The sequence below is a fragment of the Chaetodon auriga genome, chromosome 3 (assembly GCF_051107435.1).
Source record: "Chaetodon auriga isolate fChaAug3 chromosome 3, fChaAug3.hap1, whole genome shotgun sequence".
NCBI classification, from domain to species: Eukaryota; Metazoa; Chordata; class Actinopteri; order Chaetodontiformes; family Chaetodontidae; genus Chaetodon; species Chaetodon auriga.
Window position 1 is genome coordinate 28,131,719 of NC_135076.1, and position 131,246 is coordinate 28,262,964.

At 45.0% G+C, this 131,246-nt stretch overlaps 9 protein-coding genes across 19 annotated transcripts; 5 read left to right on the plus strand and 4 right to left on the minus strand.

Moving 5' to 3' along the window:
• Positions 1-4,941: 4,941 nt before the first annotated feature.
• brdt (bromodomain, testis-specific) lies at positions 4,942-17,467 on the plus strand. Of its 6 annotated transcripts, none has more exons than XM_076726692.1 (20): positions 4,942-5,158; positions 9,051-9,240; positions 9,364-9,501; positions 9,589-9,727; positions 9,940-10,061; positions 10,399-10,749; positions 10,846-10,974; positions 12,269-12,451; positions 12,551-12,735; positions 12,861-13,135; positions 13,239-13,346; positions 13,441-13,581; positions 14,007-14,062; positions 14,160-14,340; positions 14,773-14,843; positions 15,299-15,353; positions 15,435-15,541; positions 16,018-16,193; positions 16,384-16,606; positions 16,695-17,467. In XM_076726692.1, exons 2-20 carry the CDS (start codon positions 9,055-9,057, stop codon positions 16,758-16,760), a joined length of 2,892 nt encoding a protein of 963 aa, XP_076582807.1. In that variant the 5' UTR covers positions 4,942-5,158; positions 9,051-9,054; the 3' UTR covers positions 16,761-17,467. The 6 variants fall into 6 exon arrangements, with proteins under 6 accessions (XP_076582807.1, XP_076582803.1, XP_076582806.1 ...); XM_076726688.1 differs by having other exon boundaries at positions 5,031-5,163; positions 8,977-9,240; XM_076726691.1 differs by having other exon boundaries at positions 5,031-5,163; positions 8,977-9,240; positions 14,007-14,050.
• Positions 17,468-18,707: 1,240 nt separating this feature from the next.
• ephx4 (epoxide hydrolase 4) lies at positions 18,708-29,244 on the plus strand. Its single transcript, XM_076727011.1, has 7 exons — positions 18,708-19,091; positions 20,942-21,027; positions 22,599-22,756; positions 24,708-24,836; positions 25,202-25,305; positions 26,331-26,479; positions 28,289-29,244. The coding sequence occupies exons 1-7, from the start codon at positions 18,849-18,851 to the stop codon at positions 28,527-28,529; spliced, it is 1,110 nt and encodes a 369-aa protein (XP_076583126.1). The 5' UTR covers positions 18,708-18,848; the 3' UTR covers positions 28,530-29,244.
• A 1,489-nt stretch (positions 29,245-30,733) lies between these two features.
• On the plus strand, positions 30,734-52,694 carry btbd8 (BTB domain containing 8). The gene is made up of 19 exons (XM_076726694.1): positions 30,734-30,872; positions 31,657-31,805; positions 32,876-33,055; positions 34,437-34,561; positions 34,926-35,040; positions 36,438-36,527; positions 37,202-37,282; positions 37,367-37,463; positions 38,069-38,157; positions 39,636-39,738; positions 40,208-40,390; positions 40,483-40,653; positions 42,573-42,702; positions 43,637-43,698; positions 44,565-45,108; positions 45,767-45,854; positions 47,403-47,527; positions 47,613-49,529; positions 51,762-52,694. The coding sequence occupies exons 2-19, from the start codon at positions 31,702-31,704 to the stop codon at positions 52,259-52,261; spliced, it is 4,704 nt and encodes a 1,567-aa protein (XP_076582809.1). The 5' UTR covers positions 30,734-30,872; positions 31,657-31,701; the 3' UTR covers positions 52,262-52,694.
• A 515-nt stretch (positions 52,695-53,209) lies between these two features.
• On the plus strand, positions 53,210-75,518 carry c3h1orf146 (chromosome 3 C1orf146 homolog). Of its 2 annotated transcripts, XM_076726712.1 has the most exons (8): positions 53,210-53,335; positions 53,577-53,670; positions 53,931-54,102; positions 54,256-54,334; positions 54,447-54,564; positions 71,783-71,847; positions 73,356-73,402; positions 75,390-75,494. In XM_076726712.1, exons 1-5 carry the CDS (start codon positions 53,270-53,272, stop codon positions 54,552-54,554), a joined length of 519 nt encoding a protein of 172 aa, XP_076582827.1. In that variant the 5' UTR covers positions 53,210-53,269; the 3' UTR covers positions 54,555-54,564; positions 71,783-71,847; positions 73,356-73,402; positions 75,390-75,494. The 2 variants fall into 2 exon arrangements, with proteins under 2 accessions (XP_076582827.1, XP_076582826.1); XM_076726711.1 differs by lacking the exon at positions 73,356-73,402 and having other exon boundaries at positions 75,390-75,518.
• Positions 54,565-61,311, minus strand: LOC143318402 (glomulin-like). Of its 2 annotated transcripts, XM_076726702.1 has the most exons (18): positions 61,121-61,311; positions 60,168-60,293; positions 58,888-58,998; positions 58,698-58,806; positions 58,195-58,444; positions 57,976-58,066; positions 57,711-57,877; positions 57,545-57,598; positions 57,423-57,453; positions 57,221-57,310; positions 56,815-56,856; positions 56,636-56,709; positions 56,132-56,216; positions 55,879-55,988; positions 55,442-55,505; positions 55,215-55,350; positions 55,008-55,102; positions 54,565-54,935 (listed from the first exon to the last, which is right to left on the minus strand). In XM_076726702.1, the coding sequence occupies exons 1-18, from the start codon at positions 61,160-61,162 to the stop codon at positions 54,840-54,842; spliced, it is 1,773 nt and encodes a 590-aa protein (XP_076582817.1). In that variant the 5' UTR covers positions 61,163-61,311; the 3' UTR covers positions 54,565-54,839. The 2 variants fall into 2 exon arrangements, with proteins under 2 accessions (XP_076582817.1, XP_076582818.1); XM_076726703.1 differs by lacking the exon at positions 54,565-54,935 and having other exon boundaries at positions 55,215-55,346.
• Positions 72,714-76,411, minus strand: gfi1ab (growth factor independent 1A transcription repressor b). Of its 2 annotated transcripts, none has more exons than XM_076726707.1 (6): positions 76,211-76,411; positions 75,378-75,563; positions 74,346-74,722; positions 73,991-74,128; positions 73,687-73,852; positions 72,714-73,495 (listed from the first exon to the last, which is right to left on the minus strand). In XM_076726707.1, the coding sequence occupies exons 1-6, from the start codon at positions 76,320-76,322 to the stop codon at positions 73,317-73,319; spliced, it is 1,158 nt and encodes a 385-aa protein (XP_076582822.1). In that variant the 5' UTR covers positions 76,323-76,411; the 3' UTR covers positions 72,714-73,316. The 2 variants fall into 2 exon arrangements, with proteins under 2 accessions (XP_076582822.1, XP_076582821.1); XM_076726706.1 differs by having other exon boundaries at positions 75,378-75,593.
• Positions 76,412-78,967: 2,556 nt separating this feature from the next.
• evi5b (ecotropic viral integration site 5b) lies at positions 78,968-110,675 on the minus strand. 3 transcript variants are annotated; one of them, XM_076726699.1, is made up of 20 exons: positions 110,609-110,675; positions 102,392-102,612; positions 96,306-96,495; positions 93,196-93,420; positions 93,038-93,112; positions 92,790-92,915; positions 92,553-92,696; positions 91,997-92,086; positions 91,657-91,754; positions 90,880-90,940; positions 90,734-90,787; positions 89,653-89,685; positions 89,078-89,242; positions 88,208-88,339; positions 87,958-88,098; positions 87,687-87,845; positions 87,258-87,404; positions 86,834-86,929; positions 82,838-82,933; positions 78,968-80,797 (listed from the first exon to the last, which is right to left on the minus strand). In XM_076726699.1, exons 2-20 carry the CDS (start codon positions 102,529-102,531, stop codon positions 80,522-80,524), a joined length of 2,448 nt encoding a protein of 815 aa, XP_076582814.1. In that variant the 5' UTR covers positions 102,532-102,612; positions 110,609-110,675; the 3' UTR covers positions 78,968-80,521. The 3 variants fall into 3 exon arrangements, with proteins under 3 accessions (XP_076582814.1, XP_076582813.1, XP_076582812.1); XM_076726698.1 differs by lacking the exon at positions 110,609-110,675 and adding an exon at positions 108,986-109,274; XM_076726697.1 differs by lacking the exon at positions 110,609-110,675 and adding an exon at positions 108,986-109,274 and having other exon boundaries at positions 82,829-82,933.
• A 2,349-nt stretch (positions 110,676-113,024) lies between these two features.
• On the plus strand, positions 113,025-116,913 carry LOC143318406 (large ribosomal subunit protein uL18). Its single transcript, XM_076726709.1, has 8 exons — positions 113,025-113,120; positions 113,614-113,683; positions 113,770-113,885; positions 114,034-114,168; positions 114,399-114,601; positions 115,869-116,046; positions 116,590-116,678; positions 116,765-116,913. The coding sequence occupies exons 1-8, from the start codon at positions 113,118-113,120 to the stop codon at positions 116,862-116,864; spliced, it is 894 nt and encodes a 297-aa protein (XP_076582824.1). The 5' UTR covers positions 113,025-113,117; the 3' UTR covers positions 116,865-116,913.
• A 243-nt stretch (positions 116,914-117,156) lies between these two features.
• On the minus strand, positions 117,157-125,074 carry dipk1ab (divergent protein kinase domain 1Ab). The gene is made up of 5 exons (XM_076726705.1): positions 124,541-125,074; positions 118,813-118,947; positions 118,575-118,682; positions 118,313-118,489; positions 117,157-118,232 (listed from the first exon to the last, which is right to left on the minus strand). The coding sequence occupies exons 1-5, from the start codon at positions 124,802-124,804 to the stop codon at positions 117,420-117,422; spliced, it is 1,497 nt and encodes a 498-aa protein (XP_076582820.1). The 5' UTR covers positions 124,805-125,074; the 3' UTR covers positions 117,157-117,419.
• Positions 125,075-131,246: the final 6,172 nt, after the last annotated feature.

Genomic DNA, 131,246 nt, shown 5'->3' on the forward strand with positions numbered 1-131,246 from the left:
ACAGTAAACATCAGTTGCGTGTATATAAAGTTTGGGCAGCTCGTGATAAAAGGATGTGGAGAATGTTTTTCGGCTCTCACGGCACATCCTCGTCCACCGGCCCTGAACCTCCATCACAGGCTCTGAACTGTATGCAGAACGAGTTGTGTGTGTGAAATCTGCCGTAGCCTCCTGAACAAACACCGCAGAGCTCTGCTGTGATACCAGACTCCAGCTAAGAGGAGCTGCTGCGTGACTCGATGCAACATACAGTAAATGTCAGCTCGCTGATTTCCCACTAATGAGATGGCACCTGTGACAAGAGGGAAGGAAACTTTTGTTGTGGAAAACACACACGCACACACAAAAACACTCACATGCTGCTTTTGAGGGCTGACAAGGAAACGCTCAAAGGGATCAAATGATTTTACATCTCATACATATGCATTTCTCCCTTAAAGTGTTCCACTTTGTTTATTTACACTGTGTTAGGGTTGTGAATACAGCTGAGAGGACGGGGAATAGAGAGCGTAACCGTGCATCAAAGACACCAGCGATCTGAAGCATCTTCACGTTCTATTAATGTAACGCGAGGCCTTGAGTCTGTGTTGACCTAGTTGATTGCTCTGGCTGTCAGGTCCAACAATGCTCTGTCACAGATATCAAGCTGCACTCAGCACAAATGCCACCAAGTATTACAGCAGGGAAATACAAATGATCTCACTGTTTGGTTGGAGTTTATTTCAGGCAATTAAGATACTGCATTTCTAGACAGTTTCAAGCAGTGAGTGAATGTTTTTTTTTACATGTTAAGCATCTTTTTATTGTTGTTGTACCATAATCAACAAATGTATCAATCAACTTGTCAGCAATGATGCATTAAACTATTAATCTCTCATAATGATTGCGTGATGGAAAGTAAGAAAATCACACTTAGATACGATGATGTGACTATTTGTTGTTCATGTTATGGACATAAAGGTTAATATATAGTATGAAAACTTCAATTTAACTGAACTCTTGATACAAACCAGAATGAAAAAGGAAGGATGGCCATCTGCATAAAGAAACACATTTAGTGATTCTCAGTTTCTGTTATTTACATTTCACCTTTCAAAGGCCAACTCAAAGGATTTTACACGAGGATGAGAAACGCATTGAAACTGCACCGAAGCCACAATGGAGAAGAGAATAAAAATCAAAGCAGAATAAAATGTTTTCATGGAAGTTTAGAGAAGAATCTCAGATATGAAAGCCATTCTTCTTCTTCTTCTTCTTCTTCTTCTTCTTCTTCTTCTTCTTCTTCTTCTTCTTCTTCTTCTGGATGCTCTTATGCTTGAATCTGGATTCAAAAATAAAACCGATATCTCTTAATGAGGTTAACCAGGTGACTGGCAGCATTTCTGCACCGTGCACATTAACTGTGTAAAGCTGTTAATAAAGGGAGGCTGCAGATGTTAACTGATTCTCAGACAGATATAAAGAATGAATGAGTGAATTTAAAAGAAGCAGGATTTTTAATGTGTGTTATATGTACCAACCTGCTTTGTTGGACTGTGTATTTCTTGTCATATGACTGTGAATCTTTTAATGAACAGAACATCCTCTCATCAGTGAGAATCCCCTTGTGTTTGTCTCTGCTCCAGCAGCGTCTTTGGGACACTCTAAATATTTGATTTGGGCAGGGGCTGCTGAGCCGCAGGGCGTTTTCAGATGGCCACACTGAAGCAGGATCTGCTGTCTCATACTTCCCTCAATCACACGACCGCCACAAAACAGGCGAATCCAGCGTTAAAACTGCACTCCAGCTGGCTCTTTGTCCTCTGAATGGACCAGGACAGCTCCTCACATGGTCTCACTTTGATTTAAAATACCTATCAGTAGCAGGAAAGATGAGCTGATTTTCATTGTTGTACAGCGTGTTTTGTAATAGTGGGTTTTATGGCCTAAACCAAAGCAGAAACACATCTGAATTCCATTCAAATGTGGACTCTCCTTTTTTAATTCATTTAAAAACCAAACCACATGCTACTGCACCGCTCCAAACATCTTTACTTATTTGAACGGGCTCCCAATCTTTTACCAGCAGCATATGGGGCACATTAAGGATAAACTTAAACAGAAAAGCCAGTTAATAACTGATCCCTGTGCATGCTGCCGCTGTCTATTTCAGTTTTCCATAGAAACACTCGGTTTTCAAAAATGAGTTCTTAACAATCAGACTTGTGTCTGTCAGCATGTCGCCTGCTCTGCTGAACAAAGTGGGTGCAATGTGTTCACAGATTTAAGCTTTCAAGCACCTTCATGTATGTTGGGTGTAGTTTATAATGCAGCAGTTCACACTTAAATAAAAGGAATAAAACAGCAGTGAGACATGTATCCCACATGACCTACATGCAATGGAACGTGATCATTTGGTAAACACAGATATGGGGCTTCTGTTGCCCTCTTATGGATGATTTATGGTCTGCTCCGTATGTTTCTTATCAGGGAATCTTTGCTGAACGACAACTACAATGCACATATTAATAGTAGCAGCAGCGGTGGACGTTTGATTCTTTACTTACTGTAAGTAAAAGCAGCAATACCCCAATCCAAAAATACTCCATACAGCCATAGTACAGAAGTATTATCAGTGAAGTGTACTTTACAGTATCAAAAGTAAATCCTCACAATGCAGGAAGTGGTCCAGGTCAGTTTTATATGACATATTATTCGGTTAATTATTGCTGATGTGTAAACATGAAAGCAGCATTTTAAAGTTGTAGCTGTTGAAAGTGGAGCTCATTCTAAACTTTATTTACTGTGGGGCTTTTTAATGCTGTTCAAGTCATAAATAAGACATCTGATCATCCTTTTTGAGGCATACTCTACTGAAAACAGCACAGTCAATAGATTTAATGTTTTTCCTCATCAGCTTCATTGACCTCTGTAAATATCTGCTCATTCTGAGTTCATCGTGTACTTGTTGTTGGTGTACTTGTGAAGTACTTCACTTGAGTAAATTCACTTGGCTCCATTCGACCACTGAGCAGTTGTAAGTGCAAACTTAGCTTGTTCCCTCACTTGGTTTGAAGAGTTTATATTTATTCTTTGAAAAACAAATAGCCATTGTTGCTCCTCACATTTGAAACATCAGGGGGCAGATCCTTTTCCTCTATGACCTCCTCCCTACTGAACAAGCTTCCGGTCATTGTCAGGGGAACAGACACTGTGTCAGTATTTATGGTCACATTCAAAGCTCATTGAGGGCATCTGACAGCCTGACATATCGCTCTTTGCTTTCACTTTCTAAATCCTCCTGCACTTACCTGCTTTGCTGTGACACAGCCCGAATATAACTGCAGGATTTTCAGAGGTTTTTGGAGAAACTGTGAATGGCAAAAAGCGTAGAAGAAAGAACATCCCAGAGGAGGACAACATCAGTTATGCTGAGTTAAGAGGACTATCACTGACTCATTGCATTAAAGGGAAAAACATACAGCTTACAGATCATCAGGCTGCAATAAAATGGATTTCAGCACTTCCATTGAACATGCAAAGATGTCCAGGTGTGACAGACTGAATCCTTCATGGCAGAGTCTATACAGCATCACGTTTGCTCTCAGGAGTGAATTCACATTATGTCAATTAACTCTGAAAGTTCTGTACAAAAACTACACAAAACTGCAATTATTACAGTCAATCACTCAAAAACACAGACCACAACATGCTACATGTAGATGCCGCCAAAGCTCCATCTTTTGGAGGATCTTTAAACCCTACATTTTTGCCCATAGCTCCATCTTGTGGACAAAAAGTGTAAATGATTAACAAACGATTTGTCTATTATTATTATTATTATTATTATTATTATTATTAGTAGTAGTAGTAGTAGTAGTAGTAGTAGTAGTAATAGTAGAAGTATCATTGTGAGTACAGAAAAACGTGTGAAACTGAAAACTGTTTTTTCCAACATTTTCTAATCTTTAAAGATATTCATTTGAAAATTTCAAGAGTGAACATGCGTGACATTTATGTTTGTAGTGTGAGTAAAACTGTACCATAGCTTATATCTTTTTGATTCTGGAATCATTATTGTCCATCAGCTAAAATAATTAAATTGATATTCCTTGCCTTCTTTCACAGCTTGGGCTGGGTCAGCAACAATGCGGTTCTGTAAAGTTCATTTCAATATTGAGATATTTTATATTTATCAGAATGTTGTTTCATTGAACCATTATCTTCAAATTTTATTCCATCAATGAAAGTAAAGCGACATAATCGTCTCAGATACTCCTCCCGGACCTCCAGTTCACAGGAAGTAAATGCATGCGTAGTTCACGTTACCTGGTAAAATCCAAATTCACTCTACTCATTTTATTACTCTGCATTCTCTCCATTCTATAGTAGGTAAAAATCATATTAACACGTTCGTGATTATTAACGCTGGTCATACTCATTCTATATTTTCGCAATTTCTGGCTTAAAAGTCCCGGACAAACATCTAATATGGAAGATATATCTCTGAATAAACGTAGGAAAAGTATTTAAGTGTCATACAACGAGTAGTATTTGATCACATGCAAAAGGGAAAGATAACTGTACGATCTGTAACTGTATACTGTACAGCACGTTGTGTTTTTTTTCCTCGTGAAGAAAGGTTGGTGGCGTCTGTGTATTCTGGAAACACAAATGTCCCACTTCTGGGTGAGCACACAAACTCACCGCACCGCCCACATCCCCTCGTTGTGTTCCTGTGTTCACAGACACGTTCCGCCTCCTCTGGAGATCACAGAGACACTGCCTTCCTCAACAGGCAGACTGTTCAACCACTGACATTGTTTACAGGTGCTTTGGTGACTTTGCATTGATCAAGTCAGTATGCTTATCGATCGATAACCCTCCAGGATCCTTCCGGGACACTGAGTAGCCATTTTGTTTGGAACCACTCCACAAACATTTTTACACAATGCTTTTAAAAACCAGGTAGCTACCGTTGCACGTTTGCAGAAGACACGCTGGGTTCATTTTTATGGCATGAAAGAAAATGTTTCGAGCGCCGTTCCCTCAGAAACACGTGTAGGTCGTGTTTTGACCAATCAGTCGTAGAGGCTCGAGCAGTAGGGTATAAATGTCAGGCGGTTGCCGTAGAGACGTCTGCCACTGAAGAGTTGAACGCAAGAGCCTGTGATATCTTGTAAGGTAAAGCTAGCCCGGTAATCCTCACTAAATGCCATGTTTTCCACAGTTAGACCAACGATGGTGCATTTCTGCTAATGTGTGAGGCGTTTGCGAAAACTGGCACAAGTTGGCAAAGAGCCCGTAACGGTAGCGGTAACCGCATCACAACAGCTAATGCTAAGTAGACGTTACAGTTAGCTATGCTAACTGCTTCTTGAAGTCGTTATTGAGAGAAAATACACGTGGTACGTAGTGCTGGCCTTGTTTCGATAGATAAAACATACTTGTACAAATGGCTGAAAGGTGAAATGAATAGTTATGAATGCGGTACCGATTGCCAGTTAGCTAGCGACCAGGCTAAAGTTGCCCCGGAACGTTAGCATTTTCCGGTATTTTTGCTTGTGTTAGCTAATGTGACTGCGTAGGTTACCAAGGCGTCATTCGTGCAGGGCGTCGGAAGAAGGTGAAGCAACAGAAATTTCGAAGCAAATCTCTGACAGTTATAACGCAGCTCCCCTCTCGTTTTTCTCGTAAACGTCCTCTCGGCGCTGTGTCGGTTTGCTAACGCTAAACTGGTCGGTGGGCGTGGTGGTGGCGCCTTCACGTGTTAGCCCGGACACTGTCAACAGTGCAGCATGCAGCCATGCGCTCTGCGGTACAGCACTTTCATCAGCAGGAGATGCCTGTTTACCGCACCTGGCGTGTCTCAGCGTGTCACAGACGTTTAGATTAATATCACAGCTAGCTAAAAGTTTAACGTGCTTAAATTAACTGCGGTGCTCCATTAAAACTAGAGGCAGGTGACGTGATGGTTCGCTTTCATATGTCGTGTAACGTCACAGCCAAAATGCAGCCAGCCTGCAGTCATGGCTGTTACCGTCAGGGTTTAATGGTTAAGACGAAGCTAGATACGTTCTTTAAAGACAGCCTGATGTGTCTTCTGACATGTCTCCATCAGTTTGAAATTCAGATTTTAGGTTATCAGGTTTGTGCTGTCATGTCTGTTTGTGGTTTTGGTAACAGAATTAATCGTTTTGTGTTTCAAAACGATCAAACAGTCAAATTAACGTTAATGTTTCGGGGTGTCCTTAATGAAATACTTACTGTGGAAAGGTCATCTGTTGGGTGGCTGCAAGGCAGCTGCCACAGTTTTTATAATCTCATGTTTAATATTGTATTTAAAGGCAGACATGCTGACCCGCTCCGCACTGAGTGCTGAAGCTTCCTACATCATTACCGCATCCCAGATTAATTTACTTCATAACTGAATTTTCTCGTCTGCTACTGGTTATTTTACATCGTCCAAAGCCTTTCTCTTGACAACTACAAATATTTGAATAATGACAGGTCACTCGCCCAACCAATAATCAGTTAACTCAGATGTTTTCCTTACAGTGATACATAATGCATTAAAACAGTAAGTCAGGACCATTATATGTATGGCAATTACCTGATAAATGACAACAAACAACTGATTATTAGAGGAGTTACTGACTACATGACAAGTAGTTTCATCTGCAGAGTGTCCAAAAAGATGACTATGCTTTGTCAGAATAACGCTTTCTGTATGAAATAACTGCTAACGTCAAATAGCGTATGAGTGACCCCTAAACTTGCCAGTGAATGACAAACTTGTTCCCAGCTCAGTGTGACAGCGAGGCGTAGGAGTGGCTGAAGTGTTGGTGATCTGCTCCTTGATTTTTACTTTGCTCCAACAAAAGGACAAAAATATGATGAATGGCAGATTGATTCATGTATGAAAGTGTTGTCTTCATTTCTTTAAAAAAAATAAATAAAATGGAAATAAGATCCAGAACTTGCAATGTAAATTTATTGGGTTGGGTTTCAAATGAAAATAATTGTGAAATAAAAACATTTCCAGCTTGCACTTTGAGAGAGATCATTTTAAAAGTGGCAAAGATGGCACATCAGTACAAATGTTATTTGGCCCCACTTTTTTGATCCTGCTGGGCTATTTTGGTCATTAGTTTGATATATAGTTCAGTTGCTTTTTGAAATAGGTTGAACAGAAGAACAGACTATTTCATCAGTTTTAAAGCTCTTTTGTTCAGTTTCTAAAAGGCAGGACTGCACTTTCATGACAGGTTTGTTCTCTTAGAACTGAGCAACAAGTTGTACTCGAGTGTACACAAAACGTCCTGAAGGTTATTATGACGCCAGCTTACATGGATACGCAGTGAGATAAACCTTGAGCTCAGCCTGCTTGAACCATTTTTTATGTAATTATATGGCACAGATGGTGTTTATGGGATGTACTGTCTGGTTAAACGGACATGGTGTGTCCTCGTCACCGTGTTATTGCTTTACCTTTTGAAATACTGAAAGTGTTTTCACGTTTGTAGTGGTCCTCTTTTTTCTGAGCTAAAATTCTGAATGGAACAGTTTCAGAGAGATGCTGTAGGTGGCAGTATCACCACGTTTAGCAGGACAAACGCCTCTCCTCAGCATCCACTGTGAGGAACGTTGATATCCAGACACTGTCAGCGATGATCTGAGGTGTCTTTGATATGACACAGGGAGCCATGAGGTGTAAAGTCATCCAGTCATCAATATAATTTGTTCAGCTTAAATCAATAGAGATTTGTTGATAATGCTTGTGTTTTTGGTACTGATGGTTATTTTACTTTACCTCCAGCATCACAGTGTCTTTCTGCCTTTACACCACAGAATCAATGAAACATTGGTTTGAGTGAATAATTAATGCAGTGACTTTTTAAATTAATAGTCCGTAAGTAAGCAATAATGGTTATACTGTAATCAATTTGAGGAGCTATTTTCCCACCATGCCCTGACAGACAGGTGGACACAAGGGCTGACTTTAGGTCAGTTATTAAAGGGCATTATAACACAGTATGGGTATACAGATGATCACATTCTGCCTGCTGACTCATTGATCCTCAGTCTTTCATTGATATCAGGGTTAGGATCTGATCATGTCTTATGAGAGATAAGTCCAGTTTTACATTCGATGGAACAGATGGGATAGTTGCTCTGTTAGTGTTGAAGCTTGACTTTTTAATTTTAAACTTAAGACAGTATCTGACCAGTCACGATAAATCTCTAACAAGGTGTTGAAGCCTTCACATAACAGCAGGTGTTATTCTATATTTTTGTTTTTGTCAATAAATCCAATGAAAAGACTAAAACTGAGTTTTCTGACCTCCCCACCCCGTGGTGCTCGCCCACAGTCATACTCCTACTTAAAAGCTGGAAAAGAAACGGGTCAAAAATTACACTTTTACTTTGAGTAATTTCAGACAACATGTGTGAGTTGCATCAATTAATTGTTGGTTTTGGTTGTGTTGTGGTATGTTTGAAAATCTGGAATATTTCCAGGCTTTTGATGCACATGTTATGTTTAAGGCCAGAGGGGATTCTGTGGAAGCAATGTGAATGTCCTTATTAGCACAGTCACATTAACTGTAAATGCTTGTTTATGAGTGTTAAAGGGGGCTTGTAGGAAAAAGTTGCCTCAGGCCTTTTGTGGCTCCAGAGGCAGCTGTGTGAAATCAGATAAACTGCCTCAAGTGCTGAAACTTAAGTGAGTGTTTGCTGAGGCTGAAGACTGCGAGTCTGAAAATGATAAGATTTAAAGAAGTTATCTGGAGGCTACATTAGCCACAGCTAGCATAATCCATGCATTTGCGTTGTGGGTTAAAGTAGGCAGTAGGTTAAAGGATGTCAGATGTGAGGCATGAAGGCAGAAGAGAAAGGTCATAGATGTGATATTAAGAAGTGACTGTGACTGAATTACTTCATTTGTATTTACATTTTTACTGAAGCACTGCAAACCGCTCTTCACTCCTTGTTTAGGAAAACGTGTGATGAGCACTAAGTTGCAGCAAAACATACTACTGACAGTTTCCCCCTTCATGGCCTTTGGACAGCACAATGTCTGATGTGAAAGTGTGGCCCAGTGGAAATCCTCCTCCGCCAGAGGTCATCAATCCCAAGAAGCCTGGACGCGTAACCAATCAGCTGCAGTATCTGGAGAAGGTGGTGATCAAAGCGTTGTGGAGGCATCACTTTTCGTGGCCCTTTCGTCAGCCAGTTGATGCAGTGGCACTGTGTCTCCCAGTAAGTCGTAAAAATTGGCCCAATTCACGACAACATTCCAGTGTTTGAGCCTGAAGTTAGGTGGATCCAGCAGACTGTCTGTGACTGTGATGTATTCACGACAGTGTCTTTGGTGTCTTTCAGGATTATTATACAATTATTACAAATCCTATGGATCTGAGCACAATCAACAAACGTCTTAAGAACAAATATTACTGGCAAGCAATTGAGTGTATACAAGACTTCAACACCATGTTCACCAACTGCTACGTGTACAATCGGGTAAGATTCTCTGCAGGTCAGACTGTCTTGTCATATTGAGTGTTTTTATTTGATTACCGTGTACCGCTGTATATTTTCTTTTCACAGCCTGGAGATGACATCGTTTTTATGGCACAGACCCTGGAGAAGCTTTTTTTGCAGAAATTGTCCCAGATGCCTCAAGAAGAGTGTGAAGATACATCAATCACTGCAAAGGAACCAGTGAAAGGCAGAAAGAAGAGTGCAGGTATCCTGCACAGCAGCAGTCCCTTAAGATGATGTTGTGGAAGAACTACGTCATTAATGCATAACTGGATTTTAACTATGACCATGAAATACCCAAACACCCCCAAGTGTTGCCATGTTAGAACTATGCAGTAACGTCCTCGGCTCATTTGACCCTTTTTAAAAGTGTATCTGACTCTTGTGCATGTGTTCGCTTCACCTCCTGTCATGCAGGTGCAATAAAGCAGAGGTCCCTGGTGTCAGAAGTCATTCTCCAGCAGACAGTCACAGTCATTCCTCCTGATGCGCCTCAGTTCATCCCACCCATCCCGCTCTCTGCACACATCGATGCAACAGTGAGTATTTCATTGGTCTGCATGCAACTTGCACTGTAAACACACTGACTTTAAATCATGAAATTAAGGGTCTTTAAGAGTGTGAAACATGTAGGAAATGGCGAGTTTATGATTTGGTTCTGGTTTGTTTTGTCATAAATTACATTTTTATTTTAACGAATGTTTTCATGTTTGAGTCGAATACGTTAGCTGTAGCTGACGTTAACTAACGTTAACTCCCTGCAGACAGCACAGCCTGTGTTTGGGCTTTGAGCTGAAAATGTCAAAATGCTAAACCAACTCTAAATTCTTCCTCCGTGTTTTATTTGTTGTGATTGACTGTTTTCTGATTATTCAGATTAAAAAAGGATTAAAACGGAAAGCAGACCCCACTCCCTCCACCACCTCTGTGGTCACCAGCAGTGAGGTTTCCCCTGCTGTGGATCATTCAGCACCTTGTACGTTATTGTCCAGGAGAGGCAGCGGAAGGCCCATCAAACCCCCTAAGAAAGACCTGCCTGCCTTTGAGACCAAGAGGGTCAGACTGTCTGAGCAGCTCCGGCACTGCAATGATATCGTGAAGGAAATGCTTTCAAAGAGACACTATGCGTACGCGTGGCCCTTTTACGCCCCTGTCGACGTGGTTGCTTTGGGCTTGCACGACTACCATGACATCATCAAGCAGCCGATGGACCTGAGCACCATCAGGGTGAGATGATTAGGATGGTGCTGATCGACTGGGGAGTATAACATTATTTTCAATAATTTCACATCAGTTTTTGTGACATGAAGTGTTGTTTCTTAGAAAAAAATGGACCAACGAGAGTATGCCAATGCAAAGGAGTTTGCTGCTGATGTCCGACTGATGTTCTCCAACTGTTACAAATACAATCCACCGTCGCACGAGGTGGTCTACATGGCAAGAAAACTGCAGGTATCTGATTTTTATTTTTATTTATTTATTTATTTTTTAAAGATACCATGTGGAGCCGAAACACATTGTGAGTATCCTTAAAGCTGCAGTAGGTAAGATGGAGAAGAGAGCAGACTTAGCCTGAAAATTTGAACCAACACAAGTTCCACGTCGTGTGTGACTAGTGATTGACAGACACTCCCTCAGACACTCCTCTGGCTCTGATTGGTTGTTTTGTGTCGGACGTGGTGGATTCTTGCAAATCGCAGAAGGAGCAGCAGGAGCTGTTTTTTTTTTTCACAGATTACGTGTTTCATGTACTGCTGTCTGGGCATAGAGACAGTTTTAGTAAATATGACAAAAATTTACTTTTCTACAAGTTACCTACTGCAGCTTTAAAGCCCCACAAACGTGCTGAACGTATTTCGCTCTTCATGAAACATTAACAGACATGATTTCATTTTGTTTAAATTGTTGAAATCCGCGTTTGCTAACAGCTCCTCTGTTAGCGCATTGCTACATTTCTTGACACGTTACCACAACTAACTCTTCATCAGTGAAATAGTGTGAAATCATTTGCAGGACTGTGCTGAACTAAAAAACAACATGGAATTATTAAGAAAGAAAATGCAGTAGTGCTTGTAGCAGTACTAGTAGCAGTAGCAGCAGTAGTAGTAGTAGTAGTAGTAGTAGTAGTAGTAGCAGTAGTAAGGATGCCCTGATACAAACTTCCATTCTGACATTTTCCTTTATGCAGCTGCACTTGCACACTTGGTCTAAAGTAGGCTCACATTAACAAGTCTAATGTAGACGTATTTGACAGTTGTTGACAGTGTGTCATAGCTTTAGTCGTTGTCTATGATGTTTGAATGGCGTAGTTTTTTGTATTTAACATAATATCCATTGACAGAGGAATATCGGTGTAACGGTTGCAGCAGGGAGGTTTCCGCAGCCTCTGTATCCTCAGCATGAACTGAATGCAGAAGTTTAAATGCTGTTTACAGCCAACAGGAGCTCTTCACAGGCGCGGTGCAGCTGTGAAATGTTGCTAAAATAGTGACAGTTTTTGTGGGGAAAGTGTCTCTTTGCCTGCGGATGCATGCTGTGAATATGGGCTTCATTTAGTGAATGTGGTCACAGCTTAGCGAGGGGTTACAACCAAGAAGGATCCGACGTGGATTAGGCTTTCTAAAACCAGTACTGCTATATTACATAATGCATTAACAGATCTGTGTAATTACTCTGTTGAAGCATTCGTGTCACTATTTTATTTACTGTTCCCACTGAAGAAAAACATTTCTGTTTGTGTCCACAGGAAGTCTTCGAGACCCGGTATCTGAAGGTTCCCCAACAAGCCGAGGATTGTTCCACGTCTCATCAGCGAGGTGACAAGAGAAAAGGAAGCCTGTCGACCTCCGCGAGCTCTGGAAGTGAAAGCTCGTCAGAGGCCGAGAGTTCGTCAGAGGTGGCCACGCAGCTGGCCAATCTGGAGGAGCGGGTTGGTATATGCACGACAGTGACTGTGCAAACGGCTTTTGAGAAGATGTTCACTTGAGTGCATTTGACCTAACTGTCTCATTCATGGCTGGCCTTTCAGCTGAAGGCCGTCAGTGAGCAGCTGAAGAAACTTACCCAGGAGCCCCTGATGAAACCAAAGAAGAGGGACAAGTTGAAAAAGGAGAAAAGAGCCAAAGAAAAGGATATCGCTAGACTAAAGAACAAATTCTCCAAATGCAAATCTGTTGTAGAGAAAATGGCCAAAAACAAGAGCTCTACTTTGAAGTGAGCCCCATTTGCTCTTTTAACATGGTTTATTTTATTCTTCTTATATTTCTATACTTTATTCCAAATCATGTACTATGGCTAACTTTTAGATGTTTTGTATGCATGTCCACAAATGGCAACAGACACAATATTAATGGGGCCTTACCTCTGAAATGTGAGGATGAGGTCCCATCAACACCAGTGACTTACCAGGAGAAGAAGCAGCTGAAATGGGACATTGACAAGCTCCCTGGTGACAAACTGGGCACGTTGGTGAGCATCATTCATGCCCGGGAGTCCTGTCTGCGACACTCCACTCTGGAGGACATTGAGGTTGACTTCGAGGTGCTGAAGCCGTCCACACTGAGAGCCCTGCAGAGGTTTGTTGCGGCTTGTATGAAGAAGAAGACCGTCGGCAGTAAGTGCAGCTCAGTCCTGCAGCTTTTAAAAAATCAGCTCCTCTGCTTCTCCTTACTTCTCTTTGCAGTGACAATAAAGAGTTCATCTCCTCTGTCCTGCAGAAAAAAAGCCGGTGAAGCCCACAGGAGGGATGCAAACTGCAAAGGATGCTGGGAAATCTCAAGTTGCCAATAAAGAGCGGCACCTGATTAAGAAAAAAAAGCCAGTAGGTAAGAGCTGAATTTGACTAACAGTGTAATCATCAGTTATTTTTCCACGTGTGAGACGCTGGGTGTAAAAAATGAGAGTTTTTTTCATTAACAGTGAAAGCGAAGCCGTCTCCTGACCTCAGCTACCCTTCATGCCTCAGTGACGGCGGCAGCAGCTCATCATGCAGCTCTGACAGCAGCAGCAGCAGCAGCAGCAGTCCCTCCAGCCCTTCTGACAGCAGTGACTCTGAATCAGGTTAGCTGCTCTCCCCGAGCTCTCTCTGCTCACCCCCCCTTGTTTTACCTTGCTGCTGAAATACGAGCTAATACATGGGCACAGTTCACCTGGGGGCTGACTGCTACACCCCAAACCCCGTTTCTTTGGGTTGCACAGCAGATATTAAATCGTCTGATATTTTTGCAGATTCAACAGGTGTTTGCACCTTTAGTAATCTGTCTTCACGGAGGAGGCGCACACATCTGTGGGCCGATGTGAACGCAGGGGATGATTACAGCGAGCAAGAACAGTTTCAGTGTGCTGAGATTGAACCGTGACGTCATACTTAAATGTCTCACATGACTGAAGGGAAACGTCATGAAATGTTTTATTGAGACAGTTTTGGAGAAGAAGGTCTGACGCTCGACTCCGCAGACTGAACTTCTAATGTGTGTTTCTTTCAGTGCCAAAAACAAAGAAGCAGAAAAGTAAAGACTCCTGCCAGAAGGTTAGGACGAAGGTAAAAGCATTCAGTGTCTGCTTCCTGTCATCACCTGATTCACGGTCACATGACCTCGCTGCTCACCATGAAACTGAGAGTGCGATTTCTTTTTAAGTCAAAGGTGACTCGTGCTGCCGGCTGTAAGCAGATATCAGAGACTAAAGATTTGACGAAAGCCTCAGTCAAGCCTTGTCAGCCTCCTCCTGCTGTGCAGTCCTCAGCAGCACAAACCAAAGGCCACCCGACAGCCCATAATACAGACCAGGCCTGTGAGGAGCCGGCTTTGTCACCTCCAGGTACTGCTTACATTTATCCTTTTTGTGTTTTAACTACAGGGAAGTCAGATTTGTCACGAAGTGCAGATTGATTTGGCTTCTTCTCCTTCTGTGCCGGCTTTTTGTTTCAGTCCCTCTGAGAGCATCGACGCCTCCCAAAAACCCTGAGCTCAGCTTCTTTAGCTAACAGCTCATTGAGATTCCTTATTCCTCCCTCACTAACAGTGGCTCCACATCCTGAATAGTCCAGATACATCCGGTGAACCTTCCTCTGTTCCTCTTTAATTCCCCCAGATGCTCAGTGTCCTTCGGAGACGAGACGCTCTCAGTTCTAAACGGGCTGAACGGGACAGTATGGTCGCTTTCACTGTGCTCTAACGCCTGCTGGATGTTTGTCTGAATGCACAGTCGCTCCTGGCCTCTCACATGGTTACGATGTGTCCTGTTTGTCAGATTTGTCTGCCCTTTTGTCCCCCATGGCGTCTCCAGGAGTTTTGCTGGACTGGGCCGCTGCCAGATTCGAGGTACTTCTGATGAACACTCCAAAAGCACAACTTCGACAGTTAAAAGGCAACTTTTAAATCTCGTGACACACTTGTTGTCATCTCTGAACCGTTTCTTTAAACGACCCGTGTAGCAATAAGATCACACAGCTCAGTTTATTGATCCTTAAAGGTTCATTTAAGGCCTCACTGTTGATCACTTTGCAGTGTGATTTAAAGCTCCAGTGTGTAGGATTTAGGACGACCTAATGGCCAAAATGGAAAATGATCGTCATAATCATGTTTTTGTTGCTGTTGAATCACCTGAAACTCAGAATCAGTGTGCTTTGGTAACCTTAGAACGAGCTCTTTATATATGAAGAGAGGGCGGGTCCTCTTCCTCTTCCTCTTCTTTGACCCATCGGTTTAATTACAGAGTCGACTCATAATCGAAGGAGGAGTATTAAATGTTAAAACTAAATCTGGCTTGTCACCAGGGTCCAGTGCTGTCCCCTCTGAGGGACAGTCCACTGCAGTCCAAAGAGGAGACAGGTAAGTCACTGGAAGACGCTCACATCACTGAAAAATGACTTATACTCCAGCAGAACACTTGTTTTTAAGTGATTACGCCAGATTTCAGATACCCTGAGGATTTTCCCGACGGTCCGCTGACTCATGTGCCTCAAACCAACACAGCAAGTAAATCCCCTGAAGAAGAAAAACCACAGATTCCCAGAAAGGTTGGCGTCTTTTAACTGAGTTTACTGTTAACAGAAGGGGAGTGTAAGAGCTTTTTCCTGATGTGTTGAAGAATAATTCTGCCGCTCGCACCAACAAGGATCCATTTTAAACTGATCTGAGGTGACACGTTTTAATATGAAACTCCACGAAGATCTTTGATTTGAAGATTAATACATGTTCAGAAAGATAGAGACAAAAATAAAAGAATATTTATTTTTTCAACACAGAACTTTTAGAAATGAAAACACAGACAAACTTTGATTTGAAAAGGTGATTATGCTTAATATTAATTCCAGACCTACATCTTGCAGTTTGTTTCCACCAGGGGGCATCAGAGTATCATCCATAACAACATCTGATGTTTTTCTGCCCTCTAGAGGCCAAAAATCAGAGACTGCAGCTTTAAAGTTGATGCTAGTCGGTGCAGCCACCTCTCATTTGAAATGAGCTGAACGTGGAACTTTGTCTCGTTTAGGACGTAGTTCTGAAAAATGCTGAGTCCTGGGCGAGACTGGTGAGGCAGTCAGTCACGCCAGCTGCAATCAAGTCCTCGAAGGAAAGCTTCCAGCAGTTCCGAAAGGCGGCCATAGAAAAGGAAGAACGTGAGAAAGCACTGAAGAAGAAACAGGTGGAGGGAAACAAGGAGAGCAGGTACTCAGTGTATATTCAGCCTGTTTATTTCATTTTGCTGCCACGAGACTACAGTGTTCAGCATAAGTCAGGGTGTCCAAATCCCAGTTTTTGAGAGGATGCCAATTTTTCCAAGGATTATTTCCCTGTAAACTCTCAATGGTTGATTTTAAAGAGATGCTTCCAAATAACTCGGACTCTCTCCTGCTAGTTTACCAGACTCGTGTAAAGCAGAAGCAAATCCACAACCCGTGAAAGAGGATCCTGATTCACCAGAGAGCGTTTGCACAGAGGCCGACTTAGACGCTAAAGAAACTGAGCAGCCGCCACCAACGTCCCCCACAGAAACACAACCTGTGAGCACACAGTGCTCGGTGGACAGGGAGCGAGAGATGGCCCGAAAAAAGGAGCAGGAGCGTCGCAGGCGAGAGGCCGTGAGTACCCTCACCCATGTGTTGGTGTCAGATCGTTCTCTCCTCGGTGAGAAGGCCTTAACCTCTCTGTGGTTTATTGTCTCTTCAGATGTCTGGCATTGACATGACGATGCAGCGGGACATCATGACTACATTTGAGCTTAACCTGGACTAGAAAGAAACCTGGATTAACCTGTTGGGTCTTTCTCAGGCACAAACGACAGCTTCACATCAGCCTTACGTCTGTTCTGGAGACTTGAAAATAAAACGTTAGCTGTGAAATCGACGTTCAGTGAAACGTAAACGGGTCTCGCCCTCGATTCTCATTGGGTTGCTGAACGTCGCCGCTGAATCGCACTTGAATATGAGATGTTTGGGGTGAAGCAGGATCAGAGTTCAAACCTGAATCACGTCTTTTGTGCATGTTTGTTCTGTTTTCACATTCAGACGCCGACAGCTGTTCATGACTCCCTGACAGCTGTGGTTGAAGTGCCACCTTGTTGTCTCGTTTGCTGACGTGTGCAGTGTCGTGTAGCTCTCCTGTCGACTCCACTGGATGAACCCCGTTTTCCCGCACGCAGAGATAATGATAACACTGGTTTGTACGTATACGTCACATGCACGCATGACTTTTTCTTTCAAAAACATGCAGGCACAGAAGAACATGAACATTTTGAACGAAGTTTGGTCGATCCACGCCAAAGCTTGAAAATGCCCTCGTTGTGTTGACTGGACACGCTCTGCACTTTGTCGTTCACACGGTTCCGGCTGTTCCAAAGCTGTTTTTGGAGATATCAACATATTCTGTATGTTACAGTTTGTATAAGCTAAAATAAATTTCTTTTGTTTTGTACTCAGAATAATAAAGCTATTTTCACTAAGCGATCTGCATCCCTTCGTCTCTACATCTTAGAATGGAAGTCTGCTGCAAAGTGCATCATTTCATGTGGCCGTGTTGAGTGACAGCTGGCCGCTTGGTTTCAGCAGTCAGGCTTCATTTGTCCCGCCTCAGCTCCACCCACGCTCCACCTCTCTGTGGGTTAGCAGAACAGAAACCTATTGGTGATGGAGACTATGCCCACATAGAGCACATGTATGATTTGACTTTGGTGCCCCCCAGTGGTCGACGGATGCTCAGGCTGTCAGCAGTTTGTCAGCCTGTGTGTGATTCGTTTGAATCGTTTAAAAGTCTCCTCCCACCTCCAGTGACAACAGAATAGAAATAATAAAGAAGAAATATAACAAATGTTGAATTGGGTGAGTATAAAGACATTAATAAGACCAAGTTTGGTGTCCTTTCTATGTGGTGATTATGACAATAGCAGGCAGCACAAAGGAATTGAGAAAACTAAAAACTAGTGAAGGTAAAGCGAAGAGCAAAGCACATTTTTTTAAACTGTAATTAATTTCTGCACTGATTAAATAGATAAACGACTAATTAAAGGAAAAGTACAAAGCCTTAGATTTCTTTCCTATGAACCATTTTAATTATTTAGGAAACGTTATCAGTTATTCATGAGCTCAGTTGTATTTTGTCATCTCCGGGGCTCCATATTTCGGTGCTGAGCAGCAGCCAAAGGTCTTAATCTGTTCCATATCCAGGCGCATGAGGGATTAGGCTAATCTGGCCTTGCTCAGCTCATTATGCGCTTCACATTGTCTCGAGTTGTGTTTTGTAGCCAAATAATTGAGCTGCTCGTCCTGCCTGGTGAAAACACACCTGTGACCGCATCACAGCTCGTTCACTCATCCACGCCCTGCCCGGTCAGCCCTCCTGATGACAGACAGGGCGATGACGGCCGAAACTGATCATGTCTCATTGATTAAGGGCGGAATCATTGAACACGTGCGCGCCGTCTTCAGGTGATGTTGTTGCCATAACAGCAGCGTGCAGCGCCGGTGCTCTGCAGTGATTTGCGGGCTTCCTCTCCGCCTGACGGCGCCTCTCAGCTGCGCAGAAATCACTGCGAAGCTCTGCGTCGGCTGGCTCATTGCTTCATTTCGGACTTGCCTTGTATAGTCAACAACACCGTCTCCTGCTAAACAAGCGCTGCTGTCACACGCAAGCGTGAAATCTGACGTGATGCTCTCGCCACCGTCCCATTCAGCCGTTTGTTGGGATCCTCCCTTCAGACAGTCGTGCGTATGCGCTGGTAACGACACAGCGGCGCTGTCAGAGCAGTATTTAAGCAGAAAGCAGCGACTGACAGAGAGAAATCAATAGGTAACTTGATCTGGATTGATTTCCTGCGGCAATGTAAAGATGGCGAGAGTGCTCCACAACTTGCTGTTATTTCTCTTTAGACTTGCGCTGAAAATCAGAGTTCTGGCTTACTGGTCGCTGATATACGGTTATTGTGCTCTCTGCACCGTCGTAGCCCTGCTGAAACTTTGGTGGAACATCATCTTAAGGCCGACAGCGACCTTCCAATGGGTGATTCGTGAAACTCCCCCGGCTTGTCTGAATGACACGTCCTTGGGAACCCACTGTTATGTTCGGATCAAGGTAAGACGCGCGCGCACACGCATGCACATGGACGTGAAAGGTGTCTGGTCTCTGCAAAGGGGAGAAGCCCTTTGTGTGTGTGTGTCTTTCGAGCTCTACGCTCAGGTGTAAACGGCTGCAGCAGCTCGCTCTGTGGCGTCGTGAGGACACAAACAGGCCTGATGTTTGGGCAGATCATGAGGCGTCTGTTTGGCTTTGGAGACGTTTCTCGGTGGAATCGCGGGTTGCGCTCAGGTGGTGCTGAAAAAACAGCTCCTCCGCCTCACGTCTCAGCATGCAGGGTGTCAGCCAGCCCCCCACCGACAACCTCTGTGTGCAACATTATGTAATTAAAGACCAAAGCAGGTCCGTCACAAAAAGCCACTGAAAGCACAGCCTGGTGTCTCTGCTGTAAGACACAATTCACAGGAAGGGAGCGACGTGACAGGATGAACGGTTCCCAGCAAAAGTTCTGCATCTAAAATCTAAGCTAAAGAAACGTATCAGCAATAAGTACTTTAAGTAATACAACTACTGCATACTCTGTTGTTGGGCAGCAGTACTGCATCAGATTTACAACAGTTGGTACATGCGGTGCAGTCAAAAGTGCAAAATTTCCTCCTAAAATGTTGCCAAGTAGAAGAACATAGCAGCAGAAAATGGAAATAATCAACTAATATGCAAGTACTTGAGTAAATATACTTAGTTACATTCCAGCACTGGCTTATTATAAGAAGGCAAAGCCTTGTTTTCATGCAGGAACATTCAAGCATCCTTGCAGAGGCAGTAAATCTCATTCAGCCTGTGTTTGATTCCATGTCAGCATCGTTCATGATGCTGATGAAACTGAGACAGAGATGACCTGAAACAAAACGTGAAAGAAGAAACAGCACAGTCAGACGAGAGCAGACAGCAGATGTGTGTCCGTTCACGCTGAGACCTTCTGTATCTGCAGTGTGAACAGCTGCCTCTGTGGAAACGTCCACGCAGGCTGAAATAAGTGCAGCCAATGTGACACAAGTACGATTTAGAAACAGTCATTTAAGCAGCTGAAATAAACTGTTGATGCAGCCGTTCTCAGCGCATGAGCTCATAAATAAACACACACCATTAAGTCGCAGCAGAGTCTATATGCTTTATGATATTATCAGCAAAGAGACGTCAAATCTGAGCACGTTTACAGCCAGATGAATAACCACCGCTTAGACCGGAGGTTCATTTCCATCTGCTGAAATAAATAAGAAAATCCATCACTGAGAGAGCAGAAAGTGAGATGAAGACTCATTTCCAACACAGCTGAACAATGTGAGCGGAAAACCAGAACTACATCAGTGTTTCCTCGAAATGAACATCCACATCAGAACACACAAATATAATAAATACAGCATATTAGCTCGAGTGGAACTGTGTGTGTCAAACACACACATTCAGGCCGATGCTGCACACATGATGCAGCCTCTGAGCCTGCAGCTCGCATACAAAGAGCGATGTGGGAACTGGAAACCTGAAGCTCACAAACACTGAGGATGAACTTCACAGTGAGCGAGAAGATGCCATGAGTCCAGCAGCTCAGTGTCTGAACCGAAAGATATTTGCATATTCATAGATTCTGGGGTGTTTTTAATTAGGGATTCGTGTCATTTTAAGGACTTTCATCCAGTTTGTTGAATGTTTTGTGTCAAAATTTCATCAGCCTCAAATTATGGCTCAAAGCAGGATGTTTTTACAAGAGTTTGTGATGCACTGATTCACATTTATGCGTTCATGTAGCAGCAGATGAGCTGTTCCTGCACTGTTTTCAGTGATTTAAAAGTTCTGCAGCTGAATGTCCGTACAGCATGTAAATGTCTTTGTGTCCTCTGTCCACGCAGGAGTCTGGCCTCAGGTTTCACTATGTGGCTGCCGGAGAGCGAGGGAAGCCGCTCATGCTGTTTTTACACGGTTTCCCTGAGTTCTGGTAGGTCAAAGGGGAATCAGGGGTGGGGGTGGGGGTGGGGGTGGGGGGCTGCAGTAACAGCGTTAGCTCCACTGCACTCAGCAGCAGCAGAAACACAGCTGTAAGATAACGCTTGTTCGGACGCTTGATGTTTCGTCACACGGGTCACCTCTCTAAAATGTCCCTGACTGTGAGAAATCCTCTCTGTTAAACTCTCTGCGGTCGAGCTCCCGGCCTGCAAAAACAAGTCCACGCCAGCGAGGAGCCCCCACCCACAGACTTGATTTGCCATCGGGGGAAAAGGTTCCAAAGCATTCAGGATCTCTTCCTGCTGATATGAAATGAAAAATGGTGTTGAGCGTTGCTTCTGGATTGAGGCCAAAGAGGTTGTCAAGTGCTGTAAGCCCGTCCATATCTCGAACATACTATCTGAGCGGCTGACAGGACTGGGATTAATTAACGGTGGAGGGCGGCTCTTTCTGCTTCACTTGGCCCATTCTTTACAGAAACGATGAACTGTGCTGAGAGTGACACGGTTGGAAAGAAGCCTTCACACACTCTGAAAATGTACTAATTCCTTCTTAGAAATGAGAGAGAGGAGAGTGTGTGTGTGTGTGTGTGTGTGTGTGTGTGTGTGTGTGAGTGAGGGAGGGTGGGGGTCCGAGGGGCTTACTCTGCTTTAAACCTCATCTATATTCTAAGATCTGAGGGTTGAGTGCAGGGATCTTATACTGACTCATCAGAATCACAGTCAGGGCTCTGCGTCTTGCTTCCCTTCGCTCAGTGGTGGAGGAGGAGGAGGAGGAGGAGGAGGAAGAGGGGGGGGGGTTCAGGAGCCTCTACAGCCGACAAGATCTTCAATTAGGAAGCCATCCCAGTCCGAATGATCAGTGGGCGGATTGGAATCTAAAACAGCTTCTATTATACTGAGGTGACCTTCGCTCAGCCGGAGAAAAAGCCTTTAAAAAAAGTTTGTGACGTTTGGAAATCAGCTCAAATTGAACAGTGTGAGTAGTTTTAAAGGGGCGCTCCGTCGATGCTGCACATCAGGTACAGTTTAAAGGTCATGCCGAGGACCGCTCAGCCTGTCAAAATGATGTGATGTGTGGCTTTAAAGGGGGGTTTCTGCAGTCTGAAGAAATACCCCTGATGATGTCATCAGAGGGATTTGCCTCTGATGATGTCATCAGAGGGATTTGCCTCTGATGACATCATCAGAGGCACTGGGCTTTGGGCTTGGAGACTTCAGACGCTGAACTGGAAACCAGTGCTCCAAACTGGAGGGAGTCAGATTTACTCAGCAAGGAGGAACCAATGAAAGACGAGCCTGAACTGCATTATGGGGCATGGAACCAGCGTTTTGGGGGATTAACCCCACAGTAGAGTAAAAGTCTCTTCTCAACCCTTGTTTTTTAAGTGGTCTCTTGCAACTTCCTGAACTTCATGGTGGTGTGATGCTAAATCGATTGCACCCCTTTAAAAGGATGGAAGGCTGTAAGCTGCTGTGGGAGGAACACGTTTAGGATTGTTCATCAACGTGTTTAAAAGAAATGAAGGACATAAGTCGTGTTTCATGTGTTTGTGCACCTCAGGTTCTCCTGGCGTTACCAGCTGCGCGAGTTTAAGAGTGAGTTCCGCGTGGTGGCCATCGACATGCGCGGCTACGGCGAGTCCGACCTGCCGCTCTCTGCTGAAAGCTACCACTTCGAGTACCTGGTGACCGACATCAAGGACATTGTGGAGTACTTAGGTGAGGGAGGAAGACGGGAGAACTGTGTGTCTGTAATGTTAAAATAACTCCCAGGAGTGGACTCTGTTTTGACGATGTCTTGAGTCCAAAATAAACTTGTTTATCAGTCTCAGCGTGGACAGCCCTCAGGCCTGCAGCGTGGCATGACAAACTCCCCGTGACTCATTCTTACTGAACATGGGACACAGTGCAGATACAGAGCCCACAGCCTGCTGACTGCATGCTAACACTAGCAGGAAGCTAGCCCCAGGCTGTCTGCACACACCAGCGTCCACTAATGATCATCTGGCCTGAATGACATGTTTTGCTCTTTTACAGGCGCGTCACAGTTTTTAGCTCTGCTCCTGTTTAAGATAACCCGTCCTGGAACTGAAATGTCAGTGAAGCTCCTCTAATGACTCCAGTGCAGCAGATAGTGTCTGAGAGCTCCATCTTTGTTTCCTCCTCCACACCTGTCACCTCGTATTCAAGTGTGTTACAGCCACTGTTTCCTTATTAATTACGAGCGAGCAGATCTAATCCAAACAGCCACGTCTTGATTTTGCTGCACGCGCTGTCGTCACTCGTTCAGTATTTATTGATTAAAGGATAAATCTGGTTTATTACAACTTGAGTTTGGCCGTTGTTCCCATCAGTAATAATAACATGATACTCAGCAGGTTAATTGTTGAGATCTGTAGACAAAACATTGCATCCTGGTGAATATTAGTCCAGTATAAATTCTCCTCTTAGCTCCGTTTTGGTCTCCTTCAGCTCCTGTTTAGCTGCTAATTCTTCTCTATGTTCATTAGCCAGCTGCTAACTTTGCCCATCAATTATCTGGTGCTGGGCTGGATTTTGGAAACATGGTTCAGAGAACCGTGAGGTGAACCTGAACAGTTTGGTTCAGTCTCTCAGCTCATTGTTTTGTTTTAAAGCCAAAGAAATGAGCTGAAAGATGGGAAAACGCTCTCCCTGCAGAGTCAAAGATCATTCTTGTGGGTTCATCACGACAAGCGACACCTTTTACATTACACCTAGTCATTGTTAATATAAAAATATTGAGTAGTGCAGCTTTGAATAATGCCACAAGTGTCTCATCCACAACAGTAACCCAGTGAAGATGCAGCCTACAGGCTCTCCATCATGGCCTGTAAATATTCTCAAGCAGGTTTTGAACACATTCCTCATTAAAAATTCACACTCAGTTGGAAAGTGCTTCTGAAAGAGGTCTGTAGGTGATGTTTTGTACCTTCTTCCATTGTTCTCACTGCCACTGTTAAATTCTTAACAGGCTTTCAGGAGCTAAGCACTCAATAATGCACATTGCTGTGCAAATGATTCACTTAATGGACATTTCAGTGGAAGTGGGAGGTTTGCATTGATCATACGATAACCGCTGTGCTCTGATCTGTGATGGGACTTCAGAGCCCCGTTAACACCAACTGTTAGAGCCCACATGTTCCGCATTTCAGTCCACATTCACAGCCAGCTAATGGTGCTAAACCAATCAGAGGTTTAACCTGTAACCGTGCAGGGGAAGTAAAATAGTCCCGACCGACAGCGCAAACCTCCACGTGCCATTTTCACTGACTTCGCTGCATGACAATCGCCATTGAAGTCTACGTGATATCAGTGCTGAGATGAGGCCTGCTCGTATGATTCACATCAGTGGGTGTAAATGGTGCGAGCAGAGATGAGCTTGTTGGGACTGGAGCAGTAATATGATCAGAATCCCTTCACACGGATGCCCTGACCTTCATCTGCATTTGGCTGCATGTCATGAAATACATCCATTTGATGAGTGTAAATGTCCTCTGAGGGTTGAAGCCAGCAATAAAGAAGTGACAGCTTTATTGATTTCGAGTCACTGACATGCTTTAATACACACGACACCAGCATGAACGTCCAGCTTCCGTCAGAGAGCTGCCGCATAACAAACGCTGTCTGATGTGTCTGCTTTTCTCTCAAGGATACAACAGATGTTGTCTCGTTGGCCACGACTGGGGGGGGACCATAGCGTGGCTGTTTGCCATTCACTACCCAGAGATGGTGACGAAGCTCATCGTCCTGAACTGTCCGCATCCCTCCGTGTTCACAGGTAGGATTTCACCGTGTGCAAACCAGCACATCCTCAGACCTGATCCTCCACGCTGGGAAAGAAAACCAGTTTTCTTCGTACTAATTAGGGGGACTCTGGTTCGGCTCCTGGATTATTACCGTAATTATTATCATCAATTAGGACGTATTATTGCTTCAGTTTCATGTTTGCATCCATCTGGCAAATCCTCCTCTGCCTTAAGGGGGGATGATGAGAAGCTAATTACAGGAGGCTAATGTGAGTCTGGAACAGCTGGTTTAACTGGTGCAAACAGAGCGAAGTCACTGAGAGTTATCGCATCCACGACCCCGACAAGCATGGCCTTTAATTACCATCAAACAACTGAAATCTCCTCTCTCCTTCAGATTACGCTCTGCGTCACCCGAGCCAGCTGCTGAAATCCAGTCACTTCTTCTTCTTCCAGCTGCCTCGCTTCCCGGAGCTCATGCTCTCCATCAATGATTTCAAGGTGGTCTGTTGTGTGTGGGCTTGAGCGGTTTCAAGGTCAATGTTGAGTGTGTGTGTGTGTGTGTGTGTGTGTGTGTGTGTGTGTCTGCGTCTCTGCGTGTGGTTTGTGTGCATGCATGTGTGTTAATATGCATTGGTGTGTGTTGCATGTTATTACAGTGTCAGGCTATTTTTAGTGGCACTAAAAATAGCCCGCTGTGACAGAGGTTAGTGGTAGTAAACAAAAGGATCAGATAATCCTGCAGGAAATGTGAAATTACAGATTATTACCAGATCATGAAATAAGGTGGATTAGAACATTCAGTCAAAAATGAGGCGATCAGGTTGTTTTTCATATTAAAATGTGACTTTCAAATTCAGCATATGTCATTTCCAATAGTTCATGAACGTGTAAACATGCACAGTGCAGGTTTATGAATGTGCAGGTTTGATTTAAAATGAAAAAATTTGAGGTTTTAGTCATTTTTTTTATCTTAATTTTCTTCTTTCAACTTAACTGAAGCAACAGTTTCACATTCTGAGCAGTATGTTGAAAATTAGAGAAGGCTGACGCCACTTTCATCTCTGTCGCTTAATGTAAAGCCACCGCTAGCAGCCGGTTAGCTTAGCTTAGCTCAGGATAACTGGAAGCAGAAGAAAACGGCTAATTGACATGAAATATATCATTTCTTTAAGCAATACAATGTTTTTTATGCTAAGCTAAGCTAACTGGCTGCTAGTAGTTTTCATATTTATAGTTTTGTAAGAGAACAAATAAGCTTTTTCCCCAAATGGATTACGTGAGACGGATTTTTTTGAACTAAATGTGAATAAAAGCGCTCCTTCATGTCAGTGCAGGAGTTTTCAGGAGTAAAGAAACAGGCTGCAGAGCTGTGGCCGAAGGTCACCAGAGCCCGTTTCACTGAAGTCACTTTTCTGACTCATATTACAGCGACACAGACGTCCTTCAGTAAATGTTCTCTAGATCAAATTGTACCAGTCACATAAACTCACCGCAGTGTTTGCTGCTCTGCTGCTCTGCTGCAGGCTCTGAAGGCCTTGTTCACCAGCCGCAGCACGGGCATCGGGAGGAAAGGCCGCTGGCTCGCTGCAGAGGACCTGGAGGCGTATCTGTATGCACTGTCACAGCCGGGCGCTCTGACCGGAGCCCTCAACTACTACAGGAACGTCTTCAGGTGGGAACAGCCCCTCACACACACAGACGTTCAGTCGTTCACTGAATCAGAACCAGAAAACTGTATTGATCCCCGAGGGGAAAGGAGGTCAGCTGGTAAATATCTTAGAGAGCATGTAAAATATGTACACAGTACTACAATATGAATCAACCATAAGTAATCAACCACATGAAATATGTAAATATGTGTATTATCCTCAAATACATAGAACCTGTCTGCATGGAAACATATCTGATGCAACGTTCTACATCGAGGTACAAAAGTAATTGAATACTAGAAAACTAATACTGCTAATACTAATAAATAATGCCAATAATAACAATCCTAACAACAATAATAATAACAATATATAGTAATGTGTATAGTAATAATAATAATATTAATATAAAGGTAGTAGTAGAATAATGCAGTATAAATAATATACATGTACACTATAATGTTACACCATTGAGTAGAAAATGAGTAGAAAATAGCAAAACTGCAGTATTACTAACAAATGGACCTAAAGTATCAAAAGTAAAAGTACTCATAATGCACAACAAAAATACTGTATCTCTGGTATACTGGTATATATTTTATTAGTAGATTCTAATTACTGAAACATTAAAGTATAAGCAGTATTTTCCTGTTGTAGTTGAAGCTAATTCTACCTGTTTTATGTGTGATTGTGTAGTTTAATGATACAGGAGCTGCTGGAGCAGGTGTGCTGTTACTGCAGTACTCTGAGATGCTTTGAGTCAGTGTCAGTGTTTGGTCTCTGGTGTTACTGTGAAGTGTGACGCGTACTTTTCAAAGCCTTCAGGTTTTTAATCAGTGTTGCTCAAACAACCAACGTAGATGCAGCAGCACCCCCTGCTGTCAGGGCTGTGAAGGGCACGACGTCGCACCTGTCCCTCCGTCCAATATTTACGTTCACGTACACCTTCGTTCTTTACACGCACACGAACCAGCTGGCCGAGAGTGATCGGCACAAATCAGATCAAAGGAAGTATGGGTGCGTGCGTTTTTGACATGTGAAGTGCACACGCATGGCTGAGCGTGCCATCTGCTCCCTTCTCAAGCAACGAGTTATCTCAGAATAGCTTTTATGTGCTTACGTAAAAGAAGCAGCACTGACCCATGTCCAATTAGTCTCTCCACGAGCACATACTGTATCTGAGCACGAGGGGCAGGGATACGTCCGTCCGTCCGCCCGTCCGTCCGTCCGTCCGTCCGTCCGTCCACTTCATGTACATCCACTCATCCTGTCCAGAGTGGCGGGGGCCTGGAGCTTAGTCCGGCACATTTGGGGTCAGACGTAAAGCAACATGAGATTCATAATTCTGACACAGGATTAACCGTCTGGACGAGATTTCAGTGTGTTTTTTAAATTGGAGCCAGTTCCTGAATGAACTGAGACGTTTCTGTCTGCCTGTTTTGGTGCAGCAGTTTGTGGTTGATGGAAACTGACTCAAATCATTATTTTAAAACTGCTGCAGTGCTTTAATGGAAACCAAACTGCAGGAACCTGCTCGGATGGAAGATCTCAAACTAAACCCACAGACAGTCCCAGCAGATGTGTTGAATCACAGGGCTTCACATAAACGGTGGCTCTGTCCCAGTAAGACATGGCAGCACCACAGTGAGCCAGCATGAACTGAGCTAGCAGCTAAATGGAACTCAGCCATCACAAGTCACATTTCTAACTTAAACATCTGATATTTACTGTCCAGAATCACTGAAGTATTTGAATTCTGTTTGAAGGTCGGTTTAAAATCTCTCACGCAGCATCATCCTGGACGCTCTCACCTGTTTCCTCTCCCTCCTCAGCTCCCTGCCCCTGAGCCACAATCACGTCAGGTCCCCGGTGCTGCTGCTGTGGGGTGAGCGCGACGCCTTCTTGGAGCAGGAAATGGCGGAGGCGTGCCGCCTCTACATCCGGAATCATTTCCGTCTCAACATCATCTCCGGGGCCAGTCACTGGCTGCAGCAGGACCAGCCTGACATTGTGAACACCCTCATATGGACCTTCCTGAAGGAGGGCGAGGGACGCAAGAGCTACAGGAACTAAACCCACAGTGAGGCCTCCTCCAGCAACCCCCCCGCCCCCCCACTTGCCACACCTGGAAGCCTGGAATATGCCTGTGATACCAAGCGACATCGTGATAATGCAATCATTGTTTCAATTTCTCACATCTCAAATATTTTTTAAAGAAGTAAAGGAAAGAATCAAAGCACACTTCACTGGAGAGGACACTGGACTGGAGAGGACACTGGACTGGAGAGGACAGTGGGCAGGACGTTTGACACATATTCAAGATGTTTTTTGCACATGACATCCGCCTTAAAGTTTGTCAGTTACAGCATTACAAATGTGTGGCGAAATCTCCTCGTGACTTGTATTGTGTGGTGCCTTTTAACTTTCGAGCTGTCGCGGTGTGAAGGCGTCCTGAGAGGCCGGGACGTGGCGTCGTCTGCTGTGTGTTTCACCGGGTCGCTCGGCTCTTCTTTAGGCACAGTCCTCTGGGAGCCGTGACTCTCCCGTCCCCTTGATCAGGTAGTGTTGTCTAAAGGAGTTTTCTTTTTTGTATTTTTTCCTCAGAGATATTTGCTCAGATGTAGAGAATGTTGTTATCTTGATCTTTATGTATAGAAATGTCAGTGATGGTTGACTCTTTGACTATTATTTTGTATCTATTCCTACACACTGCATTTTGAAATTCACTGAGCCAGGTCTACACCATTTGATTTTATAAATAAACTAAGTGTCAATCTGTTGGACTACACTGGTCTTGAACATTTTCTGGCCTGTGGTGCGTTTGAGGCTGTGCAGTGAGCCTCATGCCTCCATGTGTTCGGTGCCGTCTGATGAAAAACAGCAGGAATAGTCACGGATGTGCCGTTAAAGATGGCACAGAGCTGAGTGACACAGCAGTTCACGCTGGTTATTTTTGAGTCTGCAAACATTGTGATAGTTTTAGGTTCATATTTCTACCTTCCCGTTCAAGGTGTGTGTTGCTCAGTCTTACATAAACAGAACACACACACATTCACTGATGGGTTATTTGGTGAACACTCAGGCAATGCTTGATGTCTGTTTCAGACCAGCAAAGAAACACTCAGAGGGTGTTTTTTTAACATCCAGGCAAACCAAACGTCATTTTTAATTCCATATTTTTTAAATAATTTATGAAGATTTAATTAATTATTAACAAACCCATTAAATTTAACCCTGTAAAGATGATGTTGTAGAAGGCCTTTGCAGCAGATCTCACCGTCCAATCAGACTTCAGCTTCTGTGTTTCTGCCTCTAATGCTGATTCAAACATTTACAATCACATTCGCACTGACATCACAGGATGAGGCCAATGACGCAGGAGCGGACAACGACATCACCGACAGTCAGGGGCAAGGTCTTGTGCTGCATTCAGAGGCAGTCGGAAATATTTACCAGAGGTGTTTAAATGACTGCAGTAGAGCCCAGCCAATGTATCTTCAAGTCAGGATTTTTGTTTTATTTAAGTGTAACTATTGAATGGATATCACACTCTGGTGGTGGTTGTTATTATTATTTGCTTTTTTAAAATTGAATGTTTTGATTCTGTCAAGTAGAAATTAATGGGGCTGAAACATAAATTTGTGTGACACTCTCCATATTAAACAATAATTAAGATTATTAAGGCCCTGTCTGCAAGTAGCTGCCAGGCTTTTTTTTTCTGCCCAGACACAGATTAAGATCTCCACATCTTATGTGACAGCTTTGTAAATAAGTAAGCAAGCCAGTTAAATAACAGCTTTGTGCCACAGACTGTCCATGCTTGCTGATTGCAAACCTTTTCCTTCATAATTATGTGAAGATCAGATTCAAATATTACGTTGAAAATATATTTAAAGATTAAGGCTATATAAACATTTGTAAAAACTTATTTTTTAAAAAATGCACCATCTCTAATCCAATTCTAATGGGAAAATGTCTAAAATAATCAGAAGATACACATCTCTACCCTGTTAAAAAGCTGTAGTCTGTATAATAATGTGAACCGTTCCTCCCTGAGAGAGTAACTCCGCCACCAGAAGGCGCCTCTGTCTCATAATCCTTCCATTACGACAAAATCAAACGCGTTTGTTTTGAAAGTTTAGAATTTCGATGCTGGGCGTAGCACCTGAAGGCATCTCCGAGGGCACGGCCACGTCCTCACTCAGACTGCGCATGCGCCTCAGCTTCCGGGTTGTGACGGCCTGTCCATTCCTTCTATGTTTTGCAAACCGGGTCTCAGTAGGTGTCGGACAGCGTGCAGCAATGATGTCAACAACATCGGTCAGTGGGTCAGCTCGCTGATGAAGATGGTCTGCTAATGCTTGTTCTCGAAGGCCACTTTTACAGCCACCTATCGGCTGCAGTTACTGCCTACAGGTCTGTCTTTTTCAACCGACATTTAAAATGTTTGAGGAGATAACGAACTACTAACGGTCGCCCCTGTTAGCTAGCGTTAGCATGCTAGCGGCGAGACGAAAATGAGAGTAGTGTTTTTAAGCTAACGGCACAGACCGTGTCCAGCACAGTAAATACATGTGTTAGCACAGGTCTGTTTGTGTGTGACTGTGGCTGAGTGTGTTTTATTTGTTTTATTTTGAGGGATGGCTGCTTTTGAATAAATGAAACTTCCCTTCACATTCAGAGAAACTGGTTTTTCTGGGCGATGTTATCAGTGGTGCGTTCACCTGGAAGCTAACGGAAGCAGGTCGCGTATCAGCGAAGCTATTATTGTCGTTTTAATAATGGAGTTCAACCGTTTTCTGGGTCACAGAGCAGTTCGTGAATTTGTGTCGGGTCGTCGCGGTCATCGCTTTCCATTTTCACTGATTTCCCTCAAATTGGTGAAACAGCGCCTCTTCCGGTAAACACGTGAATCACCTCAGGCGGGCAGGTGGAATAGCCGTGAAAATCACTAAAAAGCATTAAAACACAGAATTTAATCGCATGTGGCTTTTCTTGTACTCCAGCACCATGTAAGAGTGTGTAAATTTGATGAAGTTAACAGGTATTAAAGTATTAATATCTCACATTTTGTACCTTTTACAGTTTATAGACGACCTGTTTCATCGGCCTTCCTCAGAATGTCTCCACAGCGTTTCGCTGGGTTTCATCTCATCCTCTTCCTCTTTCTTCCTCTTTCTTCCTCTTGCGTCATTCACAGGCTGAGGGCTCTGTTATCTCTCTGCCTCAGAGGACAAAATAAACCATGATCACCACTGAGGCTGCCAGAGAGTTCCAGGCCAAGGAGCGGCGGTTCAAAGAGCAGCTGAAGAGATGTTTATCATCAGCTCTGTCTGCAGACCTGAACAGGTGAGACCTGCCGGCCCACGCTGAGCTGCAGAGGGCTGGACTGAATGTTCATCAGCGGCATTTGAATGTTCTGCCATCATCCAGTCAGTGACAGTGAATCAGTGCAGGGAAAACTTACATTGGAAGCTGGAAGTCAGGATTATCCTGGCCTCCGCTGCTGCATCAATTTTGATTATTCTTTTTTTAATGCCCCGAATTTATGGAAGTACAATACTGAAATACTTGTAGCTGCATCTCAAAATCTTCCTCAGAGGAGTGTCTCCAGTTGTCCTTCTAATACTACATTTATTATCTGAGTCTCCAAAGAGAACAACAGCAAGATGTGGTCGAAAGCTGCAGAAGTAAGTTAGTAATTTGTCCTTCAGTTGAGATTTTCTTTCCGAGGTCAGAAATGCATGAATGTAAAAAGAGTATAGACTCATCATCCTGCATCACTAACTGAGGAAGAAGGAGCTGCAGACATATTGTGCAATAAACAGGTAAAATACAGATTTTACAGCTTCGTGCTTTAATTGTGTATAATAGTATGAGAATACTGCAAGGCTGGAGTGTCTCCTCAGATAACAGCATCTGGAAAATAAAACTAAAGGAAGGACAGTGCAGTCAATTTCACTGGAAACTCAATTTGAGCAGCTCATTGGGTTTTAGTTGTGAGTCTCCGTCCTGCACGAGTGGCTCATCAGTCTGGGCCGTTGTCATCCGAGCGCTGCAGTAATGGACACAGAAGCAGCATTTGAACTCACAGCTGATTTCTGGGTCACCCAGATCAGTCACTGAGGCAGGACACGAGCGAATGATGGGGACGAAGGAATGGACTGCCTCAGGACTGTGCTGGTGTTACTCTGAAGTGGAAAAGTAGGCCGGCAGATTAATCTGATTCTCATAGATCGTAGAAGACGGCCTTTGCTTCTATGTTGGCTCTTAAAGGTGCGTTTCATCTCAACGTTATGCCAAGTTTTCCCAGTCAGAGGTGATTCTTACACTGATGGGATGCATCAATGTTTTTCTTTCTGTAAAGGGACATTCTGCTGGAGTTGCCCCTGATTAAAGCTTGTGCTGTGTTTCCTCAGGTTGCTGCAGGAGGAGCTGGAGGCTGATGTTTCTCTGCACGCTCGATCAGGCTCGCTCCGAGCACACAGAGCCGTCCTATTGGCCAGAGCTCCTCATCTTCTTCAGGGACAGACGCACCAAGATCCCGCCATCATTCATCTGCCGGGCCACGAGCTGGCCGGGCTGAAAGACTTCCTCAGGTAGGCAGTGGCTTGAAGTGATTTCTAACTTGATGATAGCAGCACATGTTCTTTCATTATAACCTCTATTTGCCCCTGTACAAGAAAGCTTAAATAGTCTTTCTGAACACCAATCAATAGTTTCAGAGCTCATCATGTTCTTTCTAGCAGAGGATGTTCGTCATCCCTCTCTTGGTGTTACAGTTTCACAGACTCTCTGACAGGGGGCGCCAAACGCACCGTCTTTCATCTGCAGGATTTGCTGGTGTTTGCATGTTTGTTTCGACGGGCACCGCAAAAGCTGCAGCTATTAAATAATAAATTACGCATCATATTTTCATGTTAGGGTTGAGACACAAAAAGGCCAAAGTGCTGTAATCATCTGCTGGAAGTCTGGAGCGCAGCAGCTCTGCAGTGCAGTATCACACAAGTCTTTGATCCACAGATTTGTGTGTGCGTCTCATTAGCAATTTATAATTAGGACGAGGAGAAGGAGTCTGTGGAGTCTGAAAAGTTTGTTTCAAGCTCCTTTTACACGTAGAAGCTGCAGCGTGGCTGCGTTCAGGGATCCAGGTGAGATAGAGGTTTGGATATTCAGGTGTGCCACTAAGAACTGATTCGTGTTCATGTTCAGGTTATTTTTTTCTGTTTAACATGATGTCAGCGCAGACAGAGAACAGCAAAATGAAAGATGATACCACAGAACAGAAGTCACGCTGAAATGATCAGTCCATTAACTGATTATCGCTGGACTATTTTGATCATCAGTTAATTGTTTGAGTAACTTTTCAAGCTGTTTTATATGATTATGAATTAAACACAAAAATGCAAGTTATGGAACAGAGGGTTAAGACAAACACAGTCAGGAGGTATCCAGAGGTTTTAAAGGGCTGATTCCCGGCCCTGCTCCAGGCCTCCAGGCCTCCAGGCCTCCAGGCCCAGACCCTCTGCCCTACAGATGCTCTGCTCACGGCTGACTGGGAGGATATTCCAGGACGCACTGGAGGCATGACCCTCCTCAGATGTCCGTGCAGTGTTTGTGCATCCTGCTGGAGGATCTGGAAGGGCTTCTTGGGGAAACAGATGTTTAGGTTGCTCTTTTCATGCTTTTTACTTCTGCGACCATGACCAGGACAGACGTGTAGGCAGTGAGCAATAACACTCTTTGCAGAACGAGCCGGGATACCACAGCATGTTTCAGAGCATCAGGACTGAAGGACTGTTAACAGGTCGCAGCTGATTTCTGCAAGTCATTTTCTAAAACGCCTTGCTGAGGAAAAGCAGAAAATCCAGTGCAGTTCCGGTTGTGGCTGGACGTCACAGCCCTTCAAAATAGATTTTAATTTAAATAGGTGTGAAAGGCCTGGTTTTAATTAACCTACCGAGTCCCCCCCCCCCACAGGCGGGTGTACACAGCAGACCAGAGCTCGCGCTCAGCTGAGATTCTCCCAGACGTCGACGGCTCAGTGCCAGAAAGTTCTCTGCCCACTCCCGACCCGGCACACCTCCACAGCTCCTCTGACTCAGGTGAACAGATCAACACACTTTTCATGGAGGGGTTATTCAAGGTTATGTGACCATTCAGCTGCCCCCTCCCTCCCCATCATGTCATCTCAGACATAATCCACTTAAGAGCTAATCTCATCTGGATCCATGTTGTTGTCACTGCTAATTGCCGCACAGCCACGCTACAGATAAAGCAGAGTTTGTTCGTTATTTACAGAACATTCACTGTTGAATGACGGCAACCAGTGCTCTTTCACACACACACACACACACACACACACACACACACACAATACCCACGTTACGTCTCACACACTCGCAGCCCTCCTCTTCATCACTCTCTTCCTCATTTCCCCCCTCGTTATCCATCTCATCCTCCCTCCAGATGCTGTTCTCGAGCCGGCGTCGGGCCTCGGAGCCGACCTGCTGGATCTGTACCAGAGGGCCGAGCAGTGTGACATCACCATCCAAGTGGCGGAGCAGGTCTTCTCCTGCCACAGGTAGAGCTATTTATAGCACCTTTGTTTGCACATCTGGAACCCAGAGGCTCAGCGTTCTGTGATCCTGCGTGGTGAGAGCACACCACGTTTGCAGCCGTGAAGGGCTGCAGAGGTCCACGCCTGCTGTTGACTCTCGCCGGTGTGGCGCCGTGGTGGGGGGTCATTCAGCGATGCAGGGGTGGTAGTAGCAGCTGGTAACCATGGAGACAGGTTTCTCCCAGCTCGCGCTCAGGGGAGCAGCCGGCAGAGCTCGCTGCTCTGCAGCAGTGACCTGCTCAGTGTTAGCCGCTGCACGTCTCACACAGAGGCTGAGCCGCGGCTCGTCCAGCCCGGCGTGATGCGCCTGCTTCGCTGTTCGTGTTTTTCAGTCTCTTGAGATGCGCTTTCCTTAATGCAAAATTAATATTCAGTCCAGCATATTCTCAACATCACAGCTTCTAGATTTACTGAGAAAGTCAGTGATTTTACTGGCGTATCTAAGGCCACTACACAGTCAGTAGGTGGGAAAATTGTCTCACTCCAGCCGTCGCCTGAGGATCTGTATGCAGGTTTCTCTCCAGGTGAATCGTCCATTAGCTCAGAACACCTGACAGTGTAACGTGACCTACTGTAAAATATTCTCTCACTCAGTGACTGTTATCCCCTCGACTGCTTCTGATCGAAGTCCACTTAGCTCAGGTCCAGTTTACGACAGAGAGAGCAGAGTTTGATGAAGCGTCCGGGAATAGAAGTGCACGACGCTCGACGTGAGGCAGGACGGGCGCAAATGTACAGAAACAAAATAATATAAAACAAAATAATGCTTCTCACAATACTTTCTGATTTCCATACTGTTGGTTCATACTGAAGACTTCAGAAAAAACCTCACAGATTGATATTGATCCATCAGCTGAGCTCTCATTTTTAGCAATAGGAGGAAATCGTGCAGTTGTTATCTGCTGCAGATTAACACACATTTGTCATGCAGGTATTTGTGGCAGCAGGAAGGTGTGTGTGGGACTGAGTCACAATAAACTACGGTGTGTGTGTTCATGCTAATGAAGGAACACGTCAGCCAGAGCAACAGTGCGTCTCACTGATGTGGTTTTAATGGAGCTCTGTGAGTCAGAGGAGGAAGATCGATCAGGCTCTGATACACACACAACACTTGGCAGCAGGATCGATATATTATTGGTTTTGGTCTTTTTGTGAGATTTAGAATATCACCAGCCTCATCCAGTAATGGAGCTGATTAAGTCGTAGCACCTCCGTAGTGAGGCCAGGCAGAACAAAAACACAGAACACACTCTCACTCTTTGTCTTCCTGCTCGTCACCTCACGGCCGGTCAGATGACATGTGAAATATTAAAATGGTGGGTGGATCTGACATGCGACTGCCTGCTTTATTGGGTTTCTAGGGCAATCCTGTGTGCGCGGTCCCAGTACTTCCGAGCCATGCTGAGCGGGAGTTGGATGGAGAGCTCCAGACAGTGCATCACTCTGCAAGGGTAAGAGCGCTGCATCAGCATCATCTCAGCAGGTCACAGGGATCAATAATACTCCTCCAGCCCGGCCCAATAATTCTACATTTCATTCCTCAACAATACGGCTGAATTACTGCATGCTGCATCAATTATTCATGTACAGTCTGGGCTTTCATGTTTTAACTCCACACACACACACACACACACACACACACACACACACACACACACACGCACTGCCTCCACCCGCTGCCGGTGGAATCTCAAATGGCTCGCTCAGATTTCTACCAAGCAAGGCTGCTGTTTCCTCTGCGTGGCACGTAAATGTCTCCTCATCCACTGCCGGCTGAAGAGCCCCCACCACCACACCCGCCTCGCCGCCACCCGCGGTCTCCTTTCAGAGCGGCAGAGGCGAATGAAGCCCATTTTTTCCTCCAGGGAGCGACGTGTCACTTGGCTCAGCATTACTGATCTGAGGGTAACGGGGGAAGACGCGGCTGTCAGAGTGGAGAGCGGCGGCGTTGATGCGAGGGGGAAACCTGTGAAGTGGCCCCCGGGCTGCAGTCACGTGGACCGAGTGCTGCATGATATGTGGACTTTGTTTACAGCGTTCTCGGTTGTGCTTGCTTCTAGAGAAAGAAATGGCTGAATCTTGAGACGCATGACTTGTAAACAGTTTGTTTTGTGAACCGTTTCAGCTTAGGGCCGGATGAGATGGAGATCCTGCTCCAGTTCATGTACGGTGCCATTGTGGATCTGCCTCCTGGAGCCAGTGCCAGGTGCTGCATGTAAACAGTGCGTCCAAAAATAGATACAGGCCCAGAAGACAAACTGACCTGGATTTGGTGTCTCCTGTCCCACAGCCAGGTGGTGCTGGCAGCAGACATGTTGGGTCTGGAGGGGCTGAAGGACGTGGTGGAGATGGTTCTGACCAGAGACTACTGCCGCTTCTTCCCCAAGGTCAGCTGTCACTAACACAGAGGAAAATGTATTTATATCAACAGAAGAATGAACAAAGTAAGATTCGGTACTTTAGGTAAACAGTGCAGTAACATTACACCTGCACGCCTCCTGAGTGCTGCACAACCTGTTGTCTGCACTCACAGCTGAGACTAAAATAAGGTGAATCCCAGTCTGCTTTTTTTGTCGATTTCACTATAAAATTCAGTGCTCTCTCTAAATGCACATCATCATTATTACAACCAATCAGATGTAAGGGATTCTAATTTATGACTTCTGCTAATAATTTAGCATTTGTGGCTCACTTCAGTCCAGAACAGCAGAGATTTTGCCTGCTGTATGTGGAGCATCACAGCTGAAAACACCCAGAACAAATCCGTGTTTGTTCCTGTGGCTTTGCACTCGTTGGTTTGGTTTGGTGGCTTCATACTCTGTGTCAATAAGAATGTTGTTTCACTCCTCTCAACACTTCCTAATACCCGTTTTACTGTGTGCCAGTCATTTAGTATTGTCTTCCTCTGCAGCTCCTGCAGATCGCAGAGCTTCACGTTCTTCGCTGTGTGAATATAAGTGAGATTCTGTCTCTTTTCCTGGTGTGTTTGCAGCCCGTCGACGGGGTTCAGAGGACAGTTCTCGAGTGCCTGTCCCTCACGCACGCCTTAGGCCTTCAAAACCTCCACATGCTGTGCAAGAGGTGAGTGTCGGCGCTCAGCGCTAATTGAGCAGTTTGCTTTTCTCTAACTGTGCAGCAGCTTGGACATTAAAAATGCATTCTGTATGTCAACATTTGGAAGCTCGGGGCCCCGGTGCTCACCTGACGGAGCGTGTACGGTGCACTCAGGTTTGATTCCAGCCTGAGGAGCTTTGCTGCACCTCATCCCCCTCTCCCTCTCCCCTTCTTTCCTGTCTGTCTCTCTATCAATAAAGCAGAAATACCAAAAAGAAATCTTAAGAAAAGACATACATTTTAATTAATGGTCCCAAAATTTGAATTGCCGTCAGACTTGACCTTAAAAATGAATTATTAATATAATTTGTACGGCTGTGCTGAATATTTTGAAGCTTCATCCATGATGTTGACATTCAAATTCTGAATCAGTGTTTGAATATTGCTCAGCCTTTATTCTTCTGCATGTCCACTCATAAAGTTTAGGCTACGCTTGTATTGTAATTATTATTATGCTGTTTGTAGAGTTAGATTCCAGTGAGCATATTTTTATCCAATGAAATATTCTCTGCACACACAGGCAGACACGCGCCTGTATGAACAGCAATAAGCCCAAAGGTGCAGGTGTTATTATTTCATTATTATTTAATGCTTTAGTTGGATTAACCTGCTGCCTGCTTGTTGAGTTAAATTCATTAAGGATAGACTTTAGTCAGATTGTTTGATTATGTTTTATTCTTTATTTTTAGTGATGACATCATAAAATCTGCTGACAGATTCATTTGAAAACCTCAATAGAAGTTTTGAATATTAAAAAAAAAGATAGTTTGCTTTGATATGACTCCAAATGTGCAGCGTAATCAATATTTTCTATCCCTTAAATGAATCACACTTTAGGCAGGAATCATGTTTTTTTTACATGTTTTTTAATACAGTCTACAGATTGCTGTGTGTAGTTCACTGTGTGTTGCATCGAGAGGTTCGCTTGTGCACTTGGAGGAGATTTCATTGGAAACCTTTAAGATTTCGTGTCTTCGTCTTTCTTTCCTCTCTGTTCGTGCAGACTGACTGTATTTCACTGTGAGTCTGATACGGCTGCAGCTACACCAGAGCGAGCAAGAAGTGTGTGAATGTGGGGGGGGGGGGGGTAGGATGTGTTGGGCGAGTGTGTGAGCTGGTTCTGATTTGAAGCAGTGTGTGTGTGTGTTCGTGTTCGTGTGTGTATGGTCTCACCGGGTTGTCTCTGCTGAGTCTGATGAGTCACGCGAGTGTGACCGAGCGGCGCTGCTCTGTGCAGCAGTGCGTTACTGACCTTCTCATCCTCTCTCATTCTGTCGTTCCCTCAAGCGAAGCTCTGCCGACCGCTGCTGGAAGCCTCGGAGCCTCTGGGTCACGCTGCACAAGCACAGAAAAGGCCACCACGAGTTTGGGAAAATGCCCAGAAACTGAACTGCTGCGTTAAAGTGACTCCAAAGCAAGTTGTATTGTATTGTGTTTATTTTCAGGTGGGTTGCTGATCACTTCGTGAAGACCTGGTGTGAGAGAAACTTCTCCCTGTTGTCCCCTGAGCTCCACAGAGCCTGTCTCACCGCTGTGACTGACACCATGGTGAGTTCCGCCCCCATCGGCCGCTCTGTGTTCATGTAATTGGACAAATATCATCAACCTACTGTCCAGTGTTTTTCCACAGGAAGGAAAGTCAAACGTAATCTAATCCAAACAACCTTAATTAAATTCTCCATTATTAAAGACAGACTAATTTAGGACTAGGATGTGGATGTAGATGGGAGTGATCCAGCCTTGTAACTGATAATTGAATCTTGAGTCTGTGTGTCATCAGTACAAAGGAGGTGCTGCACATTCTGGGAGCAAATCAAGACAAATGCACTGTTGTTCGCTCCTGGCAAGTATTGAGATTCAGAGCCGGCCAAGAACCATTACACAATTCGGGGAGTCCCTCCGCTGATCAATAGGTCCTGGACAGGAATAAACGAGTGTGTCGGATTGTGTCCATTTGACTTTATTTTGTCTTCTCACCTAGAGAGAGTGTCTTTAGCTGACAGGTGTTTCCATTCAGACCGTGCAGAACGCAGTGACCATGCTCTGTGGCACTGAGCAGCTGATTGGCAGTCTCCCAGAGGTCAAGTGGGCCCAGCAGGTGAGGACTCTCGCCACAGAGCTGCAGGAGGAGAGCCTCGGGGTCATTGTCCAGCATCTCCCCAGAATCATCCACACTCAGGCCTTCCAGGACCTTCGCAGGGTAAGACGCGCTCTGCTTTACTGCCGAGGCCTTTGGAAACGCTCAGCGCAGGTTTCTGTGGGGTTCTCACCGTGTGTTACGTGACATCACAGAGGGAAGAGTTCACCCGAGAGCCCGCGCTGTTGAAGAAGCTGTGCTCGGCCATCAGAGAAGGTGTGACCGTGGACAACTGCTGTGATCTTTTCGCTGCCGTGCACCTTCTGTGTGGAGACGACGTGGAGGACGACTCTCTGCTGGAGCAGGGACGGCACAGACAGGAGGAGGTGAGACGAAGCTGATTCTCTGCTCTGAACTCTGTGTCTCTAAAACAGACAACTGACCGCGACCTTCAGGCTGCTCACACCTCCTCTGTGTAATGCAGTTTCCCATTCACTTCAATAAAGCAGTGAGAATGATGCCAATGGACCAAACAACAACAACAACAACAGCAGTTGGTCTCCTTCTGCATCCACTTACACTTTGACCAGAGCTTTCAGCCGCTTCTCTGTTCTTCCTCAGTGGATAAAGTTTGGACCATTTAATTCAGAATTCAGTTAGTTTGGCTTTTCTGACCAAAGCAAGAAAACACGTGTTTCTGTGTGTTGGTAATATGTGCTTAGGTTTGGTCTGATTGGTCGACTTGAGTTTTCCCATGTGGCTTTGCAGCCCTGTTCCTTACCGAGGTGTGATGTGGGTCTGAGGCTGTTCAGCTGTGGTATGAAAGTGTGGACGAGGGTTTCTGTAATGACTGTTGAGCTGCTGGAACATGTTTATAACCTTTTAATGGTGGTGGTGACTTCATGGGCTTCATTGTATACTGTGAGCTGTTGCATTAATGTTTCATAAGTGAGCAAATTAGTAGGAGACAGCCTGCAGTTAAATCACCGACCACACTGTCTGCCATGTGGAGTTTCACTTAGAGCAACTGTCACATTAGAAGGACCGCAAAAGAACTGTGTTCATCTTTTATCACTTTATTAAGAAATTATGACCATGAGCTCTACAAACTGAGTTAGTCTTTTAAATGAATAATTCTAATTTAATCTGGCGGGGTCTTCAGAATGTGTTCCGTTAATGACTGTATGCTCAGAGACTTCAGCTTCCTGCTCCTGTGCTCACGTAAAGATGCACTGTGGAAAATACAAAGATATTCAGTGTTCCTCACCAGAACTCGCTGTGAGCTCTAACACGTGTGTTGAATGCATGTTCAAGAAAGAAGCCAAATATTTGATGTCTTGTATTCATGTCTACGTGCTCGCAGTCTTCTTCCTCCCTGCCGTTGCCGGTGCACTGCAGCACACACACCTCTAAATCAGTAGAAAAGTGTGAAACCATTGTGTCACCTGCTGCACGTGCGTCCTCGTGCACATGCAGGTGGCCACTCGGAAAAACTGCTCCAAAGAGCTGCTAGAGGTCAAAAACTCCACAGTTCACCTTTAACAACGCAGGACGCGGATGATGCAGCCAGCCCTGCAGCCAGCGAGCGACATAAACATCATCCCTCACGTCCCAAATTTCTGCAGAATGTGACCTGTAGCAGTCGTTATTCCGAGCGAGAAATGCTGGCCTTAAATGCCAGAATACATCATTTCTCCACTCCTCACTCTTTAGATATCCACGTGAAGTGATGCATTGTGATATGAGCTGAAGTACTGAAATGTCGGCTTGTGGTCGCTGAGCGTCGAATCCATGCAGTCAGTAGTCTGTAAAACAGTTAAGAGATTAACAAAGTGCATTGTGTGAGCGGACCGGCTAAGCTGTGAGATGACTTCCAGGGGAAAGTGACCCGGCCGCACATGTTAAAGCGCATAACCCCTGTAAGTACCGTCCAGTGTGGCAGAATGGATTAGGCTGAGGGAGGCTGTGACGTGTGCCGGCGGCCTTCGCTAATCTGGCCGTGTGGTTCGAGCAGCTGAGGAGGTGGAGACGGCTCCTCCCCGCCTCCCAGCCCTCTCTTTATAATCAGGCGTGGAAACAGGAGTGTGGGCATCGGCCGCTGACATCACTGATTTCGCTCAAGTGGATTCTGCAACAGAGACGGAGGTGGAGGGGGGAGGGAGGGACTGAGAAAGGGAGGGTAGGTGGGAGGAGGGAGGGGTATTTGTTGCCATGGCGAAAGGTTCTTCAAGCAGCTGCTGATTCGCTTGTGCTGTAGCGCACCCCTTCCCATTCTTCTCCTCTCTCTGCTCGGTGTTACCGCCAGCCGTTCAGGCAGGAGATTTGTGCGCTTCGCGGCCGGCTGTGGACGTTCCTGCTCCAGAGCTTCTACGCCGTCCGCCACACGCAGGGATGGGAGACCCTGTCCCCCAAGCACAGAGAGAGGATACTGGCAGGTAAGGAAGGATGTTCTTGTTTGTGGTCACACACAGGGTATTCATGCTGCGGTGTGCGTGCGTGTGTGTGTGCGTGTGTGTGTGTGTTTTCTGCCTAACCCAGCCTAGCGCTGAAGCAGTGGCTCTGCATCATTACAGATGAACCGAAGCCCTCGGACCGTATGCTGTCGGCTGATTTAACACTTGCTGACTTCTCTCTAACAGCTGCCTGGACTCTACTGACCCATTTATTGTTTTGCCAGTGCTGTTGTTGTGAATTTTTGCTTCATGTGAGCTGCCTTTTTAGCTGTCTTGGGCAGATGAGTGGACGCTAACATGGTAAATGCACCAGACACGCCATGCTTGTTTAAATGGGTGGGAGTCAATGCAGGATTCCTGCCTTTGTGGGTGTGCACATGATGAGAAGCTTCCACAAATACAAATAAAATGCTGTTTCCTCGCTGCTCTGGAAGTAATGTGGTGAAATTCACTGCATGAATAATTTATTTGGCTGAATCAGTGTGTGCCTATTACTGGTACATTTCTTGCCAGTGAAATCGGATTCCAGGTCTCACATGCAAACATTGCAGAGAGTAAATTTCACCTCATTTGCTTTTAATTAAACCAACCACAAGGCTCCGATGTTGTTTTTAAATGAAGTGTAGAAATGGCTGTGCTTTGTCCGGGATGGTCTTTGCAAGACACGGCCGACAGGTCGATCCATTGATTTAATGTTTGTTTCCTTACGGTCAAACAAGCAAAGGGTAAACACGGCGTGGAAAGCAGAATTTGTGAATGAACAGGATGACTCGTCTAGCTCACCCAGGCAGCGTGTTGGAGAAATGGTGCAGTCCCTCTCATCTGTGTTATGTTTGGATTTGAATGATGGCTTTTGCAGGCAGAATACTAACTGGCTAACTGATGACTTTGTCTTCCTTTTATGCTGTTTTGACAGATGCTATTGATAAAGGGGACAATCGAAGACTTGGTAAAAAGCCTGTGTTCACTAGCTCACAGGTAATATTATCATCCAACAATGCTTTAACATTCGTTCTTTCATTTAAAGTTCGATTTTTGTGTCAGAGATAAAGAAGCATTGAGGTTTTGTTTGTCAGACAGAACTCTGACTCATCTGATGATGTGAACTGATGTGAAGGCTGTTTTATCTTATGTAAATTTGTGTAATCCCTGACAGTGATTACAGTGTGTGGCCATCAGATGCCATATGTCACACATGCCCCACCCTCACAGCAAAGAGATACGGTATGAAATGAGCAGCAGGGCCTCTCTAAGCAGATGTAACGTGAAGATAAGCCCAGCTGAAGTGATCCAGACGAGGATTGCCAAGATGTTAGGCATGAGTGGTTAAGAGCGGTGGAGCTCCCAGGGATCTCTCAGGAAGTGGTTTGATGCTGTCTGAGCAGGAACTTTGCTCGTCTCGAGGCTTTTTGTGCCGATTCTCTGAACCTGCCAGACAAAATTCACTGAAGTTAATCGTTCCTCTGACACTAAAAGCCAATTATGAGGTGCAAGTTTGTTAAGTTGATTTGTAAAACTTCACAAAAGTCATGAAACGTGAAAGAAGCATCATTCCTTCATCCCCTTAACATCTGCTCAAACCTGAAAGAAAGAAATCAGACTCTCAAACAGTAGAAACACACGACAGGATACGCAACAGCAGGATTGTGATTGGCTAATTAGACGACAGAGGCTCTGTAGCTCTTGAGGTGATGTTAAAGAACATCTGTTCTCAAGGTATGTTCCAGTAGCTTCTGGTAATCTGCACTAATGTTATTCATTTTATTCATATGACTGTTCTCTGGTTATTTACTGGTTAGTCTTACAGTTACACGACTGATGTGTTGTTTGTTTTTCTCCTGCAGTCGAGGGCTGTAAGATGCCCTTCATTTGCACCTGAGAGTCCCCCTGTGCACAGGACCCAGAGGGTGTCTGAAAACACGACTTCGTCCTCCCGCAGTGCTGCATCAGCCATGAAGTCTGATGGACTGGGGACGGCTAACAAATCAGGAGACGGTCACACATCCAAGGCAAAGAATGTGAAAAAAGCAGGAGATCGGAGTGTAGCAGCAAAAGCAAAGACAGCATCAGCTGGCGCACCAGTTGTCAATGGCACGGGAGCAGCAGGAGCCAGGCGGGATGTAGCCAGTGCCAATGGCCCCAGAAGCTCACATGGGGCTAAAGAGCAGGAAAAGAAGCCAAACCCAGGTGCACGGCCTAAAACGTCTCCCCCGAGCTGCACGTCTTCAAGCCAGACAACAGTAATGAAGGCTCCGAAGAGTTCAGTTGGAAAGGCTGACAGCACTGCTGGCACCACCCAGGCTCAGCCCAGCGCTTCATCCACACCGGGCAGCGCCTCGCCAGAGAACGGCGCCAGCAGCCCTCGTAATGACACCCACTCCATCCCAGGTTTACGCTCTTTATTGACTTCTTAACATTTCATCATTGTGACTGGCACCAATTACAATGTAGGCCATCGGTGTAGCCAAGCCGAACTGTCGGCAAGTCAGCTCCAGGCGTAACTCTGTAGCTGCAGTATGAAAGAACCTGCAGACTAATTAGTTTGATGAATGTTGTGCTGTGGCCGAGAGGGATTTTTGGGAAGACAAGGGCAGTGTCAGTCTGAATGTTGATTTATCGGGAAACAAAGCATGTGAGGCTGTCCTTGGCAGCGCGCTGGTGTCAGTGTACAAACTCACAGCAGAGGTCAAAGCCCCACACAGCTGTCACACGGGGTGGGGGGGGTGACTGATCACTTTGAGCTTTTGTGGTGAGGGTGGTTTTAGTGAGGTGGGGTAATCCCAACTGATATTAGTGTCTACGGCTAAAGTGGGTCTCAGCTGTCGGCCCTGCTGCTACGAGCGCAGCGTGTGTCTCTGTACCCCACCCATGTAAACGTCTGTGATATGAGCTCACACGCTAACAGCACGTGACCCCACCCCACTGCATATCTGTGCTACCCTGAAGATAATTTGGTTTACTCTTAAGTGAATGGAGGCTCCTATGGAAAGGATTATGTGTAGTCTTGACAAGCTTTTGTGGATGTGGTTCATTTTCTGTGTTATAGGTGCAAAGCCCAAACAGCAGGTGAAGGCGGTGAACAAATCCCCACTGACTAAACATCCTCAGAAACCTGACACAGCAAAGATCAGCAGGTGAGCCTCACTCCCAGCATCACGGTGCTCATCAGCGAGCTTCCTCGTGGCTTGTTGTGTATTCAATGAAATGCAAAGTGAAACATCAGAAGCTCTAAGTGTCATTCTGCCGCTCAAGGTCTTCAAAAAATGCTAATTTTGGGACATTCTGTTTTAGGGTCAATAATCCAGCGAGCAGTTTGGTTATTAATAATTTCCTGTGCACAAGCCAACATTAACGAAATATAAATCTCTTTTCTGAGACAGATGAACACACTGCTTACCACTCAGATCCTGCCTGGCATCCGACAAGTATAGTAGCACATGAACCAAGGGGCAGCAGAGAAGGTGTTAAAATGACAGCATGTGTATAAGGACTCAAAAACAAAAATCACCGACGCTGAAACAAGCAAATCAGTTGAAACGCTGAAGGAAGACAAAATGAACTGACTGTTTTTCTGTTCGTATTAGGTTCCACCGTCGCCTTTACAGCTGCAGTTTGAACTTGAATATAGTCTGAACAAGCGCCGTTTTAACATGACCGCACCAAGCTGCAATATGAGCTCAATGCCAGTGTATCCAACCTCCATTAACTTGGAGCATTCGGGGCCGAGGAAACAAAACAAACATGCCTCAGACTGCACCCTCACTAATGGAGATGTAGGGCAGATAACATGGGTGTTGCTGCACAGCATCACCTTCCTGTTTTTTTTAGGCACATGTGGCTGTCAGGAGGATAAAAGCAGCTGTGTTGTGTTTTCTGACAAGCTTCTTATCTGTCCTTCAAAGGTGTTAAAAATACCAGTTTTGCAATCAGCATCATCCAAACTCCATCTGTCCTGGAAGCACATTAATATTTGATAGTCTCCCTGGAAAGCAACCATGTACGTTAGCCAATAAATAGCTGGTAGGCTAATAAAACACATCTTGGTTGCCGTTTTGGGTTGGCTTCTTTTGAAACAGATTGTACATGTAACAGTTCATCTATGTAGTATCCAAAATTTACATATCTGGGTTTTAGTGCTCCAGTCTGCTGATGCTTGCTGTATAATTCACTGTGGGAGAGCTGGTAACATTGAACTCCCCTCTATTCTGAATTAGGTGATGGAACTAATAGTTTGTGCATTATGTGTTTTTTAACCTAAACTGTAATATTATCAACTAACAGGTTCTATCAAACTGAACTGCATAAACTCTGTCGCATAATGAAAAGCCTTCGGCCTTGGCTGCACAGCAAAACTGTAAAAATGTGTGTTTTGTTCTCTTCTTCTTAAAGCTAGATTGTTAAAAACCAGGGAAGAACATCCCTCACAAGGACAAGTAACAACTTGAAATTCTTCACATTGATAATCAGCACATGTCTCACTGGCTTGACCTTGACTAAAGGGGAAAAAAGACTTTGCTGCCCCCTGCTGGAGAAAAATATTCATGACTTACTCTGCAGCTCTTTCCGTGAATATCATTCATGATGCTGTGAGTTGGAGGAATTCATTAATTGGGATTTTGTGGTGAAAACATTTGTGGTCACTTTGATGTTTTACGGTTTGTCGTCTGCTTAACCAATCACAGTCCGACCAATAAGTCAAGCGTGAGAGAAAGTGGCAAAGCCAAGACTGGTGCAGCAGAGAAAGCATCTACTGCAGTGACGGCAACGAGAGCAGACACCAAAGGAAGGGGCACACCGGACCACCACGGTGAGCCCAGCAAAGTCTGATGGATTCAAAAGTCTGTCAGTATACTGCAGCAATGCATTAATGTTCTGTTCTGTCTTTGGTTTAGTCTCCAAGCACGGATCCTCCATGAAAAAGCCAGCTTCCCCCAGGAAAGAAGACAGCAAGGATGGGTTGAAATCCTCAGCACCAGACAAAGCAGCCAGTGAAGCTCTGAAAAAGAAGATCACAAAACAAGTTTCAGCAACTGGAGCATCGGCGAAATCCAACACTAAACCAGCAAAAGCCTCGTCAACTCCCTCCAAGCAGTCTTCTGTAGTAGCTGCCAAGTCCGGACCAAAGCCTAAAAGTAGTACTGAATTAGCTCTGGAGAAAGCTTCTCTTAAATCTGGAGGCGCTTCCAAAACCTCAGCTGCTGCTGCCCCCAAGAAATCAGGAACCAAAGGAAAAGAGGCAGCGAACGGTAAGAATTTAGACTGTAAAACTGAGCTCGTTCAGTCTGAAAACACCGGTGATGTAGCATCAGTGCATACAGAGAGCACAGAGGCAGCGCTGTCTGAGCAGCCTGCAGTGCACACACAGCCAACGAGCCAGGGTGGAGGAGATCCACTTAGCCTTCAAGTGGAATCAAGCCTGCAGCAGAATCTCCAGAAGCCTGAAAAGCAGTCAGAAAACACTGACGGTGCAGGTGACGGTGTTACACCAGCAGCTAACAACATCCCCCATATCAAATCTGCTCATGCAGGCAGTTGCAAACAGTCTTCAAATGGCGTCCTGCCCGCTCACATCAGCGGAGGGCCAGTTAACGAAGTCAGCTCCCCGAATTCTCCAAGAGACGCCGAACGCCCCATAGACACGCCCTGCAGCATGGGAAGCACCGACACTCCCTTAGAGGACTCCTGGAGCGGCATCCACCATCAGGTCAGCCCAGAGTCCGAGACCGGCAGCACACACACCACCTCCTCCGACGACATCAAGCCGCGCTCAGAGGACTACGACGCGGGAGGCTCGCAAGACGACGACTGCTCCAACGACAGAGGGGTTTCCAAGTGCGGCACCATGCGCTGCCATGACTTCTTGGGTCGCAGTAGCAGTGACACAAGCACGCCAGAGGAGTTAAAGATGTACGAAGGCGGGGCGGGGCTGAGAGTGGAGGTGCGGCTGCGTGGGCGAGAAGCAGAGACCACCAGCGAGGAAGAGGGAGTCAGACAGCGTCCTCGCTCCTGGTTGCAAAGGGATGAGGTTCCTGTCGAGGAGGAGCACTCGGAGGTGGAGGCAACGGTGACTGTAAAGAGCGTGCCCGACCACCAGCTCTTCTCCTCAGAGGAGGAAGACGATGACGATGATGAAGAGGCGACAGAGGATGAGAGGTCTGAAGTCGAGGTGATTCCGGGTCAGGCTCCGCCGCCGCCAACTGAACCCTCACCACATTTTCAGGGGATTGTCAACCTCGCTTTCGACGACGATGGCGTGGACCAGGAGAACGAGCAGCCCGACTACCAGTCGACCTCTAACTTCCGTCGATCGGTGTTGCTGTCTGTCGACGAGTGCGAGGAGCTGGGCTCAGAAGAGGGCGGCGTCCAGACTCCGCCTCAGCAGCCTGGCGACGCCGTAACCCCTTGTGATGTTTTTGAGTCTGACTCTACAGTTACCAGCGACCAGCAGAACCATCTGCCATGCCACCTTGAAACTACAGGTATAAAGCACAAAAAACCCGACGAGGAACTGGAAGAGAAATCCTCCGTGTTCCTCACAGAGCTCCAGGAGCCCGTGCAGGAGGAGAGTAATCACATCCAGGTGGATGGAGTGAAGTCCAGCGGCCCGCTCCTGGATGCTGACACGAGAGACCTCCCTCCCCAGGAGCGCCCGTGCCACCTGGATCTGCGGCACACTGAACAATACAACGGAGGGCTGCGCAAAAATCACACCAATCCCTCAGAAAGCAAGAAAGCAGATTTACATCTAGACTTAAATGAGCCTCAGCTGACAGGGGACTCTCCTGTACATGCTGCACAATCTCCAGCAGGTAATGTATGATCTACGGACTCTTCCTAGACCCCAAATCTGAACCCATCTCTTATCCCTAAACTCCATCAGTGAAGGTGTAGTTTCCCCCTGCAAGATTCATTCTCCTCTGCTCTGATTCCTAGACCTTACCTACATCCAGCTCATTCCTATCCCTCTTTCAGAAAAAGGATATCATTGAGCATACTAGTTGAGTAACTAGTTACAAAGTTCAAATTCAAATGAAATCAGTGGTGTTCATACCTCCATAACTTAAAGCTTCCGCTCATTTCAACCCATCGATTGTGTAGCTGTTGTAAATTTGAATTTGCAACATCAATATCCTTTTAAAGACGGAGATCGGTCTCATCACAACAGACAGCCCAAACTGTACTTCTTAAACAACTGAACTACCTTTAGTCAGAGGCAGTCAGGCCCTGGTAACTCAGTTTACACAAAAAAGGGGAAAGCAGTGTACTCTTCACTAAGACTGATCTTAGAAATGTATTTGTCAAAAAGAAGCTGCCTTGTGACAAGGCCTGTGACATACGTAGGTATATAAATGCACTTTTATGTACATAAAAATAAGATTTTTGGATTATTTTTGTCATTTCTTTTATGCAGTGGAACAGTCGTTGGCCTTTTTTAAGCCATAGATAATTTGACATATTTGAAGGTGCGATGTGTAGCGTTTTAACATCAACGTTAACACCAAATTAATTGTGGTTTGTTTGTATGATTACTATTAGAGTTAGATCAGTTTTAAATTTCATGTCGAGCCATTGAGTGCTTAAAAATTTAGCCTACATTTCCCATGAGCCACGTTGTTACAGTGAGTCCTTTCCTGCTTCATGAGCGTTGCTTTTTCTTCAGCGTCACTGTGAAAGATAAACATGTTTGGCTCTTCGTTCATCACACTTTTGCTCCGTAAGCTCTTCTTCAAGCCGATGTGGACCTCTTGGTCTCAGTGTGAGCTCCAGTGTCGCTCCGCTCGCTGCCATCGTGGCTTCTCAGCGATGCTTTCTTTGATTTCAGTGTTACACTAACATCTCAAAAGTAACTTTAACAGATTGGTCGATGTTAAAATGCTATATGTAGCACCTTTAAAAAATTGTGTTCAGGTAAATTAAAAGCAAGCAATGAATGCACTGCTTCTCAGAAAGTGTGTTATACTGGGAAACGTTTCCCTTGCATCTCCTTGCTCTTTGTTTTTATTTGAGAATGTACCTTTTTTTTATTTATTTGTTTGCACTGCACACATGCATGCCACTATTGAAATTAATTTATCTTCCCCCTACCATCCATCATTTTTGTGATTTTTTTCTTTTGCCATTACCCATCACCTTTTGTCATACCCAGTAGACCTGTGTGTCTAGATGCATAGACGTCCACTCTTTAAGAAGGCTGTGTTTTGTTGTCTCTAAGCTTTTGTTCAGTAGGTCTGTGTAGTGTCAGTAGCCTCCTCTGTGCAGTGACGTGTCTCTACAGCAGCTGTCATGGTTCTGCCATGTCTCTCTTTTTTCACTACCATACTACAAAAAGAAACCCCGCTGCACCATTACTGAGGGTCTGTCCCCATGCAAACATGTAAATTATTTTCTTTTCAATATCAGACAGCGATCAATCGCTTCATCTTTTCCCTTTTTGAAATTGTTAAAGATATAAAACACAAAGAATGTCAAAAGAAACTGGGTGGTGTGCCATCTTTTGTGCTACTAAGTAAAGCACTGTTGCTTGCATTTTAGGTTTTTGTGACAGTATTTAAGTCTGTTCATGAGGTCTGCTCGCTCAAAGACCTGCACGTAAATCCAATAAACATATCACTGTTACTTCCTGACAAATGCAGAGTTCAGCGGTGCTGGCAATGCATGGCTTACTTTGTTCGAACAGGTGGATAAAGAGATGCATTCAGAAAAGAATCCCTCTGTGCATTACCTTTAAAGCAACCGTAAACCCTTGACATCCATATCTGAAGGAATCGGTGAATTTTGAAGTAAAGACATTAAAAACTTATATTGGTTATGACATTGCCATCTAAGCGACCATAATGTGACCATCAGTGTCACTGCTTCCCCCCGTGCTGCCCTCACCAAACTTCACTATGGAATATCTTTCTAAGGACACGGTTGCATTAAGGGTAAACTTTCAGTAATCAGTGTTTTGTTGTAGTAGGCAGTGACTAGTCTGAGATGAAGAAAGAGCTGTGGAGGAGTGTTCCAGTTTGTCATTTTGCAGTATTGTCAATTGTTTTTAGGGGACAATGGTTGTGACAGATTGGATCAAACCTGCAAACATGACCGCCGACCATCCAAAGCCCTCTCTCCCATTTACGAGATGGATGTGGGGGAAGCCTTCGAGCACTGCTCGGACAAGGACAGGAATGTTAAACTGAAGGCGGAGGAAGAAAAGCAAAGAGCGGACCATGACAAAAGCAGTGAGTTTGCAGAGCGGGACTGGAGTCTGCTCAGGCAGCTCCTGGCAGACCACGAGTCCAACCTGGGCGTCATAAACCCCGTGCCTGAGGAGCTCAACCTGGCCCAGTACCTTATCAAGCAGACACTGTCCTTGTCACGTGACTGCCTGGACTCGCAGACCTTCCTGTCCCCAGAGAAGGAGACCTTCAAACGCTGGGCGGAGCTCATCTCGCCCATGGAGGACTCCTCCACCAGCATCACGGTGACCAGCTTTTCCCCAGAAGACGCTGCATCTCCGCAGGGGGAGTGGACCATTGTGGAACTGGAAACACATCACTGACTGCACAGAGCCGGACAGTCGACGCCTTCTCTTTGAACGTCTTTACGTTGAGTTCGTCTTAATTTATCATAATTTCTAAGATTATTCTGTCTGTCTCTTTTTGACATTTGCTTTTTCCTGGACTCTGCAGAACTCTGGACTTCGCAGCAGCTTATTTGCATTCTCCATTACGCCCTGTGGACTGTTTCTTGACACGGATGGGCTGTTATGCATGCTGATATTTTTGTATGTTTGACTGTTCAATTGATGTTGCTTCAACGCTCTAGAAAAGAATAGAGTAAGAAAAAAAATTTTCTTTCTGATAACGTGGTTGACTGAAGTTTCTTAAAGAAAAATAATATTAGCCGACTGGCTTGCATTTAGTGTCATATTGAAAATAAAGATTTGTGTTTCTGGAAAAAATGAAATGCTCCTCACCACCAAACTGTGAGTGATTATTTGTTGGGGGACAGATTTTCATTGTTCACAGATTGAATGCCAATTTTAACTTCTTAAAAAATACAGAGTAGATTTTTTAGTGGACAGACTGATGTTATATTAGGAAAAGCACAGGTGTAATAATAACATTAATTTGCATTAGCTCAGTGGACAGGCTTCATTAATGTTATTACACCTGTGTCAGTCTCTTAAAGGTTTAATCAAATCAGAACAAGTGGAGGAATATTTCATCCAACTACAAACTAACAGCTGCTGTAAATGAACATATCTAGAAAAAGCACAACTGTGTCACAAAAAATAACCACATTAATGGAAGAAACCTACCTGTGAAAACATGGTACGTTCCAAGCTTTTTCCACCGGCTATTTTTAGCCACAGCATGAGCAGGCAGTTGCTAGGTGATACCACAGCGACCTCTCGCGGCTCTCTGATTACATGACGCCCGTGCTGCGTTCAAGACACAGGCTCGTGCGAAGGAACCTGAAGACCTCATTGGTTCAACTGGCGGAAATCAGTTAGAGGTTCTCATTAGCTCAACGGCTCAATGAACCCGCAGCTCAGCGAGCAGTAATGACAACACACGAAGAGACGAGTCCTCAGTGGAAAACTACAGTTATAGTGAGCACGTCACTCAAGGTAGAGGTACAAATGTCAAATATTCCGCGCCTATTTTCACATGGCGGTTAAATAACGTTAAGATATCTTTGCTAACTTAGCTATCTAACGTTAGCTAACACCGGAGACACAAGAAACAAACTGCAAAACGTTCGTTAAGATAATAATAATCTGTAAAATATTAGTCATTATTTAACCTAGTCTGGTTTTTAACCGAATTTAGAAGCAAAGTTAATCAAATAATCTGAATTTGTTTTATCAGAACCATGAAACAAACAGGATCCTCAGCACGCAGCTGCATCGAATCAGACTCTCAGACGCTGTTGAGGCCGGAGCCTTTATTTTCCCTCTGTCAGGTAAACCTGCTCTGTTTCCCGCTATGAAACCCCACAGCCAGGACCTCCAGTCCTCCAATGCACCTGCCTTACATTTCATTTTTTAGCCATGTCTACAACATTAACTGCTCACTAACACAGTAAATAATTACTTTGATAAACTGTTGTTTGACCCGCACCTGAACTTTAAAGCACAGTCCACATATATTCTCATGACAGGCCTCACTGAACAAATGCTTGACATTAATAACTCCATTGACATTTGTGACTGACTTGTCCAGGTATTGCATTTCTATTGGTTGACCCCCAAGACCTCCCAGAGAGTTTTGATGAATCTGGACTCATTGAGAGGATAAAGACCTTTGTAGAGGTGCACCGGAACAGCTTTCTTCTTCTGTGTTCCCCCTTTAATGGGAAAAAGGAATTGGAAATCTTGTCTGTGATTCAACGCAGGTACATACATGGCTGCCTTATGTCTTTAACCCTCTTCTTTGGCTTGACTGACACTGATGTAACCAACCACCATCCATTGTCATTGTGATTCTCAGATTTATATTGTTTATCCAGTTATACTTTCATAACTGAGGGAGTCTGCTTCTCTTTCAGATTCTTTGGCAGTAATCTCAGCATCCTGCCTGTGCGAAACAATGCTGAGATTGTCAAAGGAATGTTGACAATTGCAAAGGTAAAGATGGAGGCGGTGCCCAACAGTTATTTGGTTACTCTGGATGATAAGGTAGACATGCTGTTGTCCCCTTGTGACACTTTAAAGTAAGCCACGGCTCATTTGTCTGCAGGCCACCAGTAAGCCCCATGTAGACAGGATCCGGGACCGGATGTCTCTGGCTCGGGCTCACGTCATTGAAAGCAGTCCAGTGTGGGAGATGCTAAGAGACATTCTGTAAAGCTCAGCAGGTGATCCAGCATGTTTTCACCAGCACCTCTAGTGTTTTATTTAATGCAAACCAGTACATGGCGGACTTGATGAACACACAGAAGCAAAGGTAAAAGATAGATTCACACAGTTTGTTCTGTTTTTACATTTTTGACAATAACTTCACCAGAGAGAAATCAACACTTTGTTCAGTGTGTTTTGTTTCTTTATCGGTCGAAAAGCAAATGAAATGAAGCAGTGTTTAGAAAAATAATCCAGTCCTCTGAAGTGACCCTTGAGCACAAGCTGCATCAGTTCACTTCAGGATCTTCAGCTTTTCCTCTGTGATCTCTTCAATACGGACAATCAGACTCTCCATCAGGTCAAATGTCACCAAAGCACTCTGCAACACCTGAGACACACGAGAATCGTCAGCTTGTTGCTCAAAACCAAAATGATAATTAATAAGAAAGACTTTCTGTACCTGTTGCTGGACCTCTGGGGACATGTTGGACCCGCTCGCATGCTTCACTCTTATGCTTTTGACTACTCTGGTGGATCGAGCAGCATCTCTGGCTTCTGGGTTGGCAAATAGAGATAGTTCACAGTATGAAAACAGACTATTGTGCCACCATTTGTGCAAGGTTGCTTCAATGTCATTTTGTTGCACAGATTAGCAGCTAATGCCTACCTTTTGCTTTTAGCTTTTGATCCTCCCTCAGTGTCTTCAGTTCAGAAGAATAATAGGCTCTTGATATGCTGATACACACACGCAGCATTTTAAGGTATTCGTCTTTGATCTGGCACAGCTCTTCCCACACATCTGTCTGAAGGTAGGAGGAGTAGATCATCAGCTTTCTGCATTAATCAGGCTGGCTGGCAGAAGAGCAGTGATAGCGCTGAATTAGACTGACTTACACGGCTCCTCAGTTCTTCGTCTCTGATGAGGAGATAGCGTAGAAGATTGAGACTCTCCATTATCCTGGATAAACAAAGACATTACTTAATGGCTCAGCCTAGACTAAATGTCCCAGTTCTCACATTTACAGTTTCCGTGTCCTTGAATTTCTGCTTGGTTTGCAAGTTTTCCTTGTATTTCAAATAGGCCAAAACATACTGGAGATACATCTCTAAAGTGTGCATCAGGTGTATATATGTGGTTTGTGATTTGTCCAAATAAAAGCCCTGATGTGTAGGGTTTGGAAAATATCTCACTCTTGTAACCGTCGACACAGATCTTTGCAGCATGTTGTGGAAAATATTAAACATACAGGAAGCTATCTGTAGATTATGGATTAGACCTCAGAGTAGCAAATGAGCAGGCCTGTCTGTATGGTAAACTGTTGTTTACTTACGCGTCCATACTGGTAAGCAAGTCTGTGTCAGCACCCTCTGGCAAACGTAACACCAGTCCCAACAACGAGATAAACTCCTCTCCCAGGAACCATTTATTGGCATTACCCGGCTGGAGGAGAGTTATCATAGATTAAACACCTCCAAATAAAATCACCAGATCAAACACCGTCTGCATCATCAGGATCTTCTACATTCTTAGAAAACATAGTAACGTGATGTTTGTAAGCCTGCAGATGTCATCGTTTATCTCACCTCCATAGAAAACTCCACTTGACTCCTGATGTTCTTTACTATGTAACTCTCTACTCCTGCATGGTTGCTGGTTTTTAACATGCACCTGCAACAGAAAATATGAGGTCAGATCAGTACGAGATGTAGGTGCAGACAGTACTAAAAGAAGCAGAGCAGCACACAAAAATAGACTATGAACTGAAATATAAATAGAGTTAAATTTCTAGTAAATGGAGTCATACAAACATGTACAAGACTGTAACACTGGAGCACATTAACTGATGTAACTGAGTAGAAAAATTTATGGGTGGAAAACTACAACTGCCACTAAGAGTGTATTCAAAATATGAACATACATTAAAAATAAATTGAGTATTTAGTACATAGCTTAAAAAACATCAGTAAACAGTAGATGCTGAATGAATTTGATTGTTAAGTCATTTTTAAAACTTGCGAATTCAAAGCAGATATAAAGTAAAGCATGCACAAAATAACGTGAACTTTCTTCGCTGATGATTCTCTCACCTGAAGAACTTGTGCTTCGCTTCAGTATCTAATTTATTGATGAAGATCTGGAAAACCTGCAGCCCCGATTCTCTCTGGGGAAGCAGTGATCACACATAAAAAAAGAAGTTCAGCAAATCCATCCAGTTTGGCAGCGTCACAGATGTAGAATATATTCCTCTCACCAACGGTATACTCACCAGATGTTTCATTGGGCAGTCAGTGAGGACTTTACGCAGGTTCTGTGAATTTCAGTGCACCACAAATCAGTGATTGGTTGAAAGTATTTGTATCGTTCGTTGATTTTAATCAATACATCGGTGCTTGCTGGGCTCTGTGCTCACTGATGTTTTGGTAGTTGTAGAATAAGTGACTTGTTGCTTTTACATTTTATTAAAAATCTTATCAGATTTCAAAATGTTTAGTCTTACAACCCATCTGCAGTTTTACTGCAGTCAGCCCGTTGAAAAATAAAACCTCAGGGATTCATTTGTACTGATGAGCACCCTGCCAGACCTCAGCAGATGAACTGCTCATTTTGTGATACGTGACAGTGAATGCAGCCTTTAAAGCTGTAGCAGTGAGGCTGACGATGTGCTCGTATACCTGTGGTACACTGTAGAAGCTCTTCAGTTCCAGTAGACTGACTGGGAGGCTGTTGTCCTGCACACACTCCAAGCTTTTTGCGTACAGTGCCTGAGTGAAAGTACACAATTATGCCAAAAAAAAAGAAACCCTCCGTTTTCTGCTTTCATGCTTTGTCTCGTCTCATTTCTGTGAATGCTTGTGAATGATGATGAGGTCTTACCAGTCCTTTGAGCAAGTGTGCTTCCTTTTTGCTGTCAAACCAACAAGATTACAGATTAATTTAAGAACTTAATCATTGGAAAAGAAGAAATACATGCAGCTCATGTTGTATTGACAGCATACCTACTGAGGAGTTGATTGATATGCACCATGTTGCACTGAAGAACAAATACAGGACTGGAACAGCAGGAAACAGGACAATGTGAACTGTTTGTCACAAGATGAGCATTGCCTCCTCTGTGTGTCAGTGAATGCATCATCAGTCTGACCAGATTTAATTTCATCTTACCTGAACACTGCTGGAAAGCTGTCCATGGTGATGAGCTGCACAAACAGCAGATAGGCCAGACAGGCTCTCGACTCCTTGCTGTGACTGTTGTCGGTCTGGGTGCTTTTCTTCAGAGAGCTGAAGAACAGAAGCTCTGACAGGGACTCTTGGATGGCAGGTAGTGTGACCTGATGGCATTGTTAAAGTAACACAGTTACACTGAAACAGAAATCTGTTGTTTGCCTGATTTCTCATCAATAGAAAAGGAGGAAACACTTGCTCTCACCATAATCTCCGTTGCAAAGAGCCACAGTGACGACTTTCTGTTTCGGTTCAGTTCAGCCTCGAGTAAAGGATCTCTCAAGCTCCTCATGCAACTGCAAGCAGTCATAACTTTAACAGCCGTTTGCCTCCTCCAAGATTATTAGTTTTAGATCATTCTAACGTGTTACAAACAACTCAGACTTTACTCTGCCTTTAACCAAACATAGAGACAGAAACCTACAACTTGAGCAGCTCAGTCCGTAGCTCCTCATCCTCAGAGGTGCTGACGTCACTCCCGTTTTTTCTTGTCACCTCCTCGATGAACGGCTTTGTAAACGCAGCCAAGGCGTTGCAGCAGCGACACAGACCGTGCTCGTCCACCTCCTCCTGCTGCTGTGTGTATGGGACAGGCAGCCGGGACACCTGCTTCTGCAGGCGGGACAGAGCCAAGCCCATGCATGCTGCCTTTCTGTCCTCCAGGCGAAGCAGCACTTCAGGAGACACAAGGCTGTAGTTAGCTTTAATGTACAGCAGGGGGAGCCAAACACCTTTTTTTTTTTTAAAACAGCAGAAAACCATCTATGAGTACATCCAGGAGCAGTAAACATGAAGACTTATCAGCTCTTTTCATTCATTATGCGGAAGTTAAAGATGTCATTAGACGTGTTACTGTGGTGCTTTTCTTTCTCTCGGGGGTCGAGGATGTGTGAGTCGGTAATAACATGGCATTGAAAGTTGTTTTACCTGTTTGAAGATGTGGAAGGAGGGCTAAGATGGTCTCAGAGATGGCACCTGGTTCAATGTCTTCAATTAGTTCCAGCAAGCTATGCAGGACTTCGTTTGGCCTGCAAGTCTAGACAACAGGGCAGAATTTAGACCTGATATAACAGGAAGCATGTCATTTTATATGCATTTATGAATTATTGGTACGTACCTGGGTCAGGTGTGTGATGGCAGCCTGGCAGTGATCAAGACCCTTCTCTTTTGTAACTACTTCTTTTATTAGAGGTGCCATGAGAACACAACCCATAGACTTCACAATCCCCTAAATGCAAGAGAGACAGTCATTGTGCTTCGTCATCAGTAAGCAGAGAAACAGAAAGGTTGCTGAATGTTTGCCAGGCCCTTCCTTTCCATTTGCATGTGTTGCCACATAAACAGGCGCATGCAACGACAACTGCAGTTTCACACTTGTCGTGCTTCTGAATAGAGCAACTGCGGCTTAAAGTGTGACTGAACAGGCTGAAAAAAGCATCATTGTTGTGTTTGGCGGCAGAGGCCTTTGGTATATGACTGTAGGAGCTGTTGGATGGCGGGTGTGAGCTCTTTAATTTCCTTATAGTTTCCAAAAAGTTGGCTTTGTTGTACTTACAGGGAAAATATGAATGTCTTTGAAAGAAAAGCTCCATTTAATCAAATCAATATGAATTCATTCTGCATTTATTCCTAAAAATGATTCAGTTGTAAGATTTTTGCATATTCAGCTGAACTGGTGTGCAGTGACTGAAACACTGTACAGGTTATGTGAGCAGTTAATTGGAATTTAGTACTTAGAAGTCTACCAACTGAATACTGTCTCTAGTTTTTGTCTCTGCATTTTAAAACCATCTTTTTAGCAGAATTTAATTAAATCTTCTGAGACTGCAGTCCCATCGCTGTCACTTCTCGATAAACATTCATTGCTCTGCACTGCCTGTATCTCCCTCTGTGTTGCATTCTCTTTGTCCATATCCAAAGCCCAGGATTTCTCATTTGATAATCAATCATTTTGAACCCCTTGAGATTGTTTTTGCCTCAGAAAGAGGAAGGAATAAGAAATGACACATGCTTCTAAAAGTACGCTGCACACAGCTGCATGAAGCGTGGAGAGATGGGACAGCCAAGGGCACTTAGAGGAGCGCCGTATCGAGGAGGGTTATCAGTGGAGCGAGAAATCTGACTGAATATCTGCTTGTTTCCTCCCCACACCTCCAGGTCAAGAGGCCAGCAGGCAGAGAAGTGGCTGCATGTTTATGTTTAGCATAGCTGGGTTGCAGGGAAGTGGCTGCTGCTGCTGCTGCTCGCTTCAGTAGCTACAGGAGGCTGCAGTGCGACTGTATGTGCTTTAAGTGCTGTATGACAGATTAACACTGTCCATCCACTGTCACTTCCCATCTGTAAGGTGTGATTACGACCAGTCAGGATCTGTCTCTGTTGGCGGTGGAGGGGAAATACCTGGTTTCTCTCATCCTGAAGGAATTTCAGTAGTTGTGCGCCGTCACCCTCAGTGAGACACGCAGACCCCAAACTCTGGAAGTGCTGGTAGTCCTCTGGCTTCAGCTCGTCTTCTGGAGTATCTCGCTGAATACGGGATGGAGACGAAACACCTTAGTTATCGCCAGATGCCTGCAGATTTTTTATTCTCAGCATGAACCGTAAAAAACACATTTGATGCAACAGATTTTATTTCCTGACGTGTCACCGTAGTGAATGAGGAGGGTGGCATGAGACTGAGGGCAGACTGAGCCTCCAGTCCGCAGCTCTTATCCAACAAACAAGCCGGGACGCTTTGGAAAACACAGATAAAAACAGAATCTGTCATTTCTAATCAAACTGTGTTTACTGACAGCAGTTTTTAAGTATCTCTGAGTCCATGTGTTCATCTCCTTCATCCAGTCATGTGTTCACAAAGTGGTGAACCTCGCTCCATCCTCTATGAACGACTGAGTCTTTCCAGGATGCCCCTTTCATACCCAATCATGATCCTCTCACCTGTTACCAATGAGCCTGTTTACCTGTGGAATGTTCCAAACAAGTGTTTTTGGAGCGTTCCACATCTTTCAGTCTGTGAAACGTGTTGCTGCATCAGATTCACAATAAGCAGATATTTACAGAAATCAATGAAGCTGATGAGGAAAAACATTAAATATATTGACTTTTTGCAGCTTTAATTTGAGTAAATGTCGAAAAAAGAGGAGCATTATTCATGTTTTGCACGGCGTCCCAGCTCTCTTGCGGTCAGAGTTGTAATCCACAGAGTAGGTGTGTCATTTGTTCAAAGTATGCACTTGAAAGTTCCCCTCACTTGAAGGTCATCCCCCACGCTGTCATATCAGCTGCAGTAGGTGTTAATGAGAATGATTGCCTCAGCGGAGTTGTACCGCAGTGATAGAACACTGTTGACTTACCCATGTGTGGATTATGTCGTTCAGCTGGTCTTCGTTCATCATCAGGGTCTCCTCAGTCCTCGCAGGCGATCCTATTATCAGTACGTCTTTATTTTCAACACAACACAATAGACGCTCTGAGAACCAGTATGAAAATGGCCCAATGTGTAGCTCTCCTGGACTCTCGAGGGACAGAGATTCAGTCCATAAGGAACTCTGACATAAACCTCTTATCTCCCTTTGTGCTTGACGTGTAAGAGGATTAAACCAGAGCACTTGTGTGCCGTGACAGAAAATGTGGAACCGTCTGGAAGGATCCCGTCCAATAACACTTTCGGTTCTGTAAATAGGACCCCAAATATATCACAGCAGAGACCCCTCTGCTCTGTAATCCACAGTGCACTGAACATGCTGAAGCCTATCCAGCACGCCGTTCTACCCACTCACTGAAATAATTGCCTAATTTCCTGTCCTGTAGGTGGGGATATCACAGTCTGAGATTAAAATAGAAATTCATGTGCTTTTCATATTACTGTAACATCTTGGATGATGGTGGAAACAGTACTTTTTACCATTCTCCTGAGAGCCCACCTAAGACCCTGCCTCCAGCTGTCGTTAGTTACCTTGTCTTTTCTTGATGTGGCTGCTGACCGTTCGTCGTGGCATGCGTTGTTGTGGCAGCTTGTTGAATTGTTTGCCCACTTTTCCAGCAGCTGTTGGTTCCATTCGTTTAACTGGGGTGTTTGAACCAAGTTGTGTAGACTGGGAAGTTGTTTGTTCTTTGGTAGTTCATCAGTCAGAATGACAATCGGCTTTACATCGGCACATACGAGGAATCCAGGTCCTGTTTTAACACTGCACTCAATGTACTCAGAGAAAAAGACATAGAGCTCAATGACGAGAAGCAGACGTGATGTTCACTGTGTATCCCCAGAAGTCTTCACGTCCTATTTTTATACAGAAAGTACAGGAAAGCAAATACTGAAACCTCTTAAACTCTCTACCCAGCAGCTGATTTATATGGTGCAGTGAGTGAAAACAATACAATAAACCAAGACTTCATGAAGATAATAATGTTCAGTTTGGTGTTCAGAGAGGGGTCAGATAAACTTCAGGGTCATTTGAGGGTCTAGTTTGTGGTGCTGATGGGCTTTCCTGAGCGGCCTTTCTAATATTTTATCCATTAATACACCATTTATTTCGATGAGTGTAGACTGAATAAGATGAGGTAACACTGTATTAATCCCCCATGGAGGAAAGTAGGGTGTTACAGGCAGCAGCAATAGTATCAGGAATATAAAAGGAGACATAGAGGGGAATAAAAATCCAAAATGAAAAATCTCTATATATTAGAAGCACCTCTTAGTATGACGCAGCACGATTCAACAACCATAAAGGAGGATTTTTCTTGTTTTAGGCTGCACGTCTGTTCTTGATAAACAGACACCTTAACAGCACCAATGTGATGGATGCATACACCGTTTATTATCTCACTAAGACAAGTGAGACACCTCCTGTGCTCCTCTGATCTATGAGCTGCACTATGAGCCTCCGAGTGATTCGACAGTTCATCAGACAAATAAATCCACCTGAGACGCAGGCTGGCTGCTCCGGACTTCTCTGAGTAATTAAATGGAGGAGCTGCTGCTGTACAGAGCGGCACGAGGATTAAAAAGCCTCTCCACGAGTGCTTAATGACAACATATTGCTCCTCTGTGTAAACACAAAGGCCGTTTCCCCCCAGCGTTGGCGTGCATGTGGAATATAATAGAAGAACAATCAGTGACTTCCTGCTCCAGCCAGACGGCTTCAGCACAGAGGCAGCCCAAGTCCTGATTTTTGGATGAATAGGGAGGGACGCGTGTTTGAACGGTCGGATTTAGCCGACATCTGCCGCTCAGGTTTGCTCTCTGTATTGCTGCGTGATGAAAGCCTCAGACAAAAGCCACAAAGCAAACACAGCGCAGACTGCTGCTCGCTCCCTGTTTGTCACTGATTCTGTCGTTGGTAATTGCTGGCTGATGAGGTTTTGTTTTGACAGCGGTTCAGGGCGCAGGAAATGCAAAAGTAAATAACACCGAGGATCAGTGTGTGTTTGTCATGTTGCTTGTGTCTTCTTTTGCTTTCGATTGGTGAAGTACAGCAGATCATCGAACACATGAGGTCAAACTGATGCCCTGTTAATTATTCCAATTAAATGAAAACAGTTGCTCTGTCTGCTGAGGAAGACTTTTAAAAGCTCCAGCTGTGAAGAAGGACTTGAGTTCAGATTTCTTTTTTTTAACTGCACTGTTTCAAAGATCAAGAGTGAACTTTCACACTCAAATTCATTTCTATCTCTTTCTTCACCTTGAAATCAGCCATTTGTAGATAAAGGTCTGAGTTTTGACTTTCACCTAAAATCCTGCTGTGACCTAAAAATGAGTCCTGCTGCTTTTATAGTCATCATGGGTGCAAAATCCTGGAAACGTGGCAAAAAAGTGAAACTTAATTCAGTTTTTCATGAAAAGTCTCAGCTCCATCTGTAACACTGTCTGCCTCTTGATTCGCTGATTGTAATTTTTCAGCGCAAACTTCCCTGATGAGTGAAAGCAGTGATCACTTTCTAACCCAGGGGGGCGCTGTTTGTCTGGAGGGCCTCATCTGTGTCTGCAGGATAAATCTGTGGATCAACACTTTAAGGAAGAAGTGCTCCAGTACTAAAGTAAAAGTGGGAATGCCACCAAGTCCTGCGTTCGTTATGTTTCACACAATAAAAGCACAGAAGTATTATCAGCAGAGTGAACTTAACTTGGTGTATTCTGATTTGTATCCACAGTATTCTGAGATATTTCACTATTTTGTACTTAAATGATATAGAACGGCGGTGAATGCCGTGAACATTTCTGCATATGAACTGCTCCCTGTCTCAAATGCTCCAGCGTGAAATCCGACACACAATCTGTAGCTTTACACCTGCAGTTCATCTCAGAGCAGCGAGCAGGTTGATGTCCAAGTATCTGTTTCCACGAGTGGATATCCTGAACTGTCCTCAGGTCAGCTGAGCAGACCGTATGACGGTGTGTGTGCTGTCTAGGCATGTGGGGAGCGGTCGGCTCGACGTGTCTCAGGTCGCTGATATCACATGTCCATTTATATTTAATTTGCTGGACGACAACAACACAGTTGTGTAACAAGGTGTGTCGAGGAGGGAAGTGGTAGCTCCAGCAGAGGAGTTTAGTTTTTCGTCTTTCCGTTGTGAAATTTGAGGGTGCAGTGTGTGTTAGTGAGGACGCAGCTGAAGGTTTACTGTCACATGTTGATTTCTCCTGCTAGATAACAAAGTGCAGTGATATTATTTTGTTCTTTGGCTGAAAGAAAAGGCAGCAGTGACTGTATCATCTCGGCGTGCAGCAGATAGTGCAGTATTTATGGAGCAGTCTGGTGTACAAACAGGCAGCGGTCCTGTGAGAGCGAGATAAAGCCTCTCCATTTTCCCTTTCCATCCCATATTTCCTTGGTGACCTCTTAGAGAGCAAGAGGTTCTAAGTGAACTATTTATCCAGTCGGCTTCCCCCGGAGGCCTCGGCAGACTGCTGCAAGCTCTCCTGTCTGCCCAAAACCTCCCCAGGCCCCGCTGAGCTTGTCAAGAAAAACTGGCATGTTTAAGGCGTCTCCCCCGGGTCCTGCCTCCCCCTCACTGCTGCTTTCTGAGACCACGCGAGTTTGATTTCAAGATATTTTTATACAGGCCAGATTTGCTTTTGTGATTGCTGCTTTACTGTCTGAATACGAAGGTTCTGCCAATAAATGTAAGTACTTGATAACCTCAATACAACCTCAGCTCTAAAACAGTCTGGACTCTGTGTAAAACAAAAATAAAACCAGAATTCAATCATTTTCAAACGAAATCTGTTTACCTGCAGCGGTTTTTAAGTGTCTCTGAGTCCATGTGTTCATCTCCTTCATCCAGTCATGTGTTCACAAAGTGGTGAACCTCGCTCCTTCCTCTATGAACGACTGAGCCTTTCCAGGATGCCCCTTTCATACCCAATCATGATCCTCTCACCTGTTACCAATGAGCCTGTTTACCTGTGGAATGATCCAAACAGGTGTTTTTGGAGCGTTCCACATCTTTCCTCAGTCTTAGATATATTGACTTTGTAGTGTTTTTATTTGTCAAAAAAGGTTCAATGATCACTTTCTGTTTTACTTGTTTTACACAGCGTCCCAATTCTTTTGGAATCAGGTTAAACCTTAAAAGGGAACTCATGAACAGTACATGAGTACATGTTCTTTCCACCACTGTCCTTCTGTCTTTATGTCCTCATGTAGATACCAGGAACCTGAAACTGAGGCAGCTAAATGGAATTCAGCCATCAGTCGTTTATTTACATCTGTGTTTTTCCTGTTCTGCTGACGTGGAGGTCAGTTTACGTCAGTCGTTTGTCTTCTCTCACCTGGAAGTCTAGAAGTAGAATATCTTTTATTGGGGAAGAGAGACCCCAGTGAACTGAGAGCTAATGGAGACGGTGGTCTCACAGGGGAAAATCTTGACCTTGGCCCCTTTTGTAAAAGCTTTGCCCCCTTAGCAGACCGTGGCGGGGGGGCCATGCGGGTGTTTAGTGAAGGTTTGTTTGTGCTCGGGCCGTTTCAGTGATGTAGTCCAGTGTTCTTCACATCTTTCAGCACGCCGTGAAGCTGGACTGTGAGGTGAGACGGAGGCCCAGGACGGACGCTGCAGCTTGTCCGCTGTGAAGCACCGCTGGGGGAACCTCGCAGACTTCACCACCGCCTGCTCAACCTTTTGTAAATCGGCATTTTGATGACGATTCCTTGTGTTGAGTTGTTCCCGATCAATACACACAGAGCGGACGCCTTGATGGACACAGATAACCGCTGCTCGCCGGCTGTGTCTCTGGGCTGTGGAGACTGACACCCTGTCTGACTCGGATCGATGAGTGGCGCGTGGCGCGGCGCACGAGCTCGGCCCTGCCCACTCTGCTGTCACACGCGGGGCTTGGTTTCCCCCGGCAGCGGGGCAAAACTGCCCGGCAACTCCCCGAGGTGGATGAATCGGAGATGTTACGTGTGAACTGGCTGTCAAAACGATTTTGTCATCTCGCCTTCTCTCCGGTGTTTAAAGATGCTGACACACTGTGTTTGGGGTACCAATGTCTTGTTGGAAGTGATGGAGGCTTTTAGCCTTTTTTTTTTTCATCCGTTTAAGTGTTCACTCGAGTGTTAGAATTTGTATTTCACCTGCCACAGATGTCTCCTGGCACTTCCTTCCTTTCAGGTCATCTGATCCAGACCTCGTTTGAATTCACAGACTTTACAACTTTATATGGAATCTTTTCTTTCACTAGTTATGAAGGTCAAGGTTTATTTTAACACTCGCTTTTCTAATTTGTTTATTTTGAGAAGACTGAACCTGTTTTCATTTGAGCTTATGGCCGTTTCTTGACATGGCTGATCAGTCGTTCCTTTGTGTTTATCTCAGATGAAGTGAATATTATCAGCGGTGTGTGTAGTTCTGAGGAAAGATAAAACAGTGAGTAAAGAAGGCCAGATCAGATTCAGCTTGAGCTCATTAATGTTTCAGAGGATGCCAGAGGGAGAATGGGAGAGTCTCTGCACTGCCGGGATCCATTTCCTTTGACTGTGGCTTTGTCGTTTTGGATCAATCCCACCGTGTGCAGACCTTTTGTAAAGTGGCTCGTCTCTAATGGATTGATTGGCAGCACGCTGGCACGTTATAAAAACAGCTGGAGATGTTAATGTTTTAAAGATCTGATGATTCAGTGTCACCTTTCATTTTGATCAATTCATTTATGGGAGAAAGTAGAAGGAAATCATCTAAAACTTGTTAACACCTTTTCCCCTGCAGGAGTTTTTCAACACGCACCACGTGTTAATGTAGTAATTATTTCGCCCACTTTCTCGCCTCAGCTCCGCGGCCACAGCCCAGCGCAGACCTCTGGGGCCGGGGAAGTACTTACCATCCTACTCCTCTATGCTGCGATCCCCACAATGGCATTACTGCGCTTTGATCCTGCTGCAGTCTGACACATGACCACACAGACCCCTGAATGGGCATTAGTGCAGGCTTCAGCAAACCCAACATCTGTGCCTCCCAGCACTGCCACCGCTCAAATCATTCATTAAATCAGAACACAAAAAGTAACTTTACTTGAATGCCTCAGCATAAATATTTGATCATGGCTGAGAATAAATCTTTGTCATTTTGTACTCCTTCCTCCGGCAGCGGCTCCTCTTATAGATCTTCCCGGCCTCGCTCTGTCTTTGCGATTTGGATACAGGCGCATGCTTGGCTTGGTCATTTGTGAAATGGAGCTAATAAATTTTTTAAAGAGATTCATAGCTGCAATCAGGCCTGGTTAAGAGGACGACTGTATCACGAAGTAACATCTTGTGCTGCCATGCTCGCTCACAAATCATATGCAGTTTGCATAGATAATATAGGCTGAAAGAGGTTTTGTGTGTTTGTTTGACAGAGGCACTAAACATTCCTCTGTTATAACACACCTCACGACTTCATTAACATTTTTCCGACGCAGCAGTTTCTTGTGCTGAACATGGTTTTTGGAGTCATGCATAGAGGCCTTATAACGTGTCCTCGCTTTATTATTTTAAATCAAACTAGATTTAATGTGGCTTTGATCAATAAAAAAGGTCAAAGTGCAAACAGGTTAAGTTTAGTTTAAATATTTGAATACAATCAAATCAAATACGAAGACTGCACTGCTCGTACATTTAAATATAGAAATGCTTTGCACTTCTGCACAGCTTTTGAACTCTGTGTCAAGTGAACTTTGAGGTTTGCAGAGTTTCTCACAGTGTGTTAAAGGCTCACTTTGTTTTTCCAGCGTATCGTCACAATAACTCACCGTTAGCACTGATATCAGATGTATAAACATGTCCAGAACTTCTTTTCTTTTGATAGAAGAGGTCACGTTTCATGTGTTCTGAACACAAGCATTTGTACAAGTACTTTTTTTTAAAAGAATTCAATTTAAAACTGGAAAAAATATGATTTGAGTCAAAACCTCTCAGATGAAAGAGTCAGTAAACAGAAGGGAAAATCAGCGTGACGGGTTTTTAATCCACAGAGCTGTGGACACATTTCCATCATCACCAAGAAAGAATAAGAGTGTAGCTTGCAGTATTTTAGTACACAGTTATCAGTCCAGTTTTTTCTCAGATCGACGTGCAGCGTGTGAGGACATGAGCATGAATCTCACAGCTTTGAATTCCACACATCAAATCGTCAGCGATGTAAAACCTTTTAGGGGTGAACAAGAATATCAGAAAAGACACAGGAAAAGACCACAGCGCGCTCTCTTGTCACATGTTCTGGAGATTTCCTTTCCATGTGTTTTCTTTCCCCTGAAGAGGAGAGAATCTTTTGTTCTGAAGCCTTTTAGCCCGAGTGGAACCTTTTAATGTCACCTCCAGGATTCATATGTTATTAGACGTGACTTCAGATGAAAGACCAAACCGGGCCAGCGGGGCCAGAGCGCGGTCTACGAGCAGAGGCGGGAGCAGGATTCAGCACGGATCTTTTTCTACACGCTGATGTGTGTAAAACCTCCCAGGGAGCAGAGGGATGTGACACTGACACAAGTTGTGACTGAGCGGCGGCCGAGCAGCTCACGCCCAAATCGTCCACTGATATGTGATGCTAAATGAGCCAGATAAACATGTCTTAGCAACCCCCCCCCCTTTCATCAAAGCTGTGGGTCCCCATCCCAGCCAGCCTCCACACATCCACCCCCACCCGCCAGCAGCAGCCCTCCATGGACTCACGCTGTTCAGGGCCCCAGACCCTCAGAGCAGAGCCCAGCTAATGGAAAGCTTTCAAGGTGGCCAGAGAAAAATGTCTTCTTTCATTTGGCCTCCACCATTTTCTGATGTCACTGTGTGTGTGTGTGTGTGTGTGTGTGTGTGTGTGTGTGTGTGTGTGTGTGTGTGTGTCAGTGGGTGGGTGGGGGGTGACGGCTTTGGAATCACACACATGCACAAACACCTTGGGACAGGCCATTATAAACAGTCCTGAAAACAGAAAACAACAACATTGGCCATCCCCTCCACACACACACACACACACACACACACACACACACACACACACACACACACCTGCTTCAGCCTGCATGAATGTGTCATATTATGTTGGCCTTAAATGGGCTAAAGTCTCTTATTTCGTTATTAATATTAGTAGTAATTATGATAAGTTTAATTTATAGAACAACAAACAAGCACAATAATTAAACACAAAGTAAAACAGGAATAAAACAAGACAATAGAAGCTTCAACAATAAAAATGACCCTATAAAATGGAGAAAATAAGAGGAATTAAATCATGGTACGCCATAAAAATGTGATCTTAAGGAGGTTTGGAGTTCAGTCATTTAGCCGGTCGTCTGGCCCTGCAGTGTTTTAAAAGTTACCACATTTTCAATCATTTCTGGGCTGAAGCAGGTGTGATAAACTCCACCTCTGAGCGTAACGCCTTCAGCAGAGTTTTGTCCAATCAGCAGCTGGTTTAGCTGAAAACTGCATCACGTTAATGAAGATGAGAACAAACGAAGGCGTGAACGAGTGTTTCACTGTTTCCAAATAAGAAGCTCAAATCTTTGCTCTGCAGCACGGTGATTGGACAGTTTTTGGCTGTAAGGTTTCATGTTGAACAGTATGAATTGTTGGTATGTTGTGGGTGAAGAAGAAGAGTAGCTTCCTTTTCCAGATTTAATGATGAAAACTGCTAACATCACGACCGCGAGGGAGTAAATCAAGCTGCATCCTATGATTTCCTGCAGTGCACGTGCACGTGTCCTTACTGCACGCCTCTGTGAAAGTCTACATGCATGTTGTGTGAAGCGGTGCGCGCGCGCGCTGCAGCAGGAAACTCGTCAGAGCTCCACACGTGCTCAGCCTGTCAGCTGCCTCGCTGATGTCTCGTTATTATTTTCCTCTCATTCTGCTGCCTTTTCTTTGCAGAGTCATGAATAATTTGTGCCTACGCCTTGTTGCTTGATGACAGCTGTGCAGTTGGTTTGCAGTCTGTTTTTCAGATCAGGTGAATAATGAATAAGCCTCGGCAACAAAAGAGCCATGTCCTATATGAGCCCTGCCTCTGCTCGTCTGTCCCGGCTGGCTTGGCGTGAGAGCCGCCGGGGAGGGGACAGGTGAGCACAAAGTTTCCTAAATGAAACGCTAAATGGACGAAAACAGGTTCATTTCACATCTTTTCATCTTCCAAGAACATCTCACCACCATTTCCTGCATCCGAGCGACTTAATCAGTGCTTTTTCTCCGAACCTGCCCTTAGAAATCCGGTGTCTCTCTCAGGTTATCTCTCCGTAACTCGTCAAACCTGTGTGAAATCTGCTGAGCAGCGCGTGAGAGCAAATACCGCAGTATTATTACAGTACACACAGCGGGTCTGCTCGGCCTCGGGGAAGTAATCACATTTACTCTCTCCTCACGGGCCTCCGTATCGCCTCCTATCAATCTGACCGTTCACCAGATGTTGCTGATGCTCAGCTGCGTGGGTTTGATCTCTGTCCTTGTTTATCTGTGAGGTTTTCGTGTTATCTGTGCTGAGTATCACGGCTGTAAATCAGCACATGGTTTCAAACACTTCTCCCCTTCAAGCCCCATTTCAGGAGTCATGCTGCTTTAAAAACTGGTTGTAACTGTGTTTTATGATAGACCCTCTCATCCGAGCCCAGACTGGATTCATGTGTTTAAAGAGCAGGAAAAAAAAATCAGAATCAAACACCAAAGTGTGTCTCTGAAGTCTCTCCTTTATTATTCATGCATAATTTTACATTAATAATGAATCCTCCAAAACCACAAAACCCAGACTCTGAACTTTCTAATTGCACAACTGTGTCTGTCAGGAAACGTACCTCTGGGTGGACGCACGTGCGGTTGTGAGCACAGACGTGTGTGTTTTGCATGAGCGTGAGCACTTAAAGACCAGGATGCAGGCCTGGATCTGAGCCTGAGACTGCAGCGCTCTGATTACTGGCCCACTCGAATCGATCGAGCCCTATTCTATTCATATTTGATATGCCTGGGGGCAGCGGGGTGCTGCTTTAAAAACATCCACCGGAGGAAATCTGGTCGGTCTAATGGCTCGTTTGGAGATTTTTGCTTCCGTCTCAGATTGTGCTTGAGGGCCGAAATCATGCAACGCTTTACGGGCTGAACGATTCACTTTGAAATAACAGGCTGCTGTTCAGCTGCCTAAAAGTCCCGAGAAGAGGTGACATCAGAAGATCAGCTGACGCCTACCTGTCCTGCACGGCGGTGAGACGTCACCTGACGTCGCCCGTTGCTTCAGAGGCTCGAGGTCAGGCGGCTCAGGCCTGTGAAGGCTCCCTTTAAGGGGCACTCTGGACATCAAAACCTGGGAGTGTGGGCTCGTTGCTCATGAAGAATGGAGGCCTGCTCCCCTCTCCTGGTTCTCCTCTCCCCTCTCCTCTCCCCTCTCCCCGCTCTTCTTTCGCCTCCTTCCTCTCGGCCTTTAAAATATTCAGTATTTTCGCGGGCCTGGGTGTTGTACGATTTTGGGGGAAGCGAGGCAGAGAAAATCCTTGTGAGTCAGTGATTTCAATCAATGTTGAGGGAGGACTAACTGATTGTTCCTCTTTTTTCTGTCTTTGCCTTCAGACGGTGGAAGAATCAGACGATGACAGTCATCACTGATGCAGCAGCTCAGCTCAGGGATGCAGGAGGTGAAATGCTTTTCTCATTCAGCTTCAAATGTAAAGTTTATACCTCCAGTGATGACCGAGTGAAAGTCATTCTTCCCTATTTATCGCCATGCTTCTATATTCTGTCACTTCCCCGAATATGATGAACTTTTTCATCAGTGTCTTGGTGTGACTGAGTGTTGCCTGGTGGCCTCTCACTTTCTGCTCATCACTCCTGACGCAGTGAGAATAAACTAAGTGAAACTCCACCTCAGCACCGCCTTCACAGCTGCTGCCAGCTGCCTGCTAAAACTTGTTTTTTTTTTTTTTCTTTTCTTAAATAACAGCCATGAGGGTAAAAACATTTGGTTAACGGTTAAATCTGCTCAGACTGTTTGAGGTTCAAACACACGCTGCAGTGGTGAAAACAAACAGGAGCCTGTGGGCATTCCCAATCACAGCAGAGATGGAGCCTGAAACACCTGAGCACCAAACATCTGATTAGGTTACACTGCTGGTGCACAGGAGGAAGATGTGTGTGATATAATAAAGCAGTTTAAGTATAAAATAACAGCATGGCTTTTACGTAAATATAGCGCGTAATAAATTACACCTGACGGCCTGTAAACTACGGAGTCTGCAAGGTGTCAAAAAAGGCCAATGTTAGAGATGAAACCCGAGTTAAATGACCAGTAAACATTTGTCAGTATCACGTCCCTCATGTTGAAAAGAAGTCCTCTCAGATTATTGCACTTTGAGATTTTATTGCAATTTTAAATTCAATAAAACCAACCTGAAAATAAATGAACTGGTGGGGGGAAAAGTATTTTAAAAAACAAACAAACAAACAAACAAAAAAAAACTCATTCTGACAACAAAATGTGCAAAATGGAAAAGTGGGAGAAAACAGGCCGGTGAGTGAGGCAGAAGCCTCCTGTCTGTTCCATGTGTCGGTGTGAGGAGGCTGTTGTGCCCGCATCTCCAGCCTGAACAGCGCGTCCTCTGCTGCCTTCACGGGCGATCCGGTTTTTTAAACGCCAGTCCAATGTTCGGGGTTTCATACCCACCGAAGATGATTCATATCACATGATGGACTGTTTTATCACGCTTCGTCTCATTGTGACTCACAGTTCACAGCTTATCTCTGGTTTTCTGGACCTTTAGGACAATCTGACGTGGGATGATGAAACATTTAGTGTTGATGTCTTCACTGAAAATGTCCGGCAGAAGAAGTCGTTTGCGTAAACCTAAAGGCTCATTCGTGAGACGTTTACGTTTTCCTAGTAAAATAAATAAATAATCTGCCTCTCGGCTGAGATAACTATATATATATTTCCAATGAACCTTGACGTTAAGTTTTTATGAAGCTGAAAGTGGATCAAAGTGCATCTTGATCCAAGAAACGTCCTCAAATGAGGCGACTGAAAAAAGGCGCAAGTGTCTCTTTTGTCAGATGTTTGAAGAGTAATAACAGAAGGACTCTTCGGTCAGTGACTGTTTGCTGTGGATGTTCACTTCAGGCCGTGCTGCGTCTCTTTGTGCCTCCTCAGGTCCACTTTCCTCTGGAAACCTTTGCCGCAGTGGTCGCAGCCGAAAGGTTTGTATCCGGTGTGTTTCCTGCTGTGTGTGATGAGGTTGGAGCTCTGGCTGAACGCTTTCCCGCACACCTGACATTTGTGTGGCTTCTCACCTGAAAAAAAAAAAAAAAAAAAAACATTAGAAAAATATGTTAGTTTTTGTATTGAACATCAGCTAAATTCTTTTTTCTTCGTCGGGAAGATTTCGGGGTTTTACGCACAAGTTACGCACAGATTTTTCCTTCCCACGGAAGACTAAAATCCTCACAGTTTGTCTGAGGCAGTCCGCCTGTTCTGCACTTGCCTGTGTGGATGAACGTGTGTTTCTTCATGTCTGACTTCTGGTGGAACCTCTTCCCGCAGTACTGGCAGGGGTACGGCCGTGTGTCGGAGTGGATGAGCAGGTGCGTCGACAGAGTGGACGACCTCTTGAAACTTTTGCCGCATATTTTGCAGTCGAAACTTCTTTCCTGAAACGTGAGCAGAGGCGGCTTTGGTCACGACTTCGAGTCAGCACCCGGAGCTCGACAGAAAAGCGTCTTGACAGCAAGATGCAGCACCAGAGAGGGTGTGAATTGCAGGATGCGGTTTAAAAGGTGTGAAGTTACCTGAGAGTGCACAGCTTTGTGCTGCTCCAGGCTGACTGCGTGGCCGAAGGTTTTGCCGCAGATTTCACACGCAAACGGCCTGGTGCCGCTGTGCGACCTGCGGACGTGGACTTCCAGACCGTGCGGGGTAGAAAACACCTGGAGGAGAGAGAAGACGGTCTAAAAATAAAAATCTTTTTTTTCCTCAATAAGGCGTTAATTCATTCCAGCTGGTGAATTTCTTTACGAAAATGAGGTCAGAGGTCAGCCACAGAGCTGTGTACTGTCTGTCTCGAGGACGCTTCAGCTGGGTGTCTTTTCTTAAAGTCACACTGAGGCGTTCAGCCATCTGACGTGTTTGCGTCTCCATCCTCACCTTACTGCACTTGATGCACTTGTAAGCACCGCTGAGGATCAGACTGGAGCACAGCAGGTCAGACTGGGCCTTCACGCCGTGGCTGTCTCCGTGCAGGCCTGCCTCCGGAAACAGCAGCGCAGCCGCGTGCCTCCTGTAGTCACCGTAAGTCTCCTCGCCCAGGGTCCGCTCTGCGTACAGGGCCGAGTGGGCGCTCCTGTCCGCGTAGAAGGCCATGGCCGCCGGGCCCCTCTCCACCTCCATGCCGGGATGGAGGCTCTGCTGCACTAGGGGCCTCAGCCCCGACCCCGGGTAGCTGCTCCAGGCGTAGGGCCGGAAAGGGACGGTGAAGGGCTGCGTCTCATCCACCAGAGGAGACAGGGATTTCTCCGAATCAACTGGAGAGGGGAACACAGGCCAGATGAAATTTTAATGAAACCGCTGACATGGTTTAAGCGGGGCGTTTCCAGGGCCCCACAGGGCCCCACGGGGCCGGACGGGGCACAGGGAGTCATGCAATGTTCTTTCAGAGAATTCCCAGATGATGATTGTTGGGGAAACCAAGAATATCAGGTTAAATAGAAGGAGCAGGCACTACAACAAAGAGAGCACTGGGACATTTTTCTTAACGTGAATTTCAAGGCCCAACACTCTTTTATAGAGAAACAAGTAAGCTGCAAACTTCAGAGTCACCGAATTATTTAAATTAGGGAAATTAAACACTGACGGCAGACTGGCAGAAAACAAGCTGAGTGCACAGGAAACATGGAAACTGTTCACAGAGCAGTCGAGCAAAGGCCCCAGATATGTCTGTCAGTCAGGGACGATGCTTCCAAAATGTGTTGAAAATTAAAATCTCACATTCATTTCATAATGCAAAAATGTAATATTTCTTCAGAGTGTTGGAGTGTGTCATCTTTTTATTTATTTATTTATTTATTTATTTATTTATTGGCCTCCTTGAGGTTTCAGTTTCCCCCTCTGGACCTTTAATGTGTACAGTCTTTATGAGTTGCAGTGCTGGGTGTAAGCGGTGTGTGTGCGTGTGTATACCCGGTGATGCAGAGGGGGACGGAGGCCTCCAGAAATCCTCATAGTCCGTGGAGCGACCCCCCAGGCTGTCGGCGCAGCTTAGCGGGGACTTCGGGGAGAAATCAGCAGCGTCAGCCAGGTGGGAGTCCGGAGAGAGGCCGTACCTGACCACCGACGTGTCGGCGTCATCTGGGAGCTTGTCTGCGTCTGAGAGGACACACGGAGGACAGTCAGCATCTGACGGAGAGGGAGTAAGTTCATTTTAGTGTTGTTGTTAAACGGATATCACTGCACAAAGACTGGAGTTTAACCATTAGACTGAAGGTCGCTGTGTGGCACAAATATCACAATTATAGCGCAGTGGAAAATTGTTCAAATGTGACTGAATTATAAAATGTGCAAAATTACAGAAGGGTTAGGGCAGTTATTTCCTCACTCCTTGTAATAACCTGTAATGCAATAATAATAATAATAATAATAATAATAATAATAATAAAAACTAGTGACACTGTAATAAATTGAAAAATGCGCCTCTGTAAATATCCTGTTTCATTCATGGAAGTGATTTTTCGTTAACATGAAATCTCAGCGCAGATGTTTCAAATCTGTAACCACTTTCAGTTCTCTTTCAGTATTTTTAGAAAATGTAAAAATAAGACCTGTTTTAATAAACTGCTCGGACGCGTTTCAGTCATTTAAAGCGTAAAATCTGCGTCCGTGCAGCTTGTAAAACGTGGATTTAGTCAGAATAATTCTCCTGTAAAATCTAAAATGTGTTTTAGTTAAAAATGCCACATTTAAAGACACATTTTACGCAGTCAATAATATCTGAAAAGGGAAAAATTTTCACAAACCTGAGCAGATGTGCGCCAGAATGGTGTCCAGCCGGCTGTAGTCATCCTCTGCGCTGCGGGGCTGGTGGTAACTGTGCGCCTTCTTACTCTTCACCATGAAGGAGCGAGGCATCTCTGAGCCGAGCGCGGTGATAATCCAGCTGTAGAGGGGGGTCCTGGCCTGGACGCTGCTGCTGCTGCTGCTGCTGCTGCTGCTGCTGTGAACCCTGCAAACACTCGATCTGAACTGGTGCAGAGATGCGGGTCCAAGACCTTTAAGAGACTTCAACCTGACGACGGAGCATGCGCACGGCCTCCGGCCCGTCTGCCAGGTGTTGCGCGGACAGGTGTCTCTGCAGGCTGCCCCGCTCACTGCGCTGCAAAAAATATCCGCCAAATATCCGTATTAGTCAGCACGCACGCGGTCACAGGTAATAGGAAAACAGTCTGCAGCGGGGGCGACTTCTTGTCACTTCTGCTCAATGCAAATGCACAAATGACGGAGTGAGTGGCCTTTGTTTCAAGAAACGCCCGTTCATCATCGCCAGGTCATTTTGGTAACTTTATTTAAAATCCAAATCAGACGATACGTCACAGTGTCGGTGACTTTTGAACCGGGACTTTTTGCAGTGTTGAGCCCACCGCCCGGAGCTGCAGTCCCTCGCGGATCACGCTGCAGCTCGTGTCTCTAGAGGAGCCCCTGGCAATCAGGAGAAGTGATAGAGGCCTTATCTGAGAGGGAGAGAGAAAAGGCGGAGGCGCACTGCAGGGTGTCAGTTACTCAGAGCCTGCATATGAAGTGGTAAAATAAAAGGGCGGAGGAAACTCTGAACCGACAGCGTCCTTAATATAGATCAGATTCTCTTAGAAACGCGCACAATTCGACCTTTAAAGCCTTTTCATCCCAGCAGGTCTGTCAGAAGCGCGTTTGGTCGAATTTTCAGTAAAACTCGATGGAATAAAATAATAACACGTGTCGCAATAAATCAGAATAAATCCTCATATTAATTGCTGCTTATATTGGGGGGTCCGCGCATGGCAAGGCGTGGTGGCGCTTTGACGCGGTCTGCTGGTCAGTTCGTCGTGTCTGTTATTATCTGACAGACACTCGCCGTGCTCACGCCGGCGGTGACAGTTTCACGTTTCCCTGCGCGTTCAGCTCTGAAGTCAGAAGCCCACAGCGGACAGTTTGCTTTGTGTTGTTGCGCCTGTTAAGCGTCATTACGCACCGAACAAAAGGACGGAGTCGTGCGTCCTGGTGCCTTTTATCCACTGCAGGTGCAACAAATGAATATTTCAAAACCGCGTTCGTGATGTAGAAAGAGGAACTTTGATTATCACATCAAAACCGACACGAGTGAAGTGATGTTTGATTGGAGCCGTATGTTCCTGATCTGAACCGCCTTTTAAATTTTAAGTTTTATTGACGGAGTTCAAAATGTAGATCCGTTTTACTCAAACTGTATGAATTCAAATTCGTCGACAGCCACAGAATGTAAACAGCTGTGAAGCTTTTCTCCACTCAAACAATATTGAAGACCCACATTGTTCAGGGACTTTTCAGCCTCGACTCCCCCCTTACAGTCTGTAGCTGCGTAAAAGCTTTTTTACTTGTCGGCTACAGACAAAGCAGCCTATCAATACATGAAGGACAGGAAATCAAAGCGCCACATGCCCCGGCTCGATTACACGCATGACGGCTCTGGCATCCGGACACCGTGCTGGTGAAGGTATGAAGCCCGAACCGACGCGGAGCGAACCGACAGAGGACTTTGGTAAAAGTTAACGGCTGTGGCATCCTGTCAGCTCAACAAGCAGCAGGCCTGATGCCACAACAGCAATAATAATACCAACAAAAATAACACGAAATAATAATAATAATGAGAATTATAATTTAAAGGTTTTTATTACCCGTTTTGTTTGTCTGAAAACAGAATTGATTTCTGACGGGTTTTTTTCCTTGTTGATGAAATTAATTTCCTTTAATAACTTCTGCGTGTTAGTCAAACATTTCTTGCTCTCTATTGAAATTCAACCTTAAAACGCCTCTACATGTGAAAACACCAAATGATTCATGCCTCCCACACCGCACCACTCTCATTTTAATGAGATCTCACTGTGGTGACCCGTCGGGATAAACCTAGCTACGATTCGGAAAACTAAAAATAAGGTTAAAAAATTAAGATTTAAATCAAATGCAGTGTTAACACGTTTCCCGCACTGGGTCCCATCTGTCAGGGGATTTTATCTCAAATTCGGCTGATGTTCATTTTAAATCCAAATTTAGCGATTAAGATGGATTTAAGATGAAACACAATCAGGCACGTGTCCGTCGAGCATGAAGTGAAGTTGTTCTCGTGCAGTTTTGAGGTTTTACAGGCAGCCCGCTAAAATCTGAAGAAAGTCACTGCGCCATAAACGCACGTTCAAAATATTCGCACGCATCAATCAGTGCAATATAAAAGAATTCCTCTGAGCTCACAACACTTTGATCATCACACCCAGACTGCGCTAAATGTCTAATAAAAATCCTCCCCAGCATTCAGCAATAATACAAACCTGCTTAATCTTTCAGTGCCCGAAGAGAAAAGCTCTTTTAAAATGTGGTTTTCTGCATGAAATGATTGGTAGTTGAGGCTCAGCTCTGAAAACCGCGAGAAATCACTTCCTGAAAGCAGTCAATCTCAAGCGAGCATCTTCACAGAGGAAGGAGACAAACATCCCACACGCGCTCACAGTCATCTGAACACACTTCAGGCTCGAGGTCGCTGCCAGCAGTCCAGAGTTTAGTGAACATTTTATTGTGAACTCATCACACACACACAACAATCTCATTTAGCCTCTGAGTGTGCTGACTGCTCCATAGTGTTGCCATGTGTGTCCTTACTGCACTGCAGACTCAAAAAGTGCCAGAACGTGTTCCTCTCCCAGCAAACAACACATCTCGTTCATCACAGGGACGTTCCAAAGTCACAATGTTTGAGCGCGTTCGCTTCCACGTCGTCTTTCACTCAATACAGAGTTAGTGTTCGATACAGATTCAGAGTCCTGCAGGTCCAGGTCCTGGTTCGTGAAGTGGAGTGGAAGTGGTCTGCGCCTACTTTGGTAACACCTGACGGATCCCGGTTCCTCTGCGGATTGTGTTATAGAGTATATCTCAGCTTTGTCCCTCGGACCGTCGTCCATTTCCGTGCAAATTCGTGTCTCACAAAACTTTCGATAGACGTGACTCATGTTTGACTCATCAGCAAATGTACTGTTACTGTACTGTTACTACTTTGTGCCGAGTCGACTTGCTGCAGGGGCCTCATCTTGAAAGTGAAGTCAGGATAACGCTCAGAGAACTCGGCACAACAGCAACAGTCGCTACAAACAAAGCCGTCCCTCGGCTGAAGTCCTCTGATGAGGGACGATCAGTTATTCTTTCGCTCTTTACAGGATTTCATCTCTCAGAAAACAGGATTTGTCATTTGTGTTATTAAACTAACTTTTACGTCCCTTTTGTCTCAATTGTACAATATATTCTAAACATCAGATATGCAATAGATACATATTTTCAAGTTCAAAAGGAATTGACAAAAAAAAAAAAAAAAACATAATACACATGTACATATGTACAGGTGTGCAGATGTCACATTGACCTTGTGGTACAGCGGCCCAGGTGAAAGGCATGCGGCACATGCTAAGGCCAAGAGGTCAACGCTGGCTGAGGCTTCGATACCAGCCGCTGAACAAGCTCATCAGGACAATATAGATACACACACACACACACACACACACACACACACACACACACACACACACACTCACTCACTCACTCACTCACTCACTCACTCACTCACTCACTCACTCACTCACTCACTCACTCACTCACGCACACACAAAGCGCTTATACAGTTCTGCCTCTGTGTGATGGACACTTAGTAGTAACGGCATCAGTACAATTTTGATGTTCATTTATAAAATGCTTAAAAATATAAAACACATTGGATTGGATGAAGTGTGTAATATAGCATAAAAGGTTTTATTGCACAGTCTCTTTCTCTGTGTTGTACCTGCAGGAGGGGATCAGAGGAGTGACAGACGCCCCCCCCCCAGGAGACTTTGATACGCTCCACGTTATTTAACTGTGCTTCTGCCGGCGGGGCTCAGACGGACGGCGTCTGCTGCCCTCAGGAAGAAAACAAAACACCACAAACAAAACAAACTAAATCCGTAAGTGTGATTCTCATGATATGAAATGATGATGCATTTCCTGTCTGAAATTCAGAGCTCCAGGTCCAGACCCGTGCTCTGGAGCGCCTCCTCCTCCTCAGCGCAGCCTCTGGCAGCTCACACGGTGGTGGACTTGTGGCCACCGCCCTGAGGTACGGAGAGTCGCAGGGCCTCCTCGTCCTCCTCGTCCTCGCTGTCCGTGTCCCGGAGGTTGGGCTGCAGTCTGATACGGCCCCCACTCCTCTGCTGGGTGTCCTGGAGGGTGGGGCCCTTGACTCCATCTTCATCTGAAGACTGGTAAGACCCATCATCCCCCACATAGTGATTGATGATGTGGATCCCATCAAAAGTGGGCTGACTGGACAGGCCCTTCTGTCCTTTTAAGCAGCGAATCTGTGAGAGGAAGCATGAAGAGTGTCAGAAGCAGCACAAAGACAGTTTAGTCCTGCATGCAAAAATGAGCCAAACACTCCTGAGGGACAAAACAAAGACTGATAGATACGACGCAGACCATCTGTTTGACACATGCGGTCAAAGCTGTGACAGTCGGACATATTTAAACATCACTGGCACAAACAGAACAAGACTTTCACAAATCTGACATGCAGGCGGCAATTCAACCAAAAACCAAACACGATATGAGCAGCGTCCCAATTCCACACCACATACACGTACAGGGTGCAGCAGTGCTTGCTGTCACTCCTCTTACGTACTGTGTCCTCCTCCACAGAGCAGAGTTAAGCGCAGTTAAATGGTTTCTTTTTTGTCAGTTTGGGTGTTTTATTTTGAAAATGTGCCAGATTCTCTACATCCTTCCTGTGTCTGACTTCCTGTCTGGCTCGCTCTGCTCTGTGCAGATCGACGCGTCGTCCGTCAAAGATGCTGCGTGTCATCCACCGAGCAGAGTGTCGACACGCCCGGTGGAAATGCACTCGACTCGAATGGCAGCGATCAGCGCTGTCGCTCGCGTTGCGTCACTCTTCCAGTGTAAATGCACGACACACTGAAAACCTCCTCAGAAGCAGTACGTAGCATGGATTTGGGACAAACTATTTTCTTGATGGGTGAGGGGTGAGGGGTCGCTCCGTGTGAGAAAATCCTGAACCACTTTCAACATATTTGAATATTTGAACCAACCAGTCGTCCTCCTCAAGTCTTTTCTGTTCTGAAACTAAAACACTCAGGACAAAGCAGAAGCCTCACCTTCATGTGGTTTGGCCTTTTTTTTTATTTTCCTCCATCAACCACAATAGAGAGCAATGAGACAGTTCAAACTACTCAAACTATACAAAGATGAGATTTACGATTTATCTCTGACAGCTCGTTTCGGTTTTACAAGTGAAAAGAGTGACAGGATGAGGACTAACTGGTTGCTTTGACATTCAGCAGCACACAGGCTCTAAACATCTCTATGGACACATCCAGGACCGCCTCCCACGCTGTCAATTCAACCTGAATAGGGCAGCGGTGGAGGCTACACGACGGGTTAAACATCTGCACCAACTCACCTGAGTCAGCCTGCCAGGTCACAGACAGACATGTAGGAGGAGAGGCATTCAGAGGCCAGTTGAGAGCACAATACACGATAAACAAGTGTCACAATAAGCCTACGCTCACCTCCACCTGTCTAAACGTGGTCGCCTGCTTTGGCATTGCTGCCGTGCAAAAAGGAAATTGTGATCCAGCTGAGCCGCTGAACACTTTCAGGTTTGCTCACTGCAGACATTCAAGGTGGTGTGATTCATAGCAGGCCACTCTGAACCCAACGTGACCACCACGCAAACCCAGGCGAGAGGGGAAATGACTGCGACTGCACGGCATTGATAGAGAATCAGAGGAGGCCGACACACGCGGCTCAACTGAACCACAATTCACCAAATCTTATTGGTCAGTTCGTCTGCTTCTGCTCGTTTTGATTCAGTCAACAGATATGATGTTCTTCCGCTTTATAACAGATTGGCTGAAAACAACGAGAACCTCTGCCTAAAAACCATCTCAACCAAGAAGATAAGCACCTCAGTGATTAATAGGTAGAAAGTCAGAGGACAGATGTCCATGCTGGGACACTGGACCTTCATGCATCACTATCCAGAATAAAGGTCTAATGCAGTGAGATGAACAGTGAGACGATTGCTTATTATTCATGATCACACCCTCAGTCACGTGCATCCGTCCACAGGCTCTGGTAGAAACATCTGCAGGTTACAGTCTGAAGGTGTCTGCAAGAGGTGCGCAATGTCAACTCCACACAGGAAGTCTCTGGGTGTAGTTAACACCTGTGCTAATCGGTTAGCCTCAAAGTAAAACCATATCTCAGAGAGTGTTGTGAAATCCAGATCAAAGAAAAAGGCAATAACAAAAAATCTGAATCTCTACGAGGAAAGAAGCTGCAGAATAAACTAAAGGACCCGACGCTCGTTTGACGAGTCTCACCTCATGTTTTAGGTCCACTATCTGGTCTTTGAGGTCGCGAATGTACTGGCTGGAGTCTGTGTGGTTCAGCTGGCCTTGGACCTTTCCTTCTTCTTTCTGTTGGAAGAAGACAAGAACAAGCTTCAGTGATACACATGAACCTCTAAATACAGAGGAGGAGGAGGAGGAGGAGAAGAAGAGGAGCTTTAAGTGGTTTAAACTTGGAACTAAACAAACTAAACCCCCACCACCACCACCATGTCTGCACAGGCAGGACGAACACTGGCGGGTTCTCGAGCCCGCTGATGTGGCCTCCATGTGTGGCGGGAGACCAAAGCAACAGATGTCAGAGGAAACACAACACTGTCATTTGTGCTTGATTTCCTCCCAGGGCCCTAGGGATGAGGCTGCTTGTTAGTTGTAACAGTTAAACAGCCCATGTGATGTTTATCTTCCTCACTGAAGACATCTGCACTGAAGACAAACACATTCTCTATTTCAGACCTCAATCACACCCTCCAACCTGCCAGTTCTACACAGAGACCAGTGATGGGCGCTCAAACCACAGGCTGCAGCACAGGAACAATGAGCCAAAAAAGGAAAGATGTGTTTGCAGCGGGCAGCAGAGGTGGGGTGTCGAGGCCGAGAGGTGACGCCGAGCCAACTCCCCAAAAATACAGATAGGGTTTGTGATTCCTGTGGTGAGGTGGGGTTGAACATGGCGGGTCCCAGCAGGCTTTTTTCACATGAAGGAGTCCAAACAGGCGAGATTATTCCAAGAATCTGTTGTTTTTGAGGTTTCGCTCCTCCAAAACACGGCAACAATAAGGAGCAGGCCGTTAATGAGACTTCCTCGTGTTCAGCTGCGTGAATCAACAGGTGTCAGGCCGCCGCAAACAGCCTCATGCTTCCTCACGTTCCTGCAGGCTCAGAGTCCGTTGAACTCTGTTTGGTTCGAGCAGGACAGGAAGGGAAGGAAGGGGCAAAGGCAGCGAGAAGTACGGCAGGTTAATGTGTCGGCGGTGCGAAATGATCTGACACATCGAGCCAAATCACAGCTCATAAAAGAAATTCCATTGAAATGCAGAAGAATTTCACTCACCAACATGCGTCATATCCACTGACAGTATTTTTACATGCTGAGTGTCTCCACTGTTGTGGTAATGACAAATGGTTTCTTTTAAACACACAAGGACGTCAGCAGGTGTGAAAACGTGTGACATTTTTACCAAGATTAAACTTAATACATCGATAAGCTGTCAGGAAAGAGCAGATTTGAATAACAGTAATCTATCATAATGACATTTTAAACTGTGGGACAAACGTGTGTCAGTAGATTCGCTTTTTCCAGAGCATATTTTACACTAATTGGCAAATGCAGAGTAAACATGAAAATGTGCTTGACAGGCTAAAAAGTTTAGTATAAATCTCTGAGCATAGAAACCTCAAAATAAACCATGCATGTCACCTTTGGTAGAGTTTCTGCTTCAAGATGAGAAACCACTTCCTATCAGCCCAGAGACAGTGAAGCTGTGGCGTTAAACGGAGGCCATGACTGTGGTAGTGAAAGAGTCCTACACGCAAACCTTTCAAGCTTAGTTTCAGTGTCAAACTTTTCCATCTCATTAATTTGTACCATCATTCAATCTGTGCAGGGTTTTTGATTGCTGTTGTGGGATGATCAGATACACGTCGGCTCTGCAGTGATACCTGCAGCCGCTCGGCACTGAGACCAAGACGAAGCTAATCTGAGCACGCGGTGACCTCTCTCATCAGAACGCAAGCTGCAAATCGTCACCACCGACACGTCACACCATCTTCGATGAGGAAGGCAAGAAACCGATTTTTTTTTTTTTTTTTTTTTTTTTAACATATTCTTGTAATTGAAGCAGTTTTCACCACAACATATAGAGCAAGTAACCAAACCACAGACCAAGAAGCCAACACTGGCACAGTGATTTCAGCTCACACACCAGTCAGACTCAACCCCCTGCTCCTGTAAAAACACCCCCTGCAACACGTTTTCTACAGGCCAATGGTGAAATCAAAGGAAAATAAGGCGTAAAGAAAGCTTTAGGCTTCTGATGTGACTGACAGGCTCGAATGAGAGTTCAGAGTGCAGAATGTGAAAGGTACGAGGGCGGCAGCGGTGAGGATCTGCTGTTGTTTTCGCTCTGTCACTTAGTAACAAACCTCAGACCACACTGTGATCGTGTGTGCCTGTGAGGGGAAGGGGGGGGGGGGGGGGCGTTTTTTTGTCGGTGTCATACTTATAAATAGTTCAGGCCTCCACCATAGATTATCTGAAACACCTTAAACTCAGTTAAAGTGGCTTTAAAAACGACCTCCGGTGGCCCACGAGTCACAGCTGCTTCCAACAGACAAACTGACATTATAAATCGAGAGACGTTACTTCAGTCCTCACATTTCTATACGCTTAAAGACGGTTTATAACATGCTAGAATGTGATATTAAGTCATTTTAAATGTTTATTAATGGACTGCATGTGTACAGAATTATGACTTCTCCATTACAGTGTGTTACAGGGTGTTGATATGTTGCATAGAAATGCTAAATTGTGGAACTTGAAGTGAAGTATTTCCACTGAATCAATCAATATAAGCAATAAATACTATTCACACTATACTAATCGATTTTAGTGATAACGTTGATCTTCCAGCAGCTTCCACTGACCACTGACCAGCACATACATGTGAAAGCACTGAACAGTGGACAGTTACATATTCTTTGGCGTAAGGATCAATAACTTTTGCAACATACTGAATGGATCACGTGTAGACAACCAATGACAGACGAGGGATCTCAGGCACCTGAGACTGAATGCCTGAATGTGCATGTGCACAGAAATAAATGCACACACAAACTAAATCAAATTTAATAAAATAAAAAAGCACTGGAACAAACCATGTGCTGTACCAGTGTAACCAGTGCTGAAGTTAATCTGGAGCCTTTTTTCCACAGCACTAAGTGACAGACAGTTACTCATATGTGCCAAAAGAAGTCTGCTGACTCATCTAAAACCAACCTGCTCACGACTTAGGAAACACTGAAACAATTCCAAAAAAGGCTCCACGTAAAACGATCGAATGGAACAAAACTGAGCGACACCCGCAGCCTTCAGCCGACCAATCAGTCGGCTTCACGATCCAATGGAAAGCACAGCAGCTTAATCCTGATTAGATCATGAATCCAGACACATATTCATACGCCGCTGTGATCCAAAGTGATCCCTCCAGCCCGCTTCACACAATAACATCATTACCTGTCGCCACGCTCACTGCCCAGGAGATCACCTCAGACGGTTCCAGCTGCTATCAGTCAGAACAGGCCTGTATTTGTTTTGGTCACCCTTGTTGTGTTTAGCGTTACATTTGTTTGGGGATAAATACTGTTTTCACCTCCCGCTCGTTGAGACCGGCTCAGACAGCCTGAAAGGCTCCTCGGCTTCACTTCAAATGGAGGCGAATCACTTCCAGCTCTGGAACACGATGAGCTGAAGAACAAACGTAATCTAATCCAAAACAGAAGTGGACGTTCTGATGTGAGGCGTGCCTTTAGAGGAGCACAAATCTGTTCATCGACATCTGAGGCACTGCCTTCAAGCAAAACCAGTTCTCTGCATATTCACAGCCAAACAGGGGGCAGCTGAAGTCAGGAAAATAAAACAGTCTGCTCAGGGCTACGTGGGCGGGGTCTGACCACCTCTGATTTACACTTGGGTCTCCACAGCAACATAAACAACACATCCACGGCTATCAGAATCACACATACTGTCATTCTGATTGGTGGAAGGAAACATGTGACATCCGCTGTTTTCCATCAGAACGCTGCTTATTTCAAACCAGAGAGACGAGTCAGGCTGAACCAACAAATAAGATCTTTAGCTCTAAACTCTGCTGATGATGAAACACGCTGACTAAACATGGAAGTGACTCCATCTGAGGGGAGTTCTGTTAGGTGTTACATGTGGTTTGCGTGTGAGTTGACAAACTTTACCTGAATCTCAAGCTCTGAGATCTGTTGCTGGAGTTCAGCCATAGCAGCGATGTTGTCGGCTTCCCTCAGCCTCACCGCCATCACCTCCTCCTTACTCTGCAGAGCAACAAGAACAAGCCGAATACGCCATTTCATCAACAGTCCGACCAAAAACACCAGAGAGGAGTGATGCTGAAAGGCCGGCGTGCAGCCCTGAGACGCTGTGGAAAGCACTTTCTAATCCCTTTAAACATCCACTTAAATATCATGATTGGTTATGAGCGAGGATGGAGCGAAATCAAACAGCATGAGCAGTAGGAAATCCAATCACTGACAACAGAACAAGACACTTCCTCCTCTTGGATCTGGATCACAGACTTCAGATTGTGCAGAGCGGCAGCGGTTTGTCCCCGTGCTCGCAGTGCGAAGGGCTGCAGAGCTTTACCTTGCATTCGATCTCGGCTTGTCTCCGCTTGATCTCTTGAAGTTGCACATGCAGGTCTTTATTTTGCACCGTCAGCGTCTGCACGCACTCCTGGAGGCAGCGGCTCTCCTGCTCTGCCCGTCGCAGCTGGTTACTGTGGATCTGATTCTGCGTGAAGACAGGTGGTACATTAAAAATATATTAGAATTGCTTTGATAAGTGATCAATTCAAGACAAAACTGGATGTGGATGGGGAGAGCCGTCTGCACTGCTTGTTTAGAACAGACGGCTGCTGCCCTCTGAAGGATTCTGTGTGACAGTGCAGCTCATTCACTGTTTATCAGACAACTGCAGATCGTAGTATGCTGCAGTACACCTTAAGGGAGGAATCTGACAATGCAGCACACAGCAGTAATCAAAAGTCAATGTGGCCAGGATGTGACCTCTGACCTGCGTCTCCATCTCCAGCATCCTCTGCCGCGTCTCCCGCAGCTCTGCCTGGGCCTCGGCCTCCCGCAGCCTGACGCTCATCAGCTCGTCCTGCAGCTCGCTCAGCGTGTTCTTCCTGGGGCTGTCCTTCCAGCGACCTGCGGTGCGCGCCAGGTGACGCTGAGTAGAGGAGGTACAGAGCGTCACCTTTCCACCGCGTTTAGCACAAAAATGTCCAATGATAACATCAAAGTGGTCAAAGTGTCACGTGTGCCGACATGTTGGCGCCCACCTGCCAGTGCTCCTCCAGGTCTCTGACTTGCTGCCTCAGCTCTTTGAGGCCGGTGAGAGCCTCCGCCTCTCTCAGCTTCACACCTATTAGCTCCTCTTGAAGACGCGCTACGTTGGTGTCATCTGGCAGCGACGTGTTCCTCTGAGGAAGGTGAAGGACATGTTTTAGCAGCAGTGATACAGCTGGGTCTCATAAGAATACTGCGTGCGGGCTAAGATTTGATCCATGCATTACGCCTGAGGCAAACCACCTTCTCCATATCCAGGATCTTGTCTTGCATCTCCTTCAGGGCACACTGAGACTCTGCCTCCTTCAGCCGGGCCTGCACCAGCTCCCTCTCCAGCTGCAGGACGGACTCCTCAGAGTACCGAGGGGCCCCCTTCTGCAACAGGACATGTGTGTGAGCACAGAGCTACAAATGCTGAGGCCTGTAAACGGTCGCAGCTACGATTACATATTTTTTTTGGAAGGAAATACACCTCGACGCTTCATCACACTCCACTACAAAGACTTCAACCTTCATTCCAGCTCACATCAACCATGCTGCCGTTCACGCTCACATAAATAATTCATGATTGCTCATTGCGGAGCAAGATAGCAAATTATGCAAAACACTGTAATGCCTGCATATTATCATCTGGAATCCAACCATCAATAATTAACAAAGTAAGGTCAACAGATATGCTCTGTGAACAGGGTGCGATGTGTGAAAACTACAAACCTGTGAGACGACCGATTACAAATTCATGAATGCATTTCTGAGAATGCACAAGACTGTAAATGGTGGCTGAACTGTGTAGTACTCCGTGTCCCAATTTGAATTCATGCATGCCAAAACAGATCATCACCCAAAGCCGGGGTGCAAAGTGAGGAAGGCCCTGCTCTGCCACTGCAAAGATAACCGTGACACACCTGAAACGTAGTGAAACCCATTTTTACTGGCGCAGGTGTCAGTTCTTAAAACGTGATCAAACGTGATCTTGAGCGGTCAGCCTGAGGTTTCAGTTCTGCACAACACAAACTGATCTGGATCTGGGTCACATCCCAGCGTCAACATCACGGCTGCTGTCACAGACCGGCCAGGATCTGAGCCTCTGAGGCGCTCCGTGGCCCTCCTTACCGCGTGTGGCTGCTGCTGCTGCTGCTGAGGCTGCTGGAGCTGCCTGATGGTTTTCTGGGCCTGCTCCAGCTGAGCACTGGCCTCCTCGCTCTGCTGTTTGACTGTGGCCAGCTCCCGCTTGACCAGGTAGTTCTCCTCCGCCTCCTGAGCTCGAGTCACTTGTCCCTTGGGACATAACCAACCGAGGAGGGGTGGAGTGAGCACGACAGGAAGTGAAACGAGAGGCCGGAATGGGTGGGCAAATCAGAAGTGAGGATGAGGCATCGGGTTTTCTACGGACATGCTTGTTTTAGTTCTAGCATTGTGTGATTTATGTTTTAATTCTTTAGCTTTCTTCAGCATGATTTGTGATTCTCTCACTTTGTCTGCCACAATGTGGTGTTTCATGCACTTTTCAACACTGTGATCAGCTATAATCTGGTTTAATTTCTTCAGAGAATCATTAAAGTCCATCAGATTCTGCATTATTACTGTCCTTTGTTGTGCTAATCATAAGCATGCAATGCTAATGAGGGAGAAAGAAGAAGGAAGGTGCAACCTAAGTAACAAGGGACAAGAGAAAATGAGGAATATACCTGGATCAATCTATCTGCCAAGGAAGCACTTTCCTACAAAACAGAAATATCAACAAGAGACAGCAGAGAGAGACAATCCAGAGGACAGTTTAAAGCACACAAAAGAACATCTGATTGTTTCAGAGAAGAAATGCAATGTTCATTTCCCCTCCAGAAGTGTTTGTTTACACACTGTTGAACCATGTTTACATCCAGGGGTAGAAAAGGAACATTGCATGCAGGTGTGGTGAAAAAGGTGCAAATAAACTGGTGACAAAGTGAAAAATTAGGCGGTGCTGATAACACAGTGACAGGTTTCAGACAGGAAGAGGCACAGGGCAGCTCTACTTCTAGCAGAGTGAAGTTAGGTGCAACAGCAGCACAGAGAGTGTTAAGGAGCTTTGTGTTGTTTCACTGAACAGAAGCTCTGAGCTTTGACGTGCTTCATTCAAGCTTCTCAACACTTTCAGTTAGTAAAGAGTTAAAAGGTCCTGGGAGTCACGGGACAGAGGCAGATCAGAGAGCAGCCGGTTTTAGATAACGTCAGACCAGTGTTCCTCCCTGCAGGCGGACGCCCTGCGATTCATGGCAGACCTCATGCATGGTGCCCTCACCTGACAGCAGTGGTGCCCATTCAAAAGAGGCTAAAAGGTGCAGTACGATACAAACTGTGCGACTCGGCATGCAGCGCTTTGTATCGGCTTGAACAGCATCAAGCAGCCGCCTTCGCATTCCAAACAGGCTCTGCTTCAGTTAGTGGTGTCCGGTGAATTTTACAATTCACTTCAGGAAGTTATTCGAGCCACGCGGACAGGCACCATGACACCAAGACAACGGGAAGTCCAAATCTGGCTTCTGTTCCTGTTATTAGCTTTATCTACCATCAGAACATGCGCCATGCTGCGCCGGCGATGGTTTATCATGTAAATGGACGACTTTCACAGCGCAGTTAGTGAAAGACGAGACTCCATCGTGAGGAGGAGATGCATGATGTATGAGCGCACACAGCTGGGCGAGTTAATGTAATGTTGATGAGCAGGGGACAGTTTGTGATTGGTCTGTCTGGTGGCGGAGCACCTGTGACAAACACCGATGCACTCACTTTCTCCAGCGTGTCTATCCTCTGCTTCAGGAGCCTGTTTTCTGTCCGCAGCCTCTGCAAAACAACACATCGCAAAACCACATGAAACCAAACACGCATGGCGGAGCCTGCAGGACGCTTCGTCACACACAACAACCTCCACGCACCTTTATCTCCACCTGCTCCTCCATCTCTTTAGTTTTGATTGTAGTGTATTCTTTCTCCAACCTGAAACGAATTCACAGACGCTCAGTGGAGAATATTCACATCGCTCACAAGATTAAGACCAGATAATGTTTGTTCAGTGTGAAAAAAACAGCAATAAATACAAACATCAGACATTCTGCAAGAAAAGGTTATGAAATCTGCGTGTTTGTTTTCCACGACTGCCATTATTTTGGAGATTTTTTAAAAACAATGCAGACAGAGAAACACAGTAAAGATTTATGTGACTTGGTATAATTAGAAGAAAATTAGAAACTGTCTTGAATTGATGAACTTTAAATGTAATTCAGCTCAGACAACAATATTTCCTTTAGTTTAAATGAAGCTTTCCTCTTAAAATCTGAATTATTTTCCCTCTAATTGGCACCAAATTACAAAATCATTTCAAGTAAACGTCGTAGGAAATGATCAGGTATTAACAGATAATACAAAATAAAGCATCACCCAATAAAAAATATTCTAAACACAAAAAATTTGAAATAAGATAAAAGATAAGCTGTTTATAGGTTTTGAATTGTTAATTAAGAATTACAGCATCAAGCAGAATAAACTGTTATGAGTCTCAAAAACAGATTCGCAGCTGTGACGAAACATCAGAGAATAGTTTGGGAGTTAAACTGTAAAGTGAACGTGCTGCAGTGAGACGTTTCCAGGATGTTTGTGTCGATCTAAATGCGTCAGAGGCGGGTGGGTGTTGATGAACTGAGAGCCGTGCTTACTTCTTCATCTTCTTGGCGTTGTATTTAACTTGATAAGCAGCCTGGATGACCTTATCTGGTCCGCTGTCGAGCTGGTGCGGGATGACCTTCTGAAAGTGCTGGAGAACAGTAAGGAAACAAAGGCAGGATAAGAGCCACACCCCCATAAACCAGCTAATGTCAAACAACTATGCACCCTGAAACCTGAGTCAGGGCTCAAAGGCGCTACGTCAAACGTCACTCACTGGGAGGACACATGTTTCAATTATCTGGGTGTGGCGGAGGTCCCTCCCTTCAAGGTGCTGCATATTTTGCACCAGAAATCTGAGCTACTTGAACGACAAGTTATGTGATAATTTACCTGTAACATTCCCTCCATGTCAAGCTGGATGAGTTCGGTCTGGTTCATCTGCAGGATGGCCAGCCCTACTCGGAAAACTATCTCCAGACCCTGAAGGAGGAGATCACCAGTCATCACTGCTGTCAAATGTGTTTTAAAGTGGACTGAGGAGGATAAATTTGTCTCCACTGGTCTCAAGGCAGTGACAGAAGAACTCACAGGAACTCTTCTAATGGACTGCTGTATTTGTTTTCTCCAGCAGGTGGCACTAACGGATAACCTTTCCACAACAGTTCACATGTATTTTATCTGAAGTCTCTGCTTAAGCAGTAGAAGAAACACCTTCTCTGTGAAAACAGCGTCAATGAAAGAGTTTACTGTTTTACAGTTTGTCTGAGGCCATTAGCCACAGTGACACACAGTGAGCACAACAGCCGGACCAAGTGTAAGAGTCAAAGACGGACCCTGAGACTCAGATCCAAGCTAAATAAATAGAAAGACAAACGTGCAAACTCTTAATTCCTCACAGACTGACACACATAAGAAGATAGAGAAGAGCCAGTTCCTTTTAACTGACCTCACACATGAAGATGTCAAAGATCCTTGTGGCGACAGGCAGAGGGAAGGAGGTGAGGAAGATGGTGAGGAACCAGGAGGAGGCATACATGGAGGTGTGAAAGCTCTGAGCCTGGAAATGCATGTGCAGCTCAGGGAGTTGCTCCTGCGAGGTGGAAATATGGATTCACACTGTTATTGCTGTCGGCGGCTACACTCTGACAAACTGTCATCACCCGCCCCAGTATGAGGTGTCTACCTGGATCATACACTCAAACTGGTACATGCAGAGTCCCAGCTCGGCCATACTGGGTTTGAAGAGCTCTCGTAGTCTGTAGTCCTGCATGAGTTTCACAAACACGCAGAAAGCCTCCTCTTCTGGCATCTGGAAGAAACAACGGGATGACGTCACATCTGTCCATCATTCAGTAAACATGTCAAAGCGTTTGCTGGGAGCTGGTGAATCAGTGTGTTTGTGTGCTCGTGTGGTGAAGATGGGATGATTACCTGCATGAGTAGCAGTCCTACAATGAAGGCACTCCCCTGACAGTAGCCAACCTCACGGTCAACCAGAGAATATGCCTGAAAGAACAGTGATCGGCTCTGGATGAGTTCTAGTGAGGGACAAGAGGGATCAGGGTCTTTAAACATGAACGGAGACGTACCTTCATGACGTTGAAGAGCACTTCCTGGCCTAAGCTGTCTTTCTCCTTGAAGAATTCGTGTTCAGGGTAAGTCCGTGCAATGTCTCTGCGAATCAGCTTCTCGCAGGGCGACGTCATCTTCAGGAGTTCGGAGTACTGATCCTTGATGGACATGTTCTGGGCGTTGCACAACAGCTGCCACACTATCGCCCGAAAGTGGTGAGGAACCCCTTTTCTGACAAGATCCTGCGGGGCAAGAAAAGGACAGATGCTTTGTGAAACTGATTTGAATCAACATCTATTCTAAAGGCATTAATGAGGGATTTAAATGGACATCTGGGGACCGTTTTTGTCCATCTTTGGACAACAGAGTGAGAGTGTAAGAAAACACATGGGCTTCCTGTGGAGAAAAAGGCCTGACACACAGCCATGGGCACGCTTTGTGCTCCAGTGTTTATTTTCCCACTTCAGCACAGCATGCGTCTCATAATAATACGATTTCCACGGCCAAATATAATCTTGTCAAGGAGGCACTTTTTCATGTTTCCATATATTACTGCTGATACAATTTGATTAAGCAATTTCCTGTGCTGACAGGGAACACTGGTCTTTCCTGCTGTGGTGGGATTGTGTGTGTGTGTGTGTGTGTGTGTGTGTTTGTGTGTGTGTGTGTGTGTGTGTGCATCTGGTCAGTCCAGGGTGCATCTGGAGCAGAGGTCCACCCACACAGGCTTTCAGCAGGGGATCCCTCTCCCCTCTCAGAGGTCAGACGAGACAAACCGAGCTCTGTACTGAAACAATGCACCGTCTCATATCTTGACTGCGTCTGAGTGCTTTCTGAGACACATCACTGCTTTACACTAATGCTTGGCAGCAGGCTCCAACACAGATATCATGTAAATCACCAGTGATTGCAATGCTCCGTGCTTTTCTTAACTTATTTGTGCAGGAAATATTTCAACATTGCATCAGCATATAAACCAGATATCCACTAAACTAAGTGTACTGCTTCAGCAGGAGTGAGGCTCGATGAAAACAGACATCAGAGGTTTTGCTGACAAGGACAGAAAAGTCAAGGTTCCTTCCTTCACGCAACAGAAACGGTTTCCCTGCGAAAGTCAAGGGGAAGAAAACATCAAATTTGTGAAGGCCTCAGCAGTTATGATTAACATCCCAGGCTAGCTGCAGCCATCTGGTCATTACAACTTCTGTTAAATCACAGAGGAACACCCATGCACGCTCACAGGTCCCTGCAGCACTTCCCCATTTGAACACAAAGTGGCAAGAAAAACAGAAACTCTGCCCCTGCACAAGATGTTCCGTCCCATTTGCATGTGTGGCTTCATCAACACTTTCATGCAACAGCAACTCCATGTCCGCACCTGTTCTTACATGTGAGCGGATCGCAGACAACGGGCTTTAAATGTGGGCGGCGATGAGAAAGGCATCATTTCAAAGCTGAACGCTCTCTGTTACAGAGCCTGAATCATCCAGGCACAGTTTGAGGAGCGTTCAGGAGACACGACGGCACCAGAACCAATCACACCTTCAAAGCTTTGCAGTCACACCACTCAGCTGAACATTAGGAAGCTCCAGGTTGAGGCAGAGTCTCAGCTACTGCCCGTTATCAAAACGTTACAGATGAAGCACCGAACTGGGTTTTCTGGGAACTGTGGTTACACACAAATCCACCACACGTGCGCTTCAAGCCAAAGTGCCGCTGACAGTGACTGAGCATCAGGTTATCACCGGAGACCCCGGAGAGCAACCGTAGAAACGAGCAATCCAAAATTAGCTTCAAATGTCAAGAACTAAAATAACGCGTTCAATGACAACACTTCAGGGTCACCGAGGACAAAGATAGGCCGAGGAATTACTTCTGGAGCAAGTAAACATTCGAACAGATGGAGCCATTGTCACTTTCCAGGATTTAGACAGGGGTCACCAGACAAGCTTAGGACTTTTACGACATTTTTATAGCATCTGTAGCTCAATTTAACAATTTTATGAACCAATTTGAACGTTACAGCTCAGAATGATTTATTATTAATTTTTTTTCAGCACTTTCCAGCATTATAGAACAATAATTCTTAATGACGTAACTTAATAAATTAAGGACATCTGGACGCGGAGAAGCAGCAGAAAATAGATGGATGAGTTAAGCTATAAAAAATTATTAATTCATGAAGTTTTCCTGAAATCAACACTTGGAGCTTGACACTATGAGTTTCTGAGGACAGTAGCTGCAGCAGTGATGGTGCCTGCTGCAGCCCGATCCGCTGCTGCAACAATCTCACTTTGATCTTATAGGTGTAAAACGTCTCCCGAGTCTGTGTTTAACCCAGCGTGTATCTGATACACCAACCAGCCCGTATTTTAATCAGAAATGTTAACTTTTGAAACGGTTCACCTCTCATTCCCATGGTCTTCTCCCGCTAAAATAGCACAGCCACAAAATCCAAACTGTGCAGTTTGGGCAGAAATACAGTTTCTCTTTATTTGTTGATGCCGAACTGACAAGAAGACCACCGACACATGATGCTTTTTATCTCGTGTTTCTGGAGTGATGTGTTTTTGTGGACATGTAAGGAACTGTTAATATGTCTCATTCCTGAAAGGGAGTTTGGTGTAATATTTTCCCCGCAGAGCGCAGGAAACCTGTGTTTGTTTCAAATACTGTTTGTATATTTTTTTAACACCACCACAGAAACACGAGCTCACGGCTAAAGTATGAGGAGGCTGTCAGAGATTCACTGACTGTAGTTATTTATTGGTTTGATTAATGCTTTACAGTCTATGGATTACTGACGGGAGCTGATCAGACTAATCATCAGCTAACAGCAGTATGCAGTAAACAGTTGTCCATCATGTTTGTGTTTTTAAACTACTTCCCTAAACATGATGGTGTTATTAATTAAAGCTGAAAGCTCAGCTTATTATTATTATTATTATTATTACTGTTAAGCAGCCTTGACTTCACTCCAGGCCTGTGAGTGCCATAACCTCGTCTCCAGCAGGCGGGTCAAATGTGTCGCAGTAAGCTGTTAATGCAGCCGTGTTTCAGTAAGCTGTTAAGCAGGTCTGCACGAGACTCAGCTGTCACCTCACAGGTAGTCGTGCACTGGTCTCACCTTTAGCTGCTTCTCCTTCTTCTTGCGGACCTCCTCCCACTCATTGACGATTCGTCCCCACAGGATCCACGAGTCCTCCTCCAGGTGGGAGAGGTTGGAGGAGGCGGATGAGCTGGACACCAGGGAGGAGCCACTGTTTCGCCTGGAGCCGTTCATGGAGCGCAGCGATTTACTGTCGGTCTCCAGCAGCCTGCAGTGAAGGCAAGAGGCAGGATGTACCGTTAACACTGTGTACGTATGCAAGTTTCCGTTTTCTGGTAATTTCCGTTTTTCACCAGGAAAATCTGCTGAAGTCTGACATATTGACGTCTCCGCAGTCCTGATATCCAGTGAAAATATTCTAGCTCTACACACTTTCTCCCACGCTGCTCCTCTGATGTCCGTCCCCTCTCTCACTCCTCTCCCGATTTGGTGAATTAAGGGTTTATTTCAACCCAACCCTTCGTTACTAATGAAGCCCCATAGTACTACAGAGATCCTACAAATCACATCCTCCACACCTAAGTGAACATGCATGTTTGATCCAGACCTCAGCAAACATCACATCATCATCATTTTCAGATTTATTTGAAGGAAAATCAAAATGAAAAAATTACCATTCCCACTAAAACCATGACTCATGTCTCCAAAATCTGTCAAAATCATTGCAATATGATTTTTTTTGCATATCGTGCAGCCCCACTAGTGCTAAACATGCAGACAATTTAACTGTTCTGGTTCAACCTTAGCAGGTTGTATGTCCTAACCCCCCCTCCCTGTTTCTTGCCTGACTGTATGCTGCTAACTGCCCAACAAATGTGAAAATAGCATGAAATCATCCACAGTAACGAGTCTACTGACAAACAGCAGCCTTAACAGCAAAGTAGCTTTTCCAACACATTTATCAGAACCAGTTGAAGTGTTTGGCAGGAATCAAAGAACCAGAAATGTCTCTTTTAAAGGATGGAAGAAAGCAATGTTTACAGATGAATCAAAGTCTGAACTTCATGGCGGCAATAAGCTGACGTGGAAAGCAAAACTTAAAAAAAAATTACAGTCCAAACATGAGGGACAGGGCTTCTCGTATTCTGGAGTTGGTAACTTGTAATGAATCAGCTGCACATTGAACAACGTGTGTGAGCAACATGACTTAATCCACTATGGTTTATGTTGTTTACTGGGAAAACAATTACATTAGCACAAGCAGAACTGACAGCATTGTTTTCTCCTCAACAATCTCCAGACCTCAACACACCAAATCTGAGAAGAGGGACATGTGAAAACATGCTGTACATCAGACACACGTGGATGTGCCGGTGCAGAGGTGCTAATACGAGTCCTCAAACTGTGCTAAATGTAGAATCAGTGCCAGACAATCTGCAGGCTGTGACTGAGGCAAACTGACAAACCACATCGAGTGTTAAAACCGCCCACATTTCTAGGGCAGTGCTAAAAATGAGGAGCTAATTTAGAAAGCCACGAGTGCATCGCAGCTTTATGAGCATAAAACAACCCTCTGCATCACAGAGACTGTGACAGCCTGATCGTTAGCGCTCAATTAGAGATTAATTCCCCTCTCCAGATGTCTACACACTCACACCTGATTCAAGAATTGCCCAGACACATAATAAATTACACCATCACCAGTAAAACCATCAAACAGCTGGTCCAGTTAGCTCACGTCTGCTCATCAGCAGCCACACTGGGATTATAAACAGGAGGAATTTAGAAACACACTCAATTAACGTGAGCCCAAAAATCCTCCTGTTCAATAACTCGCAACTTAACGCTGACATTAAACTCTTGACTGACTGTACAAAAGGGATGCAAAACACTTTAAGGACGAGAGTTGGAGCTCATTTAAATTCTACTGGCACCAGCTTTAAGTGGCCGAAAACACTACAACAGGTCTGTTAGAAAACAGAGAATCGGTGGAGGCCGGTGGAGGATTTCATCCACGGTCAGCTTTGGAAGAGCACTGCTGGAGAAGCTGGAGCTGTGTGTTTTTCAGCAGGTTAATCTTCCACTGCATCGCTCTTATCGGTGCATCACCACAGTTAACGACAGAGTGACCTGATCACAGATCAGCCTGCAGAGAAAGCCTGCGACTCCAAACCTGTGCGGCGCCGCGGAGCTCATGACAGACACACAAAGGCTCAGACACCTGATCTCGGAAAAAGGCCGGGGCCTCTCCGCTGGAGCCCGCCACGTCACTGAGGGTGCACCCAGAAAGGCTAGGGTTACAGCCAAATTTGGGTCGTGTGGGAGGGAGTGAAGTGAACGACCAGAAAGACCAGCCTGCCACAGAGCCTCTGCACTTGTGTTCAGCTCTGATGTGGAGCTGAAAAGTGAATAAAAGGAACATCTTACAGCTAGAATTGGGCAGGAGTTGCCGGTTTTTCAAGCATATTAGTTAGTCACACAGGCTGCAGCACCGTGTGTTACACATGAACCTGAACATACCTGCTAATAATTCACCAGAAGTCAAACGAGTTTGAAGCTTCACAAATGCAAAATGTGGAAAAACTACAGAGAATCAGTGAAAGTGAAGCACTTGCAGAGATCAAAAGGAAAATTTGGATTGAATTTTGAGCAAGAACAAAAAGCCAAACATTCAGAGGTACAAGTTCAACGACTTCAGTTCGAAGTTCCTGACAGCAGGAGAACAAGCGCACGGTACGACAAAGCTTACCAAGATAAACTCATGCTGTCCTCCTCATGTCTCTGGTTTTTAGGAATTCTGGATCAGATTTACAGATTGTAGCAGTCAGCTTGAGGCCTCCTCGTCCGTGTGACGCTGCCGAACGAACGCTCGTGCCTTTTATCTGCTCTGTAGGGTACAAAGGCCTCACCAAACACACAAACACTTGGTAAGCAAGTGCACATGAATACCAATGTCCTCCCTGCTGTCGATGCACCTGTCTTGTAAACAAAATGATAAGATTTGCGTGTTTGGTAGATATCAGTGTGTTGCTACAGGGTGGTTTAGAAAGGAGAGGGTACAGTGTCGGTCACAAGCAAAGAAGAAATGTGTCTCATGAAAGGAACCAGCTGTGCGTGGGGGTCAAAGGGCGAGCGAACTCTGAGCTCCTGTACTCTATGACTTCTGTTCACCAGATGGGAGTCTGCCAGAGCTTCACGAAAAGGAGAAAATGAAGCGTTTCCCTGGTTTGTTTTGATCTCCCATAACGAGGCAAACCATCACAAGTGTCACTTAGCATTCTGGAGCAGTAGCCGTTGTGGGCGTACCGATGAGTCACCGACCTCCGTTCAACAGAGCTTCGCTGTTAACTGTGACACAATCCCGACCTCTGAACCGCACGCTTGGTTTCCATGCTGACACAGAGGGCACTCGCCATGGGTGAGAGTCACAGCGGAGGAAGAATTCACAAAGCTGGCAGCGCAGGAGGAGTTAGGTCATCCTCGGACAGCACTTTAATGTGAACGACGAGCACCTCAGGGACAGCACACAGAGCACAGCTCAATTCACATTTCAGTTTTTTTATTTCTCACTTTTCATCTTATGCTATGCATTCCCTTCATTCTGTTTTCATCTTTGATCTTATTTTTACTACAACTGCAGTTTGCATGAAGGTGTCACACAAATAAAGCTACTGTTACCACTTAGGAGCAATAAGTACAAGTACCCTTCTATTTGTAGAATATATAATAAGATAAACACAATGCAGAGGTAGATGACAGATGCAGAAATTAAAGTATGATGCAGATTTTGTAGAAATGAACTCCAACGAGTTGTGGATCCTGTCCTAAGAAGCAGGTTTACTGCCTCATTTGCTCAACTTGCATGAGGAAAACCACGAAACACTTCAAATCTAAACCTGCTCTGTGCAGCGTCTGGGACGCCCCACGATGACCCGCAAAGTCTGGCGGGTCAGAGTGTTTTTGTCGTGACACCTCGTGTGACATCTCACACGACATGTTCCGAAAGAGAGGAAGAGTTGGGTGAGCTGTGGCAGCAGTAGTCCTGCCTGTTTGACGTTTCCTCGACGGAGGACGACGAGTCACAAAAGACAAATGTTGGGGAGAAACAGAAGCTCTTCATCAGCCTGGCGAGTAGCTGCTGTGCTGTCATCACATTATCCACAGTGCTAACAGCGCAAGTACGCTCATCACTACTAATTCCAGACCAAAGGTTAAAGTAGCCTGTCTGATGCAGCCAACACAGCCGAGCCTGCTGCTTGTAGAACAAATAACTATGGAAATAAAAGGACTCGTGTCCTAATTGACACCTGTATGCTGTCCAGTAGATGTATAAATAATGACTGAATGGAATACAACCAACAAGTCCATAGATCTGGCTCAGCACCACACAGAGTGAAACGCTAAGAGACGAACAAAGGACGCACTCACACTTAAATGTCAGCACATCAGAAGCAAACAGAAATCCTAAAAACAAATGTGCACTCACAGTGCTTAACTAATAAATAGGAGGTTGCTGCCATTGGTTAATATTTCCTCCATCACTCTCTGTGAGCGGCAGGGTGTGCAGGCTGTCCCCCACGTCTCTTAACCTCTGATTATCTCATCCCAGGTACAGTTAAGCCAGTGGATGAGACAGTCTTAAACAAGGCTACTGAGTCAACCGTCACACACACACACACACACACACACACACACACACACACACACACACACAGAGAGAGAGAGAGAGAGAGAGAGGGAACATCTTGAAACCAGTTAGTCCACGTCTGCACACACTGAGCCTCTTCTCTCTCACACTGCATTCAGGTGAACGAGGGCAGGGACGAACACGGTCGAACACCCTAAAAAAGACAAACCAGCAGATGACTGACTGACATCAAACCAGACTCACAACTTTCAAAAAGGGGACAAACCCTCAATGAACAACAACTCAAAACCTCTGCCAACCAGCTAAACCCCCCCAAATCCTCCAGAACCCGACAAACTGGAGGCCGTAACATTTTCTTCCATCAGTCCTCTTTGTATTCTCCGGTTAGCGAGCCGGCATGTCACAACCTGCCGAGCAGCACTCTGCTCTGCGTGTGCAGACCAGGAGGGGGATGGGGGGTGAACATGATGACTGTGTGTCAGTAGTGCAATTTGAAAGAATGTCAGCATTAGAATTAATAAGCAAATCAATTAACAGCAGAAGCTAATGACACCCTGCAGCACCATCACACTTCTGAGCATGCTAATCTCACGGCACAGAGCAGATCCACTCTATCCTCCTTCTGCCCTCAGGTGCTGCATTCAGGGGCCAAACCTGGTCAAACGCTTATGTCCCATGTCCTCAGCTTCCTAATTTTTCATGATGAGGTAGATGCTGAGCCTTGCCTGTGTGTGACTGGGTAAGATGCAAATCAATTTGCCCTTTTTGTTTGAATCTGAGCAGTGGTGATGTGTCAAATGCTGATTATGGGCTTGAGGAGTTGGACAGGGTAAATGGGCTGTAGTTATATAGCACTCTTCCAGTCTGACAACCACTCAAAAGACTTTTACAACACAAGTCTGCATTCACCCTTTCACACACACATTCAGACGAAGCTTTTGACCATTCACACACACTCACACAGCAGTGTGTTGTGTTGTGTTGTTCAGTATCTCGCCCAAGGATACTTCGACATGTAGACTGCGATTCCAGGGACTGAACCACTGACCTTCTGCTCTACCTCCCGAGCCACAGCCGCCCCAAATGTTCTTTTATTCTTCTGATTTGCAATTTTCATAGCCTTTATGTACTATATATACATTTCACATTCTAAATGCATGTGCATTACTTTATAAATCAGCTGTCTGTCTTTTCGCTTCACAAGCAATTAACTTAAAAGTTGCTAAGCGTTGTTTTCTGACATTATGCCAACGTGCTGGAGGACAACTTCCAGGAGCAGCTAACAAGAAGCAGCCTCGAGTATTTCACAATATTGATCAGCCAGAAGAAATACTCGACTTTAACCACATATTTGATTGTTTTATATCTTATCTGCCAATCAGTCAGACTGTGTTCTCCAGCACAGAACACATGCAATCAAACCGGCCTTAGAACAAAGTCTACCTCCATCCAACAACTTCAAATCAAACCCGGTCACGCTGATGCGCAGGTGAAGCCTCAGAGACGGACTGCTTACCTGTTTTGCTCCTCGAGCTTAGCGAGCAGCTCCACATCATCAGGGCTCAGCTGTGCCGGAGAGGACGGCGAGGACAGAGACGCCGAGGAGGAGGTGGCAGTGGTCTGCAGGGACGTGGGCGTGGCCACCTGGCTAGCCATCTGACTGACGGTGTGGGACACCGAGTTCTTCACCCATGAGAGAGTAGAACTCAGCTTACCAGCAACCTTGTCTGTCGCCACCTGCAGAGGAAGGAGAACACCTGTAAATGTAAATAAAGCACCTCAGCAGGCTGAAGTAAACACGTCTACCTCCACACTTCTTCTGACACAGCTATAAAAGAAAACATTCCACCGTTCTTATCTCGCAGCTACTGAACGTCATTACATCCCAGAGCCTTTTAGTGCTTCATTATCAGTTTTGCTGGAGCTGCGCTGGTAGCACAGAGCAGGTGGTCAGTGTCGGCCGGATCGATGCAGCTGCTAAGTTTTCAAACTCAGCACTGGCAAATGAATTTGGCCAAACGTCTTTCAATGACTTGCTCGTTTTCCAGTAAAAGTCTTTTAGGTATGGATTGAATGGCAATCAATAATCATTTTATATTAAATCATTTCAAATAAAAATGCAGCTGCACTATGCTGATTTTTATCCTTTTGAATCAACACGTTTCTTTAATGTCTGTCACATGTAAAACTTTTTACTGAGGAAGACACCACCATGCACCACGTCATGTTTCCATGGTATATCACTGACAACAGCCTGAAAAACCACCGAGTACAACCCAAACACATTGGGACGCCGCGGGTGGATGCCCCTTTCACACCAATCATGATCCTCTCACCTGTTACCAATCAGCCTGTTTACCTGTGGAATGATCCAAACAGGTGTTTTTGGACCGTTCCACATCTTTCCCAGTCTGTGAAACATGTTGCTGCATCAGATTCACAATAAGCAGATATTTACAGAGCTCAAACATTAAATATATCGACTTTGTGCTGTTTTTAATTGAGTATTTGTCAAAAAAGGATCAGCAAACAGTCACGATCTGTTTTATTTATGTTCTACGCAGCGTCTCATCTTTTTCAGAACTAGGGTCGTACTTGGATCAGCGCTCAGCCATGCTGAGTCAAAAACAACCTCAAACTGAATGCAGGGAATCATCTATACATTCCTACCTGCTATTCCAAATAATCCCAAACCATTGGCTTTCAGCTGCTAACACACTCCATGAGGAAATCCAGCATGTGCTCATTAAGAGAACGTCAGAAACAGGTTCTGTCCTGAAGGTAATCCACTCTTCTGAACCTTCGACCGATCTAATGACGCTCTGCTCTGCGGTCATATGCTGATCATACTGTTGGAAGGGGTCAAAGTGCTCCACGAATGATATGACTTCTTGGAGGCTCCTGCTGAAATCACTGTACAACAGGAAGTGGACCTCCGTGCTCAGCAAAAAAAAGATAAACCTCTCTGAAATTCACCTGAGAAAAAAACAGAACGTGCATTTGGTTTAACCCCAGCAGGACGTCTGGATACTGCTCGCAGGCAGGAAACCATCATTTCATACATTTTACTAAAAAATGATGAGTCATTTCTCTGCGAGTATCAGGTCTGCAGAGGGCGAAAGACATGAAGGAGACGGAGAGGAAAACAAAGGAGGTGGCGGGGGAGATTGTGGTAAGTGTGGTGGTGATGAGAATGTGCTTCAGTACAGACTGAAAATATGTTACCTCAGCTTTTTTTATCCTCTGAACACAGAGAGAAACACTGAGTGACTCTACTGTTACCACACAGCACAGAGGTGGTGTCGCTAGTAACACGTTAGATAAACACATCCATCACAGGTTTAATCTGAATCAGGGGCCTCACTCCCCACGTTTCCTGTCTGCATCTTCACTGTAATCCAGAGTATGTATAAAATGTCCATTATTATGAATATACTGTGCAAATCTAAAGTGAAAGAAGTTTTAATATAGATATCATTCTACGTCAGGGGTCTCTCAGGAATTGACGGTGCCAAATCTATTCTGAAATGGAGAGAAAGAGGAAGTTGGTACACCAAGCTTTTACTGTTTTCATAACAACACCCTGTTCCTGAGCTGTCACTGCGGGGGGCACATCGACCCACCTCCATCAACAACGTGACATTACAGCTAAACTAACAGACCCCACAGGCCGGCGGCAATAAATCACCTGAAGGCAACACTCACCTTGTAAAACAATAAAAACATCTTTTCAAGCATTTGGCTGAGCAGAGCAGCAGCACTTGTTTACATTTCACTGTCATTTCTGAAAAAACGGATAATAACGACTAGAATTAGACAGTTAAAAGAGGGATTTATCAACAGTTTCTGTGATATCAATAAAGGAAAAGACCTTCATGATTCTCACGTTGCTTGCACAAACAGTTAAGAGTCACAGTCTGCAGGTTGCCTTTACCCATGCAGACTGTCATTAACATCAAATAACAGGATCCAAGACATCTCCTCATCCTGCACACAACCAGAGTATACAACCACTGTGTGCAGTGCAAACTGTGTCAGATGATGATCAGCATGTTTTCCCACTTGGACAGCAACTGAATTAGTTTATCTTAGAAAGAATTAACAGAGTCACACTGTTAAATTCACCTGAACAGCACAATAAACACAGGACATCGAGTCTTCCCTACAGCCACATTAAGCCAATTATAGACAACTGCAATTTACTCGACTGTTAGATTTTGAAAGGCTATCATAAACTAATTACAGACGCTGTGAGAACAGAAGCAGCGATGTTACTGACTGTAAGAACGTGAGGCTTCTCCACACACGGTCTCCCATAGTGGGGGGTGCCATGCAGAACTAAATGGGGAAATAAAAGATGAGCATGTGGACTGAACACCATGTGGATCTGAGTGAAGTGAGGCCTGGAGCTCGCCTTGTTTATGTGTGTCTTAGCTCTGATTAAGGATGAACCTTGTTAGCAAAAACAACTCCCTGTGAGCCTTCGTGCACTTTTTTAAGCAGACTAAAAAAAGCTGCATTCAGGGAGCAAAATCTGAGCAGAAGTACACTTTCATCAACTCAGTGAGAACAGGGGAAGGCCATGCTTTGAGAGATGCCAACGTCCAGGTGGCCTTTGAAGACATTCCTGCAAGCAAGCCTGGCCAACTGAAGCAAGGCTTCCCTATAAATCCTGGATCCACAGATTGTTTCTGCTTTTGTTTGCCAAAGAACTCAAAAGGGGCCCTGAGATGCAGCCCGCATAGCTAATGAAACCCACAGCGAGGCAAGAAGAAAGCCTCAGCGAAACAACCTCAAGACGATTGGGGAACTGAGAAAGACCATTCAAAATGCTCAGCACCCAGCAGACACTTCACAGAGCTGCACAACAGACCAGGCAAAAAGCCACAAACCCCTCTGCCAGGACAAATGTAAAATTACAAGATACAGTCTACAAAGTTTTTATAGCCGTCCTCTTTCATCACATGCCATTTCTAACCATTGAATAAGTTCAAAATTGTCTGGCCCAGCAGGAGAGCACGGCTATCTTCGGGGGAAAAAGCCGTCCATGAGCTGTGTGAGGGTATTAAAACACGGGCTGGACTTACAAAAACACGCTCACACTGAGGTAGAAAAGCCTTTCACCTCACACACAGAGGGAAGCTCAGATTTTCCCAGTGTACGATCAGCATTTCAACAGTCTCACTGAAGGCTATTCTTCATTATGCAGACACATAATGAGAGCCACGACTGCCAGCTAATAATTTACACTTGGCCTGCGAAAAAACACACTTTAGAAAGTAGCACAATGCACATAGTACAAATGAAAGGCAGATACAAAGCACAAAACAGACACATGCACATCTTCTGCTCCATTCCTAGTCAAAAAAGATGTTAGAATAACTGCCGAATGAACTGTGTCTTCCCTCCATCTATATTGTGAAGAGTGAAGCTTCTGAAGTACCAGCAAGTGCATCCTCTGACTCTGACATGGCCATCTATGGTCTTTATAGATGCATGTTAATAAGAAAACAGTGCAGAGTTGTACGGTGTTAATTACAGAAGCATGTGGTAGTGACCACCCAGGGCACTCATTTTACACTTACAGGGATAGTCCATGAGGTATGTGTCTATATTCTACAGTAGATGGCGGTCTGCACGCCCCCAGTTTGGAGAGGCAGCAGGAGCAGCCGTGTAGGAAGCTAAGCAATGTACTGCTGTGGACGGGGCAGCAGCGAAACTTATTTTAGCCACCTAAAAAAGGCCCACATAAAAAACAAAAAACAAAGATCAACATCAGTTTAAGTCTACGCTATATTTAGAGTATTTTCAACACTTTACCTTGCCGTCATATAGCCCCTTCCAGTGGGAAACTGAAGCCGTTAAATCCCATCTGTGCTTTCTTCAAAGCTACCAGACTCCTTTGACAAAAACAATAATTTCAGCTCGCAGAACACAGGAGTGGCTGGACGACTGCCTCCAGTGTTTTCAAGGGTTAGTTCGGATTCACCAAAGTCACACAATGACACAGACTACCGACTGAGGCAGTGGTAGACCAGCAACTCCCGAGCTCTGCAAGCAAAAATTACTGTTTTTGTCAAAGGAGTCTGGTGGCTTTGGAGAGAGCAACATAACAGCTTCAGCTTCAGCTTCAGGAAGGTAAAGCGGTGAATACATTCTACATGCAGCGCACACTTGAGAGACCAGTGTGAAAGATTTAGGGCGACCCCATGAAATATTCATACTTAGGGTTTCGTTCATGTATAATCACCTGATAATCTGAATTGTAGGAGGGGGCCCTCTTTCACAGAGCCTGCCATGTTTTTACAGTGGGCCTGAACAGAAAAACTAGCAGAGCCAAACAATAAAATGCTATACGCTTCAGCAACAATCAACTCTAAAGAGGAACTTTCACGTTTATAGCCGCCACCCTCAGAGAGGAGAGTGAGGCAAGAGGAATTCATTTGGCTGCAATCTGCAACCTCACCACTAGATGACTCTAAATCCTGCACACTGGGCCTTTTTAAGGGGGCTAAAGCACATTTTGCTGCCACCCCATCCACAGCAGCTCAGCTTCCTACACCGCTACTCCTGCTGCTTCCCCAAACTGGGGCCCTACAGTGTCACTAAACCTGATAATTTCATCACCATCCAGGTTGATTAGAGCCATTGCCTGATAGAGGTGTACGGACACTGAATACACTTGAGCTAAATACAAGTAGAAGTACATGTACTGTACCATTTCCATTTGATGAGAATTAATACTTTCACAGATATTTTTATGTGCGAACAGGAAGGTCCCATTCCTCACAATGATGAATGGATTGCATTTAAAGGAGTAAATCATGTTGCTGCTGCTCTGCATCGACTGTTAACAGCCCACATTTTTCACAGGTTACTGGATCAAGATGCTGGGAGCTAAAAGTCATGATCACGGTCAGGACGGTCAGGGGAGCTGGATCTATCCTGGACTGCATTGAGGAGGTGGGTGAGAGGAGGACATTAGCCAAGCTGACATCGATCACGGACGACCCATAACCCGTAGGCAGCTCCTTCAGGAGCAGACTGCTGCATCCAGTGTGTCAGACAGACCACGACCACAGGTCCTTCATCTCCACCGCTCAGCTGTGCAGTAACACTGTTTATCATCCTTATCGCAACAGTATGTTTGTACACTGTATATACTGTGCATACACACAGTCCTAGTATTTCTCAAGGGCAATACAGCATATGACTTTAGGAGTTTTTCTCATAAGAATATTAGCAATAGTACTTTTTATGGACACTAGGATATTTATGGCATTTGGTACTTTTATAATCTGTACATAATGTACATTTACATAGTTTTGTGCCCCGGTTTGCTTTTTGTAATACTTGCTGGCTGTAACGACTTAATGTTCCTTATCTTATCACTCACACTTCCACAGCAGCACCGTCCTACTTTTCCTAACTCTCCCTTAAAACCTCTCATATTCTCACCAGCCTGGCGTCGCTTACTGTAATATGGGATAAGATGTACTTTTTTTAAAGGTGTTAAACTTTGGTTTGACAGCAGCTGAGCAGCTAACCTCCTTTGCTTAGACTACACATGGTGCTCTCTCAAATCCAAAACATTTGGGTTTACAGGCCGTAACTTCAGCAGAGGACCGAGGCGCTGGACTCGGAGGAGGCTCTGGTCCTTTTAAGGCTCGCTGCTGGAGTGGGCTGAAATGGAGATCTAGCATCAAAAGCAACAGTATGCGGAGACTTTCTTCCAGAAAGCTCGAACGTTAACGAGCTCGACGAGACTACAGTAGCGCCACATCGTTACACCTTTAGGCTAAATCTACATTAGCAGGCACGAAAGAATCCCATTTATAATTAAATTACATGTTTCCGGGCGATAGCCGGAGTCCTTTGCGAGCCAATTATCTAAGTAGTTGTTCAACAGTAAACATTCACTGACAGCGCTGACAAACGGTGAATAAAGCGAATTCTGCGACTAACCAAACGAAAAAGTTCAGTTTTGACGCCGTCTGTTTATTAATGTTATACCACTCACTTGGACAGACAGATATAATTAGCAGTCGTTTTAAGAGTTAAATGTTCGTTCCAGTAACTAGACGCAGCCCGAAAAAAAAAACTCCTTTACCTTGAAGCGTTTTGAACCAGCGGCAGCAAACGTCGTCTGCTTCCCATGCACGAAAGTACAGTCCTACTATCAGAGGAAAAAGACCGGTTTTCAAACACTTTATCCGAATACATTAGCTATATTTTCGAAGTTAGCACAGCTAGGTTTCCACTTGAAAGCTAGCCAGCGTTAAGTTAGCTAGTTTCCATTGAGCGCTCGGTCCAGCCCATGCAGCCGTATAATACGTGTACACAAACGTCTGCGGAGCTCAGACAGACGGCGGCGGCCTAGCAAATGTTTACATCGCACTGAGCATGCGCGAGCGACTCAGAGATGACGCAGCACTGCCACCAAGTGTTCGTGATGAGGAACTGCACGTCACAGGCCTTTGACTCGTTTCATTCATTCAAAGAGGAAATGCTGTAATAGTAAAGTTTATTTGAATGGCAGCTATCAAAACCGGTGCTACAAAGTGTTTTACAGCAAACACATAAACACAGCAGTAGAATATGTAGTACTATATGAATAAACAGGCCGGCATAAAAGATAAAGAAGGAATACAACTTAAAACAATGGATGAATGATTAAAACCATAAGTAAAACAGAATGACATGTGAAAACAATGGCTGAATTAAAATAGAGCAGTGCAAGACTTCAGTGGAACATCTGAATTAAGTGCAGTGTAACTCAAAAGATAAAAGTGAAATTAAACCTTAAAATTTAAGGCAAAAATAATAAGAAAGTCTTTCAATAAAAATTTCAATAAAAATCTAAATCTTCAAAAGTGATTTAAATAAGATACTGAAGTAACAAGGTGGCAAACGTTCACTACTCTGTAATATTAATTCTTGTTTGGTAGTACTCAAGAATCAGAATCAATCTACTTTATTGGCCGAGTATGTGCACACATACAAGGAATCTGACTGCAGTGTTTGACTGCACAGAAACAGACATACAGCTAAGAACAAAGACAACAAAAACTGCACAAATAAAGGTGAGGAGTGGTAAAGAATAAGGAAGGGTCACGACTGACATGTTCACTAGTAGGTGAAAAGATTAGTGTGTAAAATAATCAACGGCCCAGTCCACACACAAGTCAATATTCAGGAGTATCATACGGTAAAAAATTAATTGATGTTAAAATACATTTTTAAGAACACATCATAAACCTACATTTGCCAAAAAATGACATGTCACTGAGTTTTTTGAAGGGATTACATCAGTTAAATGGACAACAGTGTTTATCCTACTATATAGGGTTTTTTCACATTTGATAAGTTTTTTAAGTTAATTTCAAATTATTGATAACCTCAGATCATCGTTTTTATTCTACTAAAGTGTGGCAGCACTCTCAGAAAAGGAGCAAGACCATAGAACATGCATACATACATTTCCTGAACATACAACATGTTCAGGAAAGAGGAGGCAGTGGGAGCATCTGAGACTCAGCTCGCTGAATGCTGCTCATTCGTTCACCATGTATGTGATTACATATCACCTCACTTTGACATCTGAGAAGTCAATTAACAGTGAAGTTCTTACAACGTACCATCTTGTTGTGTTTCGGCTCAGCACATTATGAGCTTCCTGTAACTCTGCATGTACAGTACTTATCTGATCAGTGTCGGATCCTCAGTAACTCACCTGAAGTTCATTGCTGAGAGAAAAACGACTTCTGTTTGAGTAGACTGGAGGTTTGAACGCTGCTGTCTCAGTGCGTCTTCATTGTAGAATCAGAAAATAGCATTAATCCATTCATGAAGACTCTGTTCTCACTTTGTGGTTCGTCCTCACAAAACAAAACTATAGACCTGAGTAAATAAATGACAATAAATGAGGTTAAACGCTCTACAGTGAACTAGAAACTGACTAGAAGCAGCATGATGATAGGTTGGCTTTCACTGAGCGAGAGCAGTCAATAGAAACCCATGAAGCAACCACATCAGAGCAAAAGCGCTCAGATGAAAATGTGACTAAGCAGACGGCCTCGATTCACATACCAAGCAGCCATAAAACCTACTTTTCAGGTTTTACATGGGAGCAGTGACGCACACCTTTTGTTGTTTGTTGGACACTCCTCTGCTCACACGTAGCCGGAAGACGGCTGACGTCGTGGGGTTAGACTCAGAGACACCATGGAGGGGGTGTCCCAGTCAGTGTGATCCACTGTCACAGCAGTCACACCTCAGTCTGTCCAACAGAAACAGCCCCATAGACATGGACACACCGTGAAACTGCAGTTTGAAGTGACGTAACAGTTTGTGAAGAAACCGAGCCAGTGAGGCCCTGAAAGAATAACAACTAGAAAGTCAGTTCACTTTTTAGGAATAATGATCTGTTATGGTGGATGTGTGTCGTGGCCATCAGGTATAAACTTCACTTGTTTGACTGTAAAAAATATATATATATATGATTTAGAAAATGCATTTAAAATACAGATGTTTGTTTTTGTGGATGAGCTCCTCCTAACCTGCTTTAAGGGGCGAGTTCACCCAAATGACAGAATATCTCCCTGCTTATCATCATTAATATCTGACATGCAGCTGGTTTTGTTTGCAAAAGTTTTGAATTTGCACACTGAGACCTTCCACCACCCCGTTACAATGGAGCTGAACATGATTTCTTTGTGGTGCTCACAGGAGTGTAAAGTTACACTGAACTGAACAGCATGTTCTTAGTCATCATCACCAAGACAATGCACAGACCTCACTGGTGACAATATACCACATTTTATCCTCAGAAGACAACAACTCCCCGTTGACTGTTATGTCTGTGGAGTATTATTAGCTACAAGGACAAATGCTGTTTTTCAAAGCTGTGAATGCGACATGTGACACTCCTTTCACCTCCCTTGTACTGTGGTAACATCAGAAGACTTAGATAACATCTATAAACAATGTCAGGTATTTAATTTGATGGATTAGCCAGATTGCTGTTGTTCATGCATAGTTATTTAACCAGAGTTTCTCACTTTCAAAAAATGTAGAATACCAGGATAGACTGTTTATCCTCATCACAATGTAAAATGAACTATACCATAATGGAGGACTGTATCCAAATCACTGTCAACACATTTTTTTGTTGTATATTGTAACACTGGAATGTAGAAAACATAAAATTACTAATCATCAGTGATAATAATCTCATGAATTAATCTGCTTGAATGAAACACATATTGTGTACTTGACCTCCCATGTTTAAAATATAACCTCATCTGAGGGCCACAGTCGCTCCATCCCTGCTTTTCCTGATCTGAAAATGTCTGAAAAGGGCAGGGCAGGTGGGATACATGTAGGTGTTTGAGAAATGGAACGACTGGCCCTCAAACAAAAGGCCTTTTTCACAGCACGCACTTTGGACTTGTCTCATGAAAAAGGTCTACGCTTTACTCAAAGAGTATCACGTCCGTCACTGAATTCCTGCCTTGGTGAGAGGTTAAAAGGTTAAAAGCAGGTTAAAAAGCGTCTTGGTGTTTGTTTTCCAGAGGAACTTGTTGTCAGGTAGCAGTGGAGGGAATGTGTGGTCTGGACAGTGTTTCCTAAACGGTTTATTGACCATAACTGAAAAACTAAGCTTGTTGTTATGCAGTTACAGGGAATTTTAGAGTCTGAAATAGTCTGAAAGAAAAAATAAAACTTGAATGTGGAATTTCTGAGCTGTGAAAAAGAATATTGGATAAGCTGAAATAAATGTGTAGAGTGGTGGTGACCAGTTTAAAGTTGAATGAACTCATGAATAAGGTCATTATGGTCGGTGTCCTGTCTTCAACCACACTGAAAGCTCCCCGCACAGTCTATGCTCATTATTTCTACATGAAAAGGTTTATAAAATGTTGAATATTTTAAAATATAATGACGTGAATTAAATCACATGTCTCAAATGAGCTGAAAAAAGAGACCTTGACGACATGTGAACCCACTCAAACCTTTTCATAGTTATCAGAGAGAGAAGTGCAGTTATTCCAGTAATGGCCGCCCCAGTCCGGTAGGGGGCAGAGTGGTGAATTCTCTGCAGCATGGCGCCTCTGCGGCTCATCCTGTCACACGGTATTTACTGAGCATGCGCACGGCAATCTTCCTTTTTCCAGTGCAGCGGAGTCAAACCCCAGTCTTTGGCTCCGGGCTCCTTCATAAGGAGACAAAAAGACTGCAAAATGGTTGGTAATTCGTCCCAATATGTACCTACGTGCATACTTAAGACATCCATTTTGTCCTGTGTGGTGTCAGACGTTTAAAAACATGCTGCCGATGTTCAGATGAAGTTAGATTAACTCCGGCTAACGCTTACCCGGGTCTGCCTAAACGTGGCCTAATGGCTGCCTTCACAAACTGACTACTTCCTTTAGTTTGTAGTCTGTTTTATTGTGTTGTGCTCGTCAGTGTGTGACCTATGAGTCTGTAAGTTCACGTCCCCTGATTTTCCATCTTACTCTGCTTACCGTTAGCCGGTTTGCTTGTCGTCAAGCCTGCGTAGCCATCATGCTAACTCCTCTCGTTCGCTTCCATTGGCTCAGCTTGCTGATGTTAGCCGAGTGTCAGTGACAGCCCTGCTGCTGTGCGCACAGAAACACAGGAAACTAATGCGGAGTTTGATTTTGTCATGTTGAGTGCCGAGTCCCTGATTTGAAGTCAGTGCTTGTTCCCTTACAGGGTTTTGTTAAAGTGGTGAAGAACAAGGCCTACTTCAAGAGGTACCAGGTCAAATTCAGGAGGAGGAGAGGTGAGGCACCCTGTTTCTGTCGTCTTCCTCCTCGTTTGAGTGTATTTTAAGTGTTGGTAAGTGATTGAAGTGTGTGTTCCTTCCAGAGGGAAAGACTGACTTCTTCGCTCGTAAGCGCCTGGTCGTACAAGATAAGAACAAGTACAACACACCCAAGTACCGGATGATTGTCCGCTTCTCTAACAGGGACATCATCTGCCAGGTGAGCATACATGGAAATCACGCCGTCCAACGCGATGGGGGACAACCCGAGCTGCCTCTGAGCAATGGAAACATTGTCTTTGCAGCACAGTGTCAGTCCACGTCGACTTAGAGATGTAAATTCATGCTTGCTTGTGATTGCGTTGCAGATCGCCTATGCCAAGATTGAGGGTGATATGATCGTGTGTGCGGCCTACTCACACGAGCTGCCAAAATACGGAGTCTCCGTGGGCTTGACGAACTACGCAGCAGCCTACTGCACTGGTCTGCTGCTGGCCCGCAGAGTACGTATAAACCTTCATCCTGGTCCCTGTTGACCCTGTCCTGAGTGTGAATGCCCCGTGTCCAGCCCAGGTTGACCTTTTCAAGACGAGATCTCAGCTGTAATTGGTTCATTCTGACTTCAAATAATTGCTCACAGAGAAAGAAACAGTGTTTTTCACAGGTAGACTTATGGAAGCTGATTAAAACATTGCTGCTGAAGCAGATGTTTGAATGTTAAATGTGTCCACAGCTGCTGAACAAGTTTGGCCTGGATAAGGTGTATGAAGGCCAGGTGGAGGTGACAGGCGATGAGTTCAACGTGGAGAGCATCGACGGACAGCCGGGCGCCTTCACCTGCTACCTGGATGCTGGACTCGCAAGAACCACCACAGGCAACAAGGTGTTCGGTGCGCTGAAGGGAGCTGTGGATGGAGGCCTGTCCATCCCACACAGGTAACCTGCCACATGTGTTGTAAATCTTAGTAGAGTCCTTGAATGAAATGTGTCCTTAAATTTAACTGAACTAAAGCCTGTAAATGATAAATACATATTATACAAATTATAGAAATTGTCAGTTTGTTTTTCTGCGTTTTTTTTCTGTCACAGGTATTTTGACATGTCACTACAGGAAGATCACAGATGTTACTTAGAACATTAACGGCGGCCGCGTCCCACTTAGCACACTTGAATTGAACGTCGTCATCGTTAATGTTTTTAGTAGCAGCTGAGCTTTTCCCACTGTGAAAGTCAAAATGCCGACTGTCTGTTGCTAAGCTTGTTTCCTCATCAGTGAAATTGGTTTTGTTTTCTAATTGGCACTCAGAAGCTCTTAAGTCGAAGTGAGCAGGCAGCCCGTCATTAGCGGACTCATGCACACGTTACTGGAACAGTGAGCTTTGCTGTTAGACCTGCGGTACGATGAACGCGCTTCTCCAGTGAAACCGTTCAGTTGTATTCGCTCTGTCGGTCGAGGTGTGATGTGAATGTAATTCAAGGCACGCGCTCGGTCAGATATTGAGCTGTGATTGGTTTCATCTCGTCTGCCGGCTGCTTAAACACAGATTTGGGTGACGTATCTGAATTTTGGCCCTCATGAAGTTTGTAATCAGTTGTCTATCAGCTGATATCTCATTCAAACACACAGCTATGGGGTCACGACCTCAGCGATAGTGTCTTAATCCAACTCTCCCTCCTCCATCTTCACATGTTTGCCACATCTGTCGGTACCTATAAGTGCAGTTTACTGTAAATAAAATATCTGGTGATGCACTTTAACACCTTCAAAAAGTGAATCTGTTTGAGGATGCGTCGTATAAAATGGCAAGGAAACGATACTAAAACATGCTTTCACTCAGTTGTGTTTCTGAATGCACCTCAGTGAACTGAATGCAAATCATTTGGTCATAAAAGTTCAGCACAGCGATGTTCAGTTTTCACAAGTTTAAAGTTGTTTCCAGAGCACCTCAGCACGTTACACGTTTCAGTGCACTGCGAGGAGGCAGTGCTCCTCGTCTGGATGGTTTGTATTCTCAGCCAGGTTTAATGCAGTCTGTGCCGTTTGCTTGCATTCATGAGAAAGCTGAAAACAGCAGCTGGCACATATATACAGAGCTCATCAGTGTGTGCTGAATGCAGACAAACAATAACTGGAGTGGATGCAGAAAACATGGTGCAGCGATACAGGTGTAAACAAGGTGTTACTGTCTCACTTCCTCCCCAGCACCAAGCGCTTCCCTGGATATGACTCAGAGAGCAAGGAGTTCAACGCTGAGGTCCACCGCAAGCACATCATGGGCATCAACGTATCCGAGTACATGAGCTACCTGATGGAGGAGGATGAGGAGGCTTATAAGAAGCAGTTCTCCCGCTTCATCAAGAATGGAGTCACCCCCGATTCGGCAAGTTGTCTTTGTGTTTTATTAAATTGTCTGAGTGTCTCTTTAGTGACTGATTTCACATGTAGCGTTTAGTAATTCCTCTTGAGGAAGAGGTCAGGGGTCACGGTGCAGTACCCACATCTTAACCTCAACAGGACCTGAACTGCCTCTCCGTCCTTAGACTAAGAACTTTTGGACGAGCTGGTTTCTAAATCCGCTGATCAGTCACAGTAATTCCTGCTTTATTCATCAGTCGTGGGTCAGTGGTGTCCTTTTTAAAAAGAACCATCAAGTAAACAATAAATAAATTCAGTGTGGAACTTGAGCTTCAAGCTACATCAGGTAGCGCAGGAGCAGAGCAGGATGCGGCTGTTTAGGTAGAAAAGACAAATGCTTGATTCATCATTTGTCCTGAAACGTCCATGATGGGAAACGGCATCGTAGGTGTATTGAATCATTCGTATCATGACGTATTTTCAGTAAAACGCTCTTCAATATTAAACTGTACCCGCAAATCAGACATGAAGTGGATTTGTGGAGTTTGACTGTTTATGTTTCTTTCAGATTGAGGAGATGTACAAAAAGGCTCATGCCAGCATCCGCGAGAACCCTGTCCATGAAAAGAAGCCTCCCAAAGAAGTCAAGAAGAAGAGGTGAGACACGTCGACCTCTTCAATCACACCGCTCGTCTTTCTCAAGTCGAACTGCAAACGCTAACTGTGCTTGTTTTGTGGTCTAGGTGGAACCGTGCCAAGCTCTCTCTGGCCCAGAGGAAAGACCGCATCGCCCAGAAGAAGGCCAGCTTCCTCCGGGCTCAGGAACAAGAGGCTTCAGACTGAGGTGTCTGTCTGCTCGGCAAATTTTGTTCTAATAAATCTATTGAAAAGAGTCGAATCCTCTCGTGTAATCTGTTTTACTCGACTTGCAGCAGCGTTTTTATTAGATGGCTTTAACAGTCGCTGAACGGCGCCGTGGCTCACGCGCTGATTTGCTCGCCGTAAACCGACTGAAACTGAAAGATGAATCATTTCTGCAGACGCTTTGTGTTTGCTGTTAATGGCAGCTGCTCTTCGCTGCAGATAAAGGTGCATCAGCAAGTTAAAGTACTGGGAAATGAGCAGGCGGTGTTCTGCGGACGGTTCAGCATACGACTCTTAAATCAAGTTTATTGATTTGTCGTGGTTTCAAAAAAATTGCACTTGCTCGTTTAGCTCCAGTATATGAAGGCAGGTTATTTATTACATGATTTCATATGAAAGTGAGTTCCCTCGACGACTGCTTCAGGATAAAATACATCAGTTATACATGAAGTTTTACAGTGAGACGTATTTGAGTTTCCACAGTGAGAAAACGTCCAGTCTTAAAAAACGTACAGGAATCGGTCTGTGTGTCTATTAGGAGTCTTTCGTGTGGGAGATTTTCTTCCACAGCAAAGTCTTGAGGTTGTTCAGAATCAGTGAATGCTCAATTTCCATCTGCTCCGCTGAACCCTTCAGCGCGATGCAGGCGTACAGCTGCTTCTCCAGCTCCTCTCTCACGTCCGACGGGGCCCCTCTCAGGATGTAGTCCTTCAGTGCTTCGCAGGCTTTGGCCAAGTTTGGCCTGGTGACCTCCGGTGTGCAGCGGTGCTTGGTGAGGTCGCAGGAAGTGAGGCAGTCTGCCCCGTAGAGACAGTCCTCGTCCACGTCGCAGCGCTGCTGCCTGATGCCTTCTTGGAAGATGGCCTCGGGGACGATGTACCGGGCGTCCATCACCTTCAGGTCGTGGCGATCGTTGTAGCCGAAACTGGTGGCGCTCACGTCGCACATGAGGAAGCTGCCGAAGGTGCCGTGGAAAACGTCCTCGACCAGTTCCAGCAGCCCGATGGAGATCTTGGCCTTGTGTGGCCAGGAGGGGGTGAACCACTGGTCCATGCTGCGGCGCAGACCGGCAGGGATCCACACCTCGATGATCCAGGGCAGACTGATGCCGTACAGCGGAGAATAGGGCACCTTCTCCATCACGTACAGGTCTCCACAGAAGCCCAGCAGCTTGGGCGTGTGCTCTCTGTCCTGCAGGACTAATGCCAACAGGAACTCGTTGAGCTGCAGCAGAGCCCAGGTGGACCGAGACTCGGGCAGAGAGATGTGGCCGTCCTTATTAGCGTCTGTTATAGACAGCACTTGGGTTGCCAGGTCTGCAAGGTTGGCCTGATCCCCCACTTTAGCCTGTAAAGAAAGAAACCGTTTTTCAGTCAAACCATGGCTTTGAAGTCAGCCGATCTGGTGTTTAATGAGGGCTTCCTGACCTTTAGGTGGTTGAGGATCATCTCTCTGAACTTCTCCACAGAGGTCCCTTTGGTGGGCGTGCTGAAGGCCGCAGCCTCCTTCCTGGGCTCCATCTCGCTTCCCAAATCATAATGAGGGGCCTCCTCCATCTGGCACTTAATGACTCCCTCCAGGTCTCCCCAGCTCCCAGAGTACACCTAAAATAAACAAGCGAGGCCTGAGGTGCAGCTGAATTAATGACGAGCAGCCTGGAGAGGAGCGTTTGATTTAAAAAAGACTGACCTGGCTGTTGGGCTTGGCAGTGAAGCACTTCCCCAGGTAGAGCGTGTCTTTCTCACACAGGCTGCTGCAGGCCGAGCCGTCGATGACACCTTTCCTGTACTTCTCACACTGAAAAACACAGTGGAAACATTGGCAAACAGCGCAAAGGGACCTGGAATAGGACTGAAGTTGAGAATGTAGGACAAGGTCCGGATGGGTTGATGTGCAGTCGATGTGACGGGAGAAATAAAACACTCACTATCGAGTTTTTACAGTCGTGTCCGCGGCACAGCTCTGTGTAGGAGGAGTACTCCACGTAAACGATCCAGCTCCCCACGAACACGGCCAGCCAGGAGAAGAACAGGTACTTCATGTGTAGGTAGGAGAATCTGGCCTGTTTAAGATAAAAGATTAAAAGAAGAATAAAAGCTTGGAAGTTCCCTCAAATTTGTGTTAAAGGCTCAGTCCGCTCACGTATTGAGCTTCATATCAGTGCGCTAAATGGAAAACTGCATCAGATTCTTACTCAATAAATTATGTGTGATGCACTCTGTTGTCTGTGGAGGTTTCAGTGCATTAAAATGGTCCGGGTGGTCCGAGGTCAGCCTGATAAGATGGATTTTTCACATGATGCGCCATAATGGACATTAATGAGAGGATGAGTCATGTTTGCTGCCTGAGGCCAGTGTATCAGTCCCTTCTCCCATCTGCAGAGCACACAGCGTGCCCTCGCCGTGGAAATGATATTTTTCTGGCAAAGCGGTGACCTTTGCATTAACCTGCATGTTCTCAGAGGCGATGTGAAGTCTCACATCTGGTGTCCCACACACTTCTGAGATGAACTCACTGCACTAATGCTGACAGATTATCGCCGTGTAAAGCTGCCGTGGTCAAAGTTGCCCAGCAGGCGCGGAGCAACATTAGCATTCACGTACGGTCTTTTTTTCTGGCCACCTGACAAATGTAAGTCCAATATTCTCCCTCCTAGTGGCTCTGTTTTGTGCTCCATCGGTTTCTGGCTCGTTAGCTGCTAAATGCTTCGTTATGTTCACCAGCTCGTCACTAACTTTGTGCTGCTTTGGTGCTGTTCAGGTCGTGCACAGTCCACTTCATCAGAGCTGTTCTCAGGCCCATTTTGAGCTGGCAGACACTAAAAAGCTCCAGAGAGCCGAGAGGAAGGGCAGAGCCGGACGCTGATTCTTTCACGTTTCACAGGGATTTGATCAACCGTCAATGGAAAAATATGAATTAGTGCAGCTTTAAAGGCCGAGCGGAGTGAGAAAAGCACCAGAGCGGATCAGGAAAAGCTCCCGTTCAGCTGCTGAGTGACTGTTTGCTGATATCACAATTAACACGTGACATCAAAGGAGATACTGCTAAACTAATGAGCTGAAAACAGTTTCATCTGCTGCGAATGACACAGTGTGAACTGCTCGGAGAGAAAAACACCGCTCAAGCTTCAAGTCTGTCTTCGGTGGAAGTTTTGGATCATTATTAATGAAATGGAACGAGGAGCAGGAAAAAGATTTCACGGGCCGGTTAGAAAATGATAAATCAATGTATCATTCTTTCATGTTCACAGTAAAGTCACTTGTTCTGTGAGAGGAAGTGGAATACAAACGAGCTCCAAACGGAGTCGAATCGTCACTAATGCAGCAGCTGCTCAGTAATTAACACTTAATGCTGTTTGCGGTCACTTTTCGAGTGACTCCGCACTCATTACCTGGTCTTTTGATTTTCTTTCTGATTCCTCAGCTGATAAATACAGTCTGCCTGGATCCATGATGGCATTCCTCCAACTGGAGAACATTAGTGAGAAATAACAGAGTTTTTAGCAATCCCACTCTCCCCTCTGTTAATGAGTTCTGCACTCAGGGCCTGACAGTGATGGACTCCCTGCGTCCACCCTCTGCCCCTTTCACTTCCAATTTTCTTTACTGGCATAAGTCTCTGCATCTCCCCCCGCCTTCGTCTTTACTGTCTCTGTAACACTCGGCGCTCCGTCTTCCCCCGAGACCCTTTTGACTCAACTCCACAGTCTAATAGAAAATAGCTGGACGGTCACTCTGCTCTTTTCCCATTCACTTAACCTAATACAAGAAGCAGAGACGCAAGTTGTGAGATTTACGTTTGATCCATTCTGTGCCTTTGACACTGCAGCTTGTTTGTCGCTCTGTAATCTCACTTCTCTCACTTGTCTTCTCTCGTCTTTTGAGGAAAAAGCCCGTCAGTCGATTCCTCTGCCGTCACCAACAGGACAGTCGCTGCCAGTGAGGACACCGAGGCCAGTGTACATTCTGTAGTTATAGAGGGTTGAAGGCTGACTCTGACTTTTAAGACAAAATATCTTCAGCTTTGCATTAATAGATTTTCTTGGCCACTAGGGGGCAGCACCATAAGCCTGAACCACATCAGCACAGCCGGCTCGTTAGCTGCTAAATGCTGCACTATGTTTACCAGCTCGTCTCTAACTGTGTCTGCCACCCCGTGCTGGCTGTGTCGTGTAAAGTGGGTTCATCAGAGCGTTGTTTTTGACTAAAAGTTCGAAAAAAAAAACCCAACAAAATGATGAGCTGAAAGATGATAAAACGCTCCAGCTGAGAGGAGCTGCAGAGCCGGGTGATTATTTTCTGAGGGCTCATTGCTGCGAACGTCTTTGTTCACGTTTCACACAGTGACTGAATCAATAATCAATGTAAAAATATTGATCAGTGCAGCTTTAAATTTAATGTTTTGGGGCGATAAAATGAGGAAAATATTGAGGCTTTTTGAGTTGATGTTGCTGTATTTCTAAAATCCTGAGTACAGTCATTATCCCCTCTCACATCTTTAACTCTGATCTGTCACACATTATTCATATTTATATATTATGTGCATACAAATCATCTGACATATGCTTGTGATCCAATTAACAAGGAGAAGTTATTCAACCTTTTCTAGTTAAATGTGATTCCTGCTGCTTTATTTACTGATTGATTTATTTACAAATCTGACCAGGAAGGCCGACGGCAAATTTAACAGCAGTGACCACACAAGTAAGTGCAGCATGTACCTCCCATTGATTTTTCCGTAGGTGAAATGCATCAACAGCACCGGCATTATGGAAATAACACTCTACAGGGAAACCAATGTATGGTTGGCTTGCTCCTAATTGACAGTTTGTGGCTTTCATTTCAGCTCTGGCCGGTTCGTTTCCATCTCTGGGATTATGTATTGACCCTTTGTGAAGTGAGAGAGTTACACAAACATGGCTAATGAGGCGATATTGATTGTGGCTGCTGTGACAGCTATTAATTAGAGACTGACTGGGAACTGTGGCCATATGCTGAGGTGGGCGGAAAGAAACGATCTGTCATGATCTAGTTGAACTCCTTCCTCTACGCCCACCCGCAGCCCTGTCGGGGGCCCGTGTGATCAAAGCCTTTTAACCCTGAAGGTTCTGTGAATTTACATGCAAAGATTCAAGCACATACTGTACGTTTACAAGTGTTATCTGATGTTGAACTGCTGAGGTGGAGATTAAAGCTGATCAGGAGCAGCACAACAGTGTTCTGACACTTGGTTTTTGCAGCCTGCACACCATTCATCCATTATGCATGGTTATAAAGCTATCCCTCAGAGGCTGCTGGTTAATGGGCTGCTGCGCGGAGCCGAGAAAGACATGAAAACAGAGAAACAAAAGATGGAGGGGGCTGGAGGAGTGACTGACGGGAGATATTTATGCGGAGTTTGCCTGATATTACTCAGTCTGTGGATCGAGTGGTCCAGATAAGCTGCTGAAAGAAGACACCAGCAAACAGAGTTACATGCCGGTAGCTGTCCAGCCTGTCCACTTGTCACAGACTCTACGCAGGAAAAAGGATGCCACACTGTCTGCACAAACACTACAAAGATCTGACTCATCACAGTCCAGACAGCAGGCAACCCCCCCCCCCCACACACACACACACACGCACATACACGCACATACAAAGCACGCCTGCTGACTCAATACTGCGACATTAACACATGTGAACATTACTTTATCAGCAGTCTGCCGGGGTGCTGTAAATGGAACAGCCAGAGCTGTGGTGTTCACGCACAAACACGACACACATACACACAGGCACGTCTTATTCCTACAAGGACTGCAGCTTCCTGTCAGGGGAAGCCCCCTCCCATATCTGAACCAACATGTCAGAGCTGTAATGTGCAAAATATCCGAGGAGGGCTGCCGAGGATTTATCTGCAACATAAATCTGGTCTCATTCAGCATCAAACTCAGCTCAGAGGTGATAGATTATATTCATAAAGTCTCTTAAGACAGCGGTCAAACTGGACGCAGGCCAAATAGAAGTCATTTCTAACTTCACACACATCTGTAGCTACAGTGCTCTCTCGCTCTCTATCTGCCGTATTGATGTCTGCGATGAGGAATGCATTCAAGTGTTCTTGTCCCATCAATATGCAGAAGCAGTTGTCATAAGGCCAACGAAATGTCAACTATTGTGAGTTTGTGTATTTATGAGCAGGAATTAATGTCATCCACACTTTCTGAATTAGCCCGCAATGAAATGCTGCACTTTGGAGACAATTGTTTACTGGAATTCAAAACCCTTCCTGTCCACCGGCGCTGATTTATGATTGAACAACTCGTTTGCTTTGAATGTAAAACACGTACGATTAGACTAGAAAGTGAATCCATGAGACAGTCCATCTGAGAAGCTCGGCCTCAGTAACGTCCCTGTACAGCGTCAGCTTGACTGATGGACGCTGAGGTGCTTTTTTATAGACTTGACCATTAAACCGTGTTTGAAGCAGCTCCGCTGTATGAAGATAATGATGTTTTTATCTCTTGTGAAGGGAAATAAGCACAAGCAGGAAATGCTCAATCAAGCACATTTGCAGCTGTTACATCTGCACTTGATTGTAAAGCATAAAGATTCAAAAACATATCTCAAGCTCTCAGGAGATGTCAGTTTTTGGATTTCAGTGGAAACAGCTTCTCTCTGAGGATCACTGAATGACGCTTCTGAAGTTGTCACTGGGAGGCTGAGGTGGCCTAGAAAACGGAGCGATGCTGGTGGCTGTCCCTGGAGGCTGGCTGTTTCTCCTGCTATTCGCTGCACTTGACAGTTTTTCTCTCTAACATGCGAGGACAAGGGCAGGAAGCACGCAGCAACAGCTGAGCTGAGACTACCTTCCACCAGAATTAGTGGAGCGAGCGTCTTTGCCCCACAGTCTCACAGATACAATATTCCCCTTGAATAGTGTGATGATGTGAAGCTTTGCTGCTCCAGTCAGGGGGTGCGTTCAGCTTCACTTTCTATCAATGATCCAGCTCTGCTGTTCGTACATTTGGGTTCCTGAGACCTCCACGCGTCCTTGAGGGGCTTCCCTTCCAGAGTTTAATTTTACTTATGAAGAAAGTCGCTGTGGACCTCACCTAATTCCACTCACATCAGACTGTTACGTAATGTTCTTCAACATCCTCCCACATGAGCACGAGCAGGGCAGCACCATCTCAAATACAGGCTCGTGGTTTGATCCCCGTTTAAATGTTTGATAATGTTTAATGCAAGCCAGTGATGTAAAGCAGCTCATAACGCACAAAACGATGCAACAGACGAACAGTGAAAGCAGTAAATGCCTTATGTAATGTCAGGTGATACTAAACTTTTGCAGCCTCGCGAGCAGCCGCTGTGACTGTAGCAGCTATGCATCATGGACGTGGTTGCTACAGCAACGGAGATCAGGAGGATGGTTGATTCCTGTCGAGCATCAAGTGACTTCATGATTCAGGCTGAAAAACCTACACAGCAACACCCGCAAATTACCGCCAATCCACATGCAAAATGAAGGTCGGGTGATGAAGTAGAGGCTGTAATGATCAGTCATCATCGCCTCTGTCTCCGGGTGTGCAGAGGTACAGGCTGCACAGACGGAGCCGGGGTAGATTCCCAATTAGACTTCACAGCAGAGTGAAGAGGGATTTCCCAGAAGCTTACCTGGATGTACAGAGGCTTTCTGAAGAACCCCCATGGAAACAGATCTCTTGCCATGGCAAATGCAGAACATCTCACAAAAGCTGCTGGAGGAAGAAATTCGGCGCACACTTGAAACGGGATCAGGGACCGCCTCCTGGGCTCAGCCTGGAAATCTTCCGAATGTGAAACATCAGTGATTCTGTCGGCGGCTCCGTCAGTGCGCGCTCGGACGCGGCGAGGCGGCAGACTGCGCTGCGCCGCCGACTGCAGCGAAGTGAGCCTCATATTGGCCAGAGCGCCCCGGAGGAGCTCCTGGCCAATTACAGGAGGAGGGCGGGTGACACTTTGCAACCATTTGTTGTTCCTTTTAGAAAATATCTTACATGCTGACTATATGCTTGTCAGTGTTTCTCTCACTTTTTCCTTTGCAGCCGCTCCAGCTGGAGCCAGTGACGACGATGGATTGATCATGCGTCTATCAAATAAAACACGGGGCTGCAAATAGTAAAATATGACATCTGGCACGTGAAAAATGTACATTTTAGTTTAAACAGTATAAAGCAGAAAATCACCTGCTAGCTGGAGCTTCACATATGACAAATTCACATATTGTAAATGTAAACTGCTTCATTCATGCCTGCCGCGGAGGAAGGACTACCCGGATGGGTCAAAAGCGGAGGAAAAATTTGCATGCATGGTGTGTGGTGGGTGTAGCATGTCCTATGTGGACTGTCCCTCTGATTTCTCTTTCTCTCTCTCCTTTAAATGATCACATTTCCCCTTGATGCTCGTTTCACAACAAGGCATCTTCATCAACACAGCATGCAAACATCTGAAAAGGCAGCACACTTTTCCATCCACTGCCCTGCAAAATGAAAACCAGCAGATTCCTGAAACTTGCTGTAAACCATCACTGGACATACAATCTTTGTCAAAGTTAGAATATGAAACTGCACTGAGTCATTTTTTTTTGTCAAACAATGACTCAAATGACTCATGTAATGTGAAAAAGGCTTCTTATACAGACACAATAGAGACTTATGACCAGACTCTGCAGTGTTTTAGTGTCTTTCAGCTCTCTGTTTTGGTTGAAAGGTCCTTTTTACTGCTTTAGTCCACTCTCAAAGCTCTTATAAGGAAGCTGTTAAACCCACTGTACACCACCTGTGCAACACCAGTTAGCAATCAGTTAGCTAACGAGCCTGACCTTTCTCTCAGGAGCTGATGGAGACCAAAGCCCCGTTTACACGTACACGGATATTTGAAAAACGGAGACATTTCCCTTCGTTTGTGCCCTTCATTTACACGCAAACAGAGAATTCGCCTCTGAAAACGATGCATGCCAAAGAACTCAGAGTGGAGATTTTGGAAAACTTCAGTTGCACGTTTGCAAGTAAACTGAGAAAAAAGGGGGAAAATGGTGTACGTGTAAACGGGGATCTAAAACAAATGATGGACTTAGATCCACCAAATGGTCAGAAACATGAATAAATGTTGCTCCGTATCTGCTGGATGTTTTATAGGCAATTACTAACATTCATCATAACAACTTTGATGAGACAGAAGCTGTGTGAGACACAGGTGGACAGAGAAGTCTGAACTGTTGACGTTTTGTTCTGCTACAAATGTTACCTCAATGCAACCTCACACACACAAAAACAAAAAGCAATTTCAGGCTGAAAATCACAGTTGTATGTAGAGATGAGTCAGATCCTTTGAGACGTTTTTTAGGGACAAGGATCAAAGCTTAGAGCTAGGATTTTATCAGCAGGGGAGCTGGATGAAGAATAAGAAAGTGTCAGCTGCAAAGTGGGATCGTGAATCACTTCATTCTTTTGATTTATAATTCATACTTTCTTATATTTTACAGGGTTTAGCCTGCATCCATAATAAATACCTGTATTTTATTCTGCCGTTGAACACATCTTAGCGTGTTTGGAGCAGAGCGTGTGAGGAGCATCCTCTTATTTACGTGCTCAGAGGATGAAGATTTGCATGTTAAAGTGACAAATATCAAATCTTTACTTTGTCGATCATTCTGGACTAAAACCACCTGAACTTTGTAAGATTTCTAAAATTCCTACCCTCTTCTATTGAAAAAGCTTCTGTACTTGATTCTGTGTGATGTGAGCCCTCTCACTGGCATCTCATAAATGAAGACATGCAAGACTGTAAGCCTGCCTCTCCAGGGGATGCACCAGCGAAAGGTAATGGGCACTCAGTCATACAGCACAGCAGCGTGTACATTATCATCCATCAAAACAGACTACAGTCTAATTTTCTGTGATCGTATCTCATGAAAAATCATTGCCGAGCGTGAAAACACAAACACAATTTGTCTTTACAGTGAGAAACGACAGATTTAATTACACAAGAATGAAGAATTCATGCAGCAAACAGAGCCGTGATAGCGGCACCGCTGACTTCTTTCCAGAGAGAACGTTTGATTTGACAGAAACAAAACTGGCATCAACGCCCAGAATATTGGATTTACTGGGAGAGCAGCTCAGAGTTTGGAGGAGAGTTATAGGAGCCTAGAAGACAGAAACTGGATGCAGATAAGGTATTTCCTGCGATTATGTAATGCTGATTACCTTGAGGCTCTTTGAGTGGGCAGATAAAAAATTCTATTTCCATATAAGAACAAACAAACAACAACCTTGCCGCAGAGATGAAGGCAGTGCCGCCACTGGAGTGCACGCAGAAAACAGCAGAGATGGATGGGCCTTTGCAGTCAGATGCACTGATTAAGACAAGTGCAGCTAATTATATGCACACTGTCTAATATGATGAAGGCCATCTCCACAAACAGAAGCATTCAGATTAATTAATACTGGAAAGCATCCACAGAGATTACACATTTCCATGCCTAAATTCAGTTTACCTTTCATTAACAACAGTAATCCCTCTTTGGTCTTGCAGCCCACACCTGCTCATTACCTCTTCGCTCCAGGAACATCCATCAAAAGCCAGTAAGTTGCCTTGGTAACAAATGACAGGATGTGTCTGTCATACAGCCCACCAGAAATACTTCCAGCATTACTGATATGGAACAGTTTGTACCTGTGCTGCAGGTAGAGATGGAGAGGACGGTCCATCTTAAAGAGGATGCAAAAGCTGAAAACACTCTCAAAAGACAATTACTGCTTTATTAAACCTGCCATGTAGAGATGGAGCAAACAGGCTCGAGTGAAATACTCGCTGTTAGCCTCCCCCCTCATGGTGACACTCCTGTATTACAGTTTTTCATCTGTTTCCAGCTTTCTGAACTCACTGTGATTCAGGGAGTCTCGTCCAGCTGGTTTTTCAGACTTCTAACTGCGAAGAGGAGCGGAGAGGTTTGGTGTGGGCGCAGTAAGATTACCAGACATTTACAGAGTAGGTCATTAAAGACCAGACCTTACCAACAATTATTCAGTGTGTGCCCAAAGCCTGAAATGTCTCATTCCTTTCAAAACTATTAAAAACATCAATGAGCAGGTTTTGACAAGTACTGAAAACAGTCCCAAACAAATGCACCATTTCTAGCCAAGAGCCTCAAATTACTCTGAGATTGACGAACACATTGTTGCTTTTGATTTTTAGATGGGACATATTGACAGGATTCATTTGAAAGGGTTAAATGATTATTGTAGTGTCACACAGCCTCATTGTGTAAGAGTGCTGCGTTGGTCAAATCTAGTTACAGCCATGAAGTCCTGCTCTTACATTCTCTGCATTCGATGGGAAAAGCACCATCTTTTTTCCCACAATCGTCACCTTTAATTATGATACAGCTGTGAACAAACCTGAATTATTCCAGTCAAACCATCACCTGCTCTCGAACATACAGCATCTAAAATAAGTGGCATAGGTTTGCTGAACGTGCAGGATGAAAATTGGACAGTTTAAAAGTTGAGAGTTCTCTCAAAATATTTTATACGCCACAGATGGAAAGACAAATTTATTTATGGAACAGCGTTTCTGGAAATATGCTGTTCTCACTTGAATTTGCATAACAGATGGTGTGGTCCGCTTTGAGTGTGTTTTATGTAAATGTGATGAGTAATATTTTCACGATCAGCCTGTGGAAGGAGACGGTGAAATATTATTTAGAGTGACCCTTTTATGTCCCACTCTCATTCCTCTAATGTGATGGATTTTGCAGACCGCAACTTGTGACAAATTGAACTGTTGAGAGCAGATTTAGGCCGCTAAGTATGGAATGATGGATGTACTGCAGGCAGACGTGAGAAGCAGCCCCAGTCAGTACCACAGACGTCAGCCGAGGCTCCGCAGAGCCCGAAGACTTCGAAACCCAGCGCAGCAGGACTCACTGCAGCAGCCACACAGTCAGGTTTGTGGAGCCTGAGCTGCTGCGTCAGGGTCAGATGTGATCAACAATACTACATGTCTTTCTTTGTCATGTGCATGTATGGGGATTTCTGGAACACAGTGGCTTCATTGTAGAGAAGTGTATCAAATGCACTCACAGCAGCCTTTTATGGGTTGCTCAGTGCAATAGATTATCCCAAGGGAAGAGGTGTTTTTTCCCAAAATAGCTCTCATTTCATCTCATAAATCTTTGTTTTTTTTTTCCTTCTTCTCTGTTTTAAAATGACATCGCTTTCTTGTGCAAATGAGTGAAAATGTAATGCTGGTGCCTGCAATATTCTGAAGTTCAGCCACGTAGGAACAGAGGTTCAGTTGGTGTGTGTGAGGAGCAGCAGGCGAGAGCTGAAACACCTGAACGCCACACAGCAAATGATGACACATTCAGTCTCAAGCGCCAGAGCAGCAGTGATGCCTCCAATCTGTTTACATCTAAGCGGCTTCACTCAATAAAGATACTGTTGATGGTAAGCATGTCTGATCCTGATTCTCCTCAGACGCCGGCTGCACATTAAAGCATCCACAGCCTCCTAAGGTTTGGGTCTAGGTTTTTAAAAATAAAAGTGAGTTTTGTTGGTGTTCCTGCATGTGGCCAGCCTGGAGGAAGGAGACGGAGACTGTGCTAGTCACACTGCAGGAACAAGAACAGAAGCCACAGAAAGCCCAGGAGGTGAGTGACCTTCATGCAGGGACATGTGGCAAAGTAATAATAGCACAGGAAGTTGAAAACTTAGAGCATGGCCTTCAACATGAATCGCTCATTATGCTAGAATAGAATTTATCACGGATCAGCCAGATATTTATGTCAAATTGCTGCAATCAGTAGCTTCTGATTAGCTCTGCTTGACACCAGAGAGATGTGCATCTGACACAGGGGGAGCTGGAGGAAGAGGCAGATGTGCACCAGCAGTCAAGGTGCAGCAGGATGTGATGGCTCTCTGTTGGTTTTCTTGTGGTGAATCTTGACAACATAAATGCAGCACGCAGCGAAAATGCCAGACTGCTTCTCTCCTCCCACTGCAGCGCATAGCAGCCACCAAAACACCAAACAGGCAGAGAAAAAAAAACCTTGCTGCGCCTCAGGGAAACAGCACTTTGAAACGGACCCATGTGAGAAATGAAACCAAAATTCAAACCGCAGGACATGTTCTTCCCACTATGACCCCCAGAGAGACTGACAGGTGTGAACTGACATGAGAAAACATGTATCATGAGGCTGTTCAGGCAAGAATAATCGAGACATGAATGTAATAAATGAACGTTTTATTAATGCTGAATGGATCTGCTGATTGATTTAACTGCTTACCTCTTTAATTCATCCAAACCCGTCAAAGGACAGTTCAACCGTCTGGATTAGAGCTGCTGAGCTGATACCTTTAAAGGAATAGAAGTGTGAAATTCTCTTACTTGTTTTCCCACTGAGAGTTAAATGAGATGCTCGATGCGCCTCCTGTATCTGTCCATCAGATATGAAGCTACATCCAGACGACAGTTATCTCAGATTAGCACAAAGCCTGAAAACGGGGGGAAACTGCGATCTTGGCACCTGGAAGGCTCACTCATAACACAAGCCAGACTGTTTCCTCCCGTTTGCAGCCTCTGAGTTAAGATAACCGTCTCCCGCCTGTAGCTTCACACTGAGATGGCAGATATCAGAGTGGTATTGATCTTCCGCTCGTATTCTCGGCAACAAAATCTAATAAGGATCATTACCAGAACGCCAAACTTTTCCTTTAAATGTGAACTAAGAGTGTCATGGGTCAGTTTGTGAGCCACCAGGACTCATAGAGCTGTTATCCAAAGTTATCGATAAAGAGTGCTGCTTTGTTATTGTCTAATGTCATTAAATGTGCAGCAGACTGCTCACATACAGCTTCAAGGCCTGCAGAAGGAATGTGGATGAGGGGTTCTGGCTGGAGTTATTGGATCTCCTGACTGCGTTCTGTTTATCATAAACGCTCTTTTAATTCCCGAGTCATGCACTGCATGATCAAGACACTATTTAGCTGTTTAGTGGGATGAGATAAAAGTACCCTAAGCTGAATTTTAAACAAGATATTTTATGCTTTATGAAACATTTTGTGGAAGTTGAAGAAATTCAAGGGAGGCCTTTATATAAATGAAATAATGCTACAGCTAGCTTACGCTCATGTGACTTTACTATCTGTCTCTGGATCACAGCCCGGCTGCGCTCAAGTGAAAACTTTATATTCTGCTGTGATTAAGGCTGATCAGAGTACTAAAACCTGCTTCTGCTTCCTCTGCAGCTCAGGTGTTTCACCTGCGTGTGCCTTTTTTCAAAGTTCAAGTTCAAGTTCAAGTTTCATGCTCTTTCCAATATAATATGTCAAAGAGC

Excerpts from the sequence above, each read along its gene's own strand:
- brdt (XM_076726692.1), top strand. The coding sequence starts at position 9,055 with ATGTCTGATGTGAAAGTGTGGCCCAGTGGAAATCCTCCTCCGCCAGAG. Across the intron at positions 9,728-9,939 it reads AGGCAGAAAGAAGAGTGCAG|GTGCAATAAAGCAGAGGTCC; the intron begins GTATCCTGCACA and ends CCTGTCATGCAG. Across the intron at positions 10,975-12,268 it reads ACATGGCAAGAAAACTGCAG|GAAGTCTTCGAGACCCGGTA; the intron begins GTATCTGATTTT and ends TTGTGTCCACAG.
- ephx4 (XM_076727011.1), top strand. The coding sequence starts at position 18,849 with ATGGCGAGAGTGCTCCACAACTTGCTGTTATTTCTCTTTAGACTTGCG. Across the intron at positions 19,092-20,941 it reads ACTGTTATGTTCGGATCAAG|GAGTCTGGCCTCAGGTTTCA; the intron begins GTAAGACGCGCG and ends CTGTCCACGCAG. Across the intron at positions 21,028-22,598 it reads CACGGTTTCCCTGAGTTCTG|GTTCTCCTGGCGTTACCAGC; the intron begins GTAGGTCAAAGG and ends TGTGCACCTCAG.
- btbd8 (XM_076726694.1), top strand. The coding sequence starts at position 31,702 with ATGATCACCACTGAGGCTGCCAGAGAGTTCCAGGCCAAGGAGCGGCGG. Across the intron at positions 40,654-42,572 it reads GACGGCACAGACAGGAGGAG|CCGTTCAGGCAGGAGATTTG; the intron begins GTGAGACGAAGC and ends TGTTACCGCCAG. Across the intron at positions 49,530-51,761 it reads TGCTGCACAATCTCCAGCAG|GGGACAATGGTTGTGACAGA; the intron begins GTAATGTATGAT and ends AATTGTTTTTAG.
- c3h1orf146 (XM_076726711.1), top strand. The coding sequence starts at position 53,270 with ATGACAACACACGAAGAGACGAGTCCTCAGTGGAAAACTACAGTTATA. Across the intron at positions 53,336-53,576 it reads TAGTGAGCACGTCACTCAAG|AACCATGAAACAAACAGGAT; the intron begins GTAGAGGTACAA and ends TTGTTTTATCAG. Across the intron at positions 54,103-54,255 it reads TTGTCTGTGATTCAACGCAG|ATTCTTTGGCAGTAATCTCA; the intron begins GTACATACATGG and ends CTTCTCTTTCAG.
- LOC143318402 (XM_076726702.1), bottom strand. The coding sequence starts at position 61,162 with ATGATGAACGAAGACCAGCTGAACGACATAATCCACACATGG. Across the intron at positions 57,311-57,422 it reads CACACTTGCTCAAAGGACTG|GCACTGTACGCAAAAAGCTT; the intron begins GTAAGACCTCAT and ends ACTTTCACTCAG. Across the intron at positions 56,710-56,814 it reads ACTGCCCAATGAAACATCTG|AGAGAATCGGGGCTGCAGGT; the intron begins GTGAGTATACCG and ends CTGCTTCCCCAG.
- gfi1ab (XM_076726706.1), bottom strand. The coding sequence starts at position 76,322 with ATGCCTCGCTCCTTCATGGTGAAGAGTAAGAAGGCGCACAGTTACCAC. Across the intron at positions 74,129-74,345 it reads AGTGCATCAAGTGCAGTAAG|GTGTTTTCTACCCCGCACGG; the intron begins GTGAGGATGGAG and ends TCTCTCCTCCAG. Across the intron at positions 73,496-73,686 it reads ACACACGTTCATCCACACAG|GTGAGAAGCCACACAAATGT; the intron begins GCAAGTGCAGAA and ends TTTTTTTTTCAG.
- evi5b (XM_076726697.1), bottom strand. The coding sequence starts at position 102,531 with ATGGCTAGCCAGGTGGCCACGCCCACGTCCCTGCAGACCACTGCCACC. Across the intron at positions 92,916-93,037 it reads TAGGACTGCTACTCATGCAG|ATGCCAGAAGAGGAGGCTTT; the intron begins GTAATCATCCCA and ends TGTTTCTTCCAG. Across the intron at positions 88,340-89,077 it reads AGCAGCAGCAGCCACACGCG|AAGGGGGCCCCTCGGTACTC; the intron begins GTAAGGAGGGCC and ends GTCCTGTTGCAG.
- LOC143318406 (XM_076726709.1), top strand. Across the intron at positions 114,602-115,868 it reads GGCCTGTCCATCCCACACAG|CACCAAGCGCTTCCCTGGAT; the intron begins GTAACCTGCCAC and ends CTTCCTCCCCAG. Across the intron at positions 116,047-116,589 it reads ATGGAGTCACCCCCGATTCG|ATTGAGGAGATGTACAAAAA; the intron begins GCAAGTTGTCTT and ends TGTTTCTTTCAG.
- dipk1ab (XM_076726705.1), bottom strand. The coding sequence starts at position 124,804 with ATGAGGCTCACTTCGCTGCAGTCGGCGGCGCAGCGCAGTCTGCCGCCT. Across the intron at positions 118,683-118,812 it reads ACGACTGTAAAAACTCGATA|TGTGAGAAGTACAGGAAAGG; the intron begins GTGAGTGTTTTA and ends TGTGTTTTTCAG. Across the intron at positions 118,490-118,574 it reads CTGCCAAGCCCAACAGCCAG|GTGTACTCTGGGAGCTGGGG; the intron begins GTCAGTCTTTTT and ends TGTTTATTTTAG.